A 131,084-nucleotide genomic window follows, 5' to 3' on the forward strand; every position below is an offset into this window, starting at 1 on the left:
TCCTGATCTTCATTAATCACCACACACTTATCACGAGTAAAGTTGACATGCAAATTCAGATCACAAAGTTGACTAATACTAATGAGATTAGCAGTGAGTCCTTCTACCAACAAAGCCTCAGTCAAACAAGACATACCAGGATAGTTTAATTGACCTTTACCCACAATTTTGGCTTTGACTCCATCTCCAAAGGTAACATGGCAGTTCGAGTAAGGTTTTATGTTGGTCAGAAAGGTGTGATCCCCAGTCATATGACGAGAACAGCCACTGTCGAAGTACCAGTCATTCCCGGTGGAGGCGCTCAGAGAGGTGTAGGCAATATTGGCACGATAGGAGGTATTCTTCACTCTCCATTCCAGCCGAGTAGCAGGTTGTTGATGAGAAGAGACATTTCTGTGGATGGACCTGTGTTGACGGACATTTCTCCCATACAAACGATAGCAGAAAGGACGAATATGTCCCTTTCTTCCACAATAATGGCATACCCAGCGAGGTCTGTTGACAGGAGACCTGTTTGGTCCAGATTGATGATATCGAGAAATGTCATGAAATTTGTTATTACCAGATGGTTGAGGCAAGTTTCGTGACATCTGGCTAGTCTGCTTTTGAGGAACGAACGTAGTCTGGGATGACAAAGCGCCATGGGTATATCCAAGTCCCTTCATGTTCTTCGCGGGTTTGCCGATGGTGAGGATTTTGTCAAGACTGTCAGTCCCAGAGTTCAGCATTCTAACAGTTTTAGTCATGTGCTCGAGTTCGCCGTTCAAACGACTGACTTCCTTCTTTAGATCCACAATAGTCTCGAGAAGTCTAGCTTTATCTTCAGTCAGGGTAAGGATGAGAGCACCCTGTTTGTCTAGAATCTGAGATTCCTCAACCCATTTGGTATGAAGGGTATTGTAGGCTTCATTCATAGCATCGTCAGATAGTTCATCATCAAGAACATATTTCTGAGAGCACTCACCAAATTCATTAGTAGACTCATGAGTATGAACAGAAGCAGTAAAGGCTACAAAATTACTTATCTGATCTGAGTCGCTCTCTTCATCTTCTTCATCTGAAAGAGTAGCGTTGTATCCCTTTTTCTGTCTCTTGAGGAAGTTGGGACACTCCTTCTGAATATGTCCAAATCCTTCACACTCGTGGCACTGAATGCCTTTGCCTTTCCCAGATCGTTCACCACCTTTACTATTCCTGTGAGGATAAGTATTTTTCTGGAAACGTTGCTGGAAGTTGTCCTTGACATCTTGTGAGACATTTTTCCCATTCATCTGATTAAGTCTTTTCATGACCCTGCCATAGTTTTTTGCAAGCATAGCAATAGTATCATCAATATCATTGTCAGAGTCTGAATATACCTGATCCCTCGGTTCATGGACAGAACTTTTGAGGGCCATCCCTCTTTGTTTCTTTTCCACCTTAGGAAGAGAGAGTTCAAACGTCATGAGAGATCCCATTAATTCGTCGAATTTTAACGTCTTTAGGTCATGCACTTCCTCAATGGCCGTGATTTTCATCTTGAATCTGGGGCTCAAAGCTCTCAGGGTTTTTCGAACAAGATCTTCATCTGTCATGGGTTTTCCGAGAGAATAAGATTCATTGGCGAGATCACGAATGCGAACATTGAACTCAGCGACAGTTTCGTCTTCGAGCATCATGAGAGCTTCGAAATTGGTTGTGAGGTACTGAAGTTTTTGTTCCCGGACCTTTGTAGTTCCCTCATAGGCAACAGCGAGGATTTCCCAGGCCTCTTTGGCAGTAGTGCAAGTATTTATCAACCTGAAAACATCTTTATCAACACCATTAAATATAGCATTGAGAGCACGGGAGTTACCAAGGGCAGCCTCATCCTCAGTGGGGGTCCAGTCTTTTTCCGGCTTGGTTCCAGTACGGGCTCCTTTGTCATCAGTAGTCACAGGAGCTTCCCACCCATGTATCACAGCTTTCCATGTTCGACTATCCAGGGACCTCAAGAAGGCGGTCATGCGTGCCTTCCAATATCCATAGTTGGTTCCGTCGAGTACTGGAGGGCGATTGACAGAACCTCCTTCTCGGGAACTATCCATAATAGGCAATCAGAAAGAAAATACAGGAAACCACCTAAGAGATCAAGGTGCCTGCTCTGATACCAATTGAAATTCTGATTAGTTGCAAGGGCAAGATGTCGCACACAATGTGTTGACAATGTGTCCGACAACTTGCTTGAACACAGATATGGATAAACAACAAAGGTGCAGAAATAAAGTACACAGGATATGGTTACCCAGTTCGGTGAAACACACCTACGTCTGGGGGCACGCTGCCAGTGGAAAGGATTTTCACTATCTTGTAGTCAATAGTACACACAAGGTTATATCTGATTACAATCAACAAATCAATAAAACCTAGAGACTATTACTACCAGTGATCACCTAGACAGGGACTCCCCCTGAATTTGAGCTCCGTCTCAATTCCACCCTTCGAGCAACCTCCTGGCTCGGTTGACCTTCAGTCTTCAGAAGCACGTGAACCTTCAATCACGAAAAGCACAAGAACCCAAAACTCACATACACTCAATCTGTAGAATAGTGTTTGAGAGAGTACACCACTTAAAACCAAAACACACAGCCTCCCAGTCCGCCGGTCTTGCACGTCTAAGAGCTCTGAGTGTTTGATCAAAAGTGTCGAAGCTGCTAAGGGAGAGCACACGGCTTTTATAGCAGCTGGACAATCCTGGAAAGTATCTCGGGTTTCCTTACCCGGCCTCAAGCGAATATCTCAATGTAAAGACTCCATCAAAGAGAATATTCGAGCAATGAAGATAGCAGCGGAGAATATCTTGCAATGAAGGCTCCAGCGAGGCAGATATCTTGTAATGAAGACAGCAGCAAGGCAATAACTCAGCAAGAATTCACCAGCGAAGCAATCTGTCGAAACTGGAAACTTGCCTGAAATACTGTCTGCACACACGAGGAAAGATGTCAAACCAGAAGATGAAACATAACATCCGACATCTTTCCATACTACTTGCACTAAAAAATAGAGCCAACAAAACAGCGTAATAACAATCATATGGTTTATTGCTTAAAGTAGAGCGTGGTTGTCACATAAAAATTGCATCTATATGTTCTACCAAAAAAAAAAAAAAAAACTCCCATGAATTAAAGGTCTGTTTAGATTCCAGAAAATGCAGGGAAATATGTGGAAAAAAAATAAAAAATGGTAGATAAAATAATCAACAACATTTGTAAACACATACGTGGACTTCGCAGGCACTTCCATGAATTTTATTTTCAGCTATATTTCTAAGAAAATGGAACCGTACCTATAGTTATAAATTTTATCTCGTATATTTCCTCTCATTTTCATTTACCTCAATTTTTTATTTTATTTTTATCATCTAAACAATGTAAAGAAAATATGCGGGATTTCCATATGATTTTTTACGGCTTCTAAAAGACATTGTTTTAAATTTAATATATCAAGAGCAATATAAAACTGATGTCTGCTCGGACAAGTAATTTCACAGCATTATATCAATAAAATTCAAAGCTTCCTAAATTAGCAAAATGAGGTTCATTATTCACTCTGCATTAATAACTCTAGATCCAAGAAGTCATAAATAAACTAGGCCGCTTTCAGTAACAATTTTATTTTATTCTTATATTATCAACGAAAGAGGAATTAATCTAGCTAGTTTTCGAATTAGGCCGCTTTCAGTAACTCTAATTTTGTAATTATTCTGCATGACCTAGCAATCTAGCTAATTATGAAGTCTAGAAGGTGAAATTTTTCTCATGTGATTGGCTAACTTTTTAGTCAGCATTTACTGAAATGTAATAAATATCATTTTCCAAAGTTGAAAATTGATTTTTTTTTTTTCACATAGAAAAACCAATAAACTGAAATTTGAGGCTACAGAAACATGTAATAAATGAAATGATATAATAATAAATTAACTTATCCTGAGAAAATAAACATACAAACTATCCCAAAATGACCTTAAAATTAGGGACAATTATGTCGGTACCTTAATAGCCCACCATATTTTTAAAAAATAGACAATGTTTTATTTTATTAAGAAAGTAGTCCATTAGAGCGAAGTAAATTAAATTAACGGTTTCCGTTAATTTAATTTACTTCGGCCTGGTGGATTATTTTCTAAATAAAATGAAATTTTGGCTAGAATGCTGGAGAGTTGGCATACCAATTCTTCTGCCTGACCTAGAAATCTACCTTCTAAAAATTATTGAGAAAGGCCACGTCGACCCGGAGAATGACTCTCCTTTGGTGCACACGACGTATGAGAGATAGTTGAGAAAGGCCACGCCGACCCGGAGAATGGAGGTAGTCTATCTCAAACTCAAAAGTATAGTTTGAGAGACTCAAGGAAGAGAGACAAGAAGGCTCTCTGTCTCATCTATCAAGGGTTAGATGAAGACACGTTTGAGAAGGTCTCAGGAGTAATATCAAAAGTCGCGGCTATTTAGCCATGACTTGTCGCGACTATTCCCGAGTAAAAATATTGTGGCTGTTGCTTGTATTTGTTGTAGTGATAGAGAATAGCTTGTAACTCATACGTACAACACTTTGAATTATAACTTGAAAATAAAATAAATAAAACACAACTAAAACCAATATAAAGAAGTTAATTAAGTTGAAACTAAACTCAACAAGGCAACACCTACTGTCCAACATGAATATAATATTACAAATAATTTAGCCACTCATATTCTGAAATTGAAAGGATTTTGAGATAGAGAGAGAGAGAACAAAAGAGAATTTAGGAGGTTCTCAATATATTTGAATCAAGCTGAATGATACACGATTGACACAGAGTATTTATAGTCTACTAGACAAATGAGAAAATACAATAACCAATAAGAACAAGACACGTGGCTGACTAAACTAAGACCGTTCCTTAATAGCCCCCCTCAAGTTCAAGTTGGAGAGACTTTCAACTTTGAGATTGCTGCGCAGTATTGGAAACTTGGAGCTTGAAATAGCCTTTGTCAGAACATCAGCCACTTGATCACAAGAAGGAACATGCTTGACTCGAAGAAGTCCCCATGCCACCTTCTCACGAACAAAATACAAGTCCATCTCAACATGCTTAGTACGCGCATGGAGAACAGGGTTCACTGACAACATCACAGTGCTGAGATTGTCACACCACACATCAGGGACACGTGTGATTGAGGAAGACGAAGCTCAGAGATGAGGGCAGACAACCACGTGACCTCAGCAACAACCCCAGCTAGGCTACGAAATTCAGCCTCAGCAGAGGAACAAGAAATAGTGTGCTGCTTCTTGGACTTCCATGACACCAAATTTCCTCCAAGAAATACACAATGACCTGAAACTGACCTTCTATCTTCAGTGTCCGAGCCCCAATCAGCGTCACTGAACGTTGTGACATCAAAATGCGAAGCTTTTGTGATATGCAGACCATAGTCTAACGTGCCTGCAAGATATCTCAAAATTCTCTTCACAGCCACCCAGTGAGACTGAAGAGGAGCGTGCATGAATTGACACACTTTGTGGATGGAGTAAGCAAGTTCAGGCCTGGTGATAGTGACATACTGAAGTGCCCCAACAATACTGCGATACAACTGAGTATCACTGACACTGTCACTACCAAAAGCTGTCAGTTTGAGACCACTAGTCATAGGGGTTTTACAAGACCTGGCAAATTGCATCTTGGCTCGCCCAAGCAGATCTTGAATATACTTAGTTTGACATAGGAGAAGACCCGAATCAGTTGAGATGACTTGGATGCCAAGAAAGTAGTCAAGAAGTCCCAAATCTTTCAGAGAGAATGCAGCACTCAACTGACGAATTACCAACTCTACCTCAGATGAATCACTCCCAATTACAAGTATATCGTCCACATACACCGCAATGAAGACCTGTGATGTAGCTGAAGACTTGATGAACAAAGATGGATCAGGTTTAGAAGCCACAAAGCCCATATTAGACATTGTTGAATTCAACTTCCCAAACCATGCACGAGGTGCCTGTTTCAAGCCATAGATGGCCTTTTTCAAACGACACACTCGAGTTGGATATTGAGGATCAACAAATCCCTGAGGTTGAGCCATATAAACCTCCTCATCCAACTCGCCATTTAAAAAGGCATTGTTCACATCCACTTGCCTAACCGGTCATGACTTTGACAAGGCTAGAGTGAGAATCACCCTGATTGTGACATGTTTGGCTACCGGACTGAAGGTTTCATTATAGTCAAAACCTGGAGTTTGACTGTATCCCTGAGCCACCAAACGAGATACCTGACTTGGCTCGAGTGGTCATGTGATGAAGATTTGGGCCTGGTTGAGAACTCAAATTCCCAGCAGGCAGAGCATCCCCCTCAGATTCTGGTCTGGTTTCAACCAACAAAGGACTTGGTACCCCTGCGGAAGGAGACTGAGGTGGAGCATCAACAACGTCAGTGCATGGTAACGTGGGAGAACAAGTTGAATTAACATATTGGTCATGACTCACTACAAACGACACAACAAGAATGGACAAGGATGGACCAAGAGAATAATGAACCGGCTGAGATGAGGATTGTGACTGAGAGGTAAAAATTTTAGAATAAGGGAAAAAGACTCATCAAATATCACATCTCGTGAAATATAGACCCTTCCAGTTTTGTCTAGACATTTATAACCCTTATGATCTTGACTGACCCCTAGGAAAACACACAAAGTTGACCGGAAGGAAAGTTTATGTTGATTGTATGGACGGGTGTTTGGATAGCAGGCACAGCCAAACACTCTGAGATGAGTGTACTCAGATCTTTTGTGAAAAAGAGACTCATAAGGGGTGGATCCACTGAGAACTGTTGTTGGGAGTCTATTGTACAGGTAGACAGATGTTTTGAAAGCTTCATCCCAATATCTGAAGGGCATAGATGAGTGAGCAAGTAAGGTCAAACCATTTTCTACAATGTGTCTATGTCTTCTCTCAACCATACCATTTTGTTCATGAGCGTGAGGACAAGGTTTTCTATGAATAACCCCAAGAGACTCAAGAAATTTTGTGAAAGGCCTATACTCCCCTCCCCAATCAGACTGTATACACTTGATTTTGGCAGAATGTTGCAACTCAGCTTGGGCTTTGAAGTTTTTGAATATCTCAAACGCATCAGATTTGTTTTTAAGAAAATAAATCCACGTGTATCTAGTGTAGGCATCAACAAATGTCATGTAATATCTAAAAGCATTTTTTGAGACAGTGGGAGAGGGACCCCAAAGACCTGTAAACACTAGTTCAAGCGGAGAAGTTTACACAGTATCAGATGGAAAATAAGGAAATTTGTGTATCTTTCCAAAGCAACAGGCAGGGCATTTTTCAACAGATAAATTGTTTGTAGAGACTTGAAGATTACACTGAGACATGATATTGTGTACAATTTTACTGGCAGGGTGGCCTAGTCTGAAATGCCACAGTTTGAACAACTCAGACTTAGGTACAGACGCATAAATAAAAGCTCTACACTTGGAACTGGTTTTATTACAAGTATGGGCAGAAATTGGTGGAGTTGAAGAGATTTGTGGAGAAGGCTGAGACTGAGACTTGATAGACTCTGAGACTTGAGGACTGCTAAGATGAACTTGAGTCTTGTCAAACACATATAAACCATCCTTAAGTTGTCCCTCCAAAAGAATATTCTTGGAAATCTGATCATTGACACAACAATGAAAAGAATGAAACTCAAAAAACACATTATTGTCACGACAAAACTTAGAGACACTAAGAAGGTTTTTAGTAATTTCTAGCACATGTAACAAAGTCCTAAGATCAAGCGAGTGATGTTGATAAGGAGACATGAACTTAGAATGACCAATATGTTTAATCAACAAGACCTTACCTGTTAGGAATTCTTGTCCACGAGAAGATACTTATTTAAATTCTCGTTGAAATAATTAATAAAATAAAGTTTGACATTTATTATCTATTTGAATTGAAAGCGTTATTTCTTATTTAATGAGATTTATTAAACATTCATTATTCCATAGCCTCCGTATCTAACTGAGTCACGTGCTGGGCACCTGAGTTCGGGCGGTGTGCTAAAACATGGTCGATGACTGATATACGCCTGGAAAACTATATCTAAAGTCATATATGTGGAACACATGGGTGAAGGATGATCACTATGTGGGAGCATTCTACACTTGTGATAAGTGTACGACCTGGACAGGTCTTGGTGTAGATGTGTCGTTTAAGGACCGTTACGACACACTAACCGATGCCACTATGATGGTCACAGTGAGACTTGATCTAAATCCTAAAGTGATCATGGACACTGGGTTATGTTACTGAGCTCTTTGACTCATTCGCTAAAAGGCTATTCATGCTAATCACAGCTTATGTCTTGGGAGTTTTCTCAGAGCATAACTCGAGTGGGAAATGATTTACAGATACAGAATCCAGCCTTCCTGAAAGAAGGTTAATGTTCTCTCACCTAAGGGTTGATTCCAGAACCGATAGATTGCGCGCACTTTCGAAGTAAGTAACGTTCGAAAGAATCTTTCGCTAGGGAAGCAACAATGCTTAGGGCTGATATGTATCAAGGGAAATATAACGAAATAAATTGACTTCTCTCGATACGGGTTGAACCTGGAGGATCTTGATCACGAACTGACTATATCAGTGGACACTCGTCACGATGAGTAAATATAATTCTAGTATAACGGAGAGTTCAGTCTTGGCTTACAAGGTGGAGTATTTGACCAAGATTAAACGAATCGATGGAAAAAGAGAAAGGACTATTTCGTCTTTTTCATCGGATTTGTTAAGCTTCTATTACTAGGTCCATAGTCCCCGATTCGGCTCTGATAAAGGCGGATAAGAACTTTCATATAATAATATTTATCATTATTCATCTCGCTTGCTGTAATTGTGATTGACTGCATTAATTCTAGAAAACGGGTATTCGCAGAATTAAATAAATATTTATTGTAGAATTGTTTATTTATTGTTTGATCAAGTAAATAAACAATTATTAATTATTTGTTTATTGTTGGACCAAGTAAATAAATGATTAATTGAGTTTTAAGCAATTGGGCCTTGCACACATGGAAAAGTCGAACTAGGGTTTTGGCACTAGGGTTTGCGCAAATCTCCTTGGCCGTGTGCCATCAAGTTCGAAAATTCAAAATTGGTATTTACCAATATTTTCTCTTTAGTTGTTTAAATAAATGAGAGAGAATAATATAAGATATTGTCATATATTCTCTCCTTATTTAAAGGAAAGTATTTAGGAGAATATATGAGAATATATTTAAAGGGAAATAATATATTCTCCTTTATTATCTCACTAAATAAAATATTCTCTATTTAAATAGAGAATAATATCTCATAGATATTGATCTGATGGATGAGAGAAAAAGTAGGATTCACTTGTCGAGATCCAAAGGCCTAGATTAAATCCTCTAGTGTGAACACAATAAAAGGAAATAAAATATTATGGAAGATTCCATGAATATCTCATTTTACTACTATAAATAGGGGTTCATGAGAAGGCAAAAATGAAGCAATTAGAAGCAGTTTTTTTGTGAAAATTTCGTGCATCACTAGCCTTCCTTGGCCGTGTATCTGCCTCTCCCTCCCCTCGGAAATTCGTTTCCATTCTTAGTAAAATAAGGGAGAGATCTCGAAACACCTAGTTTCGTGATCTAGTGAGATAAAGACTGTGCCCACTCATCTTTCTTATTCGTCTCGGAGATTACGTTTCGGAAGACTAAGGTGTCATCACATCGAGTCCTTGAAGGATGAGTTCCTTATTTGATCGTGTGGAGGCTTGTACGTTCAAGACGAAGACGGATTGTGAAAGCTTTCAGTTCGTGAACCAAAAACCAATGTAAGTACTCGTTTACTCTTATATCGGTTGCTTGACTTATACGCTCCCGCATAAAATTAATTAACGTAAATCTAGATCTTGTCATATAATCAATGAATTAATTAGCTCATGATTAGCGTAATTAATTACTTTTTCGCATTTATATGGTTATATGGGAATCATCCCCGACAAGTGGTATCAGAGCTAGTCGATTTACTTAATTAATTGATTCGTTCATGTGATTAAATTTAATATGGTTTGAATGAATTTATATTTTGATATGAAATTCATGCAATTCAATATATGATTATGTGAATTGTGATTTGTGGTTGATCGTAGAATTTTTGATTCTCGCTTTTCTAGATTTTTTGTACACCCGAAATTCAAAAGGTATAGGATTTTTTGTAAATCTATTGTTATTATTATTATTGTTGTAATCCGACGAGCGACGTTCTTCATCACGACGATCGGCGAGAGACGGACCCATTACGAGGAGTGATGGAGGGACCATCGGAGAACCACCACGACGGAAGGAAAATCCCGTTGTGAAGGCGGGACAAGAAGAACGCAAGGGACGGCCAAAAGACCGCCCCTGCCTCCGTGCTGCACCTCTTGGCCGTGCAGCCCTCCTGGCGCACGGGCCGATGGCTCGGGTCGAGTCCCACCGTGGCGGGTGGGCTCGAGGATAGTCCGGGCTTGGGTCCGGATGCCCGATGGGCCTTAAGGCCCACCGAAAATTAAAAAAAAAATTCCGAAAAAAATTAATATTTTGAAGTTTTATTTAAATTATTTATATGGGCTGGGCCCAAGTAAATATTATTTAAAACATTGAAAAATAAATGATTTTGATATCGATTTGTTTTTCTAAAGGACATATGACTGGGCCTTGATTCGAATAAATTATTTTTTCGAAAAACTATGAAAAATTAAATATTTTTGATAATGATTTATTTTTCCATTGAGACATATGATTGTGCTCAACCAATATTCATGAACCAATATGATTGGGCTCATCTTGATTTATTTTTAAAGAGTCAATTAGGATACGATCAACACAAATCAAACCATGCTTGCTATGCTTGTTTATTTAATTGTTTTGCCATGTTTGTATGCTATAACTTAGATCTTGTATCGTATGTTTATGGTTGTCATGGGCTTTCATTCATTAAAATTGTCTAATTGGATTAGGATAGTTAATTAATGAATGAGTTGAACGGATCAGAGAGCTTTGTCACCAAGCCGATAAGAGGCTAAGCTGAGAGGTACTTAAGAAGACCTAGTGTCTCACCTTCTCTACTGGAAGCTATTCCGTGAAGGAATACTATTAGGATAATCAAGACTAGAATGTCACAAATTTCCTAATGACTAAGCTATATCGAAACTTATTGTTTTTAAGGGTAGCTTAGAATCACTCGAGCTTTTAATATGATTTAGTAAACACGAGTGTATCACCTAGATTAAAGTTAATGCTAGGAAATTAAAATACTAAAAGTATATTGAGTCTTAAGCCTCCAACATTGACACAACACCGTGAGGATGAAAGATCCCCTCGTGACCGGCGGTTTTCTAAACATGGTGGTCAGTTCCATTCGGAAGGGCTTTTCTGATTCCAATACCAAGGTTGTGTCTCTGACGATAGGTGGGAGGGTTGATCTCTGCGTGTACTAGTTACGCTAGTGCGTATGGGCTAGATTTCTTTCACTGAAATGTTGGGTCGACTCATGCATGAACCAACCGGTGGTTGCTCATGTGGCCAACGATTCCTATTAAAATGGTAGTTAGTGAGCATAGTTATGAAGGTACATGTACTGTGATTGTTCACTAATCTGAGATGGTTCTCATTTTCACTAGGTGCACTCTGTTACGTCACCAGAGTGAAACGGACTGTGACTATTAGTCGAATTACCTTGGAATATAAAAAACTTGGTCTTTTAAATCTTTAGTATTTTTCCCCGTGCTTATGCATTATGTTTTTTATTTCCTAAATTTATATGATGAATGTTTTTTCTTTTCATTAGTAATTTATGTACTTGTATTTTATTAAATTCAGCATGACTTCGAATTATGATCTCTTGAAGTATATTATGGATAACAAAACGAAGTCTGGTGAATGCGCAGTTCTCTATATGAGAAATATGTCGGATTGGATGAATCTAGCTGCCTTTCGGGGCACAAAGATTGATGAGGCAACTCGGGTTGAAATCATTCTGAATTCACTCGCCGAGGAATACGTCGACTTTGTCATTTACTTTCGTAGTTTTGGTCCGGATTATAAGATGCCGAAGTTTCAAAGCGAACTTCTTTCTTGGCGTGATGGTTTGGTAGAGTATGCTTACCATCAGGTGCAACCGAGTTTGGCACCACAGCCTCGTCCACCTTCACCAGAAGATTTACCATTAGAGAATGTTCTTGTAATGGAAAGGCCATCACTTATAGTGATTCCTGATGATGATGACATCAGCCCTGAGTCGTGTGAAGGTAATGTACCGTTCACTCACTTACATGTATTAGAAGCATTATATGCTGGAGATTCTCTCTCGTCCTGGATAATTGATTCGGGGACAACTAATCATGTTTGTACAATCTTACATGTGTTTGACTCGTGGGAGGAACTGAGGGGAGACGAACTACATCTTAGAGTGGGGAACGGAGAGTCCGTCACGGCTAAAGCTTTAGGAATAGTTCGACTCCGATTTGGAAATAAATATTTGATATTAGATTAAGTTTATTTTATTCCTGGGTTCTGTAGAAACCTAATTTCAGTTTCTGAATTACTTAAACAAAAATTTTCTTTATCTGTGAATGAGAAAACTATGAGTGTTTCTTTAGATGGAAGATTAATATGTGATGCCTTATTATATAATGGTTTATATGTATTAACTCCTGAAAATAAATGTTCATTTAATGCTGAAATGTTTAAAGTAGCTAAACCCACATCTAATAAGAAAATTAAACTGCCTAGTGATGAACAAACCTATTTATGGCACTTAACACGATTACGATCCAATTAAAGACGACTATCATATCATATTATCCACTTTGTAAGAAGTTGCAAGAATTTAGTAAACCTGTATGTCGTCTCTGTCTTCAGATATTCCAATGGCTGGCCAACATGCCTATTGAGTTGGAGGGGTATATTCGTCCAGGATGTATCATCTTGACCGTGTTTGTCGCAATGCCAAGATTCTTGTGGATAAAGGTAAAAGCCTACTTATTAACTCTTACAAAATTTCCTCGTTGCTTATGCTATTGTAGCCAATAGCTTATCAGAACTGCTTACATGTGGTTGGAAAAATCTGTAGATATAAATCTTGTCAAGACATCTCCAGCTTTTTTGTTCTCGAAAGTGAAGAAAGTAAATCTAATTTAGAGATCATGTGATGAATTTGCAGTTATCCGAAGACCCTATATCATGTGTACGTAACTTTGTTGTTGCACCCGGGGCTATGCTTTCAGGAAGAGGAAATATACTTGTTTATTTGAACGATATGGTTATCCATGTTCTGGAAGGTAATTTGATGCTCCACAGAGTATCAATCATATTGCAAAAAAATAATCTGTTTGTGTGTTTTGATGTATTGTCTTTATGCCATGCATAGGTGGTTCATCCGTAATTAAAGCCAGCGTGGTTGAGCGGGCTCCGATACTTCATTATGTTCACCCAATATGTTTCGAGGCAGGCAAGCCAATGGAGTTTGTTGCGTGTGGTAGTAACTTGTTACAGCCAAAATTGCAGTACGACTCGTTATTTTACAATTATCCTCAAAGGGAATATGGCATTATTTCTTGATTATGTATTTAGATTTTACAGATGTATATTGCTTGTTTGTGGCTTTCCCTCTTATAGCTTGTCCAATCTGAATTTCACACATACACATCATTCTAGCACTTCCTCAATAAATATTTCAAATCATTTTAACATTCAAACATTGAACTTCTAATTATATGCTTTTTTTTTCCTTCCCGTTTCTTCCATGGCAGGTTTCTTGTATCCTTCTCTGGAAAGTATCTGGAACACAATTATAGTCCAGCTTCTTCTCGTTTTCGGACTGAGTGGAAGAGTGATGGTAATTTACACCGTGTGCTGTACCAAATACAAGTCCCTGTTACGGAAGCCAACCATTTCGGGCCCGTATTTATTGAGGTAATGTTATTGTTAATAAATAAATAAATAAAAAACTATTTTTTAATTTATTTTTTTGGTAAGATGACTAACATTGCTAATTTTATATATGTATGATATAATATGGTATTTTTAGGTCGAGAATGAAGCTGGCTTATCGAACTTTATTCCCGTATTGATTGGGGACAAAGAAACTTGTTCGGAGATCAAGCTCATTCAACAGAGACTCGATGAATCTTTAGTCTCAGAGACACCCTTGTTTTCTTCTGATACCTCTCCGCCAAGCTCCTGTGGAGCCTCTTCGTTAAATCAAATACCATTTTCCGAATTTATCGTTGACATAGCATGGTTACTGAAAAATCCCGGATCAGAGACTTTCCAACAGGTTTCAACAACCTTTCAGGTCCAAAGATTAGAATGCTTATTGAAATTTTTGGTAGCGGTCGAATCCACCACCATTCTGGAGAAGATCTTACGAAATTTAAAGACTTCGATCGTTAAGATAAAACCCAATGGCACTGATTTGAAGATGTTACAAAAATATATGGACTACGCTCATCAACGGCGTTGGCCTAATTCACAGCCAATCATGCCATCAAGAAACTTACTACTAAATGAAGATCTTGCTTCTTTTCCCCTCCAGGTACTGATAATATTTGTTTATAATTAGAAATTGTGTTCGGGGTTATAACATTAAACTCACCGTAATTTCTTGTCATATACTTTAGGGTAAATTGTAAAATAAACTCACCTTTTCATTTTAAAGCAAAACCATACCCTAACATTTGAATTGCATGCAAAATTCTACCTTAACTCGCTTTTTTTTATTTTTATTTTGTAAATTATGGAAAATTAAACCCACTATTTTAATTTATGTAAATTAAGTGTGTCCTTTAGTTTTTCTAGATAAGAATAATATCGTGTATATAAAGTTCCCAACTATTGTGGTACCTAGGATAGCCTAGTGGTAATTTCACACCACCTCCAGTGTGGAGGTCGTGGGTTCAATCCCCACCGCAGCGAAGCTGCCTTAAAAAAAATAAATAAATAAAGTTCCCAACTATTTAACTAAAATCTTTAATTTTTCTTTAATGGTATCGTGTGTCATCTAACATGGTATAAATTTGCAGATCTGCACAATTAAATAGTGAGAGTTTAATTTTGTATGAATTCGAAATGTTAGGGTGTTATTTTGCACAAGTAAGAAGTTGAAAAAGTGAGGGTATGCCTTTGTAGTTTACGCTATACACTATATATAACAAATTCAGCTATGTAATTTGCAGGACGACACAGAGATAACTGTAGACTGCAACTCCGGAGATTCGGTGGGTTTGATTTACGACAAAAGAAGTGAAAGTATTCCGATTTTGAGTAGAGATAAATGGTCGAACGAGGCCTCTTATTGTCGGGCTCGATCCATGGAAGCTTTGAGATTTGGGTATGGGCCGGAGTTGAGAGTTCGACCCACGTTATGTCTGATCGCCGTAGCGGCTGTTTGTTTAGGGGTTTGTTCGGTTATCTTCCACCCCCACAAGGTCAGTGAATTCGCAGTCTCAATCCGTAGATGCTTGTTTAACAAAATGTAGAGCGAATTTATTTTTTCTTTTGGAGATTTTACGTGTTTTTTTGTTCGTTTGTATATATTCGCTGTACACTAGAACTGACATAGACAAACTTGGAGTTAATTTCCATGGCCTGTTGTTTCACGACTCGATGAATATAGTCATAGGTATTGAACCCATAAAACTTGGCCAAGGATTCGGTTCAGCTTCCTTGTTCCACATTTATGTTTTGTCATCTTGGTGAATGGTGGTGATTAATAAAATTCTGGTTTGTTTTTATTTTATGTTTGTGGTGTTGTTTAGGAGCGCCTTTTTTTTTGTTTTTGTGTTGGCTAGCATGATTCAATATTTTGTCTGTATCAAATGTGTTATTAACTTATTATTATGATTTTTTTTCTTATTATTTACCCTACTTGTATATTGTCCCCAAATTTAAGTTGTTCCATTTTGTCTCTTGAACGTTTTTAATTTTTTTTTTAATTTTTTTATGTTCTCAGCAAATCTCATTTTCTCGATCATTAATTCTGACCATGGAAACCAATAATAAAAAAATAGATCAAAAGTGGATTGAGTGTATATGCTAAGAATGAAATATTAAAAATGAGAAGAAAAAAGAATTGCTTTTAAATTCCACCAAAGCTAAAAGTAATCTTGAGTCTTGACTAACGAATAAAAGTAGACAAAACAGTTAATTGTTCAAAATGATTAAGGATTTAAAAAGTTAACCTACTTATTTTTTAGAACGGTGAACCAATTAACCATTAGTTTCAATATTATTTTTCTTGATAGTTGATTAACCATAAAATAGTTGAATAAAATTAAGCGCTTGGTTAATTTTGACCAAAACAAATAATTAAATTAATTATTTGGTTCATTTTAATCGGTTAAAGTGTAAATTCCAATTAGTTTTAACCGGTCAGTATGCCCACCTTTAAATTAATAATAAGGTGAAAGTGTAAATCATATTTATGACCACATATTAGTATATCATTTATTTATTCCTCTGAGTCTTGACCAGCAAGCACTTTACTCTAAGTCTCTTAAAAGTATATTATATATATATATATATAACTACCAAATTTTCTAACACCTTTCCAGAGTGGCTAAGCAAAACAAAAGGTTATAGTCCATCATTAATTGAAAATCTTGTCTTCAAGAAAATACTAATAGTGAGAGTTCCGGGATAAAAATGAAAGAGAAATTACGATAAAGTTACCATTAAGATTATGGAGAAAAGTTAGAGGAAACAACTGGGATCGAATTTTGTGGTACAATGCTGGTTCATGGAATTATATTGTTGATTAATATTAGACAATGTTAGTGACGCTTTATGGATCGACACTCATAATCCTCGATTTAGGGTCAGACTATATGATCATACATGAGTCAAACGGGAAAAAATATTCCAACTCATAGTCCTTATCTCGTCATAAAGAAGTTTACGACTCTTCATCACCTCAGAAAATAGATAAAAATGAACTAAGAGTCTTATAAGAAATACCCTTATCTTCATTTTTAATTGAGGGTATACCACCATTCGACTACTTCATATATTTTTTTAAAATATAATTATACATGTGGGTGAAGAAAGATTTGAGTAAAATTGAGCTAAAATATCAAAGTGATTGAAAAAAATATAATTTTTTTTTCTTTTTTTAAACTGAAAATCTGTTAAATCGATAGTATAATTTATCAAAAATTGAAGTTCTCTGCAACATAAGCAAACTAAAAAAATTTAGTTCGATTATCCAATCCGAAACTTGGTCTAGTGGTAATTCCACACCACCCTTCCTCTAAAATAGAGGTCTTGAGTTCAATGACTAAGAAGTTATTAGACAATCTCAAATGTCTAATAATTTTGTAGTTATTGACTTACACAGTTAATATTATTTACCATTATGTTAATATGATTACAATGGGCAGATTTAAGTTATAAACCATTATCGATCAAAGCAATCACATTGTCATTTCAAGTTTGAGATTTCAAAAGATTTAAATTAAAAATAATTACATAAATTACATTTTAAAGAGTTCAATTGACAATTACTTGAACATATTCAATTAATCACACGGTTAATGTTGTTAATCTTCATGGCTAATGATATTAACTTCATAGTTAATTTTACTAACCATTAGTAGCTGTAATCCCTAAACCTAAAAATTGCAACATATTGTGGTGTCAAAATGGCCGAAGGACAAGTTTGATTTTCATTGTGCAGCAACAACCTGAAATATTGAAGGATCATAGAACCTACAATAGTTGTATTAACCTTCATTATCAATTGTATTAACCTCCACAATTAATTTTCTTAACATTTATAGTTAATATTATTTAGGGTAGGTGCGAATTAGTTTTTTTTTTTGTTTGGGTAATTGTTTAGGTTTTAAGGTTAGACTTTTTTTTTTTTTTTTTGTTAAATGTGATCGAGATATGGTGGTATGAAGTTGGCTATTATTTATAGAATGATAGTTGGGTTAAAAATATTAAACGAGAGTGGCCAAATGGACTCCACATGTAGAAATTTGAATAATTTTATTTTCCACTCAATTTTCAGCTTTAGTCTCAATCCTCAGTCTCCACACCTGCTCACAAACTATCGCACATTACATAAAAAGCATGTTTACTAGCCTTAAACTCATACGTACAACACTTTGAATAACTTGAAAAAAATAAAAATAAAACACAGCCAAACCAATATAAAATAGTTAATTAAGTTCAAACTAACCTGAAAAAAATCAATCGCTTTTAAAAATCAACTGTGGAGTTTGATCGTGTTGTTCAGGAAAACATGCACGACCACCCCTCCATTCCAATTCAGAAGCTTTGTTTAGGCAATACTTCATGTACTCCGATTTCTCAGACGATCCTTTGTATTCCTTGCACTTCTCCAACTTCTGCTTCAACTCCGCGATCTCCCTTTCCTGCTCCGCAATCTTTCTTTCCAGCTCCGTCGGGATTTCGTTCTCCAGTCTGTGCACCTGAAAACCCAAGAATGCCTCCACAAGCCTCTCGAACTGCCTATGAGCTGCCCCAAGTTTCATACTACCAGCGCGGTTCAGGAACCTCAAATGATAATACCAGTCTTGAAGAAGCTCTTTGGTTATGTCCTTCACCATAGTCTCGTTCATTCTTTTCACCACTTGACACAGAATGAAAAGCACGAAGCCTTCGAACTCCTCAGACCCATACTCAAGAATTATATCGTCTCCGTAATGCTGCAACAACGTTTTGAGTACATCGGCCAGGGGGCGAGGTATGAAGTAGCCTTTCACTTTGACCAACTTTAACCCCAAATCGCTAGGTTTCAGTTCAAGTATTACTGACCCGTAATAATTCTCTAGCTTTTCAATGAAATAGGTGAATTCTTGATGTGTGAAGCGAAAGAGCCGTAGAGTGTCATCGATCTCTTCGTCACTCAATAGCTTAGACGATTTCCCTTTGTTGTTAGATGATGTAGTGTTTTCCCATTTGTAAAATATTTGGAGAAGTTCTTTCTCCTTTTCTCCTAGTTTGTGTAATAGATCCTTCAATGTCAGCGTTGTCGATTCTTCATCCTCGCAAGTTTCTTTCCCGAGGGCCTTCAGCTTAACACCTTCAAGCTCTCCCCACAATGCACTCAAAATCTAACAACATCGAAACACAAATGGGTATGGTAATCCTTTTAAAATTTAAACAGTGTTAGATCTAGGTATATATTAACTTTCAAAATATCTTTTTCCTTTCTTCTTACCCACTCAATCATAAAAACATATTTTTTGAACATATCATGTTTCAAATATCGATAGAGAATTTTTGTTTTTCCTGTAAAAGGTCTTTATTAAAACATTTTTTTTAAAAAAATCTGTCCATATTTATATAATAGTGAATATCTATTTTATTTATTAAATAGAAAAAAATTACATTTAAAATATAAACAATAATACCTAGAGGTTTGGTTTAGTGGTAGGTCAGACTAAATTTATCAAACACTAAATGCCATTACTATAAACATTTCACCAAAGTTGTATCTAGTAAACATTCATGTAGTAAAGTGAATCACCTTGGAAATTAGGCAGTGAACATGAGCAAAATATTTGCACTCCTCGCAATAGTATATGCGAATCCTGGGATCCCTTTCAGTCTCACAAACATCACAGTAAAACTCTACAGAGCCGTCTTCAATGAGCGAGTCGTGAAGAGTGAGAGGGTGGATATGACACTCGTCCTTAACTGTGGAAGGCAAGGGACCGCAAAGCAAGTGGAGTTTGAAACTGCAATCCAAGCATTTCAGTATCGATGACATAACACCGCGTTTGAACTCCTTCAAAATATCAGCGTTCCCGATGAGATCAGGTCGATTACAATAAGCATCATAGCCGTCGCAGGGATCGATATCATCCTTTCCGCCTAGAGTTCTCTCGACGAAGAAAAGAGCGTGCTGATCGTGATCTTCGCAAGTAATGATTTTCTTCACAGTGAGGTGGCATTTCCAGCACAACTCAAAATCACAGTGATTGCACTCCAGCTTGAAGTTGAGTCGGCTTTGCTTTCTCATCTCACAGATTCTGCAGCTGAAGCTCTCTGCGGTGACAACGAATGAAAGAGTGTGGTTGTCGCGAGGGTGGAAAAGATGCTGCGACGTTTCCAGCGGAGACTCGGCGCAATGTTTATGCAAGAAGTAGTCACAGTGATCGCATCCATAAGCCTCGCCTGAAATCACGGACTCACAAGCCGGGCATTTCAGTGCCTTACTTTCTGAGACAACAACGATATGCTGAGACAGAGGATGTGGATGGCTCAAGTGTTGGAGGCCTTTTTCAGACCCTACCGATGACGTCATCATCATCATTGCACATTCCAAGTCCATTTTGAGATCGCAGTCGTAGCACCTGTAAAACAGGGAACGTTCTTTGAAGTCTTTGAGACAAATTGTACATGACCAGGACACGGGTCCGCACAAGTGGAGGGTGTGAGAAGGATGAAAAGAGTGGTTGATCTTCATAGGCAAATCGCCGCAAGATTTATGGATGTAACATTCGCATGATTCATTGCAGACGTAGAAAGGAGCCACCACAGGTTTACAGCATAATTTGCATTCTCTATTTTCATTCAGCTTTTCATCTCTCAGGCACAGAGGATCCTCGTGCGATGAGGATATCCATGAAACTGGAATATTGAACAACCAAAAATCAATTTCATTCATTCATTTTGAACAACCAAAAAGTGGATGTCCGGATATAATGAGCAAAAAACTTAAAAATATAAAATACAAAAAATATTGAAGGGTCAAACAGTAGCCACACCACAAGTTTAAAGACCACTAGTTCGTCCCCACGCAGCCAATACGAAAAAAAAACTGCAATCAATTTTTTTTATTTTTTTTATATATATTTGCATGAAGACAATTTAAAAGACCGTGCAAAGTACATCGTATTATCCACCTATTTGTATTTGTAGTCACCGATTCTGCTTCTCTTGAATTTGTAAAGATAAACATTATTTAATTTTATGACGTATAATTAAGAGGTCTATATATATATTGATGATATACACGGCAGTATAATATCTATAATTTAAAGATAAGCACTCCATGAATAACATATTTTACTAAATGAATGTGGTGAAAATGAAAACTTACCATAGGTTGCCATAGCAGCACAACAGCAAGATATCAAACCAGAGAGAGAGAGAGAGAGAGAGAGAGAGAGAGAGAGAGAGAGAGAAAAGAAATGAAAAAGAAGAGATGATTTAAGTTGAAAATAATTTCTCGGATATAAGAGGCAAGAAACTTTGGTTCCACGTTTTGGAAAGAATTTGCATTTTCTGTTTTCAAGTTTAGCATGGCAACCAGACTTCTCATGGGAGAAAAGCACCGTGCCAGCTGTATCACTTTGTTTGACGTATAAAACACGAAAATCCTGAAGAATCCTAAGCTATTAAGCTTTTGGAATACTTTAAACACCAAGAAACAGATCAATCCGTTTCAAATATAAACAAGAATATGGTACACAACTTGACCTTAATTAGTCCAATGCAGTTAAGGTTAAAGTTAACCTTATTTTTCTTTCCTAGAGGCCTTAAAAATAAAAAAATAAAAAATAAAAAATCGTGCAATGAGGAAAAAACTGGTCAAATTTAACTTAATAGTTATAAATTAACCGGTCATAAATCGGTAATATTGATGACAATAAGACCCGGTGCATGAATTCTATATCCACCAAAAATTATTTATTATTGAAGATGTTTTTATTTTATTAATCATAGGATATTCCAAAAATATATATATATATATATATATATATATCCTAACTCCGCTTGGAACTCGGAAAATACGAGGGAAAGTGAAAATATAAGAGAAAATGAAAATATGAGGGAGAATAAGAGAGAAAATTAAAATTTTAAGTTGTATTTGGAAGTTATGAAAAATAGAGGAGAAATTTGAAGGGAAAGTGAAAAAGATACACACAAATTGGTCTCCTACATAAACAAATTTGGAGAGATTATCATTTTTCATCCGATTTTTTCCGAAAAATGGAATCCCCACTTTAGTTATACATTTTTCCTTCCGTTTCCCTTTTTTTTTCCATCATATTTTTCTTCCATCCAAACAACAAAAGAAAAATATGATGATTTTTTTTTTGTCTCCTAGTTTTCGGATTCCAAACGGACCTTAATGATCAACTGAATATTAAAATTTGGAATAATTCCTAGCCGTTAGTCCATGCCACGTCCACGTCAGTATATATATGGAAATGCAAATTGCTCAGAAGGCAGTCCCATTGGAATTTGATCACCTTCCTAACCTAAACAAATTATTATTTCCCTTGTATGGGATTACTTAATTAATGAAATTCTAATAACCTAGTCAGTATGACAGCTTCAATCCCACATGTAACACCAAGTTTCCAACCAAGTTTAAACTTTCCGCTTAAAAAAACCATTTCATCTCAATTAACACTAGAAGACAAAATAAAAAATTGTTACTCTATAGTCCTATACTTTGTAAGTTTGTACCTTCCCATGCATGGATTCATATATAAAGCTTCCTTGGAAGAGATCTCTTCTATTCTATAATAATAAAACCAAGTACTGGACACTAGTGCTAGCTAGTCAAGTACAAGCAATTTCATATTCCTTTGAAATTGCTTGAATACTTTGATATAATAATAAAATATGGGTATTGAGAAATGCAAGATGCTGAGAATAGTGAGATTGAAGACTTGGAAGAAGAAGCAATTTCATATTCTTATAGCTAAAGCTTTGTGGGAAAAAAAAAATTAATTATGTTTCTTTATTCATCTGGAGCTACAAAGTTAAACTCAACCAACAAAGTCGTTTGTTAATTATGGTGAACTAGTTCACTTTGTTGCATTTGACTAGTAATGTGTTATTGAAAGTGGTGCTTTCATTCATCACTGGTCATACAGAAAAGGGATTGTGCGATGAGGATAGATATGAAACTGGAATATTGAGCAACCAAAATCAGATTCATTCATTCATTTTGAACAACCAAAAGTGGATGTCCGGATATAATGAGCAAAAAACTCAAATACAACAAATATTGAACGGTCAAACAGTAACCACACCACAAGTTTAAAGACCACTAGTTCGTCCCTATGTAGCCAATACGAAAAAAAAAATCCGCAATCAATTTTTTATTTTTTTATTTTTTATATATATATATATATCTGCATGAAGACAATTTAAAAGACCTTCGTGCAAAGTACATCGTATAATCCACCTATTTGTATTTGTAGTCTCCAATTCTGCTTCTCTTGAATTTGTAAAGATAAACATTATTTAATTTTATGACGTATAATTAAGAGGTCTATATATACATATATATTGATGATATACGGCAGTATAATGTCTATAATTTAAAGATAAGCACTCCATGAATAACATATTTTACTAAATGAATGTGGTGAAAATGAAAACTTACCATAGGTTGCCATAGCAGCACAACAGCAAGATATCAAACCAGAGAGAGAGAGAGAGCGAGCGAGAGAGAGAGAGCAATCAAAGCAAACAAAAGAAATGAAAAAGAAGAGATGGATTAAGTTGAAAATAATTTCTCGGATATAAGAGGCAAGAAACTTCGGTTCCACGTTTTGGAAAGAAGAAGTGTTCTCTCTTTTCAAGTTTAGAATCGCAACCAGACTTCTCATGGGAGAAAAGCACCGTGCCAGCTGTATCACTTTGTTTGACGTATAAAACAAGAAAATCCTGAAGAATCCTAAGCTATTAAGCTTTTGGAATACTTATTATTAGAACTTAGATTTGGTCATGTCGTTTACAGCTTTAGTTTAGTCTAAGCATAGTCTTTGTTATGACCAAATCAGCCTTTATAACAAAAAAATAACGACAGATAAAAACTAACCAAAAAACGACATAACAAAGACTATGCTTAGACTAAACTAAAGCTGTAAACGACATGACCAAATCTAAGTTCTAATACTTATTAAACACCAAGAAACAGATCAATGGGTTTCAAATAAACAGGAAAATGGTAAAGAAATAGAAAATAAAACAAAAAATTTGTGGGAAATTTGCAGGTTGGTTGGCAGTGAATAACAAAATGAGGCTCCAACTTCTTAGGCGGCTCTAATAATGTAAAAAATGGAGATGAAGGAATAGACAAAGACTAAGTCTTGAGATTTTCTGTGTGTATATATAGACACTTGGTCTTAGCTAAAGCTTTGTGCAAAACAAAAAAAAACAAAAAAAAAACCTTTTTTTAATATGTTTCTTTATTTATCTGGAGCTACAAAGCCAAACTCAACCGACAAAAGTCGTTTGTTAATTATGGTGAACTAGTTCACTTTGTTGCGTTTGACTAGTAATGTGTTATTGAAAGTGGTGCTTTCATTCATCACTGGTCATACAGAAAAAGGGATTAATTTGGTGCAGTTTCATTATATGGTTTCATTGCGCAAAGTAAAGTGTGCTTGTCACATAAATAATTGCATCTATATATTCTACAAAAAAAAAAAAAAAAAAAAGATCATGCATTAAAGGTCTATTTAGAGCCCGGAAATTCGAAAACACAAATGTGGACTCCACATATGCACATTTGAATGAATTTTTCTTTTTCCATAATTTTTCTTAGAAAATAAAATCGTACATTTAGCTGTAAGTTTTTCCTCTCATTTTCATTTACCTCAAATTTTCTATAATCTAAATAATGCAAAGAAAATATTCAGGACTCTATTTTCATATCCATCTGATTTCTTACAGGTTCTAAAATATAATGTTTTAAGTTTAATTTATCAAGAGCAATATACAACTGATGTCTGCTCAGACAAGTAATTTCACAGCATTATATCAATAAAATTCAAAGCTTCCTAAATCAGCAAAATGAGGTTCATTATTAACTCTTATTTTGATTGGAGAGGAGGATGAAATTTGGGGAAAGTTCTCAGACTCGAAACAAGTTCAGAGAAACCAAAAAGAAAATCAATTGTATTGATTGTGAGTCAAAGCTCAACGTATTTAAATTACAAGGAAATGTCAAATCAATCGGCATACTTTAAACGACAAGTATAATTACTTCAAAAAAAATGACGTATAAGAAACGACTTGTCGTATAAAGGAGCGATTAAATGACTAAAGAAAGAAACGACATAGACACCGTAAACTACAAGAAAAACAGGAAAAATGAAATTGAGTCCTAATAACTCTGCAGTAGTAACTCTCGATCCAAGGAAGTTATAAATAAATTGGGCCTCTTTCAATAGTAATTTTTTTCTTTTTACTTATATTATGAACAAAAAAAGAATTAAGTACACAACTTGACCATAACTAGCCCAATCCAGTTAAGGTTAAGAGTTAAGGTTTTTTTTCCTTTTCCTAGAAGCCTTAAAAATAATAATAAAATATTCGTGCTAAAAAAATTGATTAAATTAATCGGTCAAAAATCGGTAAAATATCTGATAATAAGACCCGGTGCATGATTTCCATATTCACAAAAAAATATTTATTATTAGCATGTTTTTATATTTTTAATCATAGAATATTAAAAAAAAAAATCCTAAATGATTGGGTGGATATTAAAATTTGGAATAATTCCTAGCCGTTAGTCCATGCGACGTCCACGTCAGCATATAGTGTATATGGAAAGAAACACATGCAAATTGCTCAGAAGGCACTCGTCCCATTGGAATTTGATCACCTTCCTAACCTAAACAAATTATTATTTCCCTTGTTTGGGATTACTTGGTTAATAATATTTTAATAACATAGTCTGTATGACAGCTTCAATCTCACATGTAACACCAAGTTTCCAACCAAGTTCAAACTTTCCGCTTACGAAAATCATATCTTTTATTTTCATCTCAATCAACACTAGAAGACAAAATAAATAAATAAATATTGTTAAACTCTATGGTCCCTACTTTGTACCTTCCCATGACACTAGTGCTAGTTAAATACAAGCAATTTGGTTTTGCTTAGATGCTTGAATACTATAATAAAAAATAAAAAGAAGAGCAAAAACAATGATGGGTATTGAGAAATGCATAGACGCTGAGAATACTGAGATTGAAGATTTGGAAGAACCATTTCTTGGGAAACAAGGCAACTTGGATAATGATCAAAGTGGGTCAATTTGGATGGTCTTGCTCAGCTCTTTTGTTGCTGTTTGTGGCTCTTTTGAGTTCGGATCATGTGTAAGCACACACACTAATTTTTGAAGATTTGTTTTTTTTTTATATATAATTGATTTTTTTTGTATGTTTATATTAGCTTAAACAATTGTTTTGACAGGTGGGTTTTTCAGCTCCCACACAATCTGCTATCAGAGAGGATCTGAATCTCTCCTTAGCCCAGGTTTGTTCAATTGTCACAAACTCGCAATGAAAAAAAAAAAAATACAACACCTTTATTGAAACATATATTTTAAGGGATTAATTATCATAGTTTTCATTATGTATTTTTTTTTTCAGTACTCAATGTTTGGATCAGTCCTTACAATTGGCGCAATGCTCGGCGCTATAACGAGCGGACCAATCTCCGATTTCATTGGCAGAAAAGGGGTACACATAATCTCATATTCAAATTCAAAACAATAATAATTAAGTACAATCTATAAATCTTATTTTCTATGGCAGGCAATGAGAATATCAGCTGGTTTCTGCATAACAGGATGGCTTGCTGTCTACTTTGCCAATGTATGCAATTTTTTATTTTTCTTCATATTAATTAATTTACTTATTTATTTATTTATTATTATCCATATAAAGCTTTAGTTTTGTTAAAATGTGTCTGATAATTTAATATCTGCCCTTCGAAAAATCTTGTAACTATTTCGATATCCATTGATTCGCCTAGTTCTCATCGAAATTGTTGTTTCAGGGATCTTCGTCTCTCGATATGGGACGGCTTTTCACTGGATTTGGAATCGGCGTTTTCTCTTATGTGGCAAGTTCTTACAAGCACCATTGATATTCCAGTACTAAAAGTGCTTGATTATTTATTAAATAAATTAAATCAAACGAAGTAGTGTCGATGATGAACAGGTACCGATATTTATCGCAGAAATAGCACCAAAGAATCTCCGTGGAGGCCTCGCGACACTAAATCAGGTTTACCATAAATATGAGAATTTAATCATTAAATTGACTAAATTATTTATTAAAATATATTTTTTTTCTTTGTAACTTGTTATTCAGCTCATGATTGTTCTCGGAGCATCGCTGGCTTTTGTCGTTGGAACGGTCATACCATGGAGATCACTGGCTTTGACCGGTATTTTTTTCTAATTCCTAAGTTAATAAAAAAATTAAAATTTTGAATCAGAGTATTGATAATATGGATCATATATATATATATATATATATATATTTCTTTCATTATGTTCGTGTTTTAATCCGAAGGTGTTATACCGTGCATTGTCCTACTTCTCGGTCTACATTTCGTCCCCGAGTCACCTAGATGGCTTGTAAGAATTTGCATTTTGAAAACTAAGCTTCCCAAAGATGAAGAAAAAATAAATAAATGACAATTAATTTTAGTATGATATATAATATTTTTTTTTTAGGCAAAGATGGGTCATGTGAAAGAATTTCAAAATGCGTTACAAAGCCTCCGTGGCAAAGACGCTGATATTACCAAGGAAGCCTCTGAAATCCAAGTAATAATTTCATTTTACTTGATACGGATTGGATTCTGTTTTTAGTTGAGAAATTGATTTAAAAAGAGAGATTTTTTTCTTCTTAATTTTCTCTTGACAGGTTAATATTGAAACACTTCAGAGTATTCCAACCGCTAAAATGATAGACTTGTTTCAAAGAAAACATATCCGAGCAGTGACTGTGAGCAATAATAAATTTTATTTTATTAAGTCTCAAGTAATTGTTTCATTATTCACTTGAACTTACTTGATTTTTTTTAACGGTCATAGATTGGCGTCGGATTGATGGTGTTTCAACAATTCGTCGGTATAAATGGAATCGGATTCTATGCAAGTGAAACGTTTCAAGAAGCCGGTAACATAAAAATAAATTCCTCTCTCACTTTAAATATACTTTTGTGTGGTTTAAATATAATCATTAGATTCTTGTGTCGAAATCGCAGGATTTTCTTCGGGTAAAGTTGGGACCATTGCCTACGCTTGTGTTCAGGTACTCAATATCCTATTTTTTTTTAATCCTTTTTATAAATTAAAAAAAAAAAAATTCAAATTCAACGAAAACCATTTCAGTTTATTGCAACGAATATCGATTTTTGACAGGTTCCGATAACCGTGGTTGGAGCAATATTGATGGACAAAACGGGAAGAAGGCCTCTCATAATGGTAATTAACAACTTGATCATAGAACACAAACACAAACACAAACATGAATTCTAACAAACATAACTTGTAACTCAAGTAAACCCTTTTATTGCAACTGTGTATGAAGGTTTCGGCAAGTGGGATTTTTGTCGGGTGTATCCTAGCCGGAACTTCGTTTTTGCTAAAGGCAAGTGTTCATCAATACCTTACTAAAATTTTTGTCCCATCACTTGTTATTGTCACTTATATACAATAATTGTATGTAAAACTCTAATGAATTTCTTTTCTTGTTGCTAAAAATCAGGCTCATGGTTTTCTTCTTGAATGGGCACCAATGATAGCCATCTCCGGCGTCCTGGTAAGATAAAATCGGTAGATAAAATATTTAAAATATATATACGTGAGTTGTTCTTAATTTTTATTTTTATTTTATATATAAAAAAAATCAGATTTACGTTGCATTCTTCTCAATTGGGATGGGACCGGTTCCTTGGGTGATCATGTCTGAGGTAACTTGCTCTTCAAGTTATATACCTACTTTTTATTATATGTACCGACTCGTTGTAAGAAATTTCGTGGCATACCTACTATTCAAAACTTAATCGTCAAATACTAAACAATTTATATTAATCCAGTAAAAATCAATATTTTTTTTACTATTTCCTCAATGTTTATAGTTTTTTTAATTTTATTTTATTTTAATAGAAAGGGCTATTTACAATTTAAATTTAAAAAATAAATGGATGTTAGTGGAAGTTTATTAAAGTAGGTATTCTTGAAATGAGCATAAAATAATTGATATTTGCGGAATTTCCCGAATTTGTTATTTATAAGTTCAACCTTTTTTTTATTTTTTTTTATTTTTTATTTATTTATTTTTTTTTTACAGATATTTCCAATTAATGTTAAAGGATCAGCTGGGAGCTTAGTGGTGCTTGTGAATTGGTTGGGTGCTTGGGCTGTGTCCTATTCTTACAACTTCCTCATGACTTGGAGTTCCTTTGGTAAAATAATAATTTAATTTTATTAATTAGTAAACTAGTTACTAAATAATGACATTTATAATATAGGAAGTTTCACATACTTTTTTCTTTTTTTTTTCTTTTGAATTGTACAGGGACTTATTTCATCTACGCCGGGTTCGCTCTCTTTGCCGTACTATTTGTGGCGGTTTCGGTCCCAGAGACCAAAGGCAAAACATTAGAGGAGATTCAGACTTGTATCAATGAAGACAAGAGAAAAGATCATGTTTTGGATTGATGAGAAAAAAGAAAACCCCAATTAGTGGTTTTGAGAGAAATTGATTTAACTTGGTGGTGAAGCAAGAAAAAAAACGAAATTCTTGAGCGGGAACACAAAGAAAGGCAATTTTTGTTTAGTTTGTTCAATAAAGTCTTAGCTTTGTTTTCTCGTACTGTTAAAGTCATGTTAAATAATAATTCATTTAATATGGAAAAGGAAGATTTTTGTAGGCCAATATTTTATATACTGTTGTTGTTTCGCATGAATTTAGAATAAACGACAGAGGTATATAAAAACGACGACAAAAATAGTGTAAACGACCACCATTGTTTTAAATGCTTTCCATTTAAAAAAAAAAAAAAAAAAAAAAAAAAAAAAAAAAAAGAGAGTAAAAAGTTAAAGGAGTCTATGAAAATATTTTACAAGTTAAAGGAGTAAAAAAAGAGAGTAAAAAGTTAAAGGAGTCTATGAAAAAAAAAAAGAGAGTAAAAAGTTAAAGGAGTCTATAATTATATAAATGTGTCCTAATTCGAAATAAATGTGTCATTTATCGTCATATTCCACAAATTAATTACGCGAAACAAGATTCAAATAAAAATACCTTCAGCATAAACGACATTATTAATAAATCTCAATCAATCCAATGGATAAATGGTAACAGTGACGCAAAAACCTTTTGCTAAACAATCATTAAAATAGATATAAAGAGAAATTTTAAAAAGATATGTAAATGAAACTGAAAAGAAACGCTCTAAAATAACTTTTGATATATGTAAAAGAAGTAAGAGCGATTGAGATTGATAAGAAAATGAGAACGATGCGCAATTAATATTTCGAAATATCGTGAATCCCTTTCTAAAATGAAATATCGTGAATCTCTTTCTAAAATGAACAACATGTCAGCACGTAATTTTCATTTAATTCCAAAAATAGCCCCAATAAACCGAATGTCGAAGCTTAGCTTAAGGGGGGTAATGTCGTCAATCTCAGTAAATAAAACCGCTTGATTTCATATTTTTTTTTTATAATATGCATAAGCAAATAAAAAAGCACCGACAAAAAAATATATATATATAGAAAGGAAGGGAAAAAAAAAGCTCGAGAGTCTCTGCAACAATGGCGTCTTCATCATCAGCAGCGAAACTCACGTTCCGAGTTCTGATGGCGATTCTCATCGTCCTCTTCGCATTCTACGTAGGTCGTCCTCTCTACTGGAAAATCTCCGCCACGGTCCACGATATCCGCCACAACAAACAGACCGTTAAACAAGGTCTGATCTCCTTTCTCGCTCGAAATCTAGGGTTTCGGTTTTTCTCCGGCTTTGTGATCCAATTTTAGGTTTCAATTTTCCTTCAGGTCTGTCGCAAATCGTTCTCGAAGCGCAGAGAACGGTCGGTTGGTACCACGACGAATCGGATTCGGGTTTCCGATATGGTTCGAATCGGAGACTGCTTGAACTTCAGAAATCTCGAGGCCAGTGATGAGTCAGTAATGTTTGCTAATTTACATGGATTCACTCGTAATTTGTGTTCAGAATTATGCTAATTAGGAAGATGAATAAAAAAATTAGTTCAATACTTTAGTTCTAGGTTTGTTGCGGAAGAAAACCAATACGACTTGTAATAAAAACTAGTGTGGAATTGTAATGTGTATGATCTATAATGTTCGTTTTGTTATGTGATTTGCATTTCATTTTTAAGGCAAGAACTAGAGATTTTCTCTCAAATGAGAATGACCAATAATGGTAGAATTTTGATATTAATTGACAAAATATAAAGATATGGATATGGATATGACAAGAACTCTTAATTTGGGTGGGATTTGACATAATTTGGGGTGGGATTGCTCCAACTCATCTCAAATTTTACCTTAAATTTGGTGTTGATAAATAATTCAACCCCAAATTTGGGTTGAAACTAATTACAAATCCATTCACAAAAAAATTAATTTGTAATTTAGATCCTAATTTAAATAATTTATACAAAAAAATACGTATTATTAATTAAAAAAGAGAGTAAATAATATGACATTGATAATAATACATAACATTAATTAAGCACAATACAATCAAAATAATATTTGTTTTTATTAGTTAATTTTTATATTGTAATATTAACATAATATTTAATATAAAAATAAATTAATTTTATTTTATTGACATAGGAAAAATATATTAATGTTTAATAAGATTGATATTGGCATAACATATTAATTGAGAGGTTAATATGAAATTAATATAAAATAATAATGAAAAGTATAAAAAGAGAATATTTTTTTGGATAAGATTTGGTGTTGTGGGTTGGAGCGTAAACACTGTGAAACAAGATATACATAATATGAGCACTGCTATTTGTCACGATTCACGCAAGTGAACAATTTTTAACAATTTTAGTGTTTATCATTTTGGGCGGGAAAAAATCGTGAAACGTAATTCATGTCAAAAATCATTTCCGACGATGAAAAAAAATAAAAAAATTCTAAAAAAATGTCTAAAGTATTGAAAAACGTGATGGTATCATAATTGAAAAGTTGAACATTCATAATGATTACTTATTTTGGGCTCTGTTTTTGGAGCTCCATGTGAATACAATAATGGAGTTTCGGAAGATGTGATCTTTCTTATTTTGGCCCTTAAAGTTAGGGATACGAGTCTGCTAAATAATGTGTATGTTAAGTTATTGAGAGTTGAGATTAAGGTTTAACTAAGATGTTAAAATACATGACGACTTTCGTTATAAAATATTTATATTTTCGGAAATTAATCATATTTTCACATTTTGGTAAAAAGAGAATCGAAGAAAATAATTTATGTCCATTTCTCATAGGTATTTAATGACCACATGATTGTACTTTGTATAATAATTAAAGGAGTTTTTTTATAATGTGTTTAAATGGTTAATGTAATAATTTTGGTACAAATTATACAGATGTGATCATATGATACAAGAATATTATTATTAATAATTTAGTAAAAATGTATTTTGTTCTTTAAATATCTGTCACGCATCTAACTTAATATTTTTGTTTCTGCCTTGTTTTTTTTTTGGGCATTGGGCCTGATATCATGGTCCTGTCAATATTAACACTTCACCCAATTTTCCATCGAAAGAACTTAAAAAGAAGCTTAGAGAAAGGAAAATGGACGCAATTTTGATACTTTGAATAAAAATAGTAGTAATTACATTTTTTGACACTTTTATTGGTAACTGTAGACTTATATACCTATAATTATTGTTAATTGTAGACTTGTAAATCTACGGTTTATGACAATTGTGTACTTTGATGTCTACAGTTACTAATAAAAGTGTTAAAAAACATAGTTACTATTATTTTGGTTTAAATTATCAAAATTGCTACTAATTGAAGTCATTTCCCCTTAGAGAAATAAAAGTTCACATAGACAACTTTTGTTTTAGTGGTAATTACTTCTAGTAGCTGTTTTTGAATTTTATTATAAGAATAGTGTCCTTAAATTTTTTTTTGCAAAATAATAATTTTTAAGTCGTAAACTGTCATTTTTCTTGATGGTTACGATTTAAAAAAATTTCTTTTATTTTTTTGGGTTCTATTTAATTTTATCTACTTTAAAAAATATTTATTTACGGTTTTAAAAAATGCTATTTTGAAAGAATTTAAAATAGACGTTAATTTGTAAATGTTGCACCCTAATCGTTATTTTTGTAGTTTTCTCATGTTTTTATATATGGAAAATTATGTAAGTACTAGAAATCGATACATAATGCCTTAAATACCTTACATTGTGAAATCATTCATGTATTATCTCCCAAGTTGAATACATGGATAGAAGTATCCTTGAGAATATATTGAATACCTACTATACAAAGTTACCTCAATTTCATTTTCCTGAATATTATCTTTCTTGTAGGAGAAAGAGCTAGTTTTTTTTAGGCGACGAAAAAGGCTTGAAAATATATATGAGACGACTAACGAGGTATTCTCATAATAAATAAATAAATAAAAATGACACATTATAAGAAGAGGAAATGGCGGTATAAGTGCCCAAAGTTTTCGGGTGTTTACACTTATGTACCCAAACTTTTTTGTTTCGCGGCATAAGTATCCAAAGTGGCTTCTCCGTTACGCTGTAAGTGTTTTGGACGTTAAATGTAAACGGTGAGCCACGTGTCTTCATCCTACAATGTCTGAGTTTATAAATGAGAGTAAGTGGCGGCACAAGTGCCCAAAGTTATCTTTTTTTTTTTTTGCAAGTCGAGCAGGACGACTTTATCGGAGGCTGTGATTTTATAAATGAGAGTAAACTTTTTATTTATTTATTATTATTTAAAAAAAATTGTTTGATGGTGGAAGCTCGAGTCATCCTTGGTGGCTAACGTGGCGAGGAACGAGACGAAGAGGCGGTGGAAGCTCGAGTCGTCCTTGGTGGCGAATCCCGTATTTTTGCTTGATGTCGCTCACGATGTCCTTGGGCTTGTAGTTTGGAGACACTTTGAGCTTCTCTTTGATGATGCTCGCCACCCAGCTCCTCGTGGCCTGGTGGTCGTTGGTGGCGGACGAGCCCTCGCAAGTGTGACCCGGGTTCATCTTCTTGATGCAAATTAGTTGAGTCGTCGAGAGACGCGACGCGTGGATTCTCCACGGGCAACCCTCCGATTTGCACTTGACCGTCATGCGGTGGCTGTCGTTCTTCTTGTACCAGAACGCGAACTGGTGGGCGATCGCGTACTTTCGCAGTGTCTCGCGGAACTCGTGGACCCCGCTGAACCACTGCCCCACGTCCGTTATGGTGTCTCGCCATTGTTGGGCTCCTTTCGCGTCCGCCGCCGATGAGTCCATGAGAGGAGGGAAGATCGACGGGGCTTCGATTTCCATGCCGTCGCCGCCGGAATCGTGGTGGTTCGGGTCTTCCGGAAAGTCGTCCTGCTCGACCTGCAAAAAAAAAAAATCCGATAACTTTGGGCACTGCCGTCATTTACTCTCGTTTATAAACTCAGACATTGTAGGATGAAGACACGTGGCTCACCGTTTACATTTAACGTCCAAAACACTTACAGCGTAACGGAGAAGCCACTTTGGATACTTATGCCGCGAAAAAAAAAAAGTTTGGGTACATAAGTGTAAAAACCCGAAAACTTTGGGCACTTATGCCGCCATTTCCTCTTATAAGAAAAGTTTTTAGAAATACGGCAACTCATATAACGTCCACAAATACAACCATCCTTATGTTGTCGCCTATCGGCATAAAGGTTCTGGAGATCGTCTCACATATAATTGCATTAGATTCTATACATATACAATTAAATACGGATAAAACAAGATCTCTATAAATTATTATTGCGCAATTTTTAAATGTCTAAGTTAGAAAAAAAAATTCATTTTTGTGGGGTAGAGTTCGCCCCCCTAAATATAATTTGCCATTGGGCCTTTGAGCTCAATAATCACCAAAGCCCAAAATTTACGAGTTAGTCCATGAATTCAATAAACGACATGTCATTATCATCTCATGTCAGTGTTTGTCGTAAAACTCTTTTAAAATAGTTATTACCCAAATTCATTTACGAGCTCAGAGCGTTACCACCAAAGATCGTGACGAAATCAAAGTCAGCACAGGAGATGCGATCTCGCCTTGAAACCCGGAGAGTTGACGATTTCTACCGAGTATGTTCAAACGTAAGAGCGACGTGGCAGATCAAGATGCAATGAAGGACGAAGTCGTCAATACATGTCTCCGAGGATATCGCATATCGTCGTGGTATAAATTCTCTTCTTCAGAGAGAATTTGGCACGTTACGTATTATTATTATTATTATTATTATTATTATTATTATTATTATTATTATTATTATTATTATTATTATTATTATTATTATCGTACATACTCTCTCTCTCTCTCTCTCTCTCTCTCTCTCTCTCTCTCTCTCTCTCTCTCCCCGAATTGTATTCTTGAGCTCGTTGTTTTTGAATTATTTTTTTTCTCACAAAATAGTGTTTTCAAGTTATATAAACAATATTTTTTATGTTTACATATTTTGAGAATTTGTTTGTTATTTTGGGCTCTAATTAACTTTAATTTGGTTTATTATATATTATTTAATTTATAAAGAAAATAATTCAAATAACTTTTAATGACTAAAAAAATAATAATTTTTAGAGGATTAAAAACAACTAGTCTATTAAAAATACTATTTCTGTAATTTTCTCTATAATATTTGTGTTGTACAAAATAACTACACAAAATGGACGATTCCTATTGATTTTTGATGTATAAAGAAAGAATTTGGTTACACTATGTCAAACTGGATTATTTCAATTTTATTATATATGTTTATGTGATACTATGTAGTAAAAGTAGTATAGAAAGATTTAGATTTGCTCAATATCGATATTGTAAATATCTACCGTATATAATTGTGTAATTATCGGTTAAAGTTATTGAAAATTTCAACATCATATCTCAATTATGGGTCAATCTTGTGGAGATGAAATCATCATTGCCTGCATAATGTATGGTATTTTAGTTTCCATAATGAGCTAACACTTTCTAAAATGCAATAAAATTTCGCAATATTTAAATATCGATCAAATGAGGAAAATAAACAAATACGAAAAAAGAAAAAAGAAGTCAATGTGTCACACAAGTAGCTCACAAGTGCTCATGTACTTCTTTCGTGATTGCATTGGCATGAGCTTTATCTTCAAAATGGTTCTTCTTTTAATTAAACAAGCATTGAATATAGGGTTGGCCCAAGTAATATGATACCCATCCACCCAACCACCCATTATATTAATATACATTAAAAAAAAAAAAATTGTCAATGGGAATCTAAAAAAGCGTGAGTGTGATGTTATTTCTTCATGATTTTTTTTAATTGGAAGTGACGTGACAATTGAAGCATTTGAGCTTTGAACCATATGAAACATTACGCATGCTAACATCTATTAATAGAGTAGTCTAATATTTGGTCATAAGTCAAAATAGGTCACCACAAGCTTGAACTATGCTCAAAGGTATAATTATAAACTTGCAAGCTTGTCTAATGGAGAAAGTTTCCAACTTCGTGTCCTTAAAATTGTTTAGAAGTGATGAATAATAGCTGAAGCTAGGGGGACACACACACACACACACTCTCTCTCTCTCTCTATCTCTCTCTCTCTCTCTCTCACACACACACACAATGCTCGATCTAGTTGACTCTCCAGATGAATTAATGTATCATGTCAAGCAATTCTCACAGCTAAAATGTATTGTTGAGTTGTTAAGAGAATTAGTTACGCCTAAACTCAAAAGTTACCGTACGGGTGAGTTGTTTAGATGCTAATAAACGATTATCATTCAACCCATATGAAAAGGTCAATCAAAGTAAATTGGGATCAAATGTTGCCTCCTCAGCGAATCCTTAATATCAGATCTCTCCTTCTATATTTCATTCGAATTCGTTTAGAGCCTTGAGTAAAGGGACATGTTTTGACTAGCTTTGACTAATGCGAAATATCCTAACTTGTCTTTTTCTTTTCTTTTTTACCAATTTATTACAACAATTTTTAGTGCCGTATCACCCTTCCAACGACTCTCGCATTGTCTAAATTCCCGTAACCATATATATATATATGTTGTTACGTTATTTGTTGGCTTTATTTTTTAGTGCAAGTTGTGTGGAAAGATGTCGGTCGTTATGTTTTCACTTCTGGTATGACATCTTTCCTCCTGTGTGTGATGTGAATTTTCTTAACTAAAGAAAAATTCTACACGACGCAAGCGAACGTGTCGTCAAGTAATAAAGTGCAAAAGCACGGATATCGATCCCACAAGGACTCTAGACTATTTCCGAAGCAAACTCACTAGCTTTCTTTTTCGAGTTATGGAAAATGAAAAATGGGGGGGTTTTTGATTGTTTTGAGAACAAGATGAAATGTAAACAAAAGTGAAAACACTATTTAAACACAAGTTAAAAGGAAGGGGCGCGATTTCGTTATTTCATCGAGTCGGTCGGTCTTGGTACGATTCTAAGCTCGGGTTTAGAGTTGTAAAATTTAGTCTCAATCCCTCTTAAAACATTCACTAATCTCTCTCGAGTCTTTAGGAATCTAGTTACGTGTCGAACTTACACCTCTCGGTTTGGGTCCTACTAAAACACAAAACCGCATTTAGCCCGGGATTTCAATCAACTACATCTACCCCCTAGTCTTTCTATAGCTCTAGGAAGGTTAATGATGGGACGGGTAGAGCTCACTCGTTTATTACCTCTCGGTTTCTAAACTCGTCTAAGGTTCACTAATTAGTTAGCTACTCTAATTAGCGTTAACACACAACCCATACCCATAATATTTCACTCTCAACCCAACCATGAAGCACAAAATCTAATCTAAAGGTTTGACCAACCAACTCAACTACTCAACTACATCGCACCCCAAATCTATTTAGCTACTCATAATTAAGAATAAACAAAGTAAAATTGAAATAAGTAAAAGAAACAAAACAATAAAGAAACAAGACATTGAATGCTAATCTCAACAACCAAACAAAGCTTTCATTAACTCAAGCACTACTTCAATATTCCACTAAGATAAAACAATAAAGTAATCACAATACTCAATGCTCAATAGATAAAAATAATCAACAAAACTCAATAGAATGCTTGAAAGCTTAAAATATGTTCAACAAAGCATTAAGTGGAGTAAATAAGTAAATAACAATAAATAAAAGAGATAGAGTTAAGGATGAACAAATGGAGATGATGAGGATGATGGAGGTTGTCACTTCTCCCTCTTCTTCTTCACTTCCAAGCTCAAGAACAAAAATGAGTGTCAACCCTAGCTTTCTCTCTCTCACTTTCTCTCTCAAGGTTTCAAAACAAAAACTAAAGTGTTCTATGCTAAAGCTTCTTCTTTCTTTCTTTGAATAAGTGTATATGAGGGTTTAGAAGAGGTTTTCGGAGCAAATATGGACCCTTGGATGAGATCCAAAGGCCAAAAATGATTTAAAAGACGAGCTCCAAGAATTCTGAAAAAGCACCTGGCGCGGCGCGCCACATAACAGGCGCGCCGCGCCACTCTTGAATTTCTGAAGGCGCGCCGCGCCTCTCTTGCGCGTTGGCCGCTCGAGCTCTCGGGTGAAAATTTGGTCACCAGGGGCGCGGCGCGCCAATAAATAGGCGCGGCGCGCCAGCCTTGAGAAGCTGACTTCTTGTTGACCGCCGTTGACTTTTGTTGACTTGACTTCAAATGACCATAACTTGCTCGATTTAGCTCCGATTCAGCCCGTTTTCGCACCACCACCTTCTCATACTCTCTCAAACCTGAAAATGCAATGAAAACTACAAAATAATATCAAAAACATTAAGAACAAGCTTCGATTCTTATCTAAGAGTCATAGATAAGTGTGAATGAATCTCACTTATCAGTGTGCAGACTCTTTTTCTGGCAAGTTTCCAGTTTTGACAGATTGCTTCGCTGGTGACTTATTGCTGAGTTATTGCCTCGTTGCTGTCTTCATTACGAGATATCTGCCTCGCTGGTGTCTTCATTGCAGGATATCTCTCGCTACTGTCTTCATTGCACGATATTCGCCTTGATGGAGTCTTTACTATGTGATATTCGCTTGAGGCCGGGTAAGGAAACCCGAGATAACTTCCAGGATTGTAAAGCTGCTATAAAAGCCATGCGCTCCTCCTTAGCAGCCTTGACGTTTTTTATCAAACACTCAGAGCTCTTAGACGTGCAAGACCGGCGGACTGGGAGGCTGTGTGCTTTGGTTATAAGCGGTGTATTCTCTCAAACACTATTCCACAAAGATTGAGTGTCTGTGAGAGTTGGGTTTTGTGTTCACGTGATTGAAGGTTCACGTACTGCTGAAGACTAAAGGTCATCCGAGCCAGGAGATTGCTCGAAGGGTGGAATTGAGACGGAGCTCAAATTCAGGGGGAGTCCCTGACTAGGTGATCACTGGTGGTAATAGTCTCTAGGTTTTATTGATTTGTTGTTTGTAATCAGATATAAACCTTGTGTGTACTATTGACTACAAGATAGTGAAAAACCTTTCCACTGGCAGCGTGCCCCCAGATGTAGGTGTGTTTCACCGAACTGGGTAACCATATCGTGTGTACTTTGTTTACTGCACTGTTCTGTTGTTTATCCATATCTGTGTTCAAGCAAGTTGTCGGACATATTGTCAACACATTGTGTGCGACATCTTGTCTTTGCAACTAATCAGAATTTCAATATATATATATATATATATATATATATATATATATATATATATATATATATATATATATCAGAAGTTAGTGTCATATATGTGCAATTGTGCATGACTGTTATATAACTGATTCAAGTACCTTTTATCATGGAACCGGTAATGCTTATTCCCTATTCTATATTATCTCAATGAATAATTATTTGTTCACCCGTACTACATTTTACAATATATAAATATAACACAAACTTATCATTCATGCGGAAATTAATTTTTTATCCTTGAAAGAAAAAAAAAATCTGTAGGTACTAAATTAAGTTTTCCTTTCATTTTAATAAGATAAATCACGTAATTATTATTTAATGCAGAGAAAAGTATTTACTTTTCTGATTATTAAGTTCAGTCATACATCAAAAAAAAAAAAAACATCAGTCACGTGTCCAAAGTGCCCCAAGCACACCGCAAGTATTTTCGAGAAAAAAAGAGAAACAAAAGTGAGCTTTTGACCAAAATAATTAATTTCCATTATTTTAGTATAAAAGTAAAGCACCTTTTAGTGCATAGACAAAAAAAAAATTAAAAATAAAAAAAAAAGACGAGAGAAGAAATGCTCCAAAGATTTTCTTGATCCAACTGTTTAATTCGCTATACTAAAAAAAGAAATTCAATGTCTACTACAAATTCTTGAAACTCTTATTCTAATATTCTCCACCATTCGAGAAAAAAAAATGATATGTGGGTTCTCAACTTCATCACTCGTAAAGTTGATCCCAATTAACTGATTTAATGATACGAAATTATGATACTAAACATAGTGGAGTTAATGTTCAAGATATTTAATAGATAATGTAAGGATACACTAACTAATGCGTAGGTGCATGGTGGGCATATATCTATGAATGGCATTGAGGGAATTTTCGTAGCCTTTATGAAACTAATATTTTTGATATAGAAAAATATGTAAATCAAAGTCGGCATTGGAACAAACTATATTTATTATTAGACTTAGAGTACTTTTGTGACTTGACCTAAGCTTAAGCTTTGTATCAAAGTTCAAGACAAATTTCTATACTCTTTTTTAATTTTTATAAACTGAATGTTCGACAAAATAATAAGAAGATAAATGCGACAAGTCCATAGAATAAGGGCTGAAAAACCAGTGAGCAGAGCATATAAGATCAGAGAAACTGATAGTTAAAGACTAATAATCAAATCAAAAGAATAAATAAATATGGTCAGATAATTACAAAATAATTGTTTTAACCACGCAGTCAACATTTATTATCCGGATAAAGGTACAAAGTCACGCACTCAACACTTGTCGGTATAAAATTGATGAATTATGGGTATGATCAACCCGTAATAAAAAAATAAAATAAAAATCAAGCACTAAAATAGACAAGCGATGAAATAAAAAAAGGACACTCTCATTTACACTTATTAACATTTTTCACCTCAGCACCCACAGCATCTACCAATTTTAATTGTTATAATTAAACTTGTATGTCATAGAAATAATTTGGCCAAAATCTTTCTTCAATCGGCTTGTTCTGGTCGATATACGAGTTTTTACTAGGACAAATGTTGTAGCAAGTTCTTTTCATGATGTTGTATATGTTAAATCCAAAATTGCATAACACTGATGATTTTTTTCTTTTCTTTCACATTACTGTAATGGCGTTCAAACCCTTTACATATGTACAACCTAGTTTGGATATCGCATGATCAGTGACGGATCTAGGTGGGGGTCAGGGTGAGCCAATGCCCCCCCTCAATTTTTGAAAATTATTTTTCTAACCTCAAATTTTTATATTTTTTATAATTTTACCCCTAAATTTTATTAATAATTATGTTTTTGACCCAAATTTGTAAGTTTTTTTTCAATAATGCCTCTCCTAAAAAATATTTCTCAAATTTGCCCCCCCTTGATTGAAATCCTAGATCCGTCACTGCACATGATATTGTATGGTGTGAACCTGACTTCTACACAATCTTAAATAAGTATATTAGGTAGAATAAAAATATTTTTCCCTACCTAACATTTTTTTTTCCACATAACGTTTATTTAAGATTGTTCAGAAATCAAGTTCACACCATAGAAAAAATAATCCGAAAAAATAAATTAATAAATTTTTTTGCTAGCAAGACATCAAAATACTTCACTATAAATACCATGCAATTGTAACAAACTGACACAATTGCATGCATTTTTCTTTATTGGTCACCATCGGTATATGTTACGTGTATATGTTAATGATCAATCACGTATATATTATTTACAATCGGTCGTCATACATACGTGTATAAACTATTAGTATATGAATATAAATTAGCAGAATTATAACATTAAATTAAAAAAAAAATTGATCGATAGACGAGAGAAAGGAAACGTAACATTACATTGTACAAATAAATAGAAAGAATAATCAGGTATATAGCAGCTACAGAGTCATAGTCTACCAAATCGACAGCAAAATAAAGTATTTTTTATTTTGATAAGCCCACGTGGGAAATCAAATATAATCTGCACAATTGGCTTTCAATAATATTGCGTGATCTGTATTCTGTACTTCAATCAATAAATATGAATTTTGGCCTTGCTAGAGAAAAAAAAAAAGGTATATATTTATTATTTCTTTTCGGTGACTTGTACCCCTCTAGTTTCGATGAATGTGGTACCAACCTAAATTATTGTCTCCGGGCTATTTAGCGACGCAATAAACCGTCACTGATTATTTGGAAGAATTAATACACATGAAATACGTAAAATTTATCCCTTTCTGAAAATTTGTCTCACAGCCTTTGCGATTTTTTATTCTCTCTATATACAATACAATTGCATAGACAAGCTTGATTTAGATATAGCCGCGGTACATTATTAGTTACTATAGGAAGTTTTTATTTTATTTTTATTGGAATAACAAAATTTTACTTGATTATCATTGATGGATTCTTTATTGAAATGCAATTAAATTATACTATAAAATAATTAAAAAAAATAAAAAAAATTATTGCTACAACACATAAGCGTAATAATTTCATTTAACACAATAATAACCACAACAAATCGGCAATATAATTAATAAGATGTCGTTATCATTGATGGATTCTTTATTGAAATGAAATTAAATTATACTATAAAATAATTAAAAAAAAAATTATTGCTACAACACATAAGCGTAATAATTTCATTTAACACAATAATAACCACAACAAATCGGCAATATAATTAATAAGATGTCGCTATATACGTTCATCACTACAAATATGTATCGACAATTTTAAGAGTAGCCGAGACACCACCGGTCTCGTTAATTCCGTTTGCATAAAATATTATCGCATCTAATAGTAAATTAGAAAACTCACAATCTCAAGTTATATATTATAATCACAACTATCCTAGAATTCCCGGAGATATTTGATAACAAATTACGAAAATTTATCTATCCAGAAAGTTACACTAATATGGAATGAGAATCTATAGCCTGATAAGTTAATATAATTAGGAGAAAACTTTGGTGATTAGACATCTGAGTTAATGTTCAACAAACAATTTTATTCAACCATTGTTTTCTAATAATAGTAATTTTAAGATATATATGCAATTTTAGACTTGTGTATAGTCTATAGACTGTAGAGTAAATTAAACGCTCAGAAATAGACATCGATGCAAGAAGAATTAATCTCTTTGGATCTTGTTGGATTCTGTTGAAGATTTGGCTTTGCTTTTACTCGATGACACTTTTGATTTTATTATTTTCTTTTGTCGGCTTCAATGTCTGCTTATATTTAGAAATAAAAAAGAACAAATACTGATGGAGAGAAGTAGAAAGATAAAATCCTTACTCCTAAGTAGTATTTAACTATATATATTATATATGATATATTGTTGACAATTTTTCACGATGGAAAAAAATATTCGGTGATCACTATTGAATTATAAGTCTTGAGTGATATGTAACTAATTAACCTCGTAATTGAGCGGTTTATCCCGACAAAGAAGACAATTTGGTTTACGATTTTGTTCCAAATTACTTATGTGGTCTACTATTTTTGGACCAGTGATATCCGATATGGGTCCCGATTAAAGGAATATTTACTGTTCATGGTCAATTAACACAACTTTTTGAGAGAAAAATACTTGTATTTAATCTCATTGACATATTTACCATACATGGTCATCTGTAAGCACTTTTTGTTAACTATTAACTATAGCTAAAACAAGCATCCGTTCATAACATCTTAAAACTAATTGACAATTATAGTAATAATCATGGGATTCATAACATGTCACCTTAAAATGATAACCCTTTTGCGTTCATTCATCTTGGATTGAATATCAATGATTGAACTATATATCCGTTTGGGCTTTGTTGAGTATTTTGGTATCCCCATTAATTACGATGTTCACACTATTCCTAAATTTACTAGCACTGCAACAAAATATTGATTCAGCCACGAACCAAAAATAGCCACGACATAACAACAATCAATCACGGTTAGTCGCGCCTGTTTCAATTTTTTTTATAAAAAAGTAGGCATTCGGTACAACAACGACGAACAACAAAGACTTATTTAAAACATACTTAGTCACGACGAGTCGGGCTACTTGAGCAACAGTTTTGTATTAATGACATTTAGGTGGATTAGATATCGATTCATTCATCATTTTTCGTCACTATCGATCATGATAATTAATTGTGTCGATCATCAAGTTATTGACGCATATGATTCATGTTGTTAATTATACCATCAATCTTGATTTGACATTTGGTGTGATCTCCTTACGTAGAAATTCACCTTAACGTCTAACGTACATGAATAGAGTTAGACATAATATTTTGATGACAAATAGGAATGTGATAGACGGGGAGTTACAAGTGGCCCCGGTACTCGCGCTTAGAACTCGGTGAGCCCCCAAATGCTCAACACTTGATTTGATTTTTTATTTTTTATTTTTTTGCTTAACAAAGTGCTCGAATGTTGGCTTATGTGCTTTCCTTCGAGTTTTGAGCCATTGTTTGCGCATTGTCCATTGTTCTAATGGCCTCGTACTCAGCTTTCTCTAGTCTTCAAGCCTCAAACTTGGGAATCCGACTTAGTCGGAAAACCTCCTTATTATAAAGACTAATTATTTTTTCCAATAATAATGTATTTTAAATTATAACTTATTTTAATACTTTTCAAAGAGATATTTATTTGAATATGTGCGAAAAGACATGAAAATGGTTTATTTAAGTACATTTGTTTGCATTTCTATATTTTTATGCTTTACGGTCGCAACAATGTAAGCATGCCGTAATAAAACACCACCTTTACTAGCTCCGCCTTTAAAGGTAGATATAAATTAACAATATATATATATATATATATATATATATAATATATATATATATATATATATATATATATATATATATATATATTGGTTTTGAATAACAAAACTATAAGAAGAAAGAAAGAGACAAACAATCCAAAGAGAAAATATAGAGAGGGAAGAAAAGAGGAAGATGTATAAGAGAAACAAACTTGAACTACAATTAAATTAAGATTGTATGTGAGCATGCACTTCTTCTTTTGGATTTAGTGTTAGTTCATTTAGTTTTATACTCAACGCTAGCATTTTCCACTCTAAATTAATAGTTCATTGTTTTAGTTTAAATTAATAGTTCATTAGTATCCATAATGTTATGTCAACTAATTGGAATCTACCTACCGTGATATAGATATATTATTTTACCCGAAAAATATGTAGCTTACATACTTGAGGTTTTGTACAAAAACTAATAGACATTTGGTAAAATTTTAACGAAAGCAAAAATGACTTAATCTTACACGTGAAAGTTGAATCTGATAGTGTGTTCTTAATACTTAACATAAGAAAAGCGTGTTTATATTTTTTTTTTATCACAAAATTGTGTTTTTCAAATTATAAACAATCATTTTTTTTTCTCGATGTTTATTAATTTTTCTAATTGTTTACTATTTTGGAATATATTTAATTTTTTTTATTATTGTATACTGTTTTATTTATGAAGAAAATAAACCATTCACAGTTTAAAAAATATATTTTTTAGAAGAAATTAAACAACCACTATTTTAAAAATATTACACTTTTAAAATACTATTCATATAATCTCATCTAACACAACACGTAAAATTTACAGGCCTCAACAACACAATTTCTATATTTTAGTAAGTCTATATACCTAAATTCGCCTAAATATATACTTTAACATTGGAGTGTTTTGCAATCAAGACTTTTGGGGTTTGATATTTCTACAATTAGGCAGTCTATGACTCTCATGCTTATTGCAATAATTAAGAGAATTCTTGCATGATGTATCTATAGTCGGCTAGTCTCAAGTAGTGCGCTTGCAGAGAGATGAGCCACGTGCCAAAAGCAATTAGGCTAGATTATATTTTTCGCTTGATTTGAACTCATCTTTTTTGTAATAGTTTGTAAAAACCGTTAATTAGAATAAACTATCGATTTTTTACACTATTGTTCCGAATTAAAAAAATTGTAGTTACAATGAGTTGGCCATTTAATTAAGACAACTCTATGTGCCACCTGACACGATTCGACGTGGCCTTCCTGATAATTTTTTTACTGTCCTCGTCCTGATGTGCACCACATATCTTGGTGTCCGATCACATGACATTCTCTTTTGTTGTCTCTTATAAAAGAGAACGTCTTACTTTAGGTGAGTGCAATACTTTTTGCCGCCGAAACAAACTTTGAAAAGAGTGTATGTGGTTTTTGGTTTTTCTAGGTTTTTTACTCTCGTTCGGCGAAGTCCTACCTAGTGTGTTTTACAGTTGTTGCTGTCTTATTTTGTTTTTGTAATGAAGTGAAACACTGGGAGAGTGTAAGAGTGAAAAGTGAGGAGAGCTCAAACTTAGGAGAGCTCAAACCTAGGGGGAGCATAGGTTAACAACCCATAGAAATAGCTTAGAGTTAGGAATAGTGGAAGGTGATCATCCATTGTATTCTGACGTGTACTCAGCATATTGTCTAGTGAAGTTGTTCTTTTCACCGGGATTGATACCCCCCCCAGAGTAGGCATTTGAGGCCGAACTGGGTTACCATTTCTTGGTGTTCTTTATTTGCTTTCGGTATCTGTTGCTTGTTGTTTGTCTTGTTGTTCTTAACATCATTTAACAAACAAGTTTTACAATAGATCTGAACTTTCAAAAATGTTTTGATTAGGTCTGGCATAATTTAAAATCGGCCTAAAACAGTGCGGCATAATTTTACCTAATTGGACTGGTTCTAAATTTTTAAGCTATGTTTCAAAATATGACATTCTAATTTCTAAGTTATTAATTTGGGTTGGATATCGTACTTAATATATATTTATGTTAATATATTTTTCTATTTTTTATTGCTATTCTATTTAGAAAATAAAAAAAATATTTAAAAACCATTTATTAAATCGGTCCACACCAGACAGATTATTTAACAGTTTAGTCTAGTTTAATTTATAATTTTAAAACGATTCAATGTGGTCTAAAAATGTTCAAACCATAAATTTTTGAAAAGTTTGTAGTTACTAAATATTAACTACCCGCTGCGCTTTTTTTCTCAAAAAATCAGGACTTGAACTTTCAATCTTCGGTGTCATCGCCACTTTTGGAACACGAAAACTCGGTGGTCTCGACCAATAGAGGACTCTCGACTCAAGGGAAGATATTTTTTTTATCTTTATTTTATTCTTCATGTTTTTGCTTTTTCTTTTCGAGTATACTTCAATAATCAAGACTTATTAAATCTAATTTTTGTACCGCCCGATCTTTAATCGGAGTGGTTAGTTTCTTCAGATCTGAATCTCGGATATAAGATATGGTTTTATTTAGGCGTGGATCTCAGTTAAGCAAGACCTCTATAGCCACAATCTACAATAGGCGAATACCGGCGTTTTTGCTTTGATTCGTGTAATAATCTGATAATGACTGGTTACCTGCATAAACGGGTAACTCACATGTTATTTTGTTGTATTTATGATTGTTTTTTTTTTCGAAGGCAGCTTTGCTGCAGTGAGGATTGAACCCACGACCTCCACACAGGAGGTGGTGTGGAATTACCACTAGGCTATCCTAGGTACCACTTGTATTTACGATTGTTTATGATATACTTTTCATCCTTTTCATGTGAAATTTTTTGAATTTTATTTGAGCTTATTTTGTAATTTAAGCCTTTTAATTTTTATCAATATATTTTTTTATGCTTTTTATTAAAAAAAAAAATGGTTCAAACCGTATTAAGCGATTTGATCGTGCATACCCTGTCTCCGCATTCAAGGCCGGAGATGCTCAAAAGCAAATTTCTTGATTTTTCATTCACATTTTCACGGGGAAAAAAAAAGTTAGAATGTTAATGATTTATCTTCTTCAAGGCTCAAAAAGCGAAATTTTTCAAGAGACGACAATAATTGGTCAAAATTAATGAATAGAATTTGATTTGTTGTGATTACTTTCTCATTTTATAATATATATTTGGTTGAATGAATCTTGAGCCCAAGTTCATGATGCCCATGCCCATGACCTAGGCTCCTATATGTACATAGTTTATTATAATTGACAGCACACCATGCATGGTTTTAGTTTATTAATAGGAAAAAAAAAACTTAGAAGAAAGAAGAGCCAACAAAAAAATTGGTCAGACAAAGCATCCTAAAGAAACAAGAATTAGCAAAAGATATCATCAAATCAAAGTGCATTTAATTATTCCAGAACTTATTTTTTAATATGTTATTAATAGTACATATTAGCTCCTTCCAAGATGGTTTAAGCTCAGCATTGACTTGCGAGAGAGAGAGAGAGAGAGAGAGAGAGAGAGAGAGAGAGAGCATGTTGTAAATATTTACGGTAAGTCTAAGCCACTCAGCATCACTTTTTTCTTTTTCTTTTTTACTATAAAAATTTCTTATCTTCATTTTTCAATATCAAAACTTGAAGATATGCAATGAATTGCAAATAGTTTTATATATACTCTTCTACTTTCATCGATTTGTGTCCACATAAAAAGTATAGTTTTGTCATTTTGCCTTCTAACTTGTTTGTTCCCATGTTATTTCAGGGCTTATCACAACCTTTGATAGTTCTTTGAAGTTTGGAGATACACAATCAAAACTACTCCTTCTTTTCATCTGGGTTTGTTATTGATCAGAAATAGAAATGTTGTTCCACAAGGACACGTGTGTTGTATTTTTGGTGCTTCTTTTAGGAGTTTTGGATTTTCGCAGCATCGTCGAAGCGAAGCCTCGCCGGATTCTTTTGGACACGGATGTTGATACAGATGATTTCTTTGCCCTCTTGTACCTCTTGAAGCTTAACAGATCAGATTTTGAGTTAGAGGTAGGTTCTTATTTATTTATTATTGCATAATTATTCGTCATATATGGTCAACTTTTACTATCTTTCATGAAAGAGAAAGAAAATACTAGTCAAATGTTAAAAAGAAAAGAAGCTTTTCTCATCTGCAGAATAAGTTTGGTCATTTGATTTATATATTTATATTTTTTTATTGTTATTATTGTTGTTGATTATAAAATCAAAAAATTCGGTAACTAACCAACTAAAACGTTTGTTATTGCTATATAATCAACATTTTATAAATCTTAAGTAAATAGCCACAAATATGACATGACATTTTTTGTTTGCCTTTTCTTTAAAATAAAATAGTGATGTATTTACGTCAATTTACGCGTGTAAATACATGAACGTGATTATTTATATAAGATTTACGAAACGTTGATTATATAACATATGTGAAATTGTAAATATGACTATATATATCTAATGGACTCTTATAAAAGAGTAAACATGCAACCTTGAAATTTTGCCTGGTTGCTATTGAGATCTTGTTCACATTTTCATGGTCAAACCTAGGGTTTCATAATTTAAAATTAGCTTATTAATTAATCTGTTTCAGAAAGAGATTTATTATAATATCATCTTTTTAACTTACCAACAAATCTATTCTTGGAGAGGTCATTTAAAAAGTACTAAAACACACACCAATGTTAAATTATTTTATTTTTGGCAACAAATTTTTTAATAGAATAAGGTTCTTTTTTTAAATCCAGGGTGTGACTGTGAACACAAATGGGTGGACCAACGCGGGACACGCAGTGAACCAAATCTACGACCTCCTTTATATGATGGGCCGTGATGACATCGCTGTCGGAGTTGGAGGCGAAGGAGGGATCACAAAAAACGGCACAATCCTCCAAAACGTGGGAGGATATCTTCCCATAATCGAGCAGGTTTCGAATAATAATTAATAATTTAATTTCATTATTATTGAAAAAAATTATTTGGGCGACTTTTTTTAGGTAAATGCCGTAACTATGAGTAATTTGGGACGATTTATATTTTCTAAACAAAAATGACATAGTTATGTTCACTTTGTGACAATGTTGTCACAAAACACTCAGTTTTCTGACAACGTCAGTCGTAAAATAATTCGTTTTTGTGACAATATTGTCACAAAATGATTTTAGATGTATTTGTCCAAATTTACTTCCAGATATTATATCCATCTCCCTTTTATTTATTAATAATTTTGATCCTCAATATGTGTGGGCATGGCAGGGCATGGGAACTTTTGGAAGGTGTAGATATAGACAATCTATTCCAATTGGTCAAGGAGGTCGTTTAGACATTGATGCTAATTATGGGATTAGAAAAAGATTTCTTCCCCAGGTACCATAATTATTGACTTTATTTAGAAGATTACTTGTGCATCAAGTCTCTCTTGATATTTTAATTTCTTTTTTTTTTGGTCTTTTAGGGTAACAGGAGATATACACCTCTTAAACAACCAACTACTCAAGGAGTATTGTATGAGAAAATATCCAAAGGACCAATAACTATCATTATTTTAGGAGGGCATACAAATTTGGCGATATTTCTTATGAAACACCCACACTTGAAGAAAAATGTGGAGCATATTTATGTGATGGGTGGCGGCGTGAGATCGAAGAACCCGACTGGATGTTGTCCTAAAAACGCCGGCTCGGCTTGCACGCCGAGACAATGCGGCGACCCGGGAAATATGTTCACCACTTACCCGAGCAATCCTTACGCCGAGTTCAATATGTTTGTAGACCCTTTCGCGGCATATCAAGTACGTTGCATGTGGGCCCCACCTGCATGTATTATTATTATGTCCATATCAGCGCGCTGATGAAAATCAATGCTCTAGAAATAATATTAATTTTATTTATTGTGCAGGTCTTTCATTCTGGAATTCCCATTACCCTTGTTCCTCTGGACGCGACGAATACGATTCCGATAAACGAGGAATTCTTCGATGTATTTGAGAATACGCAAAGTACTTACGAGGCGCAATATATCTTTCAATCGCTGAAGATGGCTCGGGACACATGGTTCGATGACCAATTCTATACGGTAACTTTTTTCCCTCCGCGCTTAATGTCATAAACACAAACCTTCTATTATTCGAGTGTATTTTAATTTATCAATAAACATAAAATCGATGGGATAGTTGTAATCCACTTTAAAATATGATGCACAAATATACCAAACTAAAGGAATATAGACTGTGACGGGCATACGTGTCGGCCCTAAATTTTTTTTTCTTTTTACATTCGAGCCCTTTTAGATTATTTTTTTTGCTCACATAATAAAAATAATATTTAGTCCTTAATATTTTTATTCTACTAAATATTATTTTTATTCTATTAGTGTTCATAATTAAGAAACATACTGAAGTTTATAAAACAATATTCTAATCACATTTTAATTTCAATTTTTGTCACTTCTAAGTTTTATATTATATTATTATCTACCAAAAATTTATTTTGACTATGGACCCCCTTGAATTTTGTTTCTGCCTCCACCGTTGGATATATAGATGATATTTTCCCATTCTTATTTTATTCATACTGCCAGAGCTATTTCATGTGGGACTCAATCACTGCCGGCGTGGCAGTTTCTATCATGAGCAACGCGAATGACCACAACGGAGAAAACGAATTCGCTGAAATGAAATACATGAACGTAACCGTAATCACTTCGAACGAGCCTTATGGCTTATCGGACGGCTCAAATCCGTTCTTCGATGGTCTAAAAGTCCCCAAATTTGGGCTGAAAAAAGGCGGTGTCCACAGCGGCCATGTCCAAACGGGAGTTAGAGATCCATTCTGCATTGTCAAAAATGGCCAAGGAAGGTGCAAGGTAATAAAAAAAGAAATACTAATTTTTAGCACAAAAATGTAACATATATATGGAATCTAAAAATGTCACTTGGAACTTTGACCAACAGGATGGTTACACCGCCGAGGTAACCGGGTCCGAGGGCGTAACCGTCCTTGTCGCAACAAAAGCGAAGCCGAATCCGGACACGAAAAGCCCACTTACAAGAGCCTTCTACAAAAACTTCTTAGATGTAAAGTCCAATTGTTTTTATTCCATTTCCCTTACTATGCTTTTGTTTACATAATTGTAAGTTTTTTTTTTTTTTTTTTTAATGAAAGGTTTTGAACAAGCCTCAACACAGTGGGAGATTCAACTTCACGGCACAATTTCCTTATTACAAAGAAGTTGTATTGAAACCTAATTTCGGAACGAAGAAGCTTGGGAAGCCAGTTGTTTTTGACATGGACATGAGTGTTGGAGACTTCCTAGCCTTGTTTTACCTCCTTAAAGTCCCTGTTGAAACCATCAATCTCAAGGTACATATTTATAAGTTTTATTTTAGTGTAAAGAGTCTTTGAATTGTTATGCGAGTTACATTTTGATCTTTAAATAAATTTGTAAGCAAAATAGTCTTAACTATTTACTTTGCAATACTATAGTCAATTTAAAAATAAGCATTAATTTTTTTAAATGAAATCTACCACTTAAAACATATTTTACAGCTTAAATAATTTTTAATTTTATATAAAAAAAAGAATAATTAAATTATAATTTAAATACAAAAACACGATACAAGTTCAGAATAATTTTGGATCGGTATGAAATAGCGTTTTATTAATGAAACTTTTTGAAATTTTAGAACACATTATTTAAGTTTGTAAATATATTTAAGATGCTTAGGTGCTGAATTTCATTAAGAGAAGAAAATATTTTATGAAAATTGATATAAAATACTACAAAAATAATATTCTGGCTGTAAAAATAGTTTTAAGGACTAAAATGTCATATAATAGTTCACAAACTATATGCGCTAAAAAACTAAATTATGTTTACAGCAAGTCCTCATTAAATTTTTGTACTAAAACTACTCAAAATGTCATTTATTTGTACTAATCCATATTTTTTTTTCTAATGAAGGCAATCATAGTAAGTCCAACGGGATGGGCAAACGCGGCAACTATCGACGTGGTCTATGATTTGCTTCACATGATGGGACGGGACGACATTCCGGTCGGCCTCGGAGAAGTCTACGCTGTAAACCAAACAGAACCAACCTTTTCGGCCGTTGGAGACTGCAAATATGCCAAGGCCATCCCGCACGGAAGTGGAGGCTTTCTCGACTCCGATACGCTCTATGGCCTCGCCAGAGACTTGCCTAGAAGCCCTAGAAGGTTAGCGTGGCTAGGATTGGCTTGGCCCATAATAAACAAGGAAATTCGACATGATATGAGTCTTGGATTTCTTTTTAAAACCAAAATGAACTAGTTTTTGCTAAATAGCCAACTTTTAATTGAGTAAGTATGTAAACCACCAAAATGAACTATTAATTGAGTAATTAAGCCACCAAAATTTAGAGATTTGCTAAATAGATAATTTTTTGTAAATTTTAAGTAAATAGTCATTATGGTGATGTGATATTAATTGAACGTTTTTAACATTCTATTTATGCCCTTAGAGTTTGATGGTTATTTATAATTATTAACAAATATTTACAACTATTAATGTGTTTTTGGCTTTGCTAATAAAATCTCATAAGGCTATTTGTTTCAAATTTATCAAAAGTTGGTTAGATGACAAAACTTGAGTGGCTATATATCTAGAGAGCTTTATTTCACATCGATTATCAAACTTGTCACAAAATTCAGCATTTTGTGACAAATTTGGTAATACATGTGGAAAAAAAATTGATTTTGGTAAAAATAAATAAAAGTTAATAATTCAAAAACAGTAATGTTCAAGTTCAATTCCCAGTAAGCAATCTACTCAAAGAAGACACTTAAAAAAATATTAAAATACATATTTTTAATTTTGCCTTGTTTTTTTTGGGGAGTAGATATTCAGCGGAGAATTCGGTGAGATTCGGGGCTCCCCGGGACACTGATAATCCGGAGCTTAGACAACCACTTGCTAAGGAGGTTTGGGAGTCAGTTTTGAATGATAGTTTGGTTTCAAGGTCTAAGATCACAGTTCTCACCAATGGTCCTCTCACCAATTTAGCCAAACTCATTTCTTCCAACAAAAAGGCAACACCTCTAATTCAGGCAAGTGTATAATTGAATTTCAGTTTTGAGATAGAACCCAGTAACTCTAAACATGGTATCATAATCAAATTGGCGTGAAGGCTTTTTAGAGAGCATTTTTTTTTAAGTTAATTTGTTGAACAAAACAGTCATCACACTATTGATTCTGTTGCACTTTGATAAAAATATTTTTAAACCCATTTGCATACTTAAAAGTATATGATTCTAGAAGAGTGTCAATTAAAAGAAAACCTTACTCTTAGAAGTCAAAATTGTTATTTTTAGTATTTTTAGAGCTTGAATACTATTTAATTAGTTTCCTATGTAAATTAATAAATATAATATGCTTAAGTTTCTTAGGATTTCATTATAAAACTTCATATTTTTATGAAAAAGACTGAAATGCTACAACAACAAAAAAAAAAAAATTAAAGTTAGGGATCAAACTGCAACTAATTGTTTAGAGACTAGCTATGTTAAAAAGACTTAAATGAATCTTAACATATTATCAAAACTTAATTAGCTTAATTAACATACTTTGTAAGAACATGAACGGTGAATGCAGGCCCGAATCAAGATTTTTTGGGACGAAAAGAAATTTTATGTTTGGTGCCTTTTTCTTAATACATTTCTATAGGCCATCAAGTGTATTTTCGCCTAAAATCAAATTATTTAAGGACGTTTTTCTACATATTTAAACCTACTACTGACTGAAGTCTAAATCAATGATTTAACTTCCCTTGAAGTATAGCCGGGCCTAGGTGAATGGACAAAGACAATTTTCTCATTTTTTTTCATAATTTTTTTTTTTTTTTTTTTTTTTGCAGCGAGTGTATATAGTTGGAGGGCACATAAGAAACGGCGAATCGGACCAAGGCAATGTGTTCACGCTCCCATCAAACAAGTACGCGGAGTTCAACATGTTTCTCGATCCCTTAGCCGCAAAAGCGGTCTTCGAATCGGCTCTACGCATCACTATGATCCCACTAAGCGCTCAACGAAGCGTGAGCTCGTTCTCAAAGGCTTTAGAGGCAATGAACCTAAAGACGCCCGAGTCCCGCTTCTCTCTCCGCTTGCTCTCGAGGCTCCGGCGCTTAAACCAACCCCGCGGCCGGTACCAACACATGGTAAAAAGACCGAAAAACCCTTTTCCTCACTTGACTTTATAGATATAAAGATTTTAATTTTTTTTTTTTAAATTGAATTAATTTTTTGTAGGAGACTTTCTTGGGGGAGATTCTAGGTGCAGTGGTATTGGCTAGTGACCATGATTCCAATGGCTTGATGATGATCAATGCAAGATCACAAGTCAAACCCATCAAAGTCTATGCCAAAGGCAATGAAGCAAGAGATGGTCAAACTTGGGTTGACCCAAAGCAAGGGAAATCAGTGAGGGTTTTGGAGGAATTAGACCCAATGGCTTATTATAGCCTCTTCTCTAAGCAACTTAGTGATGTGAAACAATCTGCTGTGATAGCAAGTTTTGATGAACAGAAAAGGATGTGGCAAAATAAGCCTCTCACATAAACCTATTGGTCATTTATGTAATATATATATATATATATATATATATATATATATATATATATATATATATATATATATATATATATTCACCGACTGCAAATTTTTGGTTATGCATCTCTAAATTGTTCGTATAAAAACCATGGGAAGCATTGGAATATGTGGATTAGTTTTCTTCACTACTTTCGAACATCTGGTCACATCGGAATCTTATCATTTAGCAAATTTGATGAAACATTTTCTCAGCAAAATAATATTATAGGATGTATATAGATTGGCCAAGGCTCTTTTTTTGGGCACACAAAGAAGGAGAATATTCTCTTCACCTATTGTTTTCTTTACGTATCTTATCTTTAGCCAAAATGAATTCAATGAAAATGTTGCAAAATATTGGTGTGATTAAGAAATTCATTCGACAAATATAATTAAAATGATTGAAACCACTCCACTGAAATTATTATTAATTCCAATGACTAATTTCAATTTTATATATTCTAAACAAAAACTACCTAAAGTTGGTTACCACTTTTTGTGCACAATCAATCAATTATATTATATTGTCAGGATAAACAGAATGGGGAGTTATCTCCGACGGCCCAAAAAATAGAACTGTTTCGATTTGATGTTACTCTGAATTTTATAAATCAATTATTTTTTTTAACTACACAATTTTTTTCCTTATAAATACACCCCAACCCCCCTTTTCTTCACTTTTTCTTCACAAATCAATCTCCAATTTCTCCAACCCTCTCAATACACACAAACTCGAGTTCTATCAAGTTTTACAAATATTATTGTTGTTATCATTATTACTCTCAATTGTTATCACATCTTCTCGTCTTCTTCTCAATCTTGAGGATGTAATACACCACCTCCACCACCACCGCCGCAAAATATTGAGATCAAAGAAAGTTACCTCTTTTTATCGAACCGTTACTATTGTAAATTAAGGATTAAAATACTATTTACCACGGTAGCGCCACACTTCCGATTTTACTAGTATAACGTGTTATTTGATTAACAATAGTGATATCTCATGCCACGTGGTATACTGTTATTGCAGGGGTAAATCGCAAAGAAAGGAGTATTCCGCAAAATATTTGAGAAACAAATAAATTAATATGAATCATATCTAATATATTATATTAATATATCATCAATTGATGATATTTGATTTATGACTAACATTAAAATTATTTTGAATAAAAAGGATTCATGAGTAAAATATTAAAGCAAAAAATAATTGTGGATTTTTTTGGTATTTGTGGTATATTTGCAGTACTTACGGTAAACTTACAATTTAACATTTATTTATAGTGGTAAATTTGTGGTATTTATGGTATTCATGATATTTGTATGATTTTTAAAACATACCATGGGGGATGTTCAAATCAATCCGCGAAAAGCATGATATTTTGCGGGATACCTCTATCTCGTGCGCTATTTTAAACTTTATTTTAAACCATCTTTGTTAAATTTGAAGGGTATTTCTTTTTGATGATTCATAAAAAAAATTATTTGTTGGACAAGATTACGTTCCACACGATCATCAGATGGTCGTGGAAGGTTTCAATGAGCTTTACAAGGTTTTCTGGACGAACCTTCACTTCACCACATCAAGTCAATTGGTGTTTCTCGCTCTTCATCAATTTGTCGATCGAGCAAATGCAAGAGGAGAAAGAGCAAATTCATCTTCTCATGACACATCTAAACATATCCCGATAACACATTTCATAACATGAAATAACTTATATTGATGGGGCAAGGGAACATTAACATTTTAGCGTGGTAAAGGCAACAAATATACTTCCGATTTTGTATGGATTGTGTCATTCTTACTATCATTATCTCCACCAATTTCTCTATAAAAAAAAAAAAGATTAAACTTCAGTTAAATATATTTTTATATTTTGTTTACACAAATTAACTAGTTAAAATTACTGCCAAGGTTAACCTAGATTTTCATTTAGAAAAGCAATACAATATATTTTCTATTGTTATTTTCCCATTAATTTTGCTCGGAGAGAGTTTAACAATGCCTTGTATTTTAGTTAAATTTAATTAAAAAAAGTCAAAACAATTTAAAAACAGCTAACAAAATTTGAATTTTTTTTTTTTACCTTTTTAACAGAAACTAATTTCGATTCGTTCCCAAAAATTTTATTCTGTTTCTATCGGATTCTGGACAATAATTTTCCATTCCGGTTGAACCTGGAATTTCCGGAATAGAATCAGTCACAATACAATGTCTTAAATTCTTTAATATAAATGTTTCTGGATACCTTAAAGTTAAAAATGCAAAAAGAAGTAATAATTACACGGGGGAAATATCGAACGACTTGTTAAATTATTAAATAAAGATTCAGGCATTAATGGGCAGGTCAATGATTTACAGACAAAAATTTTATAATGAGAAAGCAATGGCACATCGATTGTTATTGCGCCACAAAAAGAATTGCGTAGAGTTTTTGTTTTCATATGACCTTTAATTCAGGGAACAATTAGAATAAATTATATATATAGAAGAAAAGGGAATAAAAGATAGGGTATCCAATGCAAGCACTGATTTCCGCAATTTAGCACGAATCATTTCTTTAAAAAATTTAAAACACACGCACGCTAAGGAGGAAGAAAAAAAAGGGGCGGATTAGCTATTTAGTTCATATTAGACTCATTCTTTAAAATAATAGTCTAATTATGAGTTTAATTCAAATAGTCCAAACTCAAACCCAACAATACAATATATCAATTATACATTTTTACAAAAACGTCTTCATCATCTTCAATCCTAACAACTCCGTCAAATCGAAATTTGCGACCCCAGAGCTCTGACATCGTCTCTCTTGGCTTTCGAAGACTTGAACGGCATAGAGATTGACTCCGACACTGCCGGATTCGGTTTCGCCATTGTACAGAAACTCGAAACCCTAGACGTCACAAACATCTTACTCTGAACCCACGCCGAGCTCTACCAGACTCGCCAGAGCAAAGTTGAATCCTTTTTCACCGGCGAGAAGCCCGAATTCCTGATCATCGTCGTGGATGAAGCAATCAGATTAACCCATGCAGATTTAATCCGATTAACATTCACAGTTAATCGGATTAACATTCAAAGTTAATCGGATTAACATTCACAGTTAATACTCAGAACTGGACTTGCAACCTTCGAACGGCCGGATCGATGCAACCATGGGACTCGCCGATGTTCGAGATCGTTTTCGGATGAAGATCGTCATAGTTAATTGGATTAACCTTCACAGTTAATTTAATTAACTTCACAGTTTATACGCAGAAACAGGACTTACGACCTTCGAATGGCCAGATCAGCGCAACCGCGGGACTCGTCGATGTTCGAAATCGTTTTCGGAAGAGGTTCGTCACAGTTAATCAGATTAATCAAATTAACTGTCGTCGAACTGGACTTGCAGAAGCAAACGAGTCAGGGAACACAGATCCATCTAGGGAGGCTCCGCCTCGGACGTTCTCTCATTCCTCCGCGTCTTCTCCAAAACCTAGTCGATGCCAGAGAGCTTCTCGCCGGAATCCGCCGGAAAAGAATCAGCAAATTTCGCTCTCGATCTCACCAGAGAAGAAGCAGATCCGCCTCCCTCGGCCCTCCCTCCTCCTCCGTCGGATTGACTTCATCGAGGAAGATCTACGTTGAAAAAACCCCGACGGACACGGATATGATGAGATTCAAAGACTTCTTCGTTAAAAATTTATGAAGGTTTGTTCACGTGAGGGTTTGAGAAGATGTTGAATTGGGGTGGCATTATTGGGATGTTGATTAATGTTGACTATTTCTCTAAATTAATTAATAGCTTGGAATTGGATATTATTTTAAAGGACCCCATTGAGTAGTGACTATTACGTTACAAATCTTAAAAAAATCCCTATTGCTGGCGTTGAAAGAATCATATCTTGCAATTATATAACCCTGTTTGTTTTACTCAAAATAATTTAAATGATCCATTTGCCTAGAATATTTGACTTAGGGTTTTTAAGTTTAAAGACAACAATTTTCAATTATGAAAAAATTAGTATAAATGATATTTAACAATAATTTAATATATTAAAAGGAATTACATTTTCCTAATAAAATAAGAAAAAATAAATCCTCTCAATCTAGAGTCTAGACCCCAAAGTCCAAACCAAACACGAACATTAAATATATTTTCAAATATAATTTATTCAGTGGTAATGATTTGTTAGGCCAAGATAATAGATTATAGATTTCATGTTTGCATCAACTTTTGTTTTGGCCGGCCATAAGTCCATTTAATTTAAAGCACTAATTTGACATGTAAAATGAATTATGATATTGATAAGTACAGCATATTTGAGAGAATTACCAGTATTAGAAGAAGATCAAGAACATAATACCACAGATGAAAGAAAGAAGAAAAAAAAAACTCTCTCTCACAATTCATACAAGCACATATTTCATTTCAGTTAAAAAAAAAAAGAAAGAAAAAAAAAAGACAAACACTAATAATTAATACAAACAAACAAGAACAATTGTCCACATTTTCAGAGAGTATTGTTACCAAACTCCATCATAGGGATTGTCCCACCAGCTCCAACAATCTGGCGCTCAATCTGAAATTTTAAATTATTTGTTTTACATATATGATCAATCACCAGAGATTATTCAATAAAAAATAAATAAATAAAAAAAAAAAAAAAATCTTTGAGAGTGTACAAGTACAACATACTTGGAAGAGATATTCAAGCTTGGCCTTAACGAGACTGTACTGGTGTTTGACTTGTTGAAGACATCTTATAGTCCTTCAAAAAACAAAAACAAAAATGAGACAAAAAAAAATCTGATTTTGTATTCTTTCTATTTAATGCTCATGAAAAAAAAAAAAAAAAAAAAAAAAAAGTGGGAAAGAAACTGACCCTTCAATGTTTTGTTCGTCACAATAGCTTCTGAAATCAACGCAAGCATTTTTAACTCCAAGAGCACCAATGCTGTTACAAAAAAAAATATGGAGAAAAAAAAATTGTTGAGCCATTTATTTGAATATTGGACATAGATCAGTACGAGATATGTAGTTTAGTATAGTTTGGTTTGGTTCATTTGTGAAATTAAATCAACCTATCAGGAATAGGATACAAATCTCTCAAACTCATGTGTTCTGATCATTATTATTGATTAATTAATTAATTACAAGAATATAAATATTTTGCATATTTATTGACCTTGAGGAGCTACCCTTCAACTGGTGAACATGGGCATCAATTCTTTTGAAGTCAACAATTTGCTGATCTCTGAAAAAAAAAAATTATATATAAAAAAAAACTTTCATGAGAAAATATGAAATTTAGTGACAAACAAATAAAAAAAAAATGAAGAAAAAAAATAAGGTGATATAGTTACATAGCAGAAGTGAGATCAGTGAGAAGCCTTTCGGAATCGACAAAGAAGAGAGACACAACTTCAGCGACAAAATCTGGATTGCTCTCATCTTGTAACTGTTGAAGCTGAAGAAACTGACCATCCAACGATCCCTATTTTTCATTTTTTTTTTTAATTAAGACACATATGATGAGATTTACACAACTCTATAGCATTACAAGTTTTTATTTTTTTTTCATTTCAACTTACCTCTATGAACAGAGATCTTGTGTAGTCAATCCATTTTCTCTGAAGTTGTCCCACATCCATTTTTTTTTTTTTTTTTAGGGTGAAGAAGAAGAATTTGTGGGTTTGAATTTGTAGATCTTGAGGAATTATTGCAGAAGAGAATCAGAGAGTTAAATGCTTGGAAACCTTTGAAAGGGATTTGGTGAATTTAATGTGCTCTGTCTCTGCACACACCAAAAATCCAAACTTTATATCTCCTCCTCCTCTCTCTCTCTCTCTCTCTCTCTCTCTCTCTCTCTCTCTCTCTCTCTCTCTCTCCTACTACTACAACAGGAATCTTAGGCTTTTTTTTTTATCTATTTCTATGCTCTGCAATTGTATGGACTTTTGGAGTGAATTTCTCTCACTCAAAAAAAAAAAAAAAAACAGCCCGCACAATTTCCTCATCATGTCATGTATGAGCATTTTAACTTTTCTCTTTCATTATTTTGCTTCTTGTATTATTTGATGTTTTGTTTAAAAACAACTTATTAATTACAATGATTTATTAGGAGAACATTATTGGGATTAAATGCAAAGTGTATTTGTAAGTAAAATGGTTACACATACATTCTAGTCGGTTTGGTGATTTATTATTATTATTATTATTATTATTATTATCATTATTATTATTATTATTATTATTATTATTATTATTATTATTATAACTATTTACGATTTTTAAAAGGATGGGGAATCAATGTAGGAAAAGCATTTTCCCGTGTCTACGGGAGGAGAAGAAGATATGGACGTTATCATGTTCATGGTAAAGCGTTAGACCAACTCCACCCGATAACACCATTTTCTATTCTATTTTACAGTATATGTCACATCAAACACTACCTCATCTCCAACCGAACTCTATTTTTTACACCAAATTGAAATATTAATTTTATATTCAACTTTCTCTTATTTATTTCTATACCCTTATATTTATTTAATATCTTTTAATTATACCACTTATTCATTATTTAATAATGAAGTATTACTCCATAAAATTATTCAAAATACAAATTAACACGAAATAAACTTAATATTTATCAAACACAAAATACAATACGTAACAAATAACATAAAATAAAATAAAAAAGTACAATTACACATCTGAATTAGAATATATCTCCCACAAATGGTCGATCAATGCATTTCGGAGCGTGATATGTGCATCTTTGTCTCTTATTTGTCTGTAGCGACTGAAAAACTCTTGAAATCGTGTATCATCATTCTCCGCTAATTCAACCCTCAATGGTGACGTTTCTATGTTAACTTCAATGGGCACGTTGAGATCACGCTCATCTTCTATTATCATGTTATGCATAATTATGCATGTAGTCATTATATCTTTTAAGACATCTTTTCTCCAAAATCTTGACGGTCCCGCCACAATTGCAAACCGTTCTTGGAGAACTCCAAAAGCACGTTCTACGTCTTTTCTACAGGATTCTTGCTTCATTGCAAAATATTGTTTTTTTCGGCCACGAGGTTCTCGAATAGTTTGAACCAAGGAAAAAAATGCCGATTTCGTTGCCGTTTCGAGCCTCCTGATTTACGGAAATTCGTCGTGCCGATGGAATTTCCAACGGAAAAATTGTGGAAATGGGCAAGTAAAATGCCGTTTTCAAATGCCGATTTCCATGGAAATTCGACGTGCCGACGGAAAACCGAACGGAAATAATGTTGCATAATATGTTATTTATATATATATATATTCAATTTTTAACTATATTTTATAATATTTAATATTTAATTTATTTTGCACAAATATAATGTCAAATACATTTATTAAATTCAATCTCAACGTAATTATATTTAATTATTTATATCAAATACATATATAAATATAATTGTATAAATATGTATATACATATTTATATCTCTCTATAATTTGTAATTATATTTATATCAAATATATATAGTTGTATCAAATTTTAAAATTTATACTAACTATACATTATAATTTTTAATATTTAATATTTTTACACAACTATAATATCAAAAACTCTCATTAATATTAATTTCAACGTATTTATATTTTATACCAATATATATAATTATATAAATGTTCATATGTATATGTATAATAATATAAATGTTTATATACATATGTATATATATCTCTAATCTATAGATACATATTATATATTAAATATGCATAATATAAGCAAAGTTGTTGTCTGGTGTGGTGGTAAACGTCTGGACGTATGCATCAAAGGTCCTGAGTTCGAATCCCAGATGACTCTCGAATTTTGCTTATTTACTAAACGACATTTCGGCGAAAAAACGACAAAAACGAAAAACGACGAATTTCGTCGAAAAACGACGACGAAACGAAATTTTGCTCTTCGTCGGCCGTTGACCCACCGAAATGGAATTTCCAGCCGAAATTCCTGGAAATTCGGCGGCATTTAGTTCCTTGGTTTGAACAATAGTAGACCATTTTGGATATATACTATCAGCCAAATAATAACTCATATTATACTCATTTCCCCGTATGATATAATGAGCGGGAGGAGCAATACCTTGAGTGAGATTGGAAAATAGGTGAGAAAACTCTAACACGTTGATGTCATTGTTGCTTCCCGGCATGCCAAAATAAGCGTGCCATATCCAAAGATCATAATCAGCCACAGCTTCTAGAATAATTGTAGGTTTTCCGCTACGACCCGTATATTGTCCGGCCCACGCGATAGGGCAATTTTTCCATTTCCAATGCATACAATCCAAACTACCCAACATTCCCGGAAAGCCACGTTGTTGACCTATATGGAGAAGTCTAGCAACGTCATTAGGAGTTGGTGATCTTAAATATTGCTCAGAAAATACCTCCACCATTGCTCGGCAAAACCTCTTCAGGCTTTCAATTGTCGTGGACTCTGCTATTTTGCAGTACTCGTCTGTGGCATCTGCCGAAAGACCGTAGGCCAGCATCCGAAAGACAGCAGTTATTTTTTGAAGTGGTGACAACCCAAGTATGTCAGCACGATCCAACCGTTGTACAAAATAGTTGTCGTGACTTTTAACGGCATCCACTATTCGGAGGAATAAAGAGCGAGACATTCGATACCTCCGACGAAACATGGTCTCGTTGTAGAGAGGAGATTCTGAGAAGTAATCATTGAAAAGTCGCCGGTCTGCACTCTCTCGATCCCGATTGATGAAAGCATGTCCAGGAATCGAGCCTCCTACGTTGCGCTCAATGGTTTGGTCGGCGGCATGTTCGTTGAGAATTTGCATGATCGTGATATTATTTTGGATAATTTGATGACATATAGCATCCTCCTGCTCATCAATTTGAGCCATTTGAAGATGAAAATCATTATCAGAGGAAGAAGATGAAGAAGATGATGAATTAAAACTCATTTTGAGAGATGAATGATGAAAGATGAAGTGTGTTAGAGAATGTGAATTCAAATTCATTTGAACTGAGACTATTTATAGGGCGTTGAGTGTAGATGTCGGTTTGGGAAGCGTGGTATTCTTGATGGGTGATGGCATTGAGTGGTCACATTACGTCAGAACCCGGGAAGCGTGAGAGCTTTGATGAGTAGTGGCATTGAGTGGTCACATCACGTCAGAACCCGGGACGCGTGAGATTCTTGATAAGTAGTGGCATTGAGTGGTCACATCACGTCAGAACCCGGGACGCGTGAGAGCTTTGATGAGTAATGGCATTGAGTGGTCACATCACGTCAGAACCCGGGACGCGTGAGATTCTTGATAAGTAGTGGCATTGAGTGGTCACATCACGTCAGAACCCGGGAAGCGTGAGAGCTTTGATGAGTAATGGCATTGAGTGGTCACATCACGTCAGAACCCGGGACGCGTGAGAGCTTTGATGAGTAATGGCATTGAGTGGTCACATCACGTCAGAACCCGGGACGCGTGAGAGCTTTGATGAGTAATGGCATTGAGTGGTCACATCACGTAAGAACCCGGGACGCGTGAGATTCTTGATAAGTAGTGGCATTGAGTGGTCACATCATGTCAGAACCCGGGACGCGTGAGATTCTTGATAAGTAGTGACATTGAGTGGTCACATCACGTCAGAACCCGGGACGCGTGAGAGCTTTGAGTGAGAAAATATTCTATAAATAGTATCTTCCATAAGTTGTGTTTTCATCCAAAAAATTACTGAGCCTTGAGTACGATACATTACAAGAAAATGACAAGTCGAGCTTCTGGATACTCTCATGAAGAAGACCGACTTCTTTGTCAAGTTTACATGGAGATTTCTCAAGACCCTATCATTGGTATATACCAATCATCTGATAGGTTTTGGAGCCATGTTGAAGACAGCTACAACAATGCAAAAAAACCAACTTCGGAGATGCGTTCGAAGCGATCAATTCAGTCCCGAATCCAAGTAATTGAGAAAGCTACAAGGAAAATGCATGCATGCATTCGGCAAATTGAGAATAGACACCCGAGCGGTGCTTCAACTGAAGATATTGTGAGTATTTTAGCTATTTTTATCTTTTTTTTTAATATTATGTTATTGTAATTGGTTATATATCGACTTGCAGATGGATCAAGCTAAAGTGTTGCTTGCAGATGATGAAAAATTCAAGAAAGGTTGGAAGTTTGATCATGTGTGGAACATCATCAAGAATTTTGAAAAATTTCAAGACGGAACCTCAAGTGCGAGACAAACATCTCGAGGTTCGTGTTCTTTTTCGGAGTCCGAACAACAAACTCCTGAGTCCGTTAGACAACCATCTCCTTCTGAGCGACCGATTGGAGTGAAAAAAGCCAAACTAAAAATGAAAACGGATGACAAAGTAGCTTCCTCCATCAGCAAGCTTGATGAAGGAAATAAACTACTTCTTGAGCAGATGAAGAAGTCAGGTGATATGAGGGAACGCCTCTTAGAAAGTATAGATAAGGCTAATAATTTGAAAACAATAAGAGAAGAAAATAAAATAATGAAAATGAATTTAAATAAAATATCAGATCCTCAAGTTCGTGCATTTTGGGAAGCTGAACAAGCCAAAGTTTTACAAAAGAGAGCCGAACAACAACAATCTCAAACACCATTTCCCAATTCTGATTCATATTCACAATATTTCACCGGTCTTGGAGGATCCGGCGCTAATCTTCCTGACTACTAGTTTATGTATTGTAAATTTATGTTTAATTTTATTTTGTTGTATTTTGTTTTTTTATTTATTTTAATGTTCTTTTTTTTTTTTTTACATTTCGATGTCGTTGTAATGTTATTTTATTTCTCTTTTAATATTAATGTCATTTTAGTTTTTTTCAAACTCCAAATATTAATGTTGTATTTGAAAATAAATTTAATGAATAATTTAAGGATAAATATGATATAATTTTATAAATCAATACAAATATATAAATTATAAACTTTATAGGGACTAAAAAAATATTTTGGAGTAGTGAATAGTGTCACGCCATATTGGCGTGACACCAAATTGAAAAAGCATCTCACGCCATAATGGCGTAAAATAAAGAGTACGGATGGAGTCAATACATACGTTATTACCACCTTATACAGTCCGGGTGGAGATGCTCTTAGGGATTTGAAGAGAAAATGGAGTGTCCGAATAATAACGTGATGATGAAAAAATACAAAATATGAGTATACAACTCTAATACAATTATAATAAATGACTAAAATAACCTTACAATAAATAGAATATCTACTATACTACACTAATACACGAAAGTTAGAAGCTCAACGTCGACGTTTCTTTCATACTCAAGTGATGGAACCAATTCGGATCTTTTTGGGGTTGCGCGAGAGAGTTTTTGCGGGATTGTTGGGATCCTTTTTTGTAGCTCGCTCAAAAATATTTACGACCCTCTTTCGTTAAGATGATAGACTTTACTCTCGACTATGTTGAGAGTGATTGTCTCTTGGAGAAGTTCGATGAATGATAATAAGTAACTGCGAGTACTTGATTTAAGGGGCAATGAAGCATAATACTTTTTTTAAGTTTGGCCTATTGCATATTATCATAGTTTTCTAATGTTAATTAGTTTCAATTTCAGATAGCCTAGACTGAGTGATTTCTCTTAACTTAATTGCTATTAATGAAGAAATATTAGACGAATTAAGCCACCTGAAACATTGGAATAAAAAAACAGTCATTGTTTCAAGATTCTTATAAAATAGTCAATTTGAATGACGTGACAACTAATCTAAGAAACCAATATCGACTTTAACCTTTTATTTTTGTACTTGTTTGATTTTATCAACAACAAAAAATCCAATAGACGATTGCATTTATTGAGAAATGACTTGAATTCCTTCGTTTTTTTTTAGCATATGATTATTTTCTATATAAAAACAAATATTTGGTGTATGTATCCCTCACTGAGCGTTTTTGAGTTTTACCTTAGTCGTTGCGTTTTTCGTTTGCTTTGCCGTCGTTTCTAAGTGGCGCTTGGCCGTCGTATTTTCTTGAGCAGAAAAAGACGATAGAAAAAAATTATTTACATTTTCAATTTAAAAAAAAATTGGTATTATTAAAGTCGATATTCTTGAAATCAACATTAAAAAAACCGATACGTGAAAAATTTGTCCATTTCTACATTTAATTTTTCGTTGCTTTATGAAACATTTGAAAGACAAACATCAAGTGTATGGTCATTAAACACGGCGATTTGTTGTAATTAGGGAACAAGTCTTGTCACGTTAAGCTGCTAATATCCATATGATATAATATAATATACATATATATTATGTGATATAAATGTTACATACTTGGTTATTATATGTTTTTTCATATTGATCAATCAAGAAAGTTGTGGCTTTAACCAACAAATGTATGCCATTTGTAATATATAGTAATAGTATAATATAGTGCTGAAGCGTGATTTGCACAGATCATATGGTCTTCAAAGCTGTACCATAATTAAAATTTTCAACGCATCTTCACGTTTTGATATTTAATTAGGCCCACCGACACTCATAATCTACAAAATCCCAAACCAGCTGTTTAATATTTGTAAGTGATTTCAAATCCTCAAACCAAATCTTTTATCCCATTCAAAGAGAGAGCCGTTTTGTGCGGTCTGAACTCTGGCCAGATGGTTTTTATTATTATCATTACTATATTTTTCTTAAAATCTTTTATGGCATATTTGGTGGTGTTGGTACAGCTTTATTCCTCTCTTTTTTTTGTGTAAAATAAATTTGGCAATATATTAAGGAGTACAACAAAGGAATACAGTTGGGCTTGAAGATGTTCCTTTCAAATTGAATGGAAGAATATATTCTCTTATTAATTGTTGCATCAATCTAGCCTTGTCTGTTGCCTCTAATTAAAGTAAACCCTTGTGTATATATAGTGAGATGATGATAATAATAATAACATTATTGATTGATTCTGATTGGAAACATTGAATCTGGTTATTAGTTTGAGTTTGAGATCATCTATTTCATGTCTCACTCTCAGCATCATGAGCTAGCATCTTTGGTAATAGGACTCTCAAGGAGTGACTAAATTAAGTGAATGCACATTGTTATTTGGTCAATATTAAATCTCATCACCAATCTTGTCCTACAATTTCTTTATTTATTGGTAAATGTTGAAGCTATCAAAGTACTCCTGAAAATATTTCAAGAACTAACCGCTAGTGCCCACAAGGTACAGAATCAATGACAATACTAGTATAAGAATAGCTCAAACAAAATTATTGAGCATTGTCCTCAATAGAATTTGCTTCACTAGTATTTTATTTGTTCATATTTTCTGGTAATATCAAATGCTGTTCTTTTTGTATTGGGTGTACAAAAAAAAAAAAAAAAAAAAAAAAAAACCACTGATAGGCTTACATTCCATTTTGACATTGATGGGAATCTCATTGTGGTCCTTGAATGTAATAAAACAAGAAAAGAATGATAGCACAATCCATTTAGCAAATTGGTGAGAAGACTATGAGCAGTAACAAGTTGTAGACAGAATTTTCGATGGTTCAATGAAATCTTACTTGACCCTTTTATTTCTTCCGAAAAAAAAAAAAAATCGCTCATTCCCCCACTCTCGTCTTTGTCCAAAACATTGAGAATACACAACTAAAAGTCTAAAAGGTTTCTTTCTTCCGAAAAAAAAAATTAAAAAAATTAAAAAATCGCTCATTCCTCCACTCTCGTCTTTGTCCAAAACCTTGAGAATTGTACAAAGTTGTTTGGTTTTCATTCCAAAAAGTGTTTTTGACTTTTTGAGATAAAAAAATTGAAAACAAAAAGTGAAAGTTGAGTTTGGTTTAATTTTTCGGAAAAAATTTTCAAAAATTTTTGAAGTTGTTTTGTAAAAAAGTAAAGAAAACTGAAAACAAATAAAATGTGTTTTGTAAAAAAAAATTCTTCTCTTCTCTCCTCCTTCTCCTTCAAAAACAAAAATGAAAACTGTATCAAACAGTTTTTTCAATTTCTCAAAAACAAAAATGAAAACTATACCAAACAGCTTTTTGAAAACAACTGCAAAAATAATTTTTCAGTACAACTACAAAAATTAAAAAATAGAAAACAAAAACTTTTTGAGTTAACTACCAAACAGGAGTTCTTTCTCGTCTTTATTTTTCCACCACTTTTAGTTCTCTTAATATATACGACCTGGTAGGTTGTTTGGTAGTTAACTCAAAAAGTTTTTGTTTTTTATTTTCTAATTTTTGTAGTTATACTGAAAAATTATTTTGCAGTTGTTTTCAAAAAGCTGTTTGGTACAGTTTTCATTTTTGTTTTTGAGAAAGTGAAAAAACTGAAAAAAGTGTTTGGTATATCATTTTTGGTTTTGAAAAAATGAAAAGAGAAGATGAGGAGAATGATGAGAGAAGAGAAGAAAAAAATTTCCAAAAACACCTTTTATTTGTTTTCAGTTTTCTTTACTTTTTTACAAAACAACTTCAAAAATTTTTAAATTTTTTTTTTTCCGAAAACACCTTACCAAACACATTTTCCAATTTTGTTTCATATTTTCACTTCTTGAAAACTCAAAAACAGTTTTTGAGTTGATAACCAAACATAAATGACTCCAGTATCTTCTTTCTAAATCTTAATCCCTCAGCTATCTCATTTAGTTTTCTATTTCATAAATAAAACTTTTTTAAATATTAGTTTGTTGTTACAATTTTATTTCACTTTTTTTTTTTTTTACTGTTTACAGTTTCATTTATCTTTTAAAAAAAAAAATTTTATGAAAGGTTTAAAAATGTAAGGTATTCTAGAAATTATCATCTTTCAATGAGGTAACTATAGAATTTTCCCTCTATATTATCCTTACCTCACTATAAAAGAACGTAAAAGAGCGTAGGACCCCTTTTAGTTTGACACGTGGCTGCTCTATTCCCTTCTTAATTACAATACTGCCCTGCTTTTTATTCTAATGACACGTAGGCTAATAATGATCAATGCTTCTCTGCCCAATAAAATGTCTAAATATCACTCTCGCTCTCTCTCTCTCTCTCTCTCTCTCTCTCTCTCTCTCTCTCTCTCTCTCTCTCAAATTTAATACTCAATACAAATTTACAATATTATTGGGTTAAATTGGACAATGCATATCATTTAGTCTTATGTTATGATAAATATATCAATAAGAATGATGCTAAAATCGATTTCAGGTGATTTTTATATTAAATGTTTATTTTATAATTTGTGGCATCAACCATTTAAACCAATTAAATATTCTATCACTGTAAACTTAAAATCTTGAAAAGTAAATTGTGGACTAATTCCTTTAGATTAAACTAATGCTTAATTGATTGAATAAATAACAAATATATAGCTACAATAACTTTAATTTATGATTCAATTTACTCAATGTTTCTATAATATATATTTAGTTTGTAGTTATATATTGGGTTGTTATTTTAATTCTTCTACACATATTATGCGTGTACATTTATATATCATATGCATACATAAATTTTATATTGGTAAATATATATATATATATATATATATATATATATATATATATATTTAATATGCTTCTTACGACTTTATTTGGGATTGTTAATGTTTACTTGTTTTTTCATAAATAAAAAATTAACATGCATTTTCTCGAGTTACATTGTATTGTAGAACCGTTGACACAATCTAAACAAACTCATATATAGTTTTCTTTCTTTTTTATTTGCATAATTTTTCATAATTTTTTGTTTAATATAATAAATTGATAAATCTATAATACATCACAAAAGAACTATATTTACAACTTTTTATTTATCATATCTTTATTACTAATGACTATAAGCTTCTCTTTTTATTCAATACATAAACTATAAGTCTATTTAAACACTATTAAAATGATAATTTGTATTGTTCCTAAAATCATTTTAGTTTTTTTGTATAACGAATTAAGTTTGTTTTAAATGTGAAATTGTTACTAATTTAATTATCAAACATAATTTTAGTTAAATTTGTCACAACTGTACTATTATATTTTTCTATACTATTTTATTAAAATTTAAAATCTTTCTTATAAGATAATTTATAAGTCTCTTTGAACACTATTAAAATAATAATTTATTATGTTCCTAAAATCATTTTATCATTTTAGTTTTTTTGTATAACGAATTAAGTTAGTTTTAAATGTCAAATTATTACTAATTTAATTATCAAACATAATTTTAGTTAAATTCACCACAGCTGTACTATTATATTTTTCTATACTATTTTATAAAAATTTAAAATCTTTTCTTATAAGACAGTAAATATGAATTAAAAAATCATACTAGTGATATAAAAAACGCCTTCCCAAAAAAAAGTTTATTTTTCACTATCCAGTCGTGTACTGTGATTAAGCACTTCACATTATTACAACAGACACTAACCAGTACAAAAAAATACAATTATAATGTTTGATTTTATAGGAGACTAGTGAATACAATAGAATTAGAAACCAAAAGGAAACGAACCGATACTAACCCGAGTAATCCTATAATAAGAAAGCTCTGGAAGTGGAAAAAACAACGAAGATCGCTCTTTTTTTTTTTTTTTTTTTTTTTAATTTAAATTAACAGACATTGCAACTTCTTCTGCAGAAGCCGGGAAGCTCGGGAGACCCGACCATGTATTCCTTGTTCTTGGTGCATTCTCCGAGCGCGGACCATCTGTCGCAGCTCTCGTGGCGGTTCGCGCAGGACCCGCCATCTGTCACGTCTTTGTCGAACGAGTCCACGTGGATCCACTTAGTCGCCGACCATTTCTCGCCTTCGATCACCGGACACCCTGCGTGGAGACTGTCTGTGTCTGGGACCGCGGTCGGAAGTAGACTGAAGAAAAGAAGCGCGTCGCCTCGTCGCGGTTTGACTGAAATGAAAAAAAAAAAAAAAAAATAAATAAAGGTTAAGATATGGATTTTTTGTTTTTTTTTTGTTTGGGTTTGGCAAGTCGAATTGTATCGAAGCCCTTTATTTTTTAATTTCTTCAATGGCTTACCTGCGATTCCTTTCTTGGCACACTCGGAGAGATCGTCGTGGTCTGTAGACTTACGACGATGGGGTTCCTGAGAAATATCGGAATATAACATAAGCAAATGTATAGATAGAGGAGGGAGTGTTAAAACATTACAATAATAAAAAAATAAAATATTAAATTGCAAGTCCGTGCCGATCGGAATTGAGCTTAGAAATATAATTAATGTTGATTTTTGGAGCCGAATATGTTGCCTATGTCATGAAGACCTTAGGCAGAGGCTTCGGGCCGATCCCCATGTGCAAGTTTTATTTTGTAAGGTTATTTAATGAAGGGCGATTTGGGAATTTTGCGCTTGTATTGTGTTCACTCTAGTTTTCTTTAAATTCTTCGGGCCCGTTTTCTTTGTGGAGCGTATAAGAGAATTGTGCACGAACCCAATTTCCCTGTTTTCATTATAGTGAAATCTTCAGTGACAAAGTGGACGTAGCTCTCACATTTAGAGTTAACAACTACAAATCTATGTGTCATTTATTTATTGCTATATACCGATTGTATTCTGGTTAGGATGGATTAGGGGCTCTAATCCGAAAAAGTACACCAATCAAACTTGAATGGGTAATGGGTATTGGGTAATATCCGGATACAGAACTGGATTGTGAAAATATAGACCTTCTGAAGCATTTGCCGAGTAAATTTCGTAATGCAGTGGTCCAAGAGTGTAAGATATGAACAAGGCAAAAAAAATATCTACTTACCACAGCATGAGGGAATACTGTCTCGCCGCCCTTGATGACGTCAGAGAGGTACATGAGTACGGTTGCTATGCGATGACCACCCCGAACAATATTTACTTTGTCCGTAAAGTAATCATAGTGCGGATCGTATTTCTGTCCGTGCTCGTATCTCAGAACTTGAATATCCTCTCCGTTTTCTGAAACCAGGACAAACACAAATGCGTTAAAGCAGCACGGGAAAACTTGTTGACTAAATTATCAACAAAAGTCTCTTCTATTATCTCGTAGGACACTTGGTTTTCTTCGCTGGCTCATTCATTCCATACTCATACTCAACACAGGCAATGAAAGAGTTGAAAATCATTATTACTCTTCATTTTATGAACTCAATTTTACCTTTAGGAAGAAAGGTCCAAGATGAAATCTTGTCTTCAATACCAGCAACAATGGGATCCTGGTAAATAGATTTGAAAATTGTGAAAATAAGACAGAAAGAAACCCAGGCTAATTATTGCACCAGACCAGAAAATTGAATACAGACAGTTCAAATAAAATAACAAGAAAAATCTTTAGTTATTTAACCTTCTTAGAAACAACCAATCAAGTCCATCAATTTACCTATGTCATTTGATCAGAACATAGGAAAATCTGGAGTCAAACTCATATATTATAGCTCAAAGCAAAGAAAAGCGAAATTGAATAACCTTGGCCTTGGCGATGAACATTCCAGAGCTCGTACGGACCTCGCTGAGCGTGCTCTCTCCCGAATCACTATCCGCGACAGCCGATCTCTTCAGCTCCGCTTTAGCCTATCGAATACGCGATAAAAAAAAATTATATATATAATCAAATATCAGTATTTGAAGATCTCAGCCAATGGAAAGCCAATCGTTCAATATCCAATTTCAACTCACCAAGGAAATCATGTGATCGCATTCCAAATCCGTGAGAAATCCTTCGTACACGAAAGCTCTGCAAAAATCGATCATTCGAATTCAGTGTGAGTTCCGATTCGGATAGAGAGAGAGAGAGAGAGAGAGAGAGAGAGAAACCTAGGTTTCCATGAAATTTGTTTGACTTTGGAGGGATTGATTATGGAGCTGGCAGAACCGGCGTAAGAGCTGGAAGAATCGCGGAGAGTGAGAGAGATCGAGAGAAGGAAGAGGAATATCTGAAGCCATAACTTAGTCATCTTCTTCTTCTTCTTCGCTTCGAATTCACGAATCACGATATGAAGTTTCTCTTGAAAATATCCTAATTTTCTTTGCAATGTTTTTTTTTCTTCTTTTTCTCCTTCCTATTTTTCATTTGTTATTATACGAGACGTGTTGTTTATTTGTTATAATTTTTTATTAACCGTTGAAATGTTTTCATTCATGCTTAAGCTTGAGTGCTTGACTTCATTTCTGTACTTCTGTCGTTTTTAATTAACCGGTCCTGTCGTTTTCTATCGAATGCTGTCGTACATTAGTACAAATTATAAAAAGACATTAATTGTGCGATTTGGACACAGTTCCTATATTTTCTTAGAACTAAAAAAGAGGGGGGGCTAATTTGAAAAAAAAAATTCAGGGGGTGTTTGATTGTAAAAAATTTATAAAAATTGGGCCAAAAGTATAAATTTTCAAGGGAAAAAATGTAATTTTTTTTTAAAATGAGCAAAAAGTGCAAAAAAAAAATTTGAGGGGGGACTTAAGCCCCTGCTGAGCCTATATTGGCTCCGTCACTGCTCCTAATAATGCTCAATATTTTTACATATAATTTAATATTAAAAATAAACATTAATTTGGAAACAAACTTATAATATAATATAAAAACCTACCGCTAAAAAAAAATGGGACATCTACATCGAAATCCGTTTGTTTAAGGAATAAGCTTCTATGTCTCATTTTATATTTTCTCATTTTTAAATGATTTAAAAATGTTAAACATTACTATGAGAAAAATATGAAAAGTGTACAAAGAAAATACTAATGTCTTTTTTATTGCTCTAAATTTGATAAGAGAAATTTCATATTGTAGATCTCACAATTAACAAGATTGGACCTGTTAATTTAAAAATAGTGAAAATAGCCATCAGTAGCTGTTTTCCTCTCTATTTTTCACCAATAACTACTGCGAATAGAAGTTATAATAACCCATCTTTTTGTCTTGTGTTGAGACTCTTTTGCCCTTTGTCCTGCGATGAACCGCCACAACCACCAGAGATTCAACGCTCTTCGCCGTCACGACGACGCTTGATTGATCAACCGAGGATATATGAGCCCGAATCTCTGCAAAGTCATCCAAAACAACAACAAAAACACTAAATGTTCAACTAACTGAAGCTGATCAAGAGAATAACGATAATAAAAATCCAAAACGCCGCGTTTAATTTTACAGGTGGAGGAGAACGAGACGGAGTTCGCGCAGCGGAGGATTTCGGCAAGGAAGAGCGGAGAGTGAAGGCCACAGATTGGAGAGAATTTGGCGTAGAACTTTGTTGGAGCTCCGTGGGAGGTGAAGGCGAAGGTTATGGTGGCCATTGACGGCGATGATTCCTAGTACTTCTAAAGGAACAAAAGCAAAGAAGACGACAATGAAGGTTTGGCGTGTTAGGGAAGGGTATTTTCGTCCGAAAATTGTGGAAAGCATTAGTACGTAGTGATATGAATTAAAACATTAGCGAATTGTGAAAGGTTGGGCGTCGTTAGCGAGCTACGTCATTCCCCCTTAAAAAATCCCCTCATACAATATTTTCAAAAAATAAAAATTCTCACTTGTATATCTCTCTAACTCTCTTGGTTCTAACTCTTTTGACAAAATTCGACGATCTCCAATGATTTCCAACAATCTCCTACAAGCACGAGCAAAATTAATTTTTTTAAAAATAATTTTTATTTATTTTTTACTCTATCATTGAAGAAAATGTTGAATTTCATCACAAAACCATCGTAATTTAATGCAAATAATCGTAAAATATCACAAAATTTGAAGAACACCACCCTTTTTTAGCAACAGATAATTCCAAAGACATCAATTTTATGCGATTTGTTTACCATTTTTTGCTATGGATTGTGATATTTTGCGATGAAAATCAAGGATTTAAAGAATTTAAATCGTTTAGATGATTTTTTTCAACAGTGACTACAAAATGAATCGTTGTTGGTATGGGACTTTGTCCTTTTTGGGCTTACTCATACACGTGGGCCCAAATAGCTTAGGCCCACCTCTTAATCACTAAATTAATGGGCCTCGAAGGCTTCATGATATAACACATAGTTATTTCACGTCGACAAACAACTTCTTGAAGACCACCTCAAAAATCCATGAGGACCAACAGATGACGAGGGAAGACATCCCAACTCAGGTGTACAATTCTCAGGATACTAGCTACGTGTTCTTAGAGATATTGACGAGTTCAATGGTCAGAGGCGTGGAATGAGTTATGCACACACAAACCGGAACTACATGGAGGAGGTTACAAATTCAAAAGTGACGTTACCCTATTTCCACGCGGGAAAATCAATTCAACAGCACGTGTAGCGAGCTCGAGCAAAAATGGGAGATCGTGGAGACGTGGCGCCAAAGACCGCGGAGAATGTGAGACATAAGAACGGCTATAAATAAAGCCTCGATTCCCAGAATTCACACGCAAAATTGATCCCTGAAGCACACTTATTTACTTTCTCTATTCCAATTACAACTCTTTTACGTCTCCATTGTCACTTTTCATAAACAACTATTGTATTATCACGTTATAATCAATAATGCTTTGCGCATTATTCTTATCCACTTGTTTCTTCTTGCAATTTACTGTATTCGAATCCATTGACGAGATTCGAGACTCGTTCTTTGTCTCCACCAACAAATTTAAATAGCGGGTAATTTCAATAACTTTCGATTCTTTGCGATTAGTTGCGATGATTCGCAAATGGTGCGATTATTTACGATTACTTCAGATGAATATCACGGGTTTAAATGTTTTAGCGATATTTTTGTCTAAAAAAATGAGAAAAAGTCCAATTTCATATATTATTGAAATAACAGGTCGAGTCTTAATATTTTGTTAATAATGAGGTCTATAATATTCAATTCCTCCTTGATAACGTTTAAAAAAAAAAAAAAAAAAAAAATCTTCTATGTTTTCCGTGTATTAACATACACATTTTAAACATCAGTTTGAACATGCATTTGATAATAAACTTAATCTCCAATTGGAGCATCAAACATGCAGCTTAAGGATAAATATTTCGAAACCCAAATCATGTTATTATAGAATATAATTAGTTCATATAACTATTCGAAATTTGTTCATATTAAACTCTAAATTGTCTTTTACTAATAAAAAATGAGTTAATCCTGTTATAAGATACTATTTTTTTTTTGTTATCTTAGAATTAGTGTTTATTTATGGTTTGTTGTGTTTCCTTTTTTAGCAAAATTGCCAACTTCAACTAAACGAAGTCGATCCGGAGAATAACGATAACAAAAATCCAAAAACGTCGCGTTTAATTTTACCAGTGGAGGAAAACGAGGCGGAGTTCGCGCAGCGGAAGATTCCGGCAGGGAAGAGCGGAGAGTGAAGGTCACAGATTGGAGAGAATTTGACACAGAGCTTCGTCGGAGCTCCGTGGGAGGTGAAGGTGAAGGTTGTGGCAGCCATTGATGATCGGCGACGATTCCTAGCAGTTCTTAAGGAACGGAAGCAAAAAAAGACGAAGATGAAGATTTGGCGTGTTAGGGAAGGGTATTTTCATCCAAAAATTGTGGAAAGCGTTGATACGTAGTGATATGTTTTAAAACATCAGCGAATTGTGAAATGTTGGGCGTCGTTTAAGTGAGCTATGTCATTTTTTTCTTAAAAATATCCCTCCATACAATTTTTTCAAAAAATAAAAAATTTCACTTGTATATCTCTCTAACTCTCTTAGCTCTAACTCTTTTGACAAAATTCAACTATCTCTGATGATTTCCAATGATCTCCTATGAGTAGGAGCAAAATTAATTTTTTTTTAATAATAGTTTTTATTCATTTTTTACTCTATCATTGAAGATAATGTTAAATTTCATCTCAAACCAATGCAAATAATTGTTAACCATCGCAAATCATCGCAAAATTTGAAGAACACCACTTTTTTTTAGCAACAGATAATTCCAAAGACATCAATTTATGGGATTTTTTTACGATTTTGTTCTATGGTTTCCGATGGATTGTGATATATTGCGATGAAAATCAAGGATTTAAAGAGTTTAAATTGTTTAGATGATTTTTTCAACAGCAACTACAAAATGAGTCGTTGTTGCAAGTTGTTGGTATGGGACTTCATCCTTTTTGGGTTTAGTCACACACGTGGGCCCAAATAGCTTAGGCCACCTCTTAATCACTAAATTAATGGGCCTCGGAGGCCTTCATGATATAACACGTAGTTATTTCACGTCGACAAACAACTTCTTGAAGACCACCTCGGAAATCCATGAGGACCGACAGATGACGAGGTGGAAGACATTCCACCTCGGGTGTACAATTCTCAGGAAACTAGCTACGTGATCTTAGAGATATTGACGAGTTCAATGGTCAGAGGCGTGGAATGAGTATGCATGCACAAACCGGAATCACGTGCATGAGGTTACAAATTCAAAAGCGACGTTACCTTCTTTCCACGCGAGAAAATCAATTCAACAACACATGTAGCGAGATCTAGCAAAGAGGGGAGATCGTGGAGACGTGGCGCCGAACACCGCGGAGAACATGAGACATAAGAACGGCTATAAATAAAGCCTCGATTCCCATAATTCACACGCAAAATTGATCCCTGAAGCACACTTATTTACTTTATCTATTCCAATTACAACTCTTTCACGTCTCCATTGTCACTTTTCATAAACAACTATTGTATTATCACGTTATTATCAATAATGCTCTGCGCACTATTCTTATTCACTTGTTTCTTCTTGCGATTTACTGTATTCAAATCCATTAACGAGATTCAAGACTCGTTCTTTTTCTCCACCAACAAATTTAAATATGATAGAAATTATAATTTCGACCCCTTGACAGATGAAGCGAATCCGGCTTCATCACAAGTAATTTCAATAACTTTCGATTCTTTGCGATTAGTTGCGATGATTCGCAATGGTGCGTTTATATACGATTACTTGCGATGAATATCACAGATGCTTTAGTGGTATTTTTGTCTAAAAATAGGTAAAATTCCAATTTCATCTTTTATTGAAATAACAGGTCGAGTCTTAATATTTTGTTAATAATGGGGTCTATAATATTCAATTTATCCTTGATAATGTTAAAAACAAAAACAAAAACAAAATCTTCTATGTTTGCCGTGTATTAACATACACATATTAAACATTAGTTTGAACGTGCATTTGATAAGAAACTCAATCTCGAAATGGAGCATCAAACATGCAGCTTAAAGATAAATATTCTCGAAACCCAAATCATGTTATTATAGAATATAATTAGGTCATATAACTATTCGAAATTAGTTCATATTAAACTCTAAATTGTCTTTTACTAATTAAAAAAAAAAAAAAAGAGTTATTCCTATTATAAGAAACTTTTTTTTTGTTATCTTAGAATTAGTGTTTATTGTATGGTTTGTTGTGTTGTCTTTTTAAGCAAAATTGCCAACTTCATTCTTGGTTTTTTATTTTATTTATTATTAGCCAAAATTTCCAACTTCATTCTATTACACCATACATGTTGTTTCTTAAAGGTGCTATGCCGATTTTGGGCAATTGAATGTAAAGGTCTCATTTTTTTAGGTAGGTTTTGATATCCCATTATAAGTTTATTTTAAAATCAATGTTTTTTTGTAATATTAAATTATACGTAAATATAAGACATCATCAAAAGAATAAGATATTTATAACTAATTAGGCCACTTTAAACATGTGATTTTGGATCTAGCTTATGTTTGACAATTTTTAGGGATATAGCCAAATGGCTTATGTGGCAATAATTAAGGTCTTATTTGCCCTTATTTATTAATAAATTCATTAATAAATTCGTCACTTTCTCTCTCCTATTTTTTTTTCAAATAATTTTTTTTGCATCAAAACTTCAAAAATTTGTATCTTTCTCATACGAACTCGAAATTGAGTGATTTCAAATCCTACAAATTCGTGGCGTCGAGATCTTCAAAAATAGACCCATGATAAAAATTATTTTTAATGCATCATATTTACATTTCTATTTATTTTGTTGATAATTTCAAAAAATTTCAGTTATTTCCATATTTAAGGTAGATTTTTTTACATCTATGGTATTAAACATTATTTTTCATCAAACACAATGGATCTGTCTTTGAAGATCTCGGCTTCATGAATCCGTAGGATTTGGAATAACTCAATTTTGAGTTCATATGAGATAGATATGGTTTTTTTGAAGTTTTTATGTAAAAAAAAGTGTAGGAAAAAAATAGGAGAGAGAAAATGACGAATTTATTAATAAATAAGGGTAAATAAGACTTTAATTATTGTCACATAATCATGTTGGCTATTTTCCTAAAAATTGTGAAACATAGGCTAAAAATAAATTTTATAGTTTCATTTTGGTTATTTCACTACAATGACCAAAGAATAACATGAAAGAGACGTAGAAACGTACTCTAAAAATGACATGCTTTTTTTTTTTCAAATTTCTTGTTGATACATAGTGTTCTATAACAATTGGAATTTTTTTCCTTATCCTCGTTGTCTTTTCATGAATCAATATATATATCAAAACAAATTATGTCCTTTCACAATAGGCTCATTCATTTATTCTGGTGTTTCTTTTCTTGGGCATTCCAAAAATTGGACCCACCCAGATGGGTTATTCACGTAACTCCAAGAGAATTAGAATATTACTATCCATGCATAGTTCTTTAAACTTACCTAGAAAAAAATCTGGTGACCTTATCTATATTTCTAAATCAATAAAAGAGTTATATTAAAAAAAAGGAGAAGAATATTTCACTTCCTTCTTTTAAAGTAATGAAAAAAAAAATACCCAAAACATTTCCACACTAACGCTATGGACAATTTCACACCTAAACATAAAAATATTTTACACTAATCAATGAGTTTTTGACACTTCCAAAAACACAATGATCATCAAAAACTTTGATGAACTCCTATGAGTTATGGGAATCAAGAATTATAATCACAAATCACACAATTTAAACATTAAGATTGAACGCCTAAAACCGTCTCCATATACCGGTTACGATCATTCAAATATTTCGTTGAATTGTACTCGTCCGCGTCAAGAAGCTCTTCGGAATAAGTTCTTCGCAGCTTCGATCTTTGCCGTTTCACGCTCTCCAATGTTTTCTCATCGCCTTTTAAGATTTGAACGACCTATCAATATAATATTTAAGAATTAGAAGAAGAAAAAAAGAACATATCTAATAAAAATTAAACTAATGATAGCTTTATACTTGGTTCATTTCAGGTCGATTGATCGAAGATTGATGGATACACATAGAGGCCGTTAAGACCACACGTTTCATCTGATCTTTGTCGTAGGCATCGCCAAGGCACGGATCTACGAGCATCTTGAAATTGGTCTTGGATAGCAAAGGGTTGGCCTTAAGAATTTAAATAAAAAAAATAGTTAAATAATTACATAAGAAAACATTAAGATGTTATTTTTTATGGATGGTTTTCAAGTAAAAAAAAAAGTTATTAAATGAATGATACTTGAAGATGTTTATTTTTATTAATGAGTTATATGTAAAACTAAACAAGTGACACTCATGGTAAATTAGATAATGAAATAAATGAATAAAAATTTAAGATGTTGATTTTTATGAATGATATTTCATTTGGGGGAAAATAAAATAGGGTGCACAAATGGTGAATTAGGTCGCCTAACATACCCACATGACAAGGCTTTTCTGAGAGCTATCCAAAGCTTGACGTCCAGTGATGAGTTCCAAAAGAAGAACTCCAAAAGCGTAAACATCGGTTTTCTCGTCTACGATTCCATGCATGAAGAACTCGGGAGGAAGATAACTATCGATATTCATTTGGAAAACAATTATAAACTAAAAAAAATTATAGAAGTCTCTTGAAATCTAGGTCAACGATCGATAAAACAAACGAACCCGAATGTGCCTTCGAATTTCGAGACGATATGGTGAGTCCACTGATCCGGCAACCACTTTGCAAGTCCAAAATCAGATATCTGTGTGAGTGTGATTATATCAAATTATTGAGAGGTCAATTCACACATACACCAAATTACTAAATAAATAAAAAAATGTGCTTGTGTGAGAGACATACTTGAGGCTCAAAATCCTCTGAAAGCAATATATTAGAAGCCTTGATGTCTTTATGAATGATTCTTCTTTGACACCCCTCATGAAGATAGAGAAGCCCCTCAGCTGTGCCTAAAACAACTTTGTATCTAATTCCCCAATCCAATTTTTCTCTTGGCCCTATTTACATTTGTTAAAAAAAAAAAATCGACTCGTTTATAAACACCTTGCTAAGTGTTAATTTTCGGTAGAATCTAATAAATTATTACCATAGAGAATGGATGAGAGGCTTCCATGGGGAGAGAGGTGAAGAACTAAATGCATTCCTCCTTCGACGCCATAGCCGATGAGCTTGGCTAGATTCGGATGGTCAACGTGGACTATGATCCCGAGCTCAGACAAGAAATCCGCAGTCATTTCCTCTTGTGTCCCTCTCGTCAGTCGTTTCACCGCCACAAACCGCCCGTCCTCCAACTCTCCCTTATACACCATCGCGTACCCTCCTTCGCCAATCAAATTCTCTTCGCAAAATCAAAAAATGAAACAAAATAAAAAAGAAGGTCAAACTTTGATCAGGGTTTCTGAAGACTATCTTGCGTCGCAAGAAAACCTTGGCTAAAGTCGTTGGTTGCGGCTTGGAGCTCGGATAGGGTGAAGTTTATCCACGAGGACTTGAAGCACCCGAGCTCGGACGCGTCTAGAGGGTTCGGGACCATGTCTTCCCTAACTCGCCTGCTCTTTCGCCTGGTCAACCTTGGGAACGTCTGGAACCGCCTCTGCGGGCCCTTCTTGAGCAGGCGAAAGAAGCCTCGCCAGTGCTTCGTGGCCCTTTCCGAGCCCGACGTGCTTTCCTTGGACAACGGGGTGGAAGAAGCAGTCGAGGAAGAGTCCGCGGAAGGTCCTCCTTGCTCCGAGAAGTCTTCCGACCCGGCTAACTCTGTTCCACTATTTGAATCTTCGGAATTGTCCTTCTCGGAATTCTTATCATCCTCGTCCATGTTTAGTGATGCTAAGTCTTTTGAAAAGAATTCGGATAAAATGTTAACACCATAAATGATGTTATTAACAAGGTAACTTGGGTTTCAAGAAATAGAAGAAAAAAAAAATATGTATGAAGACATTATTATTACCATGGCTTGAAAATGAGGTTGAGAATCCGGATCGGCGACTCCTACTTCCGGGACGGATTAACTCTCCCTCCGCCGGATTTTGCTTCGCAATGTTGCGAGAACCACTGATTCCCATGAATGAGATTGAATGAAATGAATTGAAGCCCCCAAAAAAACAGAGAAATATTAAATAATCATATTCCGTAAATGTTGTTGAAGACAGAAGAGAAGACAAAAACTCAAAAATATCTCATGAGCAGACAAACAACAATAATAATAAAAAAATGGTCATGGAATGAGGCTAGAGGACAAAATCCATATACAAAGACAAAAAATATATCTCAAACGTGGAATATATATATTTTTTTGGGTCATTCCTCAAAGTTAAATATCTGTAATATGAAATTAAGAAAAGAAAACAAAAAAAGAGTTGCATGATAAGAGAGGGAAAGAGAGATTACAGCGAGATTCGCAGTCCGCCAAAAGCAGAAGCAAAGAGCTGAAAACGATTCATCCATTAAAAAGAAGGCAAAGATATCATTATAGAATGAGAAACAATAATATTGAATTATAATGATGGTAATAAGAAACAATCTTTGGCATGATCTTCCATGTAACTATGAATCAAGTTTTTTTTTTTCCTTTATTTCTTTTTCCTTTCAAAAATTCAGATAAGCCTCAAAATCCAAAAGGGTTCATAATTAATCTAGGAAATAATAGATACGACACAAACATACCTAGAGAGAGAGAGAGAGAGAGAGAGAGAGAGACAGAGAGAGAGAGAGAGAGAGAGCATAAAACCAGAGGCTGTGATGGTTTCTCTGTAATTTTTCACCGAACTTGCATGCTAAGAAATCGGCTCATTTGTCATTGCTTAAGACGCCTTTTTTTGGTTTAATCATTATAATTATTAATATTGTTTTATTTATGTTAGTATTGTTGCGAAAATGAATGACTTCGTGTTGAATTTTCATCATCATAATTGTCTGGCAAACTATCTATAAGTATAAATTTAGCTTGTTCGAAGATAAATATGATTTTTTTTTTTTAGTATTGTCTTATTATGCAAGCGAGCGAGCACGTAGTACTGTGTTAATCTTTTTAATTTGATTCTCTTTTGGGTATTTTGACACGTGGCATCAACAACCAACGGTCATGAGACATTGATGTTTGTGGCTGTGTGGGTGATCACTAAATAGGATTTTGAAGCTCTAGTGTAAATATAATGAAGGTCTACTCATTCATTTGTATTATTGGCCAACAGGGAATTTTTTTAATTTTGAGTTGGTAAGCTTTTCGTATCATTAATACTAACCAAGTTGTTTGAATCCCTTACCATCATAATTATAATTTTTAAGGAAGAATAAGACTTTCCTCTAAGCTTATTAATAAAGTAAAGAATTTTTTTTTCCTCTCAAAATTTAATATTTTAAATATATTATTTTATGACAAAATTGTCGCAACTAAGAATTTATAATACACTTACTATCGGGGAAAAAAAAAAGCAATATCCCCACAATTTAATAAGGAAAATTTTGGAAAATATGTGTAATATAATATACGAAATTCAATTTCTAAAACCTATTTAACATAAATTTTGAAAACGTATGGATTTTTACCTAAAATTTCTTCCCTCAAATTGTCCACAGTCAACGGTCAATTACGGTTGGATGCAGTCAATTTGAAAGTGTTAAGGTTAAAATTTTGTTATTCGAAAATTATGTGTAAAATGGCATTTAAATCAAAATGCACATATATTCAAAATTTATACCAATTACGGTTTAGAAATAGAATTTATTTCTGTTCACCACATAGAAAATGAAATTTCAATGTAAGTTTCTATTTTTCTGGTCTAAGAGTGGACAATTGATAATTGCCAAATCCAAAGACGCTAGACAAAAATGAATGTACTAAACATTGATAGAAAAATTAGAATATTCTCAGCTCTATATTACACCCACATGACCATTTATTGGGGACTAAAAGAAAGTCTTGGACCAAATGGACAAACACATAATTTCAGGTGTTCAAAGAATGATTTGATTTCATCACAACCTGGATTTACACATCTAATTACACCAAAAATTAATAATAAAGTTTTGTAACCTTTCTCATCAGTGTGCATTCCGAGTTATCAAACCCTCAAATATGGCAAACAGGTCCTTGTTTTCTGGGCCGAATATCTCATCCGCCTTTTGCAACGTCACCTGAAAAAGAAAAAAAAAAATTAATTGTCATAAATATATAGAAGAATACAAGTAATTATATCATACAGGATCTTTTTTTTTGTCTATGTATTATATGAAAAGAGAGAAATACCTCTTTGGTTTGTTTGTGGGCATTCAGTTCCTTCACATTGGCAAGAAATGCACCAAACTGCTCATACGACAATCGGCTCCTAAAAACGACAAAATATTTTTACTTTGAAAATATGATGAACCTTGATAAGAAATTCGCGAAGTTTGTTTCCAAATTAATATCAACTTTAGTGTTAAATTATATATAAATGTGGAGTATTATTAGGATTAAAATATAAAATAGACATAAAAGCTTACCATCATAAAAAAAAAAAAAAAAAAAAAAAAAACACGCAATTAATATCATTTTTTCCAAATTAAGATTCTTAACGTGAAAAAATTTATTGCCAAAAAAATAAATTGTTAAGATTTCTGATTTAAATACTTTCCAAATTTTTACCTGACTTGGCGGAAGAACTCCTTCCCATCCACCCGAGTTCTACCTGGAAAAAAAATAATTAAAAAAAATAAAAAATAAAAAACAGATGTTAGATATACTTCTATTGGCATTTTGGTCCCTAACTTTTATTTTGGAGCCGCTTAAACCCTTTACCTATTGATCCCTTGATTTATTTTTACCCTTAAACAACTTAAACATATATACAAACCATATGATTAATTTTACGAAGAAAAAAAAATCTTTAAATAATACTTTTTACCTTAAAAAAATGGTTGCAAAAGTTTAGTTTTTAGAGCATTATTTTATTTAATTACCCTTTTCAAGATTAAAAACAAGTTATTTAAGTTTGTAAATGTTTATTAAGCTGTTTAGGTGTTGAGTTTAATTATACATTTAGGAAAATGATACCAAATCACTAGGTTAGGGACAAAAATGCTCCAAAGATAAAATCAGAGACTATAAGTCCACAATCACAATCAGAGACTATTTGTGTCCGAAAACTTATATAAGTAGTTTAGTAGTCTATGTTATTTCCTTGTATCTTAACGCTTTTTCTCCTTCTTCTTTTTTGTTCTATTTGCAACTATTTGTATATCACCAAACACACAGAAGGAATTTCATTCAAGCTCTTAATTCATGTTTGATTATCAGACTAACCGGTGTGAGAGGCTGACTCGGAGCCCGACATCGACCCGTAAGTGCTCGAGTTTGTGGAACCGAACGCGGAAGATCTGTCGTCGAACAAAGTCCTCGAGACCGAGAACGAGACGGAGTGTCGCCTCGGAGAGACCGGCTTGGAAGTCTTGGTCGGCGACACCGAGGCCGACACGATCGGAGGCGAACCGGGCGGCGTGTACCGCGGCGTGTTGCTCTGAGAAGCCAAGAGAAGTCCCGGCGATACCCTCGGCATCTGAACCACTGCTTGTAATAATAGTAAAGAAAAAGTAAGGCTATGTAACTTGTCACGCAAGTAATCTACAATTACGCTAATGGGTATGTTTGGAACATGGAAAATTTGAGGATAAAAAATGAGGATCTGTCGTATTTTTCTCGCCTGGTTCGGATTGAGGAAAATTCAATTGAAAAATAATTTTAAGAGAAAATGTACTACTAAGGATTTTGTTCTGTTTCCCTAAAAATTTCATCCGGGTTCCAAACATACGACTACCTACGTAACTTGTCACTCAAGTAATCAACAATTAGAAACTTTTTTGAGTTATAGGGTACGTTTGGAACACGGAAAATCTGCGCATAAAAAAATGAGAATCAATTGTATTTTACTCGTGCTTATTTAAATTGAGAAAAATTCTATTGAAAACTAAAATTAAAGGAAAATATATGACTAAAAAATTGAGATTTTATATTACCTAGAAAAATATGTAGAAAATGAATGAAAACACCAAGGACTACATTCTATTTTTCTCAAAATTTCCCGAGTTATAAAGACATGAGAGCATATAAATTTTTCATCCTGTTCCAAACATAGCCTTTAAAGACTACTTACGAAAGAAAGAAAGCAAAAAAAAAAAACCTGATTCCCGATCTTCGGCTACTGAATTTCCCGCGTTGCTGTGATTAATCGACCTATCATCTTCTGAAATAAATAAAGAAATGGAAAAAAGAAAGCATACCCATTATCTGAAACTGGAAAAAGATCTGAACTTTATTACTTCTAATGAGATTCTCAATACAACAAATTTCAAGTTCTTGCCATATATATAACAACAAAAGTACCTCCAATCTGTGAAGAAGATGACAAATCTGGTTGGTCTTTTATCTTAGACACAGCCTCTGCAACTCCTCCAGACTAATTAAATTAAGACCAATGAAAAAATTAATTTAAAAAAAAATATCCAATCGAAAATTCATTAAAGAAATAATATTCACTCACTGAATTGTCTTCATCTTCTTGAAGCGACCTCATTAGAGTTTTTCTAAAAACCTCCAACTATATATATCACCAAAAAAACAAAAAAACAAATTATAACTTTTTTAGTCTGAAAAGAAATTAATCAAGGTCGAGTTCAAAAATTAAGCCTAAAATTACCTTGGCAACATCTCTGTTGAGCTTCTTCACTGTGTTGCTCAGATTTACATTCTCTTTCGACAGTCTCTCCTGAAAACCAAAAAAAAAAAATTAATATAATAAAAAAATAAAATAACAATGAGACAGTGAGGAAATGGTTGACTTTGACCGGACCTTATCTTGTTCGGCGGCGGCGAGTTTTTCGGCGGCGTCGGAGAGAGAGGCGTCGAGGGACTCGAGCTGGGACTGAAGGTCGGCGATGGTCCGGTCTTGCTCGGCGAGAATGGCGCGCAATTCGGAGGACTCGGCTTCCATGGCCTGGACACGTGTCGCCAGGGCCATGGACGTGATCTTGCGCGCCACGTCGAGCTGCTCGAACGGATCGGACGGCAGGATTTGCAGGACTTCATGGGGAAGATCGAAGCTCGGAACACCAGATTCCTTCCCCAACATCTTTCCCTCTCTCGCTTTACAAAATTCCTTTTTTTTTTTTTTTTTTTGTATCTAGTGTGTAAACTGTAGATGGCTTATATTATTATTATAATTATTTTTTACTTTTTAAGAAATGGGATTGGGTGTGAGAGGAAGGGAAGATAAGAGATTTGGCATCTTTTGGGTGTGACCGTGTGAAATGAGTGACTTTCCTTGGTTTTTTTTTTTTTTTTTTGGGTTAAAAGAAGATTGTGGTTCATATGAAAGTAATAATTTTTTTTTGTTTTTGAATGGATAGGCCATTGAAGGGATTTGGGGACTTCCTTGAGTTTGAGTACGAGACAAAATATGACCCCACTATAGCTATAACATTATTGCAAATACGATAAGTTAGGGACAGGAACTATAATCGTGGAATTTTTTTTTTTTTTTTTTTGTGTGTGGCTACGTAGCGTTTGTTAAAGTCACAACGGTTGAATTGGGTTTGTGGAATTGGACTGTTTTTGGTCTGATGAGTCACAATGGATGAGAGAGAATTTAATGGGCCATAGATTTGATCAAGATGGGTCATTCAACTAGGCATGGATTTGGCCCAACTCAGCATTTGGTCAATATTATTATTTTGTCTAAATCTTGTAATATTCATGATTAATCTCCGATATTAATACTATGTAGAAAAATTAATATTTTAATACAACAAGAAATGAATTACCAGTAATCTCAATATTCATATAAAGAATCTCTTTTTTAATATATTGACAACTAACATGGTAAATAAAGAAATAATAATGATATTCACTATGATAGATACTTATTTAACTAGCTCATGTAATAAATCTAAACGACCTACCTACGAATCAGCGAATATTCTTTCAAGCTCACGGAGCAAAACATGAGGTACAAAAACAGTTATAGCTAAAGGTTGCCCATAAGTTCTTTCATGAGAGCCACGTGGCACAAGCGATCACTCTATATTACAATATCCAAGCAAAGAAAATTAATCCATAGAGCTAATATGAACGGGGTGAATTAAAATATTGTTAAACTTCTCAAGTTTAGGTTCGAATCATCGAGCTCCAATATTTTAAAAATAGATTCACAACCATGCTCAATATGACCCTTTGTAAGATCAACTGCCAATAATTTTGCCTCCTTCGCTAAACAAGCGACCATACAATCCTATTTCGTTTATATACAGAACGAACAATTTGATATTTGAAGCAGAATCCATTTGGTAACACATTGATCAATTTCGTTCATATTCCATAACGGTCGGAACCATTCCATCCAAATTTGTATGAAAAAAAATTATAAGTTTACAAAGAGTGTAAGAATAAAGTGGAGATTATGGATAATAAAGAGTATTTATTATCATGTGAGTGACGGATTTTTTGTAAATATTTGAGTGTGGTCCACTCAATGGAATTGGATAATTCTAGCGTATTGTTATTCCTTGCGAAAGGGGTATAATATTGGTTATAAGTTTGCCAAAATCGGAGCTATAATGAATGGGAAATTGATACTCAAAGTGTGCTTAAAGAAACACATTAGTTGTTTGTAGGAAGTAAAATGCAAGAGTCTCACATGAAGTGGGAAAAGACAAATGAGTAAGCAATTTGTGCCAAAGGGTTTGGGTTTCCAAGGATGACCCAGTTCTGCGCGTCGCCGTCCGGTCGGTCGTGCCAAGTCGGGCTTGGGCTTGGGCTTGTTTGTGGTAATCCTTATATTTTAATTGCAAATTTTAATTCCACAAATAACTTGGTTTGTTATGATGATAATTAATGATGTACCGTGCATTGAATGACATAGTTTTGGCATACAAATAAAACGCTCCTAAACGTTGTTATCAGCGGTATTAAAATGCATTAAGGCTGGAGCATTAAGTTTGACGTTTTTCGCATTAAGGTTGGAGAATTAAGGCTGGACGATTTTGATTCATACCTTGTAACAGTATGTGGGTTTAGCCTATAAAAAGGAGGCTCTTTTTCTCATTCGAACACACCCCCAAATCCATGTTCTCTCTTTTTTCCTCTTCTCCAGAAAATGTTTTGTTTTCGTTGTAGTCGGCAGTTGGTTTTGTTACAAGTTTAGTTCGCCGGAGAAGTTCTTTTGGTGCAAAGCTCTTCTCATTCTGCTGTTGTATCCTGGAAGGTAAATTGCTCGTCGATTTTCCAGCACTCATAAGAGAGCAATATTACTTTAAGGAAACCGTCAATCGGTTTTCGATGTTTTTCTTCTTTTCTTTATTTCCGCCATTCTCTTGTTTTACCGTGTTGTTGTCTAATATTTTTATATCAACCATGTTATTTTATTTTATTATTTATTTGACCATATTTATCTATTTTTCCGAAAAAAAAATAAATATTTTTACATTATATTTCTAACAAAGAGTTATATTATTTTATATTCAAAAATATTTTGTGTTATGCCGTCGTTTTCACAAAGTAAAATTGATATCCCGAAAGCAAAAACGATACCCCAAAAATAAAATATAACAAAACAAGCCCTCAAGGTGAAATCACGAGTAAGAAAATCATATATACATATTTACATATATATAACTATGTTATATGTAGAAATGCATAAGTAAATTATGCATGAACATGTATATATATATATATGTATATATACATATACTCTAGATACATAAGTGTATGCTTGAACATATATATATATATATATATATATATATATATATCACATATACACTAAATACATATGTAATAAATGAACGTATGTATATATACATTAACAATACATATATAAAAACATATATAATATATACACACACATATGTATATAAAAAACACTATCCGCACGAGACTCACAAAGACTTCAACCTGTCATGGCTTTCAACATGATGTAGCCTTTGTCGGAGCTTAGGAGCGAACTATCGGCGCGGCTCCATGACAACCATCGGCAAAGCTCATAAAAACTATCGGCATCCTCTAGTTGTTAAGAATTGAACGCGGAAAAACATAATTCTACAGACTTTCAACAAGAAACGCAGATCAAAACCAAAAACCAGAAATAACTTGCACAGGAAGTTATCGGCAAAATTAAGCGCGAAGAACAGAAACTGAAAGAAATAGAGGAAGAACAAGAGAAAGACACGCTGTTTTTTTTTATCCTGGTTCAGATTCAAATCGAATCCTAATCCAGTCAGGCCTCGAGAGAGTCCTATTTCGATGATCCACTATCTTTAAGCGAGTTACAAAGCAATCCGATCAAACCCTTGATCTCGACCTTCAAAGTTACAAACCAAGCACCCTTGAACACGTCTCACAACAGGTTTCACTCAAGTATTTCCCAGAGATCAAGCCCTCTTCGCAATCTCTAACACTCTCACTCGGATTCTTTCTCTCTCAATACAACAATGAATTAGTCCACACACACTATCCAGGCTAGTGTTTATATACACACTGCTCTGGTTACAAAGATGTCTAGATACATTGTAACAGCCTAACTAACTTCAGTTCGAGAGGCAGTTCCTTGTGATGAGGTGTCATGATGACGAGGCACAGCAGCTTTCACAAATCTCCACCTTGTTGAGTCATCACCCTTCTTCACTTGCAGCTCTTGAAACTTCATCAGTGTGGATCACCAAAGTTTCTCTTTCATCTCGAGGCCTATTTCCATGGTCACTCCTCTTTGACCATCCTTAGCAAGTTTAGAGCTCCTTCAAACTTGCTAAGTGAGATTACCTTGGTAAACATGTTAGCAGGGTTTACCTCAGTATCAATCTTCTTCACCTGTACCAGCTTCTCATTAATGACATCCTTGATGAAGTGCAGTCTCACATCAATGTGTTTGGTTCTCTCATGGAACACACTGTTCTTGGACAAGTGAATGGCACTTTGAGAATCACAATTGACCACTGTTTCTTCATCTGTCAGACCAAGTTCTTTTGTGAACCCTTTTAACCACAAAGCTTCTTTAATTGCTTCAGTGAGAGCAATGTATTCAGCTTCTGTGGTGGACAAAGCTACAACATGCTGAAGTGTAGATTTTCAACTCACAGTATTTCCTCCAACTGTGAAAACATACCCCGTCAATGATCTTATCTTGTCTAAATCTCCTGCATAATCTGAGTCACGGTACCCAATGACCTTGCAGCTTTCATCTTTTTCTGCTCTAAAGATCATCTTCAGATTCAGACTTCCTTTCAGGTATTTGACCAGACATTTTGCTGCTTGCCAGTGTAAACGAGTAGGTTTGCTCATAAACCTGCTGATGAGACTTACACCATAGGCTATGTCTGGTCTGGTGCTGATCATGGCATACATGCAACTTCCAACACAGCTTGAGTATGGTACATTTCTCATATGCAATTTTTCTGTATCTTCTTCATGTGTGTGAACAGCTCTTAGTTTGAAGTAAGCGTCAATAGGTAGTCTTGATACCTTTGAGTCACTTTAAATGAAGAGATTCACAACCTTCTGTAGATAACCCTGTTGAGATAGAGTCAAAGACCTGTTATTCCTGTTCCTGACAATGTCCATGCCAAGAATTCTTGAAGCTGCTCCAAGGTCTTTCATATCAAACTCTGTATTGAGTTGAGTCTTCATCTTCTGCACCTCCACTTTATCTTTACAGGCTATAAGCATGTCATCCACATAAATGAGAAGATACATGTAGTCTCCATTCTTTAGCTGTGTGAGGTAGACACAGCTATCATACTTGCTTCTTTGAAATCCTTGTTTGATCATAAATTCATCAAACCTTAGATACCATTGTCTAGGTGATTGTTTAAGACCATACAAGGACTTCTTCAGCAGACAAACCTTCTTCTTTGGATTTCCCTGGACAAAACCCTCAGGTTGCTCCATGTAGACCTCTTCATCTAGTGTGCCATGCAAGAAAGCAGTCTTGACATCTAGTTGTTCCAGCTCCAGGTCATACATGGCCACTGCAACTAGGATTATTCTGATTGAGGTGTGCTTGACTACTGGTGAGAAAACTTCATGATAATCAATGCCTTCAATCTGAGAATACCCCTTGGCCACAAGTCTGGCTTTATATCTTGGTTTCTCAACTCCTGGTATACCTGGTTTCAATTTGAAAACCCACTTGCATCCAACAACTCTTTTGTTTTCAGGGATTGAGACAAGTATCCAGGTGTTGTTCTTGTCCAGGGATTCCATTTCTTCAGTCATGGCCTGGTGCCACATCTTCCATTTTGTGCTTTTCTGAGCCTCTGAGTAGCTCCTTGGTTCTTCTTCAATCAACTCAGCAGCATTCAAAGCAAAAGCTATCAGATCAGCTTGAGCAAATCTAGCTGGCTTGTTGATCACTCTTTTGGGTCTGTCCCTTGTGAGCATGTTGTCTTCAAGGTCTTCACCAACATTCTCATCTGTTTGATGATCCTCTTGTTGGTTTTATGTTGCTGCTCGATCTTCATCTTCAGGTTGATCATGTTCAGCTCCACCTTGATCTGGATAAGCTCCACCTTGATCCTGTGTGCTTGCAACATCTCTCAGCTCCACCTGAACCTGTTCTGTGGATTTATTTCTCTGATCAAGCCTTAGGCTTGTCTGATCACAGGGATTAGTTTTGTAGAAAACAGACTCATTAAAGATCACATTTCTACTGATGACTATTTTCTTTTCCTCTATCAACCAAATTCTATATCCTTTTACACCATCAGGATATCCTAGGAACACACCTCTTATAGCCCTAGGATTCAACTTTCCTTGACTAGCATGCACATAGACCATACAGCCAAAAGGTCTCAAATGACTATAATCTGGTTTATGATTATACCATACCTGTTCATGGACTTTGAAGTCTAGGGATGAATTTGGTGACATGTTGATCAAGTAACAAGCTGTAGCAGCAGCCTCTGCCAAAATCTTTGTGACAATCCAGAATCAGCAAGCATACACCTCACTTTCTCCATGATCGTCCTGTTCAACCTTTCAGCCACACCATTTTGCTGAGGTGTGTAAGCAGATGTGTGTTTCCTGGCTATACCATGATCTTCACAGAATTTATTAAACTCAGTGTTACAAAATGTCGGGGAATCGAGCTCGCATCGGACACGAACGATCGCTCCGATGCGACTCGTTTGTGATGATTCCACCATATAACCATATTAATGCGGAAAAATAATTAATTACGCTGATCATAAGCTAATTAAATTATGGTTATAATTAACAAGATCTAGTTATGTTTAATTAATTTAATTCACGATAGCATATAAGTCAAGCAACCGATATAAGAGTAAACGAGTACTTACATTGATTTTCGGTTCAGCTACAGAACGCTCCAATCCAATCGCGTACTCCTTGCGTCGTCTTGAAGAAGGACTCGAGGATGACACCTTAGTCTTCCGAAACGTAATCTCCGAGACGAATAAGAAAGATGAGTGGGCACAGTCTTTATCTCACTAGATCACGAAACTATGTGTTTCGAGATCTCTCTCTTATTTTGCTAAGAATGGAAACGAATTTCCGAGGGGAGGGAGAGGCAGATGCACGGCCAAGAGAGGCTAGTGATGCACGAAATTTTCACTCAAAATTCCTTAAAATAATTGCTTCTTTTTGCCTTCTCATGAACCCCTATTTATAGTAGTAAAATGAGATATTCATGGAATCTTTCAGAATATTTTATTTCCTTTTATTGTGTTCACACTAGAGGATTTAATCTAGGCTCTTGGATCTCAACAAGTTAATCCTACTTTTTCTCTCATCCATCAGATCAATATCTATGGGATATTATTCTTTTATTTAAATAGAGAATAATTTATTTAGTGAGATAATAAAGGAGAATATATTATTCTCCTAAATATTCTCCTAAATACTTTCCTTTAAATAAGGAGAAAATATAGGACAATATCTTATATTTTTCTCTCTCCTTTATTTAAACAACTAAAGAGAAAATATTTGTAAATACCAATATTGAAATTTCGAACTTGATGGCACACGGCCAAGGGGAATTTGCGCAAACCCTAGTGCCAAAAATTCTCAAATCCGATTTTCATATTTTGTGCAAGGCCCAATTGCTTAAAACCCAATTAACTATTTATTTACTTGGTCCAACAATAAACAAATAGTTAATAATTGTTTATTTACTTGATCAAACAATAAATAAACAATTATACCATAAATATTTATTTAATTCTGCGAATACCCGTTTTCCAGAATTAATGCTGTCAATCACAATTACAGCAAGTGAGATTAATAATGATAAACATTATTATACGAAAGTTCTTATCCGCCTTTATCAGAGCCGAATCGGGGACTATGGACCTAGTAATAGGAGCTTAACAAATCCGATGAAAAAGACGAAATAGTCTTTTCTCTTTTGTCCATCGATTCGTCTAATCTTGGTCAAATACTCCACCTTGTAAGCCAAGATTGAACTCTCCTTTATACTAGAATTATATTTACTCATCGTGACGAGTGTCCACTGATATCGTTAGTTCGTGATCAAGATCCTCCAGGTTCAACCCGTATCGAGATAAGTCAATTTATCTGTTATACTTCTCTTGATACATATCAGCCCTAAGCATTGTTGCTTCCCCAGCGAAAGATTCTTTCAAACGTTACTTACTTCGAAAGTGCTAGCAATCTATCGGTTATGGAATCAACCCTTAGGTGAGTGAACACTAACCTTCTTTCAGGAAGGCTGGATTCCGTATCTGTAAATCACTTCCCACTCGAATCATGCTCTGAGAAAACTCCCAAGACATAAGCTGTGATTAGCATGAATATCCTTTTAGCGAATGAGTCAAAGAGCTCAGTAACATAACCCAGTGTCCATGATCACTTCAGGATTTAGATCAAGTCTCACTGTGACCATCATAGTGGCCTCGGTTAGTGTGTCGTAACGGTCTTTAAACGACACATCTACAACCAAGACCTGTCCAAGTCGTACACTTACCACAAGTGTAGAATGCTCCCACATAGTGATCAGCCTTCACCTATGTGTTCCACATCTATGACTTTAGATATAGCTTTCCAGGCGTATATCAGTCATCGACCATGTTTTAGCACACCGCCCGAACTCAGGTGCCCGACACGTGACTCAGTTAGATACGGAGGCTATGGAAGATAGTTGTTATTGATTCTAATTGTTTAGAACTCAACCCACTAATCATATAATGCTAATAAAGTAATCTTATTATCGAATTTAGTAATCATTATCTTCAAGTGGGCAATATTCCCAACACAAAATTCAAGACCATTATCAGTTCTTAGCCTTTTCACTTTCTTCTCAGTTTGATTTTCAATTAAAGTTTTCCAAGAAACAAATTTTTGAAAAGCTTCATCTTTTGTTTTCAGGAAATATATCCAGGTTTTTCTTGAGAAATCATCAACAAAAGTAATGAAGTACTGAGATTTAGAAAGTGATACCGTCACTTGTGGTGAACCCCACAAGTCAGAGTGGACATAATCAAGGATTGACTTTGTGTTGTGGACAGCTTTTGGGAATTTCAGTCTGTGAGCCTTGCCTAAGATGCAGTTTTCACAAAACTCAAGATCTTTCAGATCTTTGACTTTTATGAGGTCTTGTTTGGTGAGTTCTTGCATTCCTCTTTGGCTCATGTGCCCTAGCCTCTGGTGCCATGTCACAACATTGTTGATGTCTTGCTGTGCTGAGTCAACTTCTCCATAAATGGTCTCACCTTCCAGCACATAGAGGCCATTTTCCAGGTAACCTTTTAGAACAGTCAAGATTCCCTTACATATCTTGATCACCCCTTTTTGAGCCTTGTAAGAGTAGCCTTGAGAGTCAAAGACCCCTAGGGAAAGCAAGTTTCTCTTGAGGTCTGGGATGTATCTGACTTCCCTGATGATCTTGCATGATCCATCTGGAAGCTTGATCTTCACGTTACCTGTTCCATATACATTACAGCAGTGATTATTACCCATCAACACTTTACCTTCACTTGATTGAAAATCAAGTAACCAATCCTTTCTTGGTGTCATGTTAAAACTGCACCCAGAATCCAAAATCCATTGATCCTTGGGATCTTCGTATGACACAGTCAAGACTTCTGCATCATTGAGGCCACTTGATACATTTGCTGAGTCTTTTGAGCTCTGTCTATCTTTCTTTCTCTCAGGACATTGCCTTCTCCAATGCCCTGTCTTGTTGCAGTGCCAACACACACTGGCCTCTTTTTCATCTTTGGACTTTGACTTTGACCTGGTCTTGGATTTCTTTCCCTTCTCTTTCTTTTCTGGCCTTCCTCGAACATTCAATCCCTCAGATCTGGTGTTCTTGGAATTTGCCTTCAAGTCTTGTTCCTTGGAGTATACTGCAGAAATCACTTCATCTAAGGTTAGTGTTTCTCTGCCATATTTCAAAGTATCACACATCTGTTCATAAGGCTTAGGAAGAGAGTTTAGAAAGAATATAGCCTGGTCTTCATCATCAATCTCAACATCGAGATTCTCCAGATCATTGATGAGCTAGTGTTTATATACACACTGCTCTGGTTACAAAGAGGTCTAGATACATTGTAACAGCCTAACTAACTTCAGTTCGAGAGGCAGTTCCTTGTGCTGAGGTATCATGATGACGAGGCACAGCAGCTTTCACACTAGTATTAGCCAAACTATCGTCCAACACTTGGTCCACAGCCAAGTATGATTTCTTTGGTGAAAATTGCCTCGAAGGCCCTCCCAAACCCAAAAATGAAAAGCTATAAATACCTCATCTTCATTCATTTTCAATGTAAGTTTTCAAAAACTTAAGTAATCTCTAATTCACTCTCAACTCGCTATATTTTCCTCTCTCGACACTTGAGACTAGATATTAGCCCCACACATCCACTAATGTTGAGTGTCGGAGCGCGCGTCAGAGGAAACCCATCTGCATATCTCTAGTTAATGTTTCTTGTCTTTTCAAGCGAAGAACGCGAAGAGTCTGAAGATTGTGAAGAACACGACGAACTTGAAGGCCTCGACGAACACGAAGAACGTGAAGAACTCGGCGATTTTGAAGATCGCGAAAAACCCGAAGAACACGACGAACTCGACAAACACGAAAGAGAAATCACGAAGTGACGAGAAATCGAAAATCTCTTTCCGGTGAGGCAAAGACGACGAGAAAATAATATTTCACCACACCCAATTTACGTGCGATTATAGAGTCCGGCCCTAGACCGAACCACAGACGGTTTTAAGTGTTGACCCAAAAAACGCGATTAACATTCTATAGCCGTTTTTGGACCATTTTCTCATACTTGCATATGGTTTGGTCATAATCAATTAAAAAAAATCATGGATCATTGATTAAAAAAAAAGTGAGCAATATAAATTTAAGACTAGAGATAGTCAATTTTAGCAGAGCCTCAACTACGCAAAAATGCGAATGACCCAAAGCATCAAACAAAGCCGTAACCATTGGCTCTTTTTTCTTTTTCTTTTTTTCTTTTTATAATATGGCTCATTTAATTCCACGATTGTTTCAAAGAGTTACACCGAACGAAGGAACATGTGGACACGTGGCAAACTCTAGAGCAAAGATAGCTCATAATTCCTTTGTTAAGACGCGTGGCATAATACTATAGCTTTAATATTCTATTCTCAATTGTGAACCAACTTTTGTCTTTTTCTTTTATTTCTTTTAGCGGAATAAAATTAAATAAAATAAAAACCTAACAAAAGTGGAAAGAAAAAAGCAGTATCCATCATATGATTCTTCCTTTAAAGTTTAAAGTTTAAACATAACTTTATCATTTAGTTATTTTTATGGTTCGATTTTTTAATTACGAAAATACAATAATACGGATGTTTCCGTAGACATTCCTATTTCAAAAATAGTGAGTTAATACATATAATAAAAACAATAATAATAATCTCCATTCTTATAATAAGTAAGAATAAATGACATTTTTGCCCATTTAACTATGATAGTTGTAACGAAGCAATCCTCGGACTTTTTTCTATATATATATATTTTTTTAAAACGTGGACAACACCACAAATAATATATTAAGAACTCTCACTTAAAATGGCGGAGGAATACCGTGGTTACAAGCACGAGCGGACCTTTCTTTGGTCGTTTATGACCTCTTGTAAAGCACAAGGAGGAACATACCCAAACCAACGATTGTCCGCACGATTATTAATAGCAAACCTAGCCAAATTATGGGCTACTTTATTACACTCACGAGGATAAAACTTAACATCAACAAAATAAATAAATAAAACTGCTATCACCTTGATGTCATTGAGCACAGTCCCCAATTCCGTCGGAGGAATCTTCCCACTTTTTGTCGCCGTAGCCACTTCCAAGCAATCAGTTTGGATTAGAATATCCTGGTTTGACCCAATTCCCTAGCAAAAGCCATTCCGAAGAGAATCATCGAAGCCTCCGCAAGATCACCACCTTCGAGCCAATAACAGCCCCACTGTGATCTCGGACCAAACATCCCACGCTGAAATTGCCTTCCGTAGAGTTCACCGCCATATCAACTGAGATTTCCAGCACTCCCACCGGCGAAGGAGGCCATCCCCGGTCTTTTCATTGCGTCTTCTCCGAGTTCCTGTTCCCTCCAGCCCTGTGATACTCCTCAACATAGTTTCTTGTCAACTCAGCCAGTTCGCTCGGGGGTCAGCCGTTCTTACCTGTCGCAATTTTATTTCGCTGATTCCACAGTTCCCATATAAGAGCAATGAAAAATTCAAAATCACATACCGCCGTAGTTTCCGCAACGGCGATAAGGATACTGGTAGCATCTCCTTGTCGGAAAAATGGATATCATACCTCCAAAACCCCCAGCTCTCCAGACTTTACGGGTCCACTTGCAGGTGCATAACGCATGCTGGATGGTCTCGGCATAACTCTGACACACAGGGCATCGATCCTCCTTCGTGATTTTGCGTATATCCAGAATGGTGCGTGTCGGAATCCAACCTCTGCAGACCCGCCAGGTAAACATCTTAACCTTGGGAGGGAGATTAAGTTTCCATAATTTGTTCCACCACTCAGCATTGCCACTTGGATTAGAAGAACTCGTCATAGGAGACGTGTTCATGGCCACCCGATAACCGCTCCGAACATAATACTCGCCATCTTTTGAATAATGCCAACGAAGCATATCCTCAATTCCGGTTATGCTTGCTGGTATTGCGATGATGGCAGCAACGTCCTCCTCGACGAACATGGCCCGTATTAATTCCACATCCCATTCACCTCTGTGGGTTTTTAATTCCGAGACTTTCATGTCCTTTGGTATTGGCAGTGGATCAGTCAGCGTGAAACTAGGAGGTCTCGGAATCCATTTGTCCCCGACGACCGAAATTGATTCACCGTCTCCAACTTTCCATCTAGCACTTGAGCTGATTATTTTTTTTCCCCGAACCAGGCTTTCGGATAATAGCTTTCTCTGTAAACCTTTCCCATGAGGCTTCCCGGACGGCGTATCAATCTCCATACATTTTTAGAAAGGAGTGCCTGATTAAATTTCTCGAGATCCCAAAAGCCCAGATAACATTATTGATAAAGTCATTATATTATTATCGATCTTTCATGATCTTCTTGTCATAAAGTAAATGTATTTTATTATTATCCCTTCAAATCGCATACAAATCATAAATATTATATTTTTAGGACAACTAAATTCAATATTTGTAGATTCCATTCAAGAATAATCATATTCAAACTCTTAAATATAAGTGTGCAAGCCTCAATTAGTTGTGATACGCATAAATAAGAGCTCGAGAATATGACATAAAACTCTAAGACCATGCTAGACTTAAGACTAATTCTCATATAACCATCATAATAACTTTAATATGTGTTTTAACGGTTCATCAAACAAAACATTTTATCTTATGTGCATGTTGTGCCATAATATATGTACAAAATGCTATAACTCAATAAATCTACATTTAATGTTCCACATACGTGATTTTAAATCTAACATCAAACATAAATTAATCACCGATCAAGTTTTAGTATCTACCCAAACTTAAATCTTTCAAACATCCAAGCTAGCTCTGCAGAAGACTAGGATTTGATGAATATTTATAAATTGTAAATGAAAAAAATCTAATCAAATGAGAAAAATGTTTGTTTCTTTTATTAATTCAACAATGTGATAATTATTACAATAATTTTATAGAAGGTAAGACATATAGTTCATTTAGACTCTCCATGTTAAAATTAGTCCAATAATATAATAATTAAGAAAACAAATTAAACGAAAAAAGACACATGCGCCATATACAATAGATTTTGGCATAAATTATTTTATATTTTTAATATTTAAATAGTTGAATGATACTTTTAATTATAAATAGTCATAATGTATGCAACAAAGACTATGAACTAGTTTACAAAATATAAATTGTCTCCTTAAATATATATATATATATATATATATATATATATAATATAATATAATATAAATTCACCCTCTTTTAAAAAAAATAGTTAAAATTTATTTTATTAAAAAATAACCCAACAGATCCGCAATAGTTTAATTAATTAAAAGACTAAATTTTTTAAAGCCGTATAAGGGACCAATTATACTATAAGTGATTAGATTTAATAATTAAATAGAGTGCATTTTATATACGGCATAAGTTGTTCGACTAGTTTTTTTTTAATAAATCTGAAAATATTAATTTTTTATTTATATTTAAATTTTATATTGCTATATAATTTTCCGGATCTTTTATTTATTTATAAATAAATAAGTGGAATGTAGCTCATTTGTTGGCAAGCAAGCACTTACTCCGTTCAGCACTTACCCAACAGATTATCTACTTTACTAGATAATTTAGTGGATGAAATATTTTCATATATTTGATGTCCTTGTCTCAATGTAAGTGGCATGGTCTTTATGAAAGGATTATTTGACCATATCAATCAATATAAATAAAGCATGATAAACAACACATTGGCTTTTATATATTTTTTTTCTTCAACAAGGCTTGTTTCTTTAATGGTCGATTGGGGATGTTTATCTTCCATCATTTATATTATAATATTAAAAAAAGCTAAACATAAAATAATAGACACTTCGTTACTAAGGTTTTTTTTTCTTTTCTTTTTTTGAGGGAGACACTTCTTTCTAAGTTGGTAATCAAAGCCATGAATTATTAAAACTAACAGGTATTTGTGGGTTTGTTTTATTTTTTTTTTTGTTAAATATACTTCATGGAACAGGTGTAAGTGTATAATTGATCTTTGCAAAGTTCTTTGAATGAGACATCATCATCAAGGAACAAGTGCATGTGAATTAGCATTAAAATATTAATTTGTTTAATATATTGGGCCGGCCAAATTAGTACGAAATCCAAGTAGGATCGTATTTGTGATTTGATAAGAGAAATTTCATTAAGTGGGCTTAAAAATTGATTAAATATCAAGATTAGACCCTAATTTTTTAAAATATCTAAAAATGGACTTTTAGACCCAAAACGGACAAATATACCCATCTCCTCTATTTGAACTCATTCGCGCCTCTCTCCCTCTCTCCTCCATTTCACTCGTTCAAAACAAAGAAAAAACTGAGAACTCCTACGATATTGTACGACGGCATACGATCTTGTACGAGCCAGTACGATATAATACGATAGAGGACGATGGCGTACGATGGAAACGCTTCAATCTTCGGCGGCGGTGAAACACATAAATCCCGAGCTCAAAAGTCATCTAAAAAGGTAAGTTTTCAACTAATTTGTTGTTAAATGTCTTTGGAAATAGTTAGAATAGGGTTTATGAGTTAGTATTAATCTTATTTGAGTTGATTTGAGTTGATTTGGGTCGGATTTAGAATGTTAGGGTTTGAAATTAGGGCCAGTGTACGATGAGATTGATGCATCGTACGATGTCGTACGATGCTGTACGATGTCGTACGATGAAATTCATAGATCTCTACGATGCGATACGATGGTGTACGATGTGTTTATGTTTTCTCAAAAATTGTCGTACGACTTTGTACGATGTCGTACGATGCGGTACGATGCTATACGATGATTTTTAAAAAACTTTAATTTCTTGTTTTACGATGATATACGATGCTGTACGATGCTATACGATGATTTTTTTAAAAAATTTAATTTCTTGTTTTACGATGATATACGATATTGTACGATGCTATACGATGATTTTTTTAAAAAATTTAATTTCGTGTTTTACGATGATATACGATTCTGTACGATGCTCTACGATGATGTTTTTAAAAAATTTAATTTCTTGTTTTACGATGATATACGATGCTGTACGATGCTATACGATGATTTTTTTTTTAAAATTTAATTTCTTGTTTTGTGATTCTGATTTAATTTTGTTGTTTTTTTAGGACAATTTAAACTACATATACAACGTCTCATTCCCGGGGCGTATCACGTACGGTGGGACGGGGATCTTGAAGCTTGTACGGAGTAGATTCGATGAGCTCGGGATAAAAGAACGAATCCTCGGGACTCCGTTCGAGCAATTTTTTACGGAGAGCGAGCTTGGTTTCTCACCGGTGCTCGTACATACTCTCCTTCAGAAGAAGATCGAGGCGACAGTACGCGGCGAGATACATTTTGGTATCGGAGGCAAACGGGTACGATTTGGACGCCTCGAGTACGCACTCGTCTCGGGGATGACTTATGAAGACGGTCCGACCAAAGCCGAACAAGACGAGCGAAAGAACGATGGATTGATCACGGATCACTTGAACGGCGTTTCCGGAAGCAAGTTGAGCGCGTTGATCAACGCGTTCACCATATGTCGAAGCCCTGACGCTGCGTTCAAGCTCGGGCTGCTCGTATTCGTCTACGGGTATCTTCTGGGGCAGCCGGCCAACAAAGCCATCGAAGAAAGGTGGCAGAAATTTCTATACATCGTTCAAGACCTCCCCTTCTTCTTCAAGATGCCTTGGGGAAATTTGAGTTGGGCAGAGACGTATTCCAGCTTGTCGGTGAACCTACGGCGTTATCACGAAACGCTGCAAAAGAAGTTGAAGGACAAGCCGGATGTGGCACAGAAAGAGGCCAAGTACACATTGACGGGTAATCTCCATACCCTTCATTACTGGGCGTACGAGGCTATCCCAGAGATCGGGATGAGGTTCGGGTCGAACCAGGGGATTCGTGTGCCCCGGATGCACTCGTGGTCTAGTAATGTGCTCATAATGGGCAAAGACATCGAGGCGGTCTTGAATAAAAAAACGGTAACTTTTTTATTATTTATCGTTTATTAATGTATTTTACATTATTTTGGAATATTGGTAACGTTTATTAATGTATTGTAGGTGGGTGTTCTTCAAATGCTGAGACCAAGGGCACCAGAGAAAGAAATGTTCACTCTCCTCGAGACACAGACGAGCAAATGTCTGTATCCCATAGACGTCGAGGGCGAAGATGCGACAGAGCCGCGAGACATCGAAGAAGAAATAGATCGAGTCGCGACTGTTGCAGAAGATGCCATCGTCGGAGACTCCGACGACGAACACGTGTCAGACACTCCACGTGTTCGTCTTGCTAGTCCGACCACTCCCGCAATGGGATCGAGGCCTACAGCGACCTCTCGCGCCGACATTCCCGAGGCCTTTGTCATAACACGGGAAATGTGGGGAGAAATGCGAGCTTCCCAAGAACAACTGCGAGCATCTCAAGAACAACTGCTAGCATCCCAAAAACGAATGATTCAGTCACAAGGGATAGTCTTACGTTCTCTTGCCACGACCGGCCGTAGAGTTGAGCGCATGAGTGTTAGACAGGTTAGAGTTCAAATTTAATTTAACGTTTTAAAGTTGAGTTTAAATTTAATTTAACGTTTTAGAGTTAAGTTTAAATATAATTTAACGTTTTAAAGTAGAGTTTAAATTTAATTTAACGTTTTAAAGTTGAGTTTAAATTTAATTTAACGTTTTAGAGTTACGTTTAAATATAATTTAACGTTTTAGAGTTAAGTTTAAATATAATTTAACGTTTTAGAGTTAAGTTTAAAATTTAGAGTTGAGTTTAAATTTTAGAGTTGAGTTTAAATTTTAGAGTTGAGTTTAAATTTTAGAGTTGAGTTTAAATTTTTTTGACAAGTTTAAATTTTGTGACATATTTTATTACTTTGACTTTCAGCTTTCTATGTGGAGGAGGCTGAACATTTTGTTCGAGGACGCAACGGGCTTGCCTGGGGGTGAAATTCCCACGACCCAAGATGATGGTCGTAAACGCCGGACCCCTCCTCCTCCTCCTCCTCCTCCTCCTCCGGCGGCTAGTCAAAAGCCGGCGTCTCCATCGCATGAGGCAGAGCCGTCTTCTACGCATCGCGAGTCATCGAAGAAGTCAGAGCCGTCTTCTACGCATCGCGAGTCATCGAAGAAGTCGAAGAAGCCATCTTCAACGCATCGCGAGTCGTCGAAGCGATCGGAGATCAGGCCGGTGACTTCTCCCAGGTTGTCGACGTCTTCGTCGAGTCCTCGTAGAGAAGACATTTCGGATAAGCTACGCCCGCTCACAACTCCTCTAAGGAAAAGACAGAAGGCACAGCTTACTCCGGCACGTCCACATCGGCAAGTGCGACAGAAGACGTCGCGTTGGTCCGAATTCACTGATCCAACGAGGCCCAAGTATTTGGAAAAGCCGATCCCCAAGTTCAAGCCGTTGAAGGACGCGAAGCAAAAAGAGTTTGATAATTTCGTTAAGTGGTTGCGGATAAAAAAGTGGGACGGCAAATTCATGGAGTCTGTTCGACTGAAGACGTGCGACGCAGACACGATTTTCTTCGACACGATATTGACAGAAACCAAATGGCTACATGATTCGGTACGTTATTATATAATTTCACTTTTTCCAATCAATTTAAAATAACGCTATATGTTTGTAATGTCTCAGCATATTGATGCTATGATTCACATGGTTCGGGCTCGCCAACGAGGTCTCGACGGTTATCGGCAAGACGTCCGAATCATGGATTGTCGGTGGGTCCAGCACGTGTACGGCCGATTCAGAACGGAAGAAGCGAACATCAACAAGGCCATCGAACTGGGAGCAGAGCCCGAACCCGTGGACTGGGACATGAGGGCAACTATTAGCCCGATGACTGGGTATAGGGACGCCGATATTTTGCCTTGGGATGGTGCTCGAGAGATCCTGTTCGTCGTGAACTTCCAGAACCTTCATTGGTTCACATTTCGGATCGACATCGAGGCCTGGACCATTACCGTCTTCGACTGCCAAAAGGATCTCATGCAGTCGTCGAGACATCAAAAGGACTTCACTGAGCTGATGGAGGTACGTAAAATGTTATGTTATTCACAATTATTACCTTAGAGCAACAATTAATTAAATTAAGAGTTACTTAACATTGTTAAAATGTTTATTATTCAGACTTGGAGTCGAGCATTTGCTAGGGTTGTGGCCATAGGTGGTTTCTTCAAGAACCATCCCCACTCTTACCGGGAAAGTGAACATGGTGAAATTAAGTTCACTGTGCCGACGTGGATCGTCGATGACAAGGTCCCACAATGTGCTTACAGGTAAACAATTATCTTTTTATTGACAAGTTATTTTACTAGTTATTTGAACTTTTTTTGACAACTTTCTCTAAACAATCATGTTTTTATTGACAAGTTATTTTAGAAGTTTTTTTTTTTTTTTTACAAGTTTTAATTGACAAGTTATTTTACTAGTTATTTGAACTTTTTTTTGACAACTTTCTCTAAACAATCATGTTTTTATTGACAAGTTATTTTAGAAGTTTTTTTTTTTTTTACAAGTTTTAATTGACAAGTTATTTTACTAGTTATTTGAACTTTTTTTTGACAACTTTCTCTAAACAATCATGTTTTTTCAAGACAAGTTATTTTAGAAGTTTTTTTTTTTTTTTTTACAAGTTTTAATTGACAAGTTATTTTACTAGTTATTTGAACTTTTTTTTGACAACTTTCTCTAAACAATCATGTTTTTATTGACAAGTTATTTTAGAAGTTTTTTTTTTTTTTTTACAAGTTTTAATTGACAAGTTATTTTACTAGTTATTTGAACTTTTTTTTGACAACTTTCTCTAAACAATCATGTTTTTATTGACAAGTTATTTTAGAAGTTTTTTTTTTTTTTTTTACAAGTTTTAATTGACAAGTTATTTTACTAGTTATTTGAACTTTTTTTTGACAACTTTCTCTAAACAATCATGTTTTTTCAAGACAAGTTATTTTAGAAGTTTTTTTTTTTTTTTTACAAGTTTTAATTGACAAGTTATTTTACTAGTTATTTGAACTTTTTTTTGACAACTTTCTCTAAACAATCATGTTTTTTCAAGTTATGTTTCAACTATTTGTGACAACTTATTCTTGTGTTGTAGCGGTGATTGCGGGATGTTCGCATTGAAGTATGTCGAGCACGTAGTACTGAACGAATCATTTGACACTCTTCAAAGTGAGAATATGAGAATGTTCAGGAAGAAATGGTGCGTGGACTTATTCTACAACCACCTTATCCCGTGATTTTGTATTTTCGGATGTTTATTTTTTATCTTTTTGGTTTTCTATGTAATAGTACCTTATAAACATATTATCGAGATGGTTTGTTGACTATTGTGTTTTTTATTGTACCTTATAAACATGTAATTCAATTAAAGAGATTCACAAAAAAAAAACATCAAAAATTCACACATTCACAAAGGGTTTAGAACTCGAGACATTTATAAACAACTAAAGTTGCATCTTGACGCCATTAAACAAGATAAAAAGGTGACTCAAATAAACGTTAAAGTTTTAAACTTAAAAATAAAAATAACACACAAAGTCTAAAGTTTTAATCCCTCCAAGTGCATGTTTTTCTGTTATGTCCCCTACCACCACATTTCCCGCATTTTCGCTGCACGACAATCTTTTCGCCTTGAGATGGGTATCGATTAATTCTTCTTCTTCCTTGTTTACTTTTCTTCGGTCGACCGGCTTGCTTCTTTTCAACGGGTTCCGAAACTTTCATGTTTTTTATCTCATCCGGGACATCCCATTGATCTTCATTGCCAACCGGATATATGGCTTCCTTGTACATCTCAATCCACGTCTCCTTCAAATAAAAGTCACTGCATAACGAGTACACGTCCACGCTTCGATGTTGGGCTCCTGCGATAGAATGCTCGCACGGGATATTCAATTGTTGTGGTAGTCCGCAAGTGCACGTCTTCGCCATAAGGTCTACATCGAAATCACCTCTTACGTCTTTGACATGACATTCATATAGACCAAGTCCGTACGCATTGACGAACTGTGCCTTATTATTTAGCTGTGCGAGATCATTTTGCCACGTTGGTGTCAATTTTGTGTTCAACTTGTTCGCTATCTCTTCTCGTTCAAAAAACCAAGTTTGGAGTGTGAATCGAATAAACTCGAGCAACGTCGTAATGGGAAACGTCCTCGCATTCCTTGTTTTGTTGTTGAAGCTTTCTGCGTTGTTGCTCGTCATTAGGTCGTACCTATATAAAACATACTTGATTTATATAATCAACGACATAAAAAATTCAGTACAAAAGAAGTTCTAGACTCTTACCGTTTTCCAGGAAAGAAAGCTCTGGCCCACCGATCGACACCAACTTCTTCAAGATACTTTGCCATCTCGACATCCTTACGTCTCAACTGTCTAAAATTAGCTTCGAATGCTGTTTTACTGAAGGCGTAAGCCGCATCGTAAAGTTCAAAGCGACAATGGTCTGTCTTGAACTTGTGTTGGACATTCAGTTGTAAATGATGGTAACATGCTCCGTGAGGGATACCAGGAAACACAACCTCGACACCATGTATGATGCTAACGTGGCGATCGGATATGAACGCCAAATTAGGTACGTCTTCACCGATAGCTTCTCGCAATCTTCTCAAAAACCAAATCCAAGAAGCATGACACTCGCTATCTACAACTCCGAATGCAAGTGGATATAATTGTGAATTCGCATCCATTGCAATTGCGCAAAGCAACTGTCCCCCGTATTTTGTCTTCAGAAATGCACCGTCCAATGCTATGACCGGCCGACATGCTTTGAAGCCTCTACGACACGCACCAATGGAAAAGAAAGCATACTTGAATTTATCACCATCTCGCACAAAGTCTGTTAACGTCCCAGGATTCTTTTGCTTCAACATGTACAGCCAAGACGGTAACTTCTGGTACGATTGTTCCGGCGTACCCCGCACGTACCCAATAGCTTTCTCCCTGGATCTCCAAGCTTTCAAATACGATACGTTCACACCCCATCTTGTCTTCACTTCTTCCCTGACGTTATGCGCCGAATACTCCGCCATAGAGTTAATTGAGTACTTGTCTTTAAATACGTGACCGATGACCCATGGTGCCGCTCCTCGATGGCCCTCTGTTCGAACAACACGCCCACATGAGTGTTTACCCTCGTACGACGTAATCTCCCACATCTCAGACCACTGCACGACACCCCTCAACCTCCATGTGCATCTCTCGTTTTTGCATAGAACATACCATCTCTTTTTCGAAGAAGATTTCACTCTAAATTCGAAATTATGTTTCAACGCGTACAAGTGGATATGTTTCTTCAGTTCATGCTTGTTTTCAAATTGCTGCCCAATATATATTTCTTCTGAGCTACCTGTTACTTTCAAAGGTTAGTTAAACAATATGTGGTTTCATATTATACTTGAATCTCATTTGAATCCACTTAAATTACCTGTAGAAGAATGACTTGGATAATGACTCGGATTTTCCTTCACAACATCATCGGCGCTGAACTCGGGTGCTTTCCATGAATAAGGAACGATAGGTGATCCGATCATCGGAGGCTCACGCTGACATTGACCCGATGGTTCACAATGACCCGTTGGTACCGTAAACGTTTCCACAAATTCTTCATATTCTTCGGGATTGGCAAATTCTTCAAATTCTTCACCTCTACCATTGTTATCTCTGTCATATCCATCACTATTCTCTTCATCACCATCGCAACCTTCGTTTTCATCACCTTCGCCACCTTCGTTTTCATCACCTTCGCCATCTTCGTATTCATCACCATTGTGTCCATCATATTCGTCACTGTTGTGATTACAATCTCTATCACGCCTGTATACTTCGTCACCGTTTCCGGCACCCTTGTACTCGTTAAACAAGTCATCGTCACAGCCACCGTCTTTGTTTTCAATTATAGGATCTTTTTGTCGATCCTCGATAACAAGAGTATTCCGTTTCTTCTTCGGTTCATTGCGAGACACCATTCCAACTTCCACATCTTTCCCTTTACATAGTCCTCGATACGCAATAGGTGCAATGACCTCGATCTGTTTCGGTACCAAACTTACACAGAGTGGAAATCTATTACGATATTTGTGCTTCATAAAATGCGAAACATCACCATTGTCCTTCAATACGGCAGGACCTACTGGAATTGTACCGACTTCGTATGGGACTTCGAGTTTTAAGTCGAACGCGAATCTGTCTAACTCGAACTTCTCGTATAAGAAATCTACTAACTCCGTGTACGTTACCTCTTTCGGAATTACAAATGCACGAAATTCTGCATTGGTGAAAACCCATTGGTGTCCTTCCTTCTCCCAAGTGCCGTTAATCATGACAAAAACTGCAAAAAAACAGTCAAACTATGCAAAATAAGCTTCTATATCGCACACCATCGTACTGCATCGTACAACATGGTATACCATCGTACACTATCGTACATCATCGTACATCATCTTACTGATAGACATCGTACTGCATCGTACAGCATCGTATACCATCGTACAGAATCGTACATTGTAAAAGAGGCATCGTACGGAATCGTACAACATCGTATACCATCGTACACCATCGTACAGCATCGTACAGAATCCAATTTTTTTTTTCTAAATTTCATCGTACACAAATTTAAATTTCATCGTATACCATCGTACAAACAAGTTAAACCCAGATTTTGGACTTTGTTTTCAGATCTGATCGATTTTTTATGCTACATTCTATCATATACATTCATAAACTTTGTAAAAATGATTAAGTTAGTAATCTTACCCATGCTTCTTTTGAAACCCGCTTAAGTAGAGAGGATTTGAGTGGATTTGAGTGGATTTGAAAGAGTTTGAGCGAGTGTGAGAGTGAGAGTGAGGCTGAGCTGATATAGTCTCAGGGGCATTTTTGTCCATTTTCGGTACAAAAGTCCATATTTAGATATTTTTAAACATTAGGGTCTAATCTTGATATTTAATGGGTTATTAAGCCCAATTAATGAAATTTCTCTTTGATAACGTATTTATAAGCAGGACTACAATATTATAACTTTTTTTATTACTAAAAAATATTTAGGAGGTATTTTAGAACATGGTCTCCAATTTCTTGAACTTCATTATAGCATCCTTTGATAAATTTTGTAGTCTTTAATTCTTTAATATCCTTTGACGAATTCTTGGGTTTGATTTCGTCCCTCGTGTTTGAATGAAAGGAAAGACTTGCTTAAATATCTCCTTTGTTTGCACTTTGCAGTTTGCACCATGTTAAAGAATATACAGGTGGCAGTATGTCACTGCAAATTCAAAATTTAATGAGTATTGTGTTTGTTGATCAACACAAATGAGGCTTTGTAACAAAGTATTATAATTATTTGGCATACTTTATTTTTTCAGGTTTGTAAATTTTTCTTTCTAGCTACATGATTAATCTCTCTCTCTCTCTCTCTCTCTCTCTCTCTCTCTCTCTCTCTCTCTCTCTCTCTCTCTCTCTCTCTCTCTCTCTCTCATTACCTATTTTTAGACCCATTTATAATTTTGATTTTTATTATTATTTAAAAAAAAAAGCTCATGCCAATTTAATGACTTACACCAAAGATTAAAATCTCGCGAGATATGAAGGTATCTTGCGCCAGATTTCGCGTTTTGAAGGATCGCGAGAGAGAAATGATAATAACTCGCGAAATTGATTTTTCATGACTTCTCGCGGTCTATTTCTCTCTTCTCCCGTGTAAAAAAAGTGTACAAAATTCGCCAATTTTTCCTTCTTTTTTTTTTTTCCCAAAACTGACGAGAAATGCTCTTTGGATTTTTCGTCTGTTCTTCATCAAATCTTTCACAGATCTCTCCAAATCTCGTGCGAGACCACCGTTTTCCGTCGCTCGGCTGTTAAATCTTGCCCAGATCTCGCCGTTTTCCGCGGATACCGCATGGTAAGTTTGAAATGTAATAAGATTTTGATTTTTTAGTATTGTTCACTTGATTTGGAATGAGTTTTTTTTTTTTTTTTTATTAATACGAATTTAAATGTTAATTGAATAATTACATGTTGTTGTTTATGTTGATTTGAAATGGGGTTTTTTAATCCGAATTTAAATGTTAATTGATTGAATAATTACATGTTGTTTATGTTGATTTTAATGATTTGAAATGAGTTTTTTTTTAATCTGAATTTTAATATTTATTGATTTAAATGTAATTTATAATTAATTTGATCTAAATGTAATTAGATTTTGATTTTTGAGTATTGTTCACTTTATTTGAAATGGTTTTTTTTTTAATCCGAATTTAAATGTTATTTGAATAATTATATGTTGTCAATGTTGATGTTGTTGATTTGAAATTAGTTTTTTAATCCGAATTTAAATCTTCATTTTGTTGATTTAGATGTAATTTGTAATTAATTTGATCTAAATGTAATTTATATCTTGATTATGTGTGTTTTGTTTGTTTTCTATTTAGATTTTAGTGTGACTTTGTGTGAGAACTCTCTATTATATGTGTATTGACTTATAACTTTGTATTCTATTTAGAATTATACGTGTGAAATGTTGAAAACTCTAATTTTAAATTTATCTTTATGTATCCTAAATCTTAATTAAAAAGTTGTTCAAATACCTCGCAGAATTTTATTTTTTTGCGGTATACCCCAGGGAATGCTGTTTATCACGCGGTATGAGATGTGATACTCCAAAATTAAAGGCGCGGTACGACCGCGAGATGCGATATTTCAATCATTGATTTAGACCAATTTTAAGTAGTGGAATATACCAGTTGTATTTGATTTTCATTAGAATATAAATTGATGGGGAGAAGAAGGCATAAATGCTATAATGTAACATTTGTCAAAACAATGCATTAGTTTCATTTTCAAATAAATCGTATCGTAGAACTAAGTCACGTATTCATGAACACTTCATGATGCACCGCTTATTCATTTATTTGTTTATTAAATATCCATACTTTGTGTAAAAAAAAATAGCCATAATTTATGTTCGAGTGTGAGTATAATAGTCAAGATTACAATTTTTGAGTAACTTTTGAAGAAAAAAAAAATCGTCTTTAATTATCATGTTAAGAGAATACTGTTAAAATTTGTCTATACATGTTAAAGAATCATCTTCTATTAAATTGTGTCCATACATGTTAAAGAATCATCTTCTATATGATTAACGGACCACAATTGTTGAGCCATGCATCAACGAGTATTTTGAAAAATTTAAATAAATATTTGAATTTTAATGTGACTTTTGTCTTTTTTATGTCAGAATAAAAAGAGCACATTCATACTTAGTGTTAGTGTTAGATTTGATATGATTTTAGTGTAGTTTTCGTGTGCATTGTATTAAGATGTTATGTACTCATATTCTAATAGATTGCTCCTTTGGAGTTTTCAATTTCAATGATTACTTTCGAAAAATAAGAGTGATACCTTAAATCACTTTTAACACTTGTAACAACAAAATGTGATACTAGTTTGGAGTTCTTTTATTATAATTTAAAAAACGTTGATGGTGTGTGAGCTTAAGGCGTACAAAAGATAACAAGATACCCTCAATTTCGACCACATACTCTCTGATCTTTTAAATAACATCGTTACAGTGGTACCTAGGATAGCCTAGTGGTAATTCCACACCACCTTCTGTGTGGAGGTCGTGGGTTCAATCCCCACTGCAGCAAAGCTGCCTTCAACAAAAAAAAAAAAAAAAAAAAAAATAACATCGTTATATGCATGAGAAATATAAATAGTTGATGTTCGTTGATTACATTTCAATCACAAAACAATAGTTCTAAATAAAAACATTATGGAATTCAGTTAACAAAAAAAAAAACCCCCCCCCCCCTAAAGAAATAGAAATAAAAAACAAATAAAAATCCATTAGAGATGTACACTATTTTCATATTCATATACCTGTCACATATAATTCTCACATCAATGTATCACAAGCCAAAAATTTTAGAGATCATTATAGATTATTTTTTTAGCTTTTAATCAACAACACGAACACGTCCATGACTTGTGCCATAAATTACTAAATCTGAAATTAGAATAAACCACTTACTTATATTTAGAGAGAAACGTTATGAAAACATTTGTTTAACATATTTCCAACAATGAATTACTAACATTACAATTTTGTTTAACAAACTTAGGATATGAGCAAGAATGACCTAACACCTTTTCTATTTTTTACTCGCTCAAAATAAAAGCGTAATCTATATATTTTTTTTTTAAAAAGGTGTGATATTTGATCCAATAATTTCACATGATGGACTGGAGTCTTAGCCTATTTGTAGGAAAGTTGTCCATGGACCCCACAACCAAAACAATTTATATTGAAGAAATACCGCAAACCGACAACTAACCACTCATTCCTTTAACGCCGTCAAATCTTGATCCAATTGGTATATGTGTCAATGTAATATGGTGAAGCATTTTGTTTTAGTTAAAGTTAAATGAGAAAATACAGGCATAAATACATGATGTTTACGGGTTGTTGCACTTATATACCTATTGTCTAAAACTCGCGGGATAAATACTTAATGTTGACTTTTTGTATCTCCGTCACTACCAAGCCGTTAATTTTGGATGTCAATGCCACATGTCAAAATCTGGTAATTTTGATAATTAAAAAATACATAATTAATCTATATTATTATTTTAATATATTAAAAAAATTCAAAAAATCTATTCTCTATGACAAACAAACAGATTAATTTTTTACTCAAGCGAAAGACATTACTAAAATAAAGTTTTCTTTTAAAATATTATTTTGGTTTTTAGTTTGGAATGATTAGCATTAATTGACTGTCAAATATCTTTAACATAATTTTAAATTTTTCAACTTTTGTAATTAATTATACATATATTGACTTAAATTTGTGCCCAAATCTCTGGATCCGTCACTGCTCATGGACCAATAGAAATTTTTTGAAAATAATGTATTTTAAAGAAAATTAGATTAATTCTAAAATATTTAGTAATGTCTTTCGTTTGAGTAAAAAATTAATCAGTTTGTGTGTGTAGAGAGAGAATGGATTTTTTTATTTTTTAATATATTAAAATAATAATATAGATTAGTTATTTATTTTTAAATTATCAAAATTACCAGATTTTGACATGTGGCATTGACATCCAAAGTTAACGGTTTGGTAGTGACGGAGATACAAAAAGTCAACATTAAGTATTTATCCCGCGACTTTTAGACAATAGGTATATAAGTGCAACAACCCGCAAACATCAGATATTTATGCCGTCATTTTCTCAAGTTAAATTAATATAATGACAATATGAGCTAATTTAATAAACATTTAAAGCCTCGTTAAATTTAATAAGATTTTAAGCTATATTTTGCTTTAGAATATATATATATATATATATATATATATATATATATATATATATATATATTAATCTACATCGTTACGTTTAATACAACTTTATACATTCATACACAATCTTCAAATAAATACTTGAATGAATTTTTGCAGATGCAAGGAAATGATTTACAATAATATTTTATTAATAAATTATATTGTAAAATTTTGATTTATTATTTATAATTTTTTAGGTATTCCCATAATAATTAATGACTCCATTTGTGCCATTAAAAAAAATTGCTTTTAGTTTTTTTTTGTAGGAAAAATTTTTTGTTTTCAAAAGTACATAAGTGTTTGGTAAACTCTTTCTAAATTAGCTTTTGTTAATAGCAACATCAAATTAGGCGTCTGATAAAATAGACATGATTTAAAAAAAAAGTTATATCAAAATAGACATCTCTTCAAATATTAAAAAGTAATTATTGATGTAGTGATTTATGTATATATGTATATATATGAATACTTCATAATTTCTTAATTAAACAAAAGTGGACAACAAAAAATTATCTTATTTTTATAGAATTTCTTCAAACAATTGACAAACATTTGAATTATGTATTCATCGTTCCTACTAAACTTTCATCAATTTTATATCTCAAGCTGTCCATACTACTCGTAAAAGATATACTACCTCTTTGTTTAGCTAGTTTAATAAAAAAAAGATAATATTTTAAGAAACCAACAAGACAACTACAAGTGAAATATTTATTTCATTCGTCCATATTAAAAAGAAAATATGGTATGAAATAGCCAATTCAAATTATGAATTTTGCAAAATAGCCATAGTTTCATTAGGTATAGCAAAATAGCCAATTGAGAGTACTACGACTTTTAATACTGCCTCGATTAATTTTAATCCAGCCGTCATAAACCTTACATTCTGTCTTTATAGTTCGTTGGGATTAAATTTAATCCAACCTATATTAATTTTACTTTGGCTAGTTTGTTTATAATTGACAAATTATGACTATTTTGCAAAAACTTAAGTTCTATTTAGTTACATAACCGCTCCACAAAAATAAAAATAAAACTCATTCATCCCCACATAAACGGTGACTTGAGACATGTCCCGTCAACTGTGGGTCCCACGTACCGACTACTTGTGGTCCCCAATGCAGGCCCAACTTCACTCATTCATCACTGAAAAAGGGTCCCACTCGTTTTGTCCATTTCCCAAAGTCTCGAATCAAACACGACGGCCCAGCCCACACGCTCTCTCACGCGCTCTCACACGCGTCAACCACGAAGGTCGCTCTGAAATTGCCTCTCTCTCTCTCTCTCTATAAATCACCATTCACCTTCGTACAAACGAATCACAAGCCTCTCTGTAAACACAAAGACGAAGGAAAATCTATTTTCCACCCCCCCCTTTTTTTTGTTTTTCCTTCTTTTGTTTGTATGAACAAAAACTTGTAAGAACAAACAGAAAATCTGAAGGAGGGTTTTTATACTTTTAATTTTTTTCTTAGATTTTATTTTTAAGGCCTTTTTTTTATTTCCTTTCTTGTAAAATCGTTTTCCCTAATCAATGGCGACAGCGGTGTTAAGACCCCGAGACTATCTGACCGAGCGGATCGGAAACCCTCCGGCGACGTCGATTTCTCGCCGGAAAACTCCTGGCTATTATTTTAACCATACTTCGACCTGTAATTACGACAACCACAACAGCTTTAGCTTCCCTAACCCTAACCCTAACCCTAGCCATAGATCTAACCAGAGGTCCGCGGCGGAGCAGGGGAAGCCGGCGAAGAGGCCGAGCTCCGACGACATCGGGATTCTCAGGCCGACGCCGGAGAAAGTGACGATCCTTCGCCGCGGCGAGTCGCTTGATTCAAAGATCAAGAGCGATTCCATTGGGATCTACGCCGGATCTGGCTTCGTGGTTTCTCCGTCGCCGAGCTCTCTTCCTCTTCCGTCGTTCTCGGTGAAGAAACAGGTTTCGGCTGATTCCGATTCTGTTGATGATTCAGCGACCAGAGATCTGAGGCGTTTGCTTCGAATCGGTTGATGATAAAGAAATTGATCAGCCGAAAAAAAAGCTCATTTGTCTGGTCTCTCTCTCTATGCAGCTCTCTCTCTCTCTCTAGGTTTTCGTTTGGTTTCGAAGTCTGAGCTTGGCCGTAATTATTTTTTCCAAAGCGGTGCAGAGTCAGATTCGAAACTCGGTGAAGATTAAGAGCGTAATCACTATGATAGTAATAAATATTACAATGATAAATTAGGTGTTATTATTGTATTGTAATGTATGTATGTATGGTAACCTCTGGGAAAATATGGGTGGGCTTGATATGTAATATTTGAATTTTAATTTTTATTTATTTTAAATTTATCTTCTTTGTGTTGTGTTAAGATTAAGAAGAGTCTTGTGTGTAAGTTTGGTCAGGTTTAAGGAAAACTAAGGTAAACAATTTCGTTTTTTTAAGCTTTTATTTGTTGGTGCTGATTAGCGTTGTTCAAGTGTTAAACTAAGTAAATTTTGTGTTATATAGTGTAAGTATTAATGGCAATATTATGTAACGCTCCTTGGCTTGTATTTCAATTTTCAATGGTTCTAGTGTTTTCAGATCAATAAGATTCTTTTTCGAATTTTCTCATTCCCTTATAGTTCTTGTGTTTTATGAATTTAATCGCTTATAATCCTTATATTAATTTTACATTCATATGGGTGTGCAAGAGAGAGAGAGAGTTCATGTTCTGGTTTCTGGGTTTTCTGTGTAGGCAAACTTCTGGAGATTATAAATTAGACTTTTTATATTTGTTTTTAGTTTTATTTTTATTGCGTGTGTGGATGTGATGGGATTTTGTTACACCAAAATCCACAAACCATAATATGTTGTTTTGACAGGTTGGAGGTTGTTGTCTGCAATAATAATATTAAAATAGCATATTCTTATATTTCGAATGCCATTAATGAAGCATTAAAGTTAGGGAAAGTAAATTGGGTGGGATGTGATGGGATGTAATTTAATTTGGGTTTAATAACTTATTTCTATGCATCACATTAAAGTGAACTCAAAGAAAAGTGAAAAAGTCTCAAATAATCTCTGGTTGAAAAGGTAAATAAAATATTAAACTCTCTGGTTTTATTGGAGAAAGTAGAAACAAAATATAAAAAATAACTCCACAAACAAGTTGAGAGACCTATAAACAATTAAACTACTTTTTTCTACTTTGAATTTGCAAATAGATGGTAAACTTTTTACTTTTGCTTTTTGTAAAGTAAAATAAGATTTACATTTTTTTTTCTATTGATCATCTTTGAACTTGGAATATTAAACCAAAAGGAATTGTAACTTATTTTAAACGGCAATGTTAAAGACCAAGCTTGCTGACTCCATCACCCTAGTTCATAATTTAATAAATGTTATTGGAAAATATCAACTAGAGGACCAGATCTTCAACTATTTTTTTCAAGAAAAGAAAAAAAAAAACTTCACCTAATTTATCTGTAGCTAACAACAAACTTTCCTTAATTTTTTAGTAATTAAATTGTTTTCAATTTGGGTCATCTTCAACAAAACTCCTACCAAACCCCCTCCTGATTTGGCTAAAAAAAAAAAAAGAAACAGACTCGTGATTAGGCTAGTAATTGTGAAAGAAAAAAAATATCAGATTTAGATAATTAGACAAGATGTTTATAGTTTAACTTCTATCTTTTTTTTTCTTTTTTTTTCTTTTTTTTTCCGATTACTTATTTTATGTTGCCCAAAACTATTTTTAGAGTTATAGCATATCATTGTTAAGATGACATAATTACAGTCAGTGAGAATTTAGGAATTTTATATAATTACCCTACATAAATAATTTATTAATTAAAATATCAACAATAGATTTTATGAAGTAGAAACACTTGTCGCCTAACAGATTTTAGAAGTCTGATGATAACTCATAATACAGAATTGGATACGGAATCCAGACCACTACACATTTCAAATAAGTGTAACCAAATAAAAACAAATTATTACAACTAATATGTCAATAACATCTAAAACGGATTAATCAACTATTGAATTTAATTTTCCAGCAGAAAAAAAATATCAAAGTATTTTTTTATTATTTTTTTAAGTAAAAAAATCAAAGTATTTAGTTTGAATTGGTTAAGCATAATTGGACTTTCAAGTCTAGTATTGATTTACATTGACTTCTTTTTTGAATTTGTTTTTGTTTGAATTTCTATAAATGCTGATAGATTTTATCTATGAAAAATAAATTGTTTGACTTTAGTCTTACATCTATCTAAATTGTACCCCAGGTCTTAATTTGGGCTCGGGACTTCCACTATGAAATTGGGGAAATTCTAAAAACATTCCATATGAAGATCGTAATTTCAAAACTACTCTAATTTTATAAAAATTCTATAAATATCTCTTTGTTGATATAATTTTTAGACGATTTGTATTATTATAAGGTAAAATAAACGCAGGAAACGAAAACTAAATGAAATTGTAAACGGTAAAAAAAAAAAAAAAAAGTCAAACAAAATTGTTAACAAGTCACTTAGAGTATGCGGTGATCTCAAACATTTCTTGATTAGCAAATTTGTTGCCTTGAATCTACAAGTTTTGGGTCCTTATAGCCAACAATAATTTTGTTTTCCATGAAAATGGGTGGAAAATAAATTCATCCTAATTTATACATGTTGGCCCGTATTTTTGCCAATTTTTCATATTTCCCTCGTCATCCCTTCTTATTTTCTATGCCTTTTGTACACAACATATAATATTAATTTTTCCTCATATTTTTCATTCCATTTTTCTTTCCCCTCATATTTTCACTTTCCCTCGCATTTTTTGGTTTCAAAATCGAAAAAAGTAAAATTTGATAAAATGTGACTAATAGTACACTAAATTGAGTTTTTATTCTGAAAGTGCCATAAATTGGAAAATTGGGACTCTTTGAACTAAAATACCTTTGAAGACCAATTTATTTTTAGAAAACTTTGATCCTATGAATCTCTCTCTTGTTGCGGCAAGTTGCGAACTTATCTATGTATTTTGCGGCCCATTGCAGCTTGAGCTTGTTGCATTTAAGGATATTTTAGTGCAAAAGATCATTGTTTTTTTGAATGACACTTTTGGGATATCAATTTAATGTGCTGTTTTCATGTAAATGAATTTGTTTTTTTTTTTAATACTTAGATTAAATAAAAATAAATTATATGCATGAAACTGTATAGAGAATGTAAATTGTATTAAATATATATATATTTTTTTTGAAAACGTGGGCGGTGCCACGGAGAATTCATAAAAGCCCTCACGTATGACGGAGGAAAACCGTGGTTACAAGAGATAGCAAAGTACAAACACAGAACCACGCAACCAACACAATCAACCAAACACAAAAAAAAACTCTATCCCGACAAGTGGGATCGACACTCTCTGTCATCGGCTCTAATAGCCTCTTCCGAACAAGGAGGGACAAGTCCCAACTATCTGGAGTTAGAGTTTCGAGTAACAGCAAAACGGGCTAAATTGTGAGCCGCTATGTTACAGGTACGAGGAAGGTACATAGTTTTAAACTCAATCAAATTGCTTACCACTCTCTTGATGTGGTGCAAGATCGTCTCGAGCTCAGTCGTGGGAAACTCCCCCCCCCCCCCCCCCCGGCCACCGCCTTGACCACCTCTGAGCAATCCGAATGAAGCTCCAATCTCGACCCGCCGATGCTGGTAGCCAAAACTACGCATTGGAGGACCGCAAACGCCTCCGCAAGCTAGGGGTAAATCCCCTAACTTGGGAAAACATTTGCGAGGCTAGCACCCTTCCGGTATGGTCACGAGCAATGCACCCCACACCGAATCCTCCCTGGTCCCGATCTAGCGCAGCATCCACAGTCACCGAGATCGTTCCTTGCGTCGGAGGGATCCACCTAGGCTTGGTCGTCCTTGTCTTCTCTCCGCGAACAGTTGTTTTGTTCGCATCTCTGAACTCTTCGAGGAAGCTCCCAGTCCACTGAACAAGCTCCGACTGATTCCAGGCTCTCTTCCCCGAGACAACATTGTTCCTGTGGTTCTACAATTCCCAGACAATAGTGATATAAAATTCAAAATTACTAACCTCGAGAGAGTCCGCCGCTCTGAGAATGGTTGCCAAAGCCGCGCCCTCCCCGTGCGCCGGAAGAATCTCACCGAAACCAGCCTCCTTCCAAACCTTCCGACTCCACTTGCAGCCCCAAAAAGCGTGGTGAACCGTCTCGGCCATGCCCGCACAGACAGGGCATCGGTCGTCAGTGATAACCTTCCTCTTGACCAGAACGGAGCGAGTCGGGATCCGTTCCTTACAAACTCTCCAAATAAAGAGCTTGACCTTAGGAGGAACTTTAAGCTTCCAGAATTTTCTCCACCACTCCTCCATTAGTGATAGGTTAGACGGACTAGCATCGTAAATAGGCTCCATAGCCACCCAGTACCCGCTCTTGACCGTATACTCACCATCCTCTGTGTAGTGCCACCGTCGACGATCGGGGACCCCATCACCACCGCCCGGGATACTCAGAATAGCCCTGACATCTTCCTCAAAAAACATGGCCTGAATGAGTGGCTCGTCCCAATCCCCGTCCCACCTCATCAGTTCCGCAACTCTCATGTTCGGGGGGATCAGAGGGGGGTCAAACCACGAGAAGGATCTGGGTCTAAGGATCCACTTATCTCCCATGACCATGACCGACTCGCCATCACCAATGTTCCATCTCGTGCCAGCCAGGATAATCTCCCTCCCCCAAACCAAACTACGCCACATAAAGGAGCTGTTCGACCCGCAATGACCACTTAAGATTTCCCCGTGTGGGTAGTAACTCTCGCAGAAGACCTTGCCTACCAAACTGTCAGGCCATCTGAGGAATCTCCATACGTTCTTAGCGATCAGAGCTTGGTCGAACTTTTCCAGGTCTCTAAAACCCATGCCACCCTCCACCTTGTTTCGCACGAGGACCTCACACGCAATCCAGTGCGTCTTATTTGTCCCATTACAATTTCCCCACCAAAACTTAGCTATGGCCGAGTGAATATCTGATATCAAAGTCTTTGGCAGCTTGAGGCAAGAGGCCACATAGCACGGAATAGCCTGAAGGATGGACTTAATGAGCACCTTTCTACCTGCATGCGAGAAGAAAAGACCGTTCCAACCCTTGATCTTCTCCCAAATGCGTTCTCTCACGTACTCAAAGAGCTCCTTCTTTTTCCGCCCTGTGAACGTGGGGAGGCCTAAGTAGCGCTTATGGCATTCTGTTCTCCGAACTCCAAGAGTCTGAGCAAGGAGCTCCTCCTCATCCACTGTCCCAACGTCTTTACCAAAACAAACATCGGATTTTTGAAAATTGACCCGCTGACCCGACGCCGTAGAGTACACCCAGAGGGTCTCTGCCACAAAGTCGCACTCCTCCGGGCAAGCCTTGAAGAACATCAAACTATCGTTCGCAAACAGGAGGTGGGACACACAGAGGTTTCCGAAGCGGACCCCACTGATCGATCCCGACTGCTCTCCCGCTCGGAAGAGACTCGAGAGTACCTCTGAACAGAAGAGGAAAATGAAGGGAGAAAGCGGGTCACCTTGGCGGAGACCTCTCTGCGGAAGAATGTGGCCCTGAGTGGTCCCATTGATGTTAAAAGCGAAACCGACCGAGGAGACACATCTCATGACTTTTTCAACCCACTTGGCCGAGTACCCGAGCCTCAACATCACCGCCTCCAGGTAAGTCCACTCAACCCGGTCGTAAGCTTTCGCCATATCAAGCTTAAGGGACGCCCACTCCCCATTACCAAACCTTCCTCTCTTCATCATGTGAAGTGCCTCAAAACCCACCATAACGTTGTCAAAGATAAGCCTCCCACCTACGAACGCGCTCTGATTTTCTGAAATGGCCACGTGCATAGTGCCTTTGAGCCGATTCACAAGGCACTTAGCGACGATTTTATAGACAACGTTACACAGACTGATGGGCCTAAACTCCATTACCCTCCGAGGCTCCTCAATCTTAGGAATAAGCGTGATAAGAGTATCGTTGATGTTCCCCATCTCTTTCCCTTCGTTGAGGATCCCAAGACAAGTCTCCGACACCGATTCCCCTACCACGTCCCAATATTTCTGATAGAAAATCGCCGGGAAACCATCTTTTCCCGGGGCTTTGATAGGGTCCATCGAGTAGAGCACACTCCTCACCTCCTCGATCTCAAACGGTCGCTCAAGATCGTGGTACAACTCTTTCGAGATCCTAGGCTGGATACCATCGACCACTGCCTCGATATCCTGCTGAGACGGTCTCGCAGAGGTGAAGATGTCCGTGAAGTATCTGGAAATCACTCATTCGATCTCCGTCCCGCTGCATCGCCAAACCTCGCTCTCGTCAAACAACCCGCTGATGGTATTCCTCTTCTTTCTTGTTGTAGCCTTTCGTTGGAAATACCTGGTATTCTTGTCTCCGCACTTCATCTAGGAGGATCGACTCCTCTGCCTCCAAAACTGCTCTTCCTTATCCATCAGGGCAATCAACTGTCTCTCCTCCCGACGAAAAGTATCCATGCAGAAGTTTGGACCCGATCTGCCCGCAAGTTCAACGACCAAGTTTTGTTTCTCAATCCGGTCCTTCATCCCCCTGTTTTTCTCATACCCCCAACGAGCCAAGCCTTCTCTACACTCTCTGATTGAGTCCGTCATCGTCTGCCTCCGATCCCCCCCTTTGCCCCTGTCCCAAGTCCTCCTGACCACCTCATCGCACCCCGGCTCCCCGCACCACGCCTCCTCAAAGAAGAATCTCTTCGGTTTCCTGTGCCGTCGCGTAGTCCCTGAACCCTCCGTATACAACAGGAGAGGCCTGTGATCAGAATTCCAAAACCTAAGATGCTTCACACTAGCTCTTGGAAAGAGGTCTCCTCAATCATTACTAGCAAGGCATCTGTCCAGACGCTCTTCGACCCCACCTCTCCACCAAGTGAAGATCTCTCCCTCAAAACCTAAATCCTGAACATCACAATCCACGATCATCTCCCGAAACACCGAAAGCTGACCCGGTCCCCTATCTCGGCCTCCCATAATTTCAGCATTCGTAGCCACTTCGTTCATGTCCCCTCCCACCAACCAAGGACCCCTATGGTTCCCATGCAACCGGCGGAGAAGCTCCCATGTATGTCTCCTCTGGGATGCCACCGGGTCCCCATAAATTCCCACGAACCTCCATGATCTCCCATCTTCATCAATTAAGTCACCCTCTATATGATACCTCGACATTGTCCCAAGTAGAAACTTCACTGGCGTTTTCCAAAGTAACATCAAGCCTCCGCTCCTACCAAGACACTCCATAGTCACACACCCGTCGAAACCAAGCGATACTCTAACCCTCTCAGCCCCTTCTTTCCTCAGCCTTGTCTCTGAAAGAAAGAGAAAATCCGGCCTGTAATCAAGAACGTGAGACTTGAGGGCTCCCTTCGTCCCGGGGTTCCCTAACCCCTGGACGTTCCAAATAACTCATATCATTGCGTTCGGCGGCCCTCACTCTTGAGGGGCGCCGCTCTCTCTGTCAAATCATCCTTAGTCAAATCCAAATCATCAAAAGCTCCTAAGGTACTAGTATCCAAAACCGTCTCTCCTAAAACCCGAACCTCTTCCCCCGTGGCACCTGAAAATAGACGATAGTTAGGGCAAGAGAAGCTAACCTGGCTCGTCTGAGTAATGGAGGGAAGCCCCGTCTTGTTCCCTGAGAAGAGAATCTCCTTGCTTATCTCTCCGCCACCGGCTTCAAACATGCGCGCCATTTTCTTCACGCTGCCAATCCTCATCCCTTTGTTCGATTTCCTTTTACCGGGTCCGCCTTTGCTCTCTCCCGTCATCCCACAACTCATCACCGCCAACTTTCCCGCCACCTTTGTGCCGCTCGTCTTGCCAGGTCTGGGCACAAGGGGGGTGTCTTTGTGATCCCACTAGCTTCCTTGGTGGTAGCCAGCCCCAAAAGACCCTGGGCAGTCTGAAGAGGGGGCCCACAAGACCCAGGAACCGGAGTAAGTTGAGGCCCAGGGTGGACGCACGGGGACACAAGGGAAGGCCCAGGAGTAAAATCATTCCCCAGGTTTACATTTCCATTTCTTTTGGGCTTAACCTCTTCCGGCCCAGAAAGGTTGTCAAGGCCTCCCACAAAGTCAGCATTCTCATGAGGGAGCGCGGGCCCCAGCTTGGGCGCACAACCAGCTGGGTCAACAGGTAACTCATCCATATCACCTACTCCCTCAGCAAAGTACGTCCTTTCCTCAGTGCCAACAACCTTTCCCTTTTTTCTAGAGAGTCTCACTTGCTCCAAAGAGACGTTGGCTCCAGACCTCCTCAAATCCGCCCCAAAACCCACCTCCATTTGCTTAGGGCAGGTATTGCTTGCCTCTTTCGGGCAAGGATTCCTGGAACCTAAGGAATTTCCCTTGTTCCGGGTGTGGGGTCGACGCGCCTCAGCTTTCTTCTTCGTCGAACCCGGCGGCGGAGTACCTCCAAGCGGCGGACTGGCTCCGGGCGACGGAGTGACAGATCCCCCCGTCTCAGATCCAAGCGTCTTCGGTCCGGGCGACGTAGCCATGCCTAACGTCGGAGTGGCACCCGGCACCGGAGTCGCAGGCCCAGATTTACCCTCCTCAGCACCAATCTTTGTCGGGCCAGTGGTCGGAGTTGCTGACCCAGATCCAATCGCCTCGCTCGAAGCCCCAGCCGGTTTGGTCGCACCCACCTCCGCCGCCGAGACGCTCTCTTCCGGCACCATGCCATGAGACCCACTCGGCCCGTCCCCGATCTTCGTCTCCATCGCCCACAAACGAAGCAAAAATCTCCGAGCTTCTCGTAGCGGAAAACGACCCAAGACTTCTCCTCTTCAGCCCCGAGCTTGATGAAGATCCCCTTCCTTAGCGGATGTCCGATATCGATGGTGATGCGGACCCGGATGAACTCGCCATAGACCCGTCGTCCCTGTTCTTCTCCACCTTAGGGGTACGACCAATCTTCCCACCAATCAGTTCTCCCATTCGCGCCGATCGGTATTTGACAGGGATCCCGTGTAGCTGGACCCAGAACTCGACGAAACGAAATTCATCGCCACTGTCCTTCTCAATCTCAGGGTCGTTCAGGACCAGCAGAGATTTGTCAAAGGTCCAAGGTTCCGAGTCCCAGATACGTTTTTTATCCGCTGACTTCTCAAAACGAAAGCAGAAGATTCCGTCCCCGTGGTCGCTAACCTCCAGTTTTCCGTTCGTTCGCCACACGGTCGCCATAACCGATTTGAGCGCGCTTCTATTAAAGCCTTTTCTCCTTAGTAACTTCCCCAAAAGACAATTGGAAAAATCAGCAGCAGAGTTTACAAGTTCTTCCTCGTCAAAAACCATAATCTCCCCATCGTCTTCCTCCTCGAGACCTAGCTCCGACCACTTATCGCACAGGTCTTCCATCCTCAGTGGAGACGGAGAGGCCACGGCTAGGCCTGTGCACGGTCCGGTCCGGTCCAAAACCGGCCAAAAAACCGGACCGGACCGTTCAAAACGGTTCAAAAAAACCCAAACCGGACCGGACCAAAAAACTGTAAAAACCGGACCGGACCGGACCGTTTTGAACCGTTTGGACCGTTTTGAACCGTTTGGACCGTTTTGAACCGTTTAGACCGGACCGGACCGGACCGTTTTGGACCGTTGGATCGTTTTGAACCGTTTTACATAATTAAAAAAAATAAAAACCATTAATTTTCCACCAAAACACAAACATAGTCATATATGGGAGTTAAATACATGCACAAATGTCTAATTTTGCTAATTGGACATTAATTTTTTTTTTTTTTTTTTATAAATAAACCGGTCCGGTCCGGTTTAACGGTTTTAAAAAAAAAAAAACGGACCGGACCGGTTGCATTGAGTAAACCGGACCGGAAAAACAAAAAACCGTTTTAAACCGGATCGGCGGTCTAAAAATCACCGGTCCGATCCGGTTTACGGTTTTTACGGTTTTTTTGCGCCGCCCTAGCCACGGCAATAGACTCAGACTACCCCCCAGAAAGAGAGCTTCACTGGGAGAAAAATTCCTTTGTGTAAATTGTATTAAATATGAGTAGTATAAAATGTTTTAAGACAAGGAATAAGACAATCATGTGATATTACATTGTGTTGTTATGAATCTTATTGATACATGCTTCAATGTATAGATCTTATAGATACACTCCTGAGCACTGAGAATGAATACTTTTGATCGTTGTATTGGATCTCAAAATTTGTTCGTAATTTACTTTTAAAAGAATCACAGATGAACAAGGTGTAACAAGAACTCGAAGGCTGGTGAGCTTGGTTGTTTTTTTTTTTTTTTTTTTTTTTTTTTAATTATTATTAGAGGAAACTGATGAATTTCATTATATAGCCAAAATGTGGTTACAATCCTCAACTATAACATCTGTAACCACAAGGGGCAATAATATTCCGTACTGGGCACTTACAATAATATTCCGTCCCAGTACTCATGGTGGCTATTGGAAGGAAATAGAAGTGTCACTTCCAAAAGCCACATTCCAAATGTTTATTGGAAGTGACACTCCCGTTAGACAAATTGGTGTCTTCTATTGGTTAACGGAAGTGGGTAAAACATTATATGTATTTATAAGCTATCTTTTGTAACATTAATTTATGTATATTAATACAAATTACATAAACTAAATATGAAGAGATGGTTGTAGAGAAATATTTGTAACGATTTTGAGAGGATTTGAGAGTATGAGAGAGAATAAGGTTTGATTTGTGAATAAAATGGTAAGAAATGAGATGTATTTATAGAAGAAATATATAAATGGGTTAAAATTTAATTTCTCCAACGTTCACTGCTTTAACCTCACTCGGCCTAACGGTACAATTTTGGCCTATCATTCTACTATTTCCGTGGCGTATCTGAAGACCTCTGCCACATTCCAGCCTTAATGGCACTTGGAATTTCCGTGAGGCAAATTAAAGCCACGGAAGCATTTCCTTCCATTAAGTTCCAGCCGAAAGCCCACCATGAGTTCCCACAAGTCGGCATAATGTTGAAAAAAGCCATCCACATCGGATATGGAGTGCCCAAACTGTACACCAAAGGGAGGAACCCCCCTCAATTTTTTTTTTTTTTTTTTGACAATTTATTTATTTTTTATCCTAAAAATTTAAAAATAAGCTCTTCTAAACTTTTTTTTCCCGCATATTAGCCCCTTAATTTAGATTTATTGGTGTCCATGCTCGTGGTGGTGGTGCTAACGCATAGAGAGCACCAATTCAAGGGATGCATGGCTTCCCACAGGCATCAAATTTCTCCCCTGTTATACCTACTAGCGAAAACCTTTGCATACTAGTTTCCAATTCAGGGCCGGCCCACCTTGTAACCAACAACCTTTGCTTTAGCCCCCATTTTGAAGAAGGTCCACCCAAAAAATTAGAGACAATTAGGTTACTAGCCCAATAGTAATCTTTTTAAAAAATAGTAAAGTTTTATTTTATTAAGAAAATAGCTCATCAAACCGAAGTTAATTAAATTAACTATTTTAGTTAATTAATTAAATTTACTTCGGCCTGACCGAAGCCGAAGTAAATTCAATTAACTGTTTCAGTTCATTTAATTTACTTTGACTTGATAATTTATTTTATTAATAAAATGAAACTTTGATTAAAATTTTAAAAGAAATTAAAGAATCGACTAGTTACGTAAAATTATCTTTTTATATTTTTATTTTTTTTCTTGGTCTAAATCAATGTAACTTTAATTTTTTTTTTTTTTTAAATTAGTTGGTGTATGCGTGAATGTTGTTGTTGTTGTTTTTTTTTTTTAAATTGTAGTGTGTTGTCAATATTTCATAACTTTTTAGTTTAATTATACTAATAAAAAAAAATATCAATCGGAATATGATAAAATTAAAAAAAAAAAACTTATTACAATCTCAAATAGTAGGAGCGCTTGAAAACTTTCTAACCAAAAAACAGGTTATCAATTCAAGTGAAGAAACAACTATTAAAGAAGATTTACATGCGAGAAATTTATTTTGTGTGTGTTTAAAAAAAGACCTTATTTTATACATTTGCTTTAGAGCTTTGATTCTGTTAAGCCGGTCCTTTTCCAATCCCGAATACATGTTTCTACAAAGGTAAGATGGGCCAATCTAACGACCTTGGATTTTTATGAAATCATATAAATAATGAGATGCATTACATATAAATAAAAGATAGTCTAGCAATGTAGCCAATTTCAAACATGATTTTAAGGATCCAACGTTTGGTAAATTTTGTAATCTAACTATTTGATCAGATTTTCGCAAGGTAGAAATGACACACCGAGAGCAAAAAATGACACATCAAGCCCGTACATAAGGCCCAAGCCCACACGCAAACTCACGCGCCAAGCTCCGAGTCAACACTAATAAAATGTCTTTCAAAAGAGACTCTCGAAGAATGTTTTCAATCTAGACTTCTTGACAAATCTTCAAGACAAAACCACAAAAATGACCACCCGGTCGGCCAAAGAAAATGACCACCCGGTCGGCCAAAAAAGAAGATCATCCGGCCATCTTCACTCCGTCAAGATCACCCGGCCATCTTCACTCGGTCAAAATCACCCGGTCATCTTCACTCGGCCAAGACCACCTGGTTATCTTCACTCGGCCAAGACCACACGGTCATTTTCACTCGGCCAATATCACCCGGTCATCTTGACTCGGCCAAGACCACCCGGTCATCTTCACTCGG

General features: G+C 35.1%; 13 protein-coding genes across 15 annotated transcripts; 6 read left to right on the forward strand and 7 right to left on the reverse strand.

Moving 5' to 3' along the window:
- The first annotated feature begins 6,188 nt into the window (after positions 1-6,188).
- On the forward strand, positions 6,189-15,795 carry LOC149392914 (squamosa promoter-binding-like protein 7). Its single transcript, XM_089617863.1, has 7 exons — positions 6,189-6,437; positions 12,918-13,025; positions 13,219-13,336; positions 13,426-13,561; positions 13,808-13,970; positions 14,086-14,592; positions 15,233-15,795. Exons 1-7 carry the CDS (start codon positions 6,189-6,191, stop codon positions 15,533-15,535), a joined length of 1,584 nt encoding a protein of 527 aa, XP_089473989.1. The 3' UTR covers positions 15,536-15,795.
- A 2,263-nt stretch (positions 15,796-18,058) lies between these two features.
- LOC149392915 (uncharacterized) lies at positions 18,059-21,142 on the reverse strand. The gene is made up of 3 exons (XM_089617864.1): positions 21,130-21,142; positions 19,552-20,657; positions 18,059-19,135 (listed from the first exon to the last, which is right to left on the reverse strand). The coding sequence occupies exons 1-3, from the start codon at positions 21,140-21,142 to the stop codon at positions 18,248-18,250; spliced, it is 2,007 nt and encodes a 668-aa protein (XP_089473990.1). The 3' UTR covers positions 18,059-18,247.
- A 4,764-nt stretch (positions 21,143-25,906) lies between these two features.
- On the forward strand, positions 25,907-29,818 carry LOC149392916 (Major facilitator superfamily protein). Its single transcript, XM_089616800.1, has 18 exons — positions 25,907-26,158; positions 26,256-26,318; positions 26,435-26,524; positions 26,600-26,659; positions 26,844-26,909; positions 27,008-27,073; positions 27,161-27,236; positions 27,365-27,429; positions 27,529-27,621; positions 27,722-27,802; positions 27,892-27,976; positions 28,065-28,111; positions 28,222-28,284; positions 28,391-28,450; positions 28,568-28,621; positions 28,713-28,772; positions 29,153-29,267; positions 29,381-29,818. Exons 1-18 carry the CDS (start codon positions 25,988-25,990, stop codon positions 29,521-29,523), a joined length of 1,458 nt encoding a protein of 485 aa, XP_089472926.1. The 5' UTR covers positions 25,907-25,987; the 3' UTR covers positions 29,524-29,818.
- A 722-nt stretch (positions 29,819-30,540) lies between these two features.
- On the forward strand, positions 30,541-31,231 carry LOC149392917 (Low-density receptor-like protein). The gene is made up of 2 exons (XM_089617579.1): positions 30,541-30,775; positions 30,862-31,231. Exons 1-2 carry the CDS (start codon positions 30,622-30,624, stop codon positions 30,984-30,986), a joined length of 279 nt encoding a protein of 92 aa, XP_089473705.1. The 5' UTR covers positions 30,541-30,621; the 3' UTR covers positions 30,987-31,231.
- A 17,061-nt stretch (positions 31,232-48,292) lies between these two features.
- On the forward strand, positions 48,293-55,663 carry NSH3 (inosine-uridine preferring nucleoside hydrolase family protein). Of its 2 annotated transcripts, XM_089617592.1 has the most exons (12): positions 48,658-49,039; positions 49,771-49,950; positions 50,279-50,389; positions 50,478-50,813; positions 50,921-51,097; positions 51,602-51,886; positions 51,975-52,097; positions 52,186-52,383; positions 52,985-53,238; positions 53,901-54,112; positions 54,919-55,214; positions 55,306-55,663. In XM_089617592.1, exons 1-12 carry the CDS (start codon positions 48,860-48,862, stop codon positions 55,612-55,614), a joined length of 2,661 nt encoding a protein of 886 aa, XP_089473718.1. In that variant the 5' UTR covers positions 48,658-48,859; the 3' UTR covers positions 55,615-55,663. The 2 variants fall into 2 exon arrangements, with proteins under 2 accessions (XP_089473717.1, XP_089473718.1); XM_089617591.1 differs by lacking the exons at positions 54,919-55,214; positions 55,306-55,663 and adding an exon at positions 48,293-48,550 and having other exon boundaries at positions 48,762-49,039; positions 53,901-54,163.
- A 4,269-nt stretch (positions 55,664-59,932) lies between these two features.
- AHP1 (histidine-containing phosphotransmitter 1) lies at positions 59,933-61,660 on the reverse strand. The gene is made up of 6 exons (XM_089617698.1): positions 61,223-61,660; positions 60,995-61,125; positions 60,817-60,885; positions 60,514-60,585; positions 60,327-60,399; positions 59,933-60,210 (listed from the first exon to the last, which is right to left on the reverse strand). Exons 1-6 carry the CDS (start codon positions 61,280-61,282, stop codon positions 60,142-60,144), a joined length of 474 nt encoding a protein of 157 aa, XP_089473824.1. The 5' UTR covers positions 61,283-61,660; the 3' UTR covers positions 59,933-60,141.
- Positions 61,661-63,357: 1,697 nt separating this feature from the next.
- LOC149392920 (uncharacterized) lies at positions 63,358-64,474 on the reverse strand. The gene is made up of 2 exons (XM_089617865.1): positions 63,760-64,474; positions 63,358-63,362 (listed from the first exon to the last, which is right to left on the reverse strand). Exons 1-2 carry the CDS (start codon positions 64,472-64,474, stop codon positions 63,358-63,360), a joined length of 720 nt encoding a protein of 239 aa, XP_089473991.1.
- A 7,474-nt stretch (positions 64,475-71,948) lies between these two features.
- LOC149392921 (2-oxoglutarate (2OG) and Fe(II)-dependent oxygenase superfamily protein) lies at positions 71,949-74,673 on the reverse strand. Its single transcript, XM_089617394.1, has 7 exons — positions 74,410-74,673; positions 74,272-74,329; positions 74,062-74,166; positions 73,754-73,811; positions 73,379-73,554; positions 72,645-72,711; positions 71,949-72,515 (listed from the first exon to the last, which is right to left on the reverse strand). The coding sequence occupies exons 1-7, from the start codon at positions 74,547-74,549 to the stop codon at positions 72,220-72,222; spliced, it is 900 nt and encodes a 299-aa protein (XP_089473520.1). The 5' UTR covers positions 74,550-74,673; the 3' UTR covers positions 71,949-72,219.
- Positions 74,674-81,114: 6,441 nt separating this feature from the next.
- On the reverse strand, positions 81,115-84,273 carry LOC149392922 (Protein kinase superfamily protein). Its single transcript, XM_089616962.1, has 9 exons — positions 84,173-84,273; positions 83,733-83,836; positions 83,213-83,617; positions 82,872-83,123; positions 82,628-82,782; positions 82,450-82,529; positions 82,222-82,357; positions 81,781-81,930; positions 81,115-81,700 (listed from the first exon to the last, which is right to left on the reverse strand). The coding sequence occupies exons 1-9, from the start codon at positions 84,223-84,225 to the stop codon at positions 81,527-81,529; spliced, it is 1,509 nt and encodes a 502-aa protein (XP_089473088.1). The 5' UTR covers positions 84,226-84,273; the 3' UTR covers positions 81,115-81,526.
- A 1,262-nt stretch (positions 84,274-85,535) lies between these two features.
- On the reverse strand, positions 85,536-89,143 carry LOC149392923 (PH-response transcription factor). 2 transcript variants are annotated; one of them, XM_089618437.1, is made up of 9 exons: positions 88,609-89,129; positions 88,456-88,524; positions 88,300-88,356; positions 88,143-88,215; positions 87,940-88,002; positions 87,066-87,326; positions 86,409-86,451; positions 86,031-86,109; positions 85,536-85,918 (listed from the first exon to the last, which is right to left on the reverse strand). In XM_089618437.1, exons 1-9 carry the CDS (start codon positions 88,885-88,887, stop codon positions 85,826-85,828), a joined length of 1,017 nt encoding a protein of 338 aa, XP_089474563.1. In that variant the 5' UTR covers positions 88,888-89,129; the 3' UTR covers positions 85,536-85,825. The 2 variants fall into 2 exon arrangements, with proteins under 2 accessions (XP_089474563.1, XP_089474564.1); XM_089618438.1 differs by lacking the exons at positions 88,300-88,356; positions 88,456-88,524 and having other exon boundaries at positions 88,609-89,143.
- Positions 89,144-104,521: 15,378 nt separating this feature from the next.
- On the forward strand, positions 104,522-108,664 carry LOC149392924 (uncharacterized). The gene is made up of 6 exons (XM_089617866.1): positions 104,522-104,995; positions 105,077-105,544; positions 105,903-106,589; positions 106,659-107,057; positions 107,154-107,302; positions 108,127-108,664. Exons 1-6 carry the CDS (start codon positions 104,696-104,698, stop codon positions 108,266-108,268), a joined length of 2,145 nt encoding a protein of 714 aa, XP_089473992.1. The 5' UTR covers positions 104,522-104,695; the 3' UTR covers positions 108,269-108,664.
- Positions 108,450-110,469, reverse strand: LOC149392925 (uncharacterized). The gene is made up of 4 exons (XM_089617867.1): positions 110,461-110,469; positions 109,320-110,382; positions 108,857-109,245; positions 108,450-108,487 (listed from the first exon to the last, which is right to left on the reverse strand). Exons 2-4 carry the CDS (start codon positions 110,189-110,191, stop codon positions 108,450-108,452), a joined length of 1,299 nt encoding a protein of 432 aa, XP_089473993.1. The 5' UTR covers positions 110,192-110,382; positions 110,461-110,469.
- A 7,211-nt stretch (positions 110,470-117,680) lies between these two features.
- On the forward strand, positions 117,681-118,974 carry LOC149392926 (proline-rich nuclear receptor coactivator). Its single transcript, XM_089617301.1, has one exon. It carries the CDS (start codon positions 117,909-117,911, stop codon positions 118,386-118,388), a length of 480 nt encoding a protein of 159 aa, XP_089473427.1. The 5' UTR covers positions 117,681-117,908; the 3' UTR covers positions 118,389-118,974.
- The last annotated feature ends 12,110 nt before the right edge of the window (positions 118,975-131,084 follow it).

This window comes from Urtica dioica, chromosome 6 (genome assembly GCF_054948205.1).
Source record: "Urtica dioica subsp. dioica isolate 48M chromosome 6, U.dioica_male_clone48M_v1_H2, whole genome shotgun sequence".
Taxonomy (NCBI): domain Eukaryota; kingdom Viridiplantae; phylum Streptophyta; class Magnoliopsida; order Rosales; family Urticaceae; genus Urtica; species Urtica dioica.

Excerpts from the sequence above, each read along its gene's own strand:
- LOC149392923 (XM_089618437.1), bottom strand. The coding sequence starts at position 88,887 with ATGTTGGGGAAGGAATCTGGTGTTCCGAGCTTCGATCTTCCCCATGAA. Across the intron at positions 88,003-88,142 it reads ATCTTCTTCACAGATTGGAG|AAGATGATAGGTCGATTAAT; the intron begins GTACTTTTGTTG and ends TATTTATTTCAG. Across the intron at positions 87,327-87,939 it reads AGCCGAAGATCGGGAATCAG|TGGTTCAGATGCCGAGGGTA; the intron begins GTTTTTTTTTTT and ends TATTACAAGCAG.
- LOC149392925 (XM_089617867.1), bottom strand. The coding sequence starts at position 110,191 with ATGTGGGAGATTACGTCGTACGAGGGTAAACACTCATGTGGGCGTGTT. Across the intron at positions 109,246-109,319 it reads GCTTTCTTTCCTGGAAAACG|GTACGACCTAATGACGAGCA; the intron begins GTAAGAGTCTAG and ends TGTTTTATATAG. Across the intron at positions 108,488-108,856 it reads GGACGTGTACTCGTTATGCA|ATGCAACTTTAGTTGTTTAT; the intron begins GTGACTTTTATT and ends AATGGCGTCAAG.
- NSH3 (XM_089617592.1), top strand. The coding sequence starts at position 48,860 with ATGTTGTTCCACAAGGACACGTGTGTTGTATTTTTGGTGCTTCTTTTA. Across the intron at positions 51,098-51,601 it reads TCGATGACCAATTCTATACG|AGCTATTTCATGTGGGACTC; the intron begins GTAACTTTTTTC and ends TCATACTGCCAG. Across the intron at positions 54,113-54,918 it reads AACACCTCTAATTCAGGCAA|TGTATATAGTTGGAGGGCAC; the intron begins GTGTATAATTGA and ends TTTTGCAGCGAG.
- LOC149392917 (XM_089617579.1), top strand. The coding sequence starts at position 30,622 with ATGGCGTCTTCATCATCAGCAGCGAAACTCACGTTCCGAGTTCTGATG. Across the intron at positions 30,776-30,861 it reads CAAACAGACCGTTAAACAAG|GTCTGTCGCAAATCGTTCTC; the intron begins GTCTGATCTCCT and ends ATTTTCCTTCAG.
- LOC149392926 (XM_089617301.1), top strand. The coding sequence starts at position 117,909 with ATGGCGACAGCGGTGTTAAGACCCCGAGACTATCTGACCGAGCGGATC.
- LOC149392922 (XM_089616962.1), bottom strand. The coding sequence starts at position 84,225 with ATGAATCGTTTTCAGCTCTTTGCTTCTGCTTTTGGCGGACTGCGAATC. Across the intron at positions 83,124-83,212 it reads AACCAACGACTTTAGCCAAG|AGAATTTGATTGGCGAAGGA; the intron begins GTTTTCTTGCGA and ends GATTTTGCGAAG. Across the intron at positions 81,931-82,221 it reads AGAAAAGCCTTGTCATGTGG|GCCAACCCTTTGCTATCCAA; the intron begins GTATGTTAGGCG and ends TAAATTCTTAAG.
- LOC149392921 (XM_089617394.1), bottom strand. The coding sequence starts at position 74,549 with ATGACTAAGTTATGGCTTCAGATATTCCTCTTCCTTCTCTCGATCTCT. Across the intron at positions 73,812-74,061 it reads TGTTCATCGCCAAGGCCAAG|GATCCCATTGTTGCTGGTAT; the intron begins GTTATTCAATTT and ends TCTATTTACCAG. Across the intron at positions 73,555-73,753 it reads TTGGACCTTTCTTCCTAAAG|AAAACGGAGAGGATATTCAA; the intron begins GTAAAATTGAGT and ends TCCTGGTTTCAG.
- LOC149392920 (XM_089617865.1), bottom strand. The coding sequence starts at position 64,474 with ATGCAAATTCTCAACGAACATGCCGCCGACCAAACCATTGAGCGCAAC.
- AHP1 (XM_089617698.1), bottom strand. The coding sequence starts at position 61,282 with ATGGATGTGGGACAACTTCAGAGAAAATGGATTGACTACACAAGATCT. Across the intron at positions 60,886-60,994 it reads ACTGATCTCACTTCTGCTAT|AGATCAGCAAATTGTTGACT; the intron begins GTAACTATATCA and ends TTTTTTTTTCAG. Across the intron at positions 60,586-60,816 it reads TTGAAGGGTAGCTCCTCAAG|CATTGGTGCTCTTGGAGTTA; the intron begins GTCAATAAATAT and ends TTTTTGTAACAG.
- LOC149392914 (XM_089617863.1), top strand. The coding sequence starts at position 6,189 with ATGTTTGGCTACCGGACTGAAGGTTTCATTATAGTCAAAACCTGGAGT. Across the intron at positions 13,337-13,425 it reads GGTTATCCATGTTCTGGAAG|GTGGTTCATCCGTAATTAAA; the intron begins GTAATTTGATGC and ends TGCCATGCATAG. Across the intron at positions 13,562-13,807 it reads TTGTTACAGCCAAAATTGCA|GTTTCTTGTATCCTTCTCTG; the intron begins GTACGACTCGTT and ends CTTCCATGGCAG.
- LOC149392924 (XM_089617866.1), top strand. The coding sequence starts at position 104,696 with ATGCCTTGGGGAAATTTGAGTTGGGCAGAGACGTATTCCAGCTTGTCG. Across the intron at positions 106,590-106,658 it reads CCAAATGGCTACATGATTCG|CATATTGATGCTATGATTCA; the intron begins GTACGTTATTAT and ends GTAATGTCTCAG. Across the intron at positions 107,058-107,153 it reads ACTTCACTGAGCTGATGGAG|ACTTGGAGTCGAGCATTTGC; the intron begins GTACGTAAAATG and ends TTTATTATTCAG.
- LOC149392916 (XM_089616800.1), top strand. The coding sequence starts at position 25,988 with ATGATGGGTATTGAGAAATGCATAGACGCTGAGAATACTGAGATTGAA. Across the intron at positions 27,237-27,364 it reads GAGATCACTGGCTTTGACCG|GTGTTATACCGTGCATTGTC; the intron begins GTATTTTTTTCT and ends TTTAATCCGAAG. Across the intron at positions 27,622-27,721 it reads AGGAAGCCTCTGAAATCCAA|GTTAATATTGAAACACTTCA; the intron begins GTAATAATTTCA and ends TTCTCTTGACAG.
- LOC149392915 (XM_089617864.1), bottom strand. Across the intron at positions 19,136-19,551 it reads TTCACTGCCTAATTTCCAAG|ATTTTGAGTGCATTGTGGGG; the intron begins GTGATTCACTTT and ends CGATGTTGTTAG.